We start from the raw sequence: 144,179 nt of genomic DNA on the forward strand, positions 1-144,179 counted from the left end.
GGGCAGGTCGATGAAAGCGATGGCTTGGTACATAAATGACAAAGTAAAGGAAAAAATCTGGAGGAAGGAATTGATCGATATATTTACATTGTTAGATTGTCAAAAGAAGGGGATGAATGTGGCCCTAGAGGACATGAAGGAGGACGAGAAAAGCTTACTAAGAAAGGGGCCAGTAGTGAGGAGCTTTGACAACTGGATGGCGGCCTTCACCATAATTTCTACAATTATATTACAAAAATCCCCGGAAGACGGGGTAGCATTAGTTGCATATCAACAGAGGGTGCTGAAGGTCCACGCAGCATTTGGAGGGGATGCGTGGCTGGAGTATGACCATGAGTTCAGAAAGGAGATGGACTGCTTTCCGGATATGGGCTGGGATGAAGAAAACTTTAACCTCTACATTTTTAACGTGCTAAAGGAGAAATGGGATTCCAAGGAGCGGAGCACAGGGGGACAGCAGAGAAGGCAGTACTGGCAGAATGATTACAAAGCGGATTATAGATCCAGTGGCAGAAAGTACGAATCCAGCTATGACAGAAAAAGAGACCAGAGCTTTCGGAGCAGAAATTACGGGTCACAGAGAGGGTGGCAGAGCATCCTGCCCCCGACAACACAGGGGGGGGCAGTGGGAGCACGGGACAGCACGAGCGGAACCAGGTCAATGCAGGAGCTTTGAAAAGGGGGTACCATGTAGCTGGGGATGGAAGTGCAAATTCAGCCACAAGTGCGAGAGATGCAAGGGTGACCACAGCAGCTCCAAGTGCACAAGGGCCGCAGCGCCAAGGGGCAGAAGAGATGAGACGCGGAAATAAGAACTGGGGCAGGAAAGGGGCCACGCCGGTAAAAATCGAGAGGATGGAAAGGTGGCTCCAGAAATACCCCGACCAAGAAGCGGCAGAACAAATCAGGCAAGGCTTTAGAGAAGGTTTTAACATCCCGTTTACCGGGCAGGGAGCACATGACATTCCTAGGAATCTAAAATCGGCAATCGAAAACAGGGATACAGTGACCAGTAAGATCAGGAAAGAAGTAGAGCTGGGGAGGGTAGAGGGCCCGTTCACGGCCTTACCATTCGAAGAATTTTTATGTTCACCATTAGGACTGGTGCTGAAAAAAGACGAAGGGGAATACACTACCCCCCGGGTGCCTCGGTGAACGACGGCATCGCTCAGAGCGAGGCGACAGTATCATATTCAGACTTCGAGGAGGCGGTGGAACTGGTCAGGAAAGCAGGAAAAGGGGCATGGATGGCGAAAGCAGACATTAAATCTGCATTCCGGCTGTTGCCAGTCAACAGCAGATCACAAAGATGGCTATGCATGCATTGGGAGGGGGAATACTTCATTGACAAATGCCTCCCGATGGTGTGCGCCATCTCATGCACATATTTCGAGAGGGTAAATTCCTTTTTACAATGGGCAGTAATACAGGAGATGAGGGAGTTCATGATGGTGCATTTTTTATTCGTCGGCCCCAAAGGTGCGGATCTATGCAGGGCAACCCTGGACAAATTCGTGGAAATAACGAGCGAGTGGGGTTTTCCGCTGGCGGAGGAGAAAACGATGGAGCCAACGCATGTTATCCAATTCCTAGGTATAGAAATTGACTCAAACAAGGGGAGGTGTCGGATCCCAGAGGACAAGGTGACGGAGCTGCTGAAGACAATAAAGGAACTACAAGGAAGAAACAAAGCAACAGTGAGAGAATTGCAAGCTCTGGCAGGAAAACTGAACTTCGCAGGAAGAGTCATACCGCAGGGGAAGGTGTTCCAGAGAAGTATCGAGCTGAAAACGAGAGGTGCTACCAAAGGGCACCACAAAGTCAGGCTAGGGGGAGGAATCAAGAGAGATCTGTAAGTGTGCAGAATTTCTGAACAACTTCAAAGGGGCGGTAATATGGTGCTCACCGGTGAACGACAAAGGTAAAAGGGTGTTGTTCACTGATGCAGCAGGTGGCTTTGGTTTTGGCGCAATACTGGGGAAAAAATGGTGTGCAGGCAAGTGGCCAAAATCATGGCAAGTGGCGGAATGGACAAAGAACATAACGCTGCTGGAGCTCTTCCCGATATGGGTCGCGTTATGCGCATGGAGGGAAGAGCTAGGGAACAAGGAGTTGGCAGTATGGTCAGATAACATGGCGGGGGTGCACGTGTTAAACAAAGGAAGGGTGTCATGCATGATAGTATTAGAATTAATGAGGGCAATCACACTGGAAAGCCTAAAGATGAATACATGCATAAAGGCGAGGCATATCGCTGGGGAAGAAAATGTGGTGGCTGATGCAATCTCTCGCTTTCAGTGGGAGAAATTCAGGGAGCTGAGACCGGACGCCGACAAGGAAAGAACGCCCACGCCACGGAAGGCATGGGTCCCGTTGGAGGCACTAGAAAGGAAAGCACGGTTGGCCACAAGGTCGACTCAAAAGAAGTGGGAGAAGAACGGAGAAAGGAAAGGGTCATCGACAAGCTGACCAGAAATGCCCTGAAGTACAAAACGGGTAAGCAGTACGAAAAGCATGTAAAAGATGTGTTGGTGGAAACAGGTATAAAAAGGTGGAAAAAATTTCAACAGAAAACATTTGTGAATTTCTCGAAGGGGCATTTGCCAGAGGGAAAAAGAAAAGCTGGGCAGCAGCGCAACTGGCGGCGGTGGCATATACCACAAAAGTGGCGGGCATACCGGACCCGACTGACAGCGAAAAAGATAAAATACGCTATGAGGGGATGGACGAAGTTAGAAGGGAAAAAACCAGATAGCAGAAGGCCGGTAAATTTTGGGAAATTGATAATTCTGCTAAAAGTGCTGCAAGACGCATGCAGCAGCACATACGAAACCGCGCTATTCAGGGCAGCATTTGTGCTAGCATACTATGGAGCGTTCAGAATAGGGGAACTGGTGGCCAGGAATACGGGGGCAGGAGACGGCCTGGCAAGAAAAGACGTTAGTATGGGTATCAAGGGGATGTCTATAATGCTAAGGAAATCTAAGACAGACCAAATGGGGAAGGGGAGAGCAATAGATCTCAATTGCATCAGAGAAAAGGACCACTGTCCCAGATGCATCACCCAATAATTCCTAGATTTGCGACCAGAAGTCGACGGACAGTTATTGATTCATAGGGATGGCAGCGCGCTCAGCAGGTACCAATTTCAGGCAGTATTAAAACAGGCGGTGGGGAAAGCAGGATGGGATCCAGCCGAATTTGGGACACACTCTTTCAGGATAGGGGCAGCAACCTCTGCGTGGGCGGGGGGCCTGGGAGCAAAGGGGGTGAGACGAATTGGGGGATGGAAGTCGCAATGTTTTAAAAAATACATAAGGGAGGAACTGATATGACACTTATCTCCCCCTTTCCACAGAGGCCGGACCATACAAATCAGCATGGATAGTGGGGCACTCTTTCGTGACCCGGGCAGGCAGGTGGCTGGAAGAGGTGAAGCAAGGACTACATTTCAGGAACACAATTACGTCATGGTGGGGGATCCCGGGGATGCACTGGGAGGACATCCACGACAGGCTGTCGGACCTGATAGGTTTCAGGGACCCCCCCCCGAGTACCTGGTTATACATCTCGGGGGGAACGACCTGGTGAGCACAAGCAGGGGTAAATTACAAAGGAACATCTGCGAGTCACTGCATAGCATAGCCCGCAGCTGGTGGAAAACCGAGATTTTTATGTCAGAGATAATACCAAGAAGGGTCTGGTATGGGGCACAGAAGAGGCACGCAATTGAAATAGCCAGAAAGAAACTAAATACATCAGTAGAAAAGTACTGCAAGAGCACAGGGCTGCATTTCATAAGACATGGCTTACACCGGAACAATCCGGACATGTTTCACCAGGATGGGGTGCACCTATCAAAGGAAGGGATGTTTTTTTTTTCCAACAACATTTTTAGGGCACTCCAGGAACGGGGATGTAGGTAGGGTGCTTTTGTGGGGGACCTGAGCGGGCGTAAGGAACACCCACTCAGGTGTGGCGGCTTGTGCCCAGGAACGAAGGCTCAGGGATAACAAAGACTCAGGAGGAGCCTTGGGCAACTTCGGAACTGGACACAATGGGCCTCATTACGACCCAGGCGGTAAGGGGTTTACGGCGGCGTAAACAGCGCCGACCCTTACCGCCTGAGTACGAGGTCCCTTAGCGCCATGGAGCTTTTAACACCTGCTTTTAGCAGGTGTTAAAATACATGGCGCTAAGGGACCATGGAGTTAATTACGCCACCGTAATTTACGGTGGCGTAATTAACGCCTTCCCCACTCCCATTATGCCCTATGGGGCAAAAATGAGAATGGGGAAGGGTAAATGGGGATTGGGGACTTACCGCCCCGCCAACCTCGGAATGGGGCGGTAAGTCCGCCAACCACCATGGCGTAAACGTAGTTTACGCCATGGTGGTAAAGTCACGGCCCAGGCGGTAACTTACCGCCTGGGTCGTAATGAGGCCCAATGTGCCCAAAGCAGTGTAATTATTTTGTGTGTTGTATTTTCTGTAAGAAAATAAAATGCCTACGGCCTACAACTTTTCCATACACATAAGTTGTCTGTAATGTATTACTTAGGTAGGGATCTGGTAAGAGAAGCAAAGTGAACCCACACTACTCAGCCTATTGATGTACTGCTTCCGTGGTGCATTTATTTTAAAATACGGCGGTCAGATGACTTTGTTCTATAAGGCCCCCGAGTTCTATCCTCGGAATCGGTTCCACTTTGGTTTGGCCCTTGGCAAGTGTGGAAAGTCTGCACGTGCCGCGCGCGCTCAGTAGAATCCCGCGGAAGAGGAAGCGTCGGGAGAGCAGCCGCCGGGGCCCTGGGCCGAGGCGCGAGGCGCCGCCTTCTCATCCTCAAGCGTGTCTCATTGTAGGAAGCAGGATTGTCTTTGATAGCTCATTAATCAAAGCCATTGTTTCTGGAGAGAAAAGAGGGGGGCGACGAACACACAAGAAGAATAGCGCTCCTGATGGAATCAGACCGTGCCACCGAGAGAAACGGGGATAATCAAATATTAATGTCCTGTTCGGAAACTAGAAATACATGTCGCCGTCTAAGGGGATGGGTGAGACGACAAGGTGAAACGTTGCGAGCCCGGTACACCTGCCAGGGAGAAGTGTGCACATCTGATAGCTTCGGGAGAAAGCAATGCAATGTGGGATGTGTGTGCGTATGTTATTATGCATGCATCTACACAGTATGTGTGTGTTTGCATATGGGTGTCCATGATTGGTGTGACACAGACATCCTGATTAGTGCTGGGAAAAATGGTGACATTCCGCTCCGCCAGCTGCGGAAACGAAATCTCTCGGATTTAGAACTGCTTCGCCCATCTCTGCCACTCATTTGCCTGAAATGTTCGTGTTCATCCAGCGGGTCTTGACATATTCGCTGTCACATGCCACACCACTGCCGAATCCATGCTGAATCCTGCGCACGCCCCACATTCTGTGTATGTTGCACATGTTGCATCTTACGCGCGCATCCACGCATCAGTCCATTTTGGTTTCGGCCACGCGGGATGCACATTTTGTGACCGTGTGCATGCGGTTAGCGCCGCATTTCAGAAACTTTGGGTCTTTTCTCGATCCGTGCTGGGTTCGTGACACAAGAAACTTTGTGCAGGTCTTTTTTCGATCAGTACTACTGTCAGGCAGCGGTATGAGTCACTCTGTGTGGGTCTTTCTCGATCCATGGTAGTTTTCTGCAGTGACACGATAAACTTTGTGCAGGTTTGTTTTAGATCCGTACTAGATTCATGTTGCGGCACGAGACACTTTGCACGTTTTTTTTCGAAACGTGCTATGTTTGCGCAGTGGCACGAGAAACTTCGGCCCTTCGCTGTGTGCGAATTAGGGGTTCCAAAGTCTTAAACTACCCGTGGTTAGAGGTCATCTACTTAGCTGGTCACTTTCAGGCTCTTGATGCATCATACAGGTACCATGGCTTGGCCCGCTTGCAGAACTTGTTGCATACCAATATGCGTAAAGAAACAATGCCTTCACAATCTGTCAAACACTTGCTGGAGCCCCTGGTGGGGAAATGAATTGAGCGATAGCAGCAATGTGGCCCGAATGCTCCCTCCAACTGCAGTGTTTCGGGGCTGGATGCACAGAAGATCGGAAGCCTCTCAGCTGCCTGGCAGGGGTGCAGAACACTGGGTCTGAAGTACATAAGAAGTGCATGGCCAAGCTCCGAAGAGGCAAAACCAGGGGTGGACTGGCCTATAGGGAACTCTGGAGATTTCCCGGTGGGCCTCTGCACCCTGGGCCTCTTTTGTGTGGTGTTTCTAAATTTTATCATAGGAAAAGCATTGGGTTTGCTGAAAATGAGTCATATGGGGCCACTTTGAACATTATTTCCAGGGCCTCTTTTGGTTCCCAGTAATTATTTCCAGGGGCTCTTTTGGTTCCCAGTAATTATTTCCAGGGCCTCTTTTAGTTCCCAGTCCACCCCTGGGCAAAACTGGGGGTCTGCCATGGGGGCACTAGCAGCGGGTCAGTGAGAGAATATTCTGGCCTGAAAACATTCTAATATGGGAAGATCACAAAGGACCACATCAGAAGTTGGGCGATGCAGCAAAAAATATGGCGGCAATAGCATTACCGCTATATTACTTCACCGCCCAACCACCATTTTGGAGGAAAGTCAGAAGGTTCAACTCCAGTTTTTAGCTGGAGGTGAATGCACTGACTGGGCCAAAAATACCCCATTGAGTTCTATGGACAAATAAAAAATGGGGACTTACACAGCCACCACCACTTGTGAGCTGATGGTAACACTAGGTATTAATTGCACTGGGTGGTATTCCAGCAGATTTACCACTGGGATACCACCCAACTTCTGATGAGACCCAAAGTGACACTTTACCCTGGCCGGCAAAATACTTTGCACTGGCACCATAATAATAATGGCAATCCATCCCACTACCTACACATACATGCCCTTAATCCAGAAAGAATCTTAGCACCACACTGTGTAAGTACATTGGCTGCTTTGGTGGTGCATTCCTGCCGCAAATTGTAAGGGATGATCATTTCATGGACATGGTCTGCTTTAGGCATAGGCTGCAATAGTGTGGGTTTGTTGGGCATCTCAGTGTGCCCTAATGCATGCCCTGCCTCCTCAGGCCATAGGCCCCCTAGTCCTGGTACTTGGATAAAGCTGAACTAAATTAAGGTCATTCGGTTTAACCCTAAAATCAGAATAAAATCAAAGGTAATCGAGATGTGATTCACCAACGCATCAGCAATCGCCCTTCTCTCCACGTCAACCAAAGCATTTCAAATCCCAGAATAAAGGCATGTAGAAAAGTTGGTCCAGTGAATGCAGGTGTCTGAGATGTGCAGTCGCTGGATGAGAAGTATGAATATCGCTAAGATGACCGCCAATGCACACCGTGGGATGCAGAGTGGTTGAAAAGGCAAGAATCAACACACCCTTAAGAATGTTGGTGCTTTTGTGAAATTCATGCTATACTTTTTCCTGAGCCGGCAGAACAATGGTGCAATCATAGCGTCTGTGTTTTCTTGGCCGTGGCTTCAACATACCCAGGCTCACCATGCAGTGAGTACATTCCAGACTTCTCTGGCTATCTCTCCTTTCGACACTGCGCCCATCAGGGGCGTTGCTGGGTCTGGAAAAGATACGGGGCTACACTGATGTTGGAACTGTACTCGGGGCTGGCTCGTCTTTTGGTTGTAGCTCCCGAGCTTCTATCCGAGTCTACAACCAAAGGAACCGGGGTTATAGCCCCCTCAGCCCCCCACTAGCAACACCTCTGGCGCCCATGAGTCCCACAATAAATGCAGTCCAGTTGTACACATAGCCCATCCACCTTTTCAATCTCATGCCTTTCTGAGCATCTTATCCATCCCTCGCCCTCATCCCAACTATCTACCTGACTTTGCTCCTCCCTATCACTACCGCATGGTCTATCATACTCCTCCTTTGCCACCCTGATAGGCAAAAACGCTTTGACACCATGAACTATGGCAGGAGGAGCTATACAAATGCAAGAAAACATAATATAAAAATAACAACTTGTCCCATTACCCATACATTTTTGAAAATGTGGCAAGGGGCACATGTTCAATGGCCTGTAATTGTGTCTGTGAGTTCACTCGATTTCAGGGCCCTTTCTCTAAATGTAGCCTTAATGTGCTCGCTGAGTGACTTGATAGACATGTTACAGGCCAGGATGTGTTGTCAAATGTGGGCATCACAGATACCTGTTTCACTCCAGGAGTTAACACTTGTCTATTTCTACTGTCATACACACAGATGTTAAAACTCCCAGACCGGTGTTAACCCACATTGTCAAGTTCCAACAGGAATGGCAATGCTTTGCCAGAAAGGTAGACATGGTAATGGAGTAGTTTGGGAGACTTTGTATTGGCCGTCAATGACTTTGTATTGGCTGTCAATGTCCAACATTTTTGTGGATCAGCAACGTTCTGTTTAATATCCTTGCAGCCTGCTATCTTTGCACCCACCTTCTAATGTATAACATACATAGCATGTTCCATGCAAACTCCTCACAGCATCAATCTGAAGAAAACCTAAGACTTCAAAATATGCTCTCTCTAACAGTGATGTGAATAACTGCTGAACCCATATGCATGCATTAGTAATGGCCGAACCCCGATCCTCACCCGTAATGATAGGCTCACAACTTGTTTCAAGGGTTGGCAATAAAAAGGCCGTAGGATTTTATTGTACAGATATGGGTTATGACAATAACAATATCACATATCATGATGGTATCATACTTTTGGGCACCGGGTCCTGAGGTTACCCCCTCGGACCTGTGCCGCCACACACGGGCAGGTTCCCGGTTGGCCGTGTTCCCCCAAAAGTATGCCCTAGAGACAGCCCCTGTGAGAAAAGAGTTTTATTGATTTCCCGAAAAAAATGCTCCATGGCCTGGCTAGACAGATAGGTGCCGTCGTCGAGAAAAAGGTCTGGGTTGCCTAGTGTAATGGCTGGGTGTTTTATGAAACCCAGTCCTCTAGTCATACAGAATCTCTCTATAGTCCTGTTCAGTTTTCTTCTGGATATGTCTATAGATTTGTAGCAGTTGGCCCCTAGCCATTTCTTTCTTGGTAAAATGGCTGAGAAATATTTTTCGGTCCCCCTCCAGTTGTGCGAAATGCCTACCTGGGAGGAGCACATTTCTTCGCATAGGGTGCGTCTAGCTGTGTTGACTAGGTCGTTGCCCCCTAGATGTATGATCAGGAATTCTGGTGGGTCCCTGTATGCCACCAGTTCCGCTAATTTTTCGTATTCGTCCGCCCAACATAGGCCTCTGTATCCCCACCATGACGTAATGGTGTTTCTGAAAGGTGGCCCATCTTTAGTCTCTTCTGCCCATCTGCCTGTCCTGAAAACGAATGAGTGGCCAACTATCCATGCTGATCAGAGTGTGGTCCTCAATTCGCCTGTTGTTTCTGTGGTGGTGGGTGGGGGGGAAGCAAGACAATATTATTAGGGGGGATGGCTATATCGGTTGCGGTCTGATATATCTTTTATAACAGTTTGACTTCTATCCCCCTATGTTTTTTAGTAGTTGCGGTGCTAAACCTCCTTGCCATGCAGCGGTGGCGGCACCTATACTGAAGGAATGAGTGCTGAAATGTTTGGGATCCCACCCTGCTCTGCTGATTGCTTTCATCAGCACTCCTTTAAATTGGTAGCGGCTTAGGGCCGATGCATCCTTGTGGATTAAAAAACTCCCTCCCACTTTAGGTCGTTGTGCGTAATAGAGGTTGGAGATGCACACCGGGCAGTTTGTTGCCTCATCGATGCAACAAATATTGATGGTTCTTTTTGCACCCGTTTTCGACTGCTGCATTTCTATATTAACACTCTCCTGTCTCACCCTGATTTCCATGATGCCCAGGCCGTTTGTGGCCTTGGTGCTGGAAGCGATGAGTTCTCCTACCCGGAAAGCCCCGAAGTAGGCTAGGAAAAAGGCTGTTTTAAATAACATTATCTCGTAAGGGTGCCAGCATATGGCTTCCAAATGGCTTGCTATCTGTACCAGTTTGGCGAAATCAAGGGGTCGGCGGGTGTCAACTTGCGGCCCCTCCAATCTGCCCCATCCCTTCATTGCATAAGAAGTTAGTGTGTTCTGGGTGGGGTCTGAATCGCCCCGAATTTTCGTAAAGTATGAGATTGCCACCAGGTGTCTTTTAGCCCAATCCCTTTTGAAACCTTGTTCCCGGGCCCATTTTAAGAATACTTCTGTATCTTTAATCGTTATTAGTTCTACGTGGTTTAAACATGTGGCTTTGAATACTGTTTGCAAACACTTACTGTACTGTGTTGCTGTGGTGCTTGCCACCGCCCTCTCTGCCTTCTTTGTTAGGAAGCCTGTGAGGTTGTTGGCACCCGTTGTTGTTGTGCCTGATTCTTGTTGGGCATCCCAGCCTGTGCTCTCTAGCGCTGGCATTGATGCCAATGTGTTGCTGGCACCCCTTTTAGAGGTGCCTGCTTTGTATTGGTCATCCCGGCCTGCACTCTCTGGTGCTGGCGTTGATGCCAATGTGTTGTTGGGACCCGTTTTAGAGGTGCTTGGTTTTCGTTGGGCATCCCGGCCTGGGCTCTCTGGCGCTGGCATTGATGCCAATATGTTGCTGGCACCCCTCTTAGAGGTGCCTGCTTTGTATTGGTCATCCCGGCCTGCACTCTCTGGTGCTGGCGTTGATGCCAATGTGTTGTTGGCACCCGTTTTAGAGGTGCCTGGTTTTCGTTGGGCATCCCGGCCTGTGCTCTCTGGCATTGGCGTTGATGCTGTTATTCTTGTCTTCCCAATATTGCCCAGCATTCTGCTGGTATTGGCGTCATCTGTTCTTGGGCGTGCAGCGTTAGCTCTCGGAATCTTGTCCACTGGAAGCGAGATAAGGCATCAGCAATGTTATTAGCTGCCCCTGAAATGTGCTTCGCTTTGAGTACAACGTTTACTTGTAGTGTGACTGTTGTAATGGCTCATAATACTTCTAGTACTAAAGGCCATTTCGTAGACCTTCTGTTTATGGAGCCCACTACAGCCATATTGTTGCACCAATCAAAAGTTCCGTATTCACTAGTCGCCTGCCCCAGATGTATAATGTTAGCCAGATGGGGAATATTTCTAGTAAGGTGATGTTTCTTGTCCACCCTGCTGTTTGCCATGAATTGGGCCAGTGTCCTGCCACCCATTCGGAGTCTAGTATGGCTCCAAACCCCTTGCTCCCAGCTGCGTCGGTGTATAGGACCCTGTTTGACCGGGTATTTAAAGGCATTCGCCAAAGTAAAGACCCGTTGAAATCTCTGAGGAATTTTCCCCATGTTTACAGGTCCTGTTTCACCTCCCTGCCTAGCCGGATATGCAAGTGTGGTTTGGTGAGTGATTTGATTTTGAACTCCAGGCTTCAGGAAAATATCCTCCCTTGAGGTATTATTTTGGATGCGAAATTGAGGCTGCCTGCTAAGGATTGTATTTCCTTTACAGTCCCCTTATCTCTCATTATCAGGTTTTGTATTTTAGCCTGGAGTTCTGATATTTTTGTTTTTGGGATTCTGCAGAGCCCCTTTGCTGAGTCTATTTCGATGCCCAGAGAGATTATGTTTGTGTCTGGTTTGGTGGTTTTTTCCCGTGCTAAGGGAATTCCCCACTGTGCGGCCATGTGCTCCAGATTTGCTAAAGCCTGGCCGCATTCCTCGGAGTTTGGTGGCCCTATGACCATGAAATCGTCTAGGTAATGCACTGTTTTTGTCCCTGGTCTCTGCTTTAGGAAAGCCCAATGAAAAAAGGAACAGAATTGCTCAAATAGTGCACAGGATACTGCGCACCCCATGGGAAGGCATCTATCTATGTAGAATTTGTTGTTAAAAGTAAAACCTAGCCACTGTTGTGACTCTGGGTGGACGGGCAAGAGTCTGAAAGCAGATTCAATGTCCAGTTTAGCCATCAAGGTGTTTCTGCCGCACTCTTGTATGAGCCTTACCGCTTCTTGGAAATGCGTGTAAGTTACAGCGGATTCTGTGTGTGGGATGCCATCGTTTAGAGCAGGCGTGCACAACTGATTTTGACAGAGGGCCGAAAGTACCTTACATGAGGGCTATAGTGGGCCGAAAAGTAAATGTGGTCTGGGCGGTAGGCGGGGCGTGGCAGGAGGCTTTTTAAAACCCCAATTTGTACTAAACACATGGAAAAAGAATGTTTTTGAGGGGTAACAATTTTTATTTGCATTTCAAACTTACATTTTGTACTACACATTTTCCATTGTTATAATTTATTTCTATTTAGTTATTGTATCTCGCCTGTTTAATTAACTTATATATATTTTATTGACCCTAGATTGGACATGCTGTTATTTTGGACTGCTACAGTTTGCTCTTTGGGTTGCCCAAGAGGAGTATGGCCTTTGTTGAGTCAGGTTTCCTCAAAAAGCCAAAGATGAACATTTCCTAACTGTGCCTGTTTTAGCTTTATTATTGGGTTCACTCTTGGAGTGCAACACTATGCCCCAGGGCCCCCTTACCCCAACCAAACACTATGCCCCATGGCCCCCTCACCCCAACCAAACACTATGCCCCATGTCACTCACCCCCAACCAAACACTATGCCCCATGTCCCCCTCACCCCCAACCAAACACTATGCCCCATGTCCCCCTCACCCCCAACCAAACACTATGCCCCATGTCCCCCTTACACCCAACCAAGCACAATGCCCAATGTCCCTCATCCCCAACCAAACACTATGCCCTTATGGCACTCACCCCCAACCAAACACTATGCCCCATGTCCCCCTCACCCCCAACCAAACACTATGCCCCATGGCACTCACCCCCAACCAAACACTATGCCCCATGTCCCCCTCACCCCCAACCAAACACTATGCCCCATGTCCCCCTCACCCCCAACCAAACACTATGCCCCATGTCCCCCTTACACCCAAACCAAACACAATGCCCTATGGCCCCCTCCCCCCCAACCAAACACTATGCCCCATGTCCCCCTCAACCCCAACCAAACACTATGCCCCATGTCCCCCTCACCCCCAACCAAACACTATGCCCCACGTCCCTCACCCCCAACCAAACACTATGCCCCATGGCCCCCTTACACCCAACCAAACACAATGCCCCATGTCCCTCACCCCCAACCAAACACTATGCCCCATGGCACTCACCCCCAACCAAACAATATGCCCCATGTCCCCCTCGCCCCCAACCAAACACTATGCCCCATGTCACTCACCCCCAACCAAACACTATGCCCCATGTCCCCCTTACACCCAAACCAAACACAATGCCCTCTGGCCCCCTCACCCCCAACCAAACACTATGCCCCATGGCCCCCTCACCCCCAACCAAACACTATGCCCCATGTCCCTCACCCCCAACCAAACACTATGCCCCATGGCCCCCTCACCCCCAACCAAACACTATGCCCCATGGCCTCCTCACCCCCAACCAAACCCCCCACCCCATGGCCCCCTCACCCCCAACCAAACCCCCACCCCCCAAATCAGCACACACAAACCAGCACCAATACAGAGCCCAAACCCCCACCCCCCAACTCAGCACACACACAAACATGCACCCATACAGACCCGAACCCCCCACCCACCCAAATCAGCACACTCTCAAACAAGCACCCATACAGACCCGAACCCCCACCCCCAACTCAGCACACACACAAACATGCACCCATAAAGACCCAAACCCCCCACCCCCCCAACTCCAAACCCCCACCCCCCAACTCAGCACACACACTCTCAAGCATGCACCCATACAGACCCGAACCCCCCACCCCCCAACTCAGCACACACACAAACATGCACCCATAAAGACCCGAACCCCCCACCCCCCCAACTCCAAACCCCCCACCCCCCAACTCAGCACACACTCTCAAGCATGCACCCATACAGACCCGAACCCCCAACTCAGCACACACACAAACATGCACCCATAAAGACCCGAACCCCCCACCCCCCCAAATCAGCACACTCTCAAACAAGCACCCATACAGACCCGAACCCCCATCCCCCAACTCAGCACACACACAAACATGCACCCATACAGACCTGAACCCCCACCCCCACAGCTCAACATACACACAAAATACATTCAAACACAAACATTCATACACATCCGACACCCCCCCACCCCCGCATCTCAACATACACACAAAATACATTCAAATACAAACATTCATACACATCCGACACCCCCCACCTCCGCATCTCAACATACACACAAAATGCATTCAAATACAAACATTCATACACATCCGACACCCCCCCACCTCCGCATCTCAACATACACACAAAATACATTCAAATACAAACATTCATACACATCCGACACACCCCCCCACCCCCGCATCTCAACATACACACAAAATACATTCAAATACAAACATTCATACACATCCGACACACACCCCCACCCCCGCATCTCAACATACACTCAAAATACATTCAAATACAAACATTCATACACATCCGACACACCCCCCCACCCCCGCATCTCAACATACACACAAAATACATTCAAATACAAACATTCATACACATCCGACACACCCCCCCACCCCCGCATCTCAACATACACACAAAATACATTCAAATACAAACATTCATACACATCCGACACACCCCCCCACCCCCGCATCTCAACATACACACAAAATACATTCAAATACAAACATTCATACACATCCGACACCCCCCCCACCCCCGCATCTCAACATACACACAAAATACATTCAAATACAAACATTCATACACATCCGACACACCCCCCCACCCCCGCATCTCAACATACACACAAAATACATTCAAATACAAACATTCATACACATCCGACAACCCCCCTCACCCCCGCATCTCAACATACACACAAAAAACATTCAAATACAAACATTCATACACATCCGACACACCCCCCACCCCCGCATCTCAACATACACACACAAACATAAAGCAAAACAAACCTGACACACAAACACAAACAGAGCACTTACCGGAGACGTGCTGGAATGCTGGAAGGCAGGTAAGCTGGAACGCTGGAATCGTACTACGGCTGGCGTGGTCCAAGGCTGAAATGCCTTCCGGCATCAAGCCTTATGGACCACGCCAGCCGTAGTGCTGGCCCTCCATTGGTGCAGCACACACGCATTACGTGGCTCGTAGGAGCGACGTGGTGCGTGTGTGTGCTGAGCCAATGAGGGCCAGTGTTTTGTCCGGCCCGGAAGACAACAAAGACTTTCCTAATGGAGGGTGGCCGCGGGCCGCCCTCCATTAGGAAAGTCTTTGTGCCTCGCGGGCCGGACAAAAGAGCATGGCGGGCCGCAACTGGCCCGCGGGCCGTATGTTGTGCACCCATGGTTTAGAGACTGGCCTTTTGGGTAAGAATGGTGATGGATTAGTCTCATTTTTCCGGATTCTTTTTTGGGGACCAGGCCTAGTGGAGATATTAAATAGTCCTTTAGAGGCATGGCGTCCCAGGGACCTGCTACCCTGCCCAGTTGTAGTTCTTTCTTGATTTTGGTTTCTATTATATGGGGGTTATCCCTGGCTGACTTTAGGTTCATCGGGATGTTTTGTGACCCAGTGCCCTTAAATGGGATAAAAAACCCTTTGGTGAAACCCTGCAATATTATCCTGCTGGTTTCTGTGTCTGGGTAGCTGGTTAGAGTGTCCCTAAAATTGCCCGGTTTGATGGGCGTTCGCCCTGGTTCTAAAATTGGGGTATCATTCTTTCTTGTCTGGTGGTCTGGTGCAATTGCTTGTTGCATGGTCGCCATTGCAGTTTGTGCAGGCGTGTTTGTACCAGCATTCTTTGCCCATGTACACTGGTTTTTCCCAAAATGTTTGCATGGGATGTTGGATTTGACAGCCTGCTGTTTGTTCTGTCTGTGGGCATTATTTTTAGCCGCTCCAGGCTGGTTCCTCCGAAAGGGCTGTTCCCCTTTTTTGGATCTATCGTTGTCATGGGATTTGCTTACTTGCAAATTTTTGCTATTTTTGGAAGAAGAATGCATGGTATCTTCTTCCTGGGGAGGTTCGGCGTTGAGGGTGTATAAATCGTTCTGGACTTCATCCCACTCAATGGCCGGCCTTTCTGACATGCTCCTCCTAAATCCGATGTCGTATGCAAACCATGTCGTCCCCCTCTGGGTTACTTTTACTTCCCTTATTTTATCAACGTATGCCCAGATCTTCCTACCATCCATGGGGAATTTTTCTTCATATATTGTTGCTAAGATGGCAAAAGCCTGTAACCAGTTGTCCCAGTTTTGTACGACCTGGGCGTTTCTGGCAATAGCTTTTTCTTCTATTTTTTTGGGGTCTCTGAAAGCGTCTTTCCCTTTGCGCTGTGCTTCTATTAGGGAAAAGATTTCTATAAATTCTTTGGCCCATATGGCTTCTTTGATTGTGGTATAAATGTTCCATGCCAGGCATCTTTTGTATCTATTTAATATCTCTGTTTGGAAAGATTTCATTTTTTGTTCTACTTGCGCATTACAGATTGATATAATGTCAGTTGTATTGCTGCCGGGTGTCCCTGTCGCGCCTGGGCTGTCTGCGCCTGCCGTTGTCCATGCTTTTAGGGCACCTGTTGGATCAGTTGCTGGAGTTGTGGAGGCTGTTGCATTTATAGCTGTGGCTGCTATTGGCAACTGCTGCACTTGTTGAGGCGGAGTTGCTATAGGTGGTGTTACGGGTGGATTGACAACCGTTATAGTAGGTTCTATTGTAATGGGGGGGTTTGAGGCCCCAGGTTCCCTTGCGGGCGGCGTCTGTTTCCCCCTTATTTCTACCATTAGTTGCTGCAAGTCCGCTATATTCTCGCATAATTTTGACAATTTTTTGGTACCTTTTTTGGCGTCTTCGGATATTTTTCTCTTTTTCAATGGTGCAGGAACCTCCTCCTGGCTGGGTGGGCTGGTAATTCCTTCCCTGGGTAGGCCGTACATGTTTTCTCTAACCCATGCCCATCCGTAGTGCTCTGCCGCTTCACTGGCTGCTAGCAATTGTGGTGATTTGGGCTTCTGCGCCGGTGTTGGGGGTGCCCGTGTTTTCCGTTTGGGGCCCATGGTTTTCTATGCCTGCTGTAAAGTGTTGAATCGGAAGCCGTCTGCGCCGTGCTGTTTGAGTGCCGCTTCTCCTTCGCTCACACATGTTTTGGGGATGATTCTGCAGCACGCGTCTTTGTTTGTTGTGTTTGGACACGCTCACCGCTCGCTTCTCGTTCTATGCCGAAAATTGCTGAAGTTGACAGCGTCCGCGCTGGCCGTTCGGTTGCCGCTTCTTCCTTCATTAAAGCTGCATTGCAATTGCTTTGAACAGTACAATGTTCAGGAAGGAAAAGACACTGCGATGTACAGCGAACTTCAAGAATTGCTAGAGAAGCAAGAAGATTTGGAAGACCCTGAGTAAACAGTGAACCTCCTGTTTGCTTGGGTCCCCGTTCAGGGTCCACAAACAGATTGTGTTTATTCTGAGCATGCGGCTCTCATTTATAGGACCCAGGGAGGCCCTGGGTATTTGTTGTGTATGTGGTGGGGGCTGCTATTGTCGCAGCCCCTGGCCGGATAGCCGACTGTCTGACCCCCTGGTGGGGGCAGATATTTGAACCTGGGCCCTGCCTGATGGTTGTTTCCTTATGGCGCTTAGCACCTTGCTGTTTGGAGGAATGGTGCGATGACTGTTCGCACCTTACCCTTCCGTGGCTGTTGTGCTGCCGAGACTGCGTGTCTCCATAGCTGGGGGGAAGGAGAGGAGCAGGCGCGGGGGGTTGGGGCTGCCCTTCTCCCAGCTGCCGATGGTAACAGCAGTTACCCTGCCTCGCTTGTGGGATGCCCATGCAGCATTGCCCAGTCTTGCCATTGGCAATGGTGCGCTATAGTAATACCATGCAACATAACATGACAATGACGGAGCGTTTTCTGTGGACAATATACCTAGGAAAGGTGAGAGGGAGACAGTGACAACCCATTTCGCCAGAGCTCGAAAGACACACGATGACTATCTTGTGCACGTGGATGGCTCAGATCATTGAAAAAGCAAGAACAATATTGCATCATCTCTGGGCTCTAATTTCTCATTGGGGACTGGGGCCTGGTGTTACAGTGCCTGAACATTCTCCTTGATTCTTCTCTTGTGGCGTTGCCTTCCTTAACTTGTCGGAAGCAGTTAATGGGATATCCTGTAGCCCTGTGCATTGGGGGTGATGCTGCTGGACGTGATACGGTCAACATCAGTTGCCAAGGCCTAGGGGCAATGAAGGGGGCCCACAGTGTTGGTGAAGTGCTACTGAGTGATAACATATTTTCCACTGAGGCAAAATCACCACTTTAGAAAGAATGTTCCCAGACCGCTCAAAGCGCTCTTTCTAAAGCGACCTTTCATGTCCCCGGTTGCACACGAGTGTGCGCAGGCGTTGGCAGTAGCAGCCTCCCAGGAAGAGGGAAGTCAGGGACGGGTAAGTGTGAAATATGTGTGTGTGAGTGTGAATGTGATGTTTTTTTGCAGTGCAGCCTTCAAGACTGGAAAATATCAAATGGAACCTGTGAAGTATAAAATTGCATGTATTGGATTTTGTTGAATATTGTTAGAACACTCGCTATCATTCACCCTAATAGTGCTATATTCATCTCGGTGTGAAATTGACTTTGATAAATTGTTGGCAGGGACTGTAAACACCGCAAAACTGAGTATAAGTAGCGATTTTATTGTTTTAAAAAAAGAGAGAAATTCTAAGTCAAAGGTGAACTAATTAAGAGAGGGAAAGCATTGGGATGCCTACTAAGTAGTTCAAAACTAATTAAGTTTTAATCAACAGTATTAATTTACGCAAGGGGTAGAAGCGACGACTTTCAGATTAAACACACCCAGCTCAATAAATATACTTCTCAGAAAGAAATAGACATGGAAAAATGCCTGCAATATCCTTCAGACAAATAGACTGAGACATCAGACTTCGCAAGCCGTGCTTAATTTGTGGGGGGCTTGCCAGGGCTCAGCCCCAGCTCTTATTTCTGAGCCCTGACACTTATTTCTGATCCAAGTTTGATTATGCCATAGTATTTTGGCAACGTTATTATTTTAACTGTCAGTCCTAATAATATAACAATCAACCGCAGAGTGCATTGGCCAGGGTCTCCACACACTGTTATTCTTGAACCTGATGGCCCAGTTTGGCAGTGCAAGGCTATTTATCTATTTTCACGAATAACAATGAGTTGGAAGGTGACCATGCATGGCACTGATGCTGGCCATGCCCCACACTGCTCCACTCAGCCTACATGACATTGCTGCAACTTCTGTACTGTAATAACTGGCAGGGTAGGTTGATAACACAGGCAAGTCATCAGCCAGCAGCCCCAACACAGGGGCAAGGTCAGTGAAAAGGTCCATATTGAAGAAAAGTGCCCATCATGAGTGGCCACCTGTACAGGAAGATCTTGCTGCAGTGTTGGACAGGCAAGTTCATCAGTTTAGCAGTGATGCTTCCCGCATTTGTCCATCTTTTTTCCATAGGAGGAAAGCACGTTTGCTCATGTGTTCTGTGGATAGACGGTTAACATGTTCTATCTGCTACCAATAGCATCAGAGTATACTGTTAATAATGATGATGTGTTTCAAAGAAACACTTAAACATTTATTACATTTCAAGGTGCAACTAATATGTTGCATGGATTGATATCTGTGAATTGCACAGTGCATCCATCACCCTTAATGAACCAATGGGAGTTGCAGCTTAAACCTCAAATATGTTGACCCCTTATGGAGCAATCATAGGTGGTGTCAACAGTGGGCGGGCACATTCCTTCCCTTTGTGTCACAGGAAAATATTTATTTTCTTGCAAATTAAGCAATGTTTGCAAGTGAATGAATACAAGTGGGTTGACACCACCAATTGTGCCATGTGCGCATGAGAGCACACACTGATGGAGCTACACAACTCTGCAGAATAAGCACATGAATGGATTGGGTGGGTACCACTGTCATCATGTTGTGAGACGTGGTTGGGCACCACGTGTGTTAGGAAAGATTTCTTAATTGTAGGTAATTTTCTTCCATGTGACAACCCGCAAACTTGTTGCTGTTGTTTTACACCCTGATCTAGACTTTTCCAGAGAAGCGCAGCCTTCCGCCTCACTCCTCTGGACTTTCGCTCCATTCTTACGGGGAAACTGACATGCCCTTAAAACAGTCAGTACTGGGAAACGTTGTTTTCGTAGTTATTTTCTCATGTTGCAGCTTTCGCACAACATGGCACAAGAGTGCACCATAACTTACATTACCGCGCTCTTGGGTCTCTAGTCATTCTACAGGCCCTAGAACTCTTGATGGATTTATAACGAACTGTGCAAGTATGTCACGGACGGGACTGGTGGCAGCGATCGTTTCTTTGTGTTTTGAACTCCCTTTTGCCCTGTTAAACGCGCTTCTCGCGTTTGGCCACAATGGCTGGCCTGGCTTCCCAAATGGCCATGCCACGAGGTTCTTTGTCCTCTCCGCTGACCGTCTTGCCCCTTCACCTTCCCCAGGTCGTGCCGACCCGGGACCATCCTTTTTTGGGCATGTACTTTCCCGCGAAACACAGATGCTTTGCGGGCTTCTGCATGCCTTGTGTGTGCCTCCAGGATGTGGGCTGGGATGTTTGGCCCCAATACACATCCTGGGTGCCAGAGAGTCTAGTGTGTCTTGAATGCCTGGGACCACTGTAGCCCGTGATAGGTCCACGTATTTTGTGAGTGTTTTGTGAGCAGATTTCCCATTGGGTCCTCTCCGTTTTGGTGCAAAGGTAACTCTGGATAAGAGGAGGTTGGAAACACCACTACCATGTTGATCTCCTGAGTTCTCATGAATGACGGATACAGGAGCCAAGTATCCTGCAACTAAGAGGCTGAACCGAGGAATCGCTGGTGACCTGCTGAAGGACTGCTCCTCTGCACTGCTGTCACCCTGTGAAACCATTCTGCCTCTGATCGAACGAGAAGGCCATCCAGTGGACTGACCAGCTGACACAGGAGACTTGCTCTGTCACCGCCGTCAGGTTGCTGCTGTATTCCGAGTCCTTGACACTCTCACATGATTCGTACACTTGGCATTCCCAGGTCTGAAGTGAGAAGTGTACATTGGGCTGAAATACACACAGCCGCTTTGTTGCCCTGCTGTGGTAACAATCTGTGCGGGTTCACTGCGTTTGGGACATCCTCAACTCTAACTTCTGCTGCCGTGGAGAATCTACACGACGCCGAGACGTCCCCTGCTAGTATCTGAACCTGCCAGCACTAAAACTGATGCGGAGAAGCCTGGGTCTGCCTGCATCGGGGACCGGTGAGTAGCAACACTAGGGACCGGTCGACCTCCTGCAGTAGCCTGTAGCTTTTCCTCGCTGTGTTAAACAGCACGCCTTTTTCGCACTCGCGCTCTGCTTCAGGCCGCAAGTGGAGTTTGCGCTTGAGTAGCGGAGATCTGTTCGTCCTCATTTGTTCACCGCTCTGAACTGCCTTACTTCCTTGAAGAGACTCCCCTTGGCCCGTTGGCAACAGCGTGTGCAGGTACTTTTGAGCACAAGGCTCCACTCTTCGTAGGGCTCGGACTTCCTTCTAGTTAGGTGGCCTCTGAAGGCGAACTGGGTCTAACAATTCCTTGCACTGCCTGTTTTCCTCCCCATCTAGGTGGTCTGCATATTTCATGGTTCGAACTCTTTAGACCCTTCGGTAATTGTATATATACTGTATTTGATTGTGATGTATTGGTTTACTTGAGTTTTATTGTGATTCTTTACTATGGTCAATGTTACAAAGGCCTTGTAACAAATGTGTCTTTATTTTTAATATAACACCTGCTTGGAATAATTTGTAAGCGTCCTTGCTTTGTGTGCTCATTGCGGGCTTTCAGTCATCCTCACCCCTCTTGAGACCTAGTCTTGACCACTGCCATCGCTACCCTGATTGGTCTGGCTTCTCCAGAGGTTACCCTGTTCCAAGAAACTAGGCTGGCCTTCTGAACCTCTCCCCCTCCAGGACAGAGTTCAGAAATCCAGCTTAACAAATTGGTGTACAGCAGTGGGATACGATTGAAGGTATCCAGTGTTGCGCATGAGCGAATGCATTTCAAGTTATTCCTACCAGGACACGTAGTGAATTGTCGTAGTATAACTTTTAAAAGGCCATAGTCCTATCTAACAGTATGGAAACAAATACCATGTTAACTTTAAATGTTTCTAAATCCAAAACATTTAAAAATATGTGTGCGGAGAGAGGTGTCTCCTCTCAAGGCACCAAATTGGATATGATCCAAAGAATCGTGGCTTGGCAAGAAGCTCAGCTTGACGCCATAGCTTCCGAGGACAGTGCAGAAGGAGGTGGGGCTGCTCTCACTGGTAGAACTGACGGTTCTGCCGCTGCACTGGTCCACCGCGACCATGAGGACAGGGAGGATGAGATGTCTAATGTTTCCTCTGCCAGTGTCGATGAGAAGGCCATGCTTGAATTCAAGAAGCAAGAGCTGCTGTTTAGGCAGAAGGAGCTTGATTTCAGTATGGCCAAACTAAAAATCGAACAGGCAGAAAAACAGAAAGACAGGGATCACCAGTTGGGACTGGCCAAGCTTGAGGTTGCAAATGGATCCAAGGGTCCGGGACATGGGTCTGGTGCCTCCTCTCATCCAAGGTTTCCAAAAGATCTGCACAGTGTGTATGAGGAAAAGAATGACATTATGGATTGGCTGAATACGTTTGAGTATGCATGTGAAGTTCAACAAGTTGACAATGCTGATAAGATTGCCTGGTTACTCAGCAAACTGCCCCATTCTGGCTGTAGTGCCATTATGGAAATGTCGAAGGCTAGGCGAGCAGATTTTGCAATGTTAAAGCAAACTCTCATTTTAAAGTTTGGAAAGACTCCTGCCCAATATTTAAAACGATTCCGACAGTATAAGAAAAAAGAAGGTGGTACTTGGGTATCTTATGTAATCAAATCCTTAAAAAACTTGACTGGCTGGGTCGAAGGTTATAAGGTTTCTACCTTTGAAGGCATGATAAGTCTTGTCATGCTGGAACATATTTTTGCATCTTCTTCCCCGGAGCTTAAGCAGCATTTGGCGGATTCTAAGGAGATAGATCCAAAGAAACTTGCCATTGCAGCAGATTTATGGGTGTCACATCGAGTGTCCAATAAGGACAAAACTCATCCTGGTAAGCAGGAGGAAGGGAAAAAGTCCAAAGATAAGGAGGGTGGGGAATCTGATAAATCGTATTCTCAAAAGGGCCACAAAAAGAAAAATAAGGGTAAGACACAAGAGAACTCACAGGGTAGTGGAGGTCAGCCTCCGAAACGGAACTCTGGTTATAGTAAGCCTCCCTATGTAAACAGACCCAATGGATCTTGTTTTGCTTATGGAACATCTCACCACGTGAAGGGGATCCCCGGTGTAAGGTTAAACCTTTGGGGGTCCACTCCGCTAATCTGGCCTCTCCTCCTATGAGGAAGAAGAGATTACAGGAGCATCCTTCTCCTCAGACTCCTTCCCCAGTGGGATAGAAGCTGAGGTAGTTTTAGTTTCCCTGGGTTCCTGGGAGCCTGAAGTCGCAGAGGCTTATGCTAGGATTTCAGATAATACCAAGCACTACTTTAAAGACAGTGTGCTGATCAATGGAGTAGATACTCCAGCTCTTAGGGATAGAGGATGCAGTCAAACTGTCGTGGATTCTACCTTGGTAGACTCAGAGGAAGTTGCCAGAGCTACTCTGATGCCCACTAAGTTGGCTGACGGCCCACCTCACATGTTTCCAGTAATACCTGTAAATCTTACTTTAAATGGTACAGCAGTCAGGATTCCAGTGAGCATTTAGAGAAACGTCCCAGGAAAGTTCCTGTTGGACAACAATCTCAGAGCTTTACGGCTCGTGGGAGACACTGCTGACAGACCCTGTACACGGTCTCAAACACGGGCAGCATTGGCCAAGAACAATGCGTTGCCCCAGCCAAAGGGGAAACCCAAGGCTAAAGGAGTAAAGAAACAAAAACGAGGGAAAGAAAATATTCCCCTGAACTCACCTACCACTGCGGTGGAGGAAGTTGGTCAATCGCCCGGACCTGACGAGGAGGCGGCGATACCTTAAGTATTTGACCCCAATGACCATCCTAAACTAAAAGACTTGTTAGTAGAAGGTGGTCCGGACAGGGAACAATTCAGTAGAGGCCAACGTGAGTGCCCATCTCTGGAAGGCCTAAGGAGACAGGCCTGCTCCCAGCTTGAGGGTGAACCTCCTGGGAAGCATCGGATTTATTGGGAAGGTGGACTCCTGTACAGTGAGCCCACAGAGTCTACAGTAGCAGACCATAGCAGGTTGGTGGTTCCCCTTGCTGTAAGACCCTTCCTCCTGCAGCTGGCGCATGAAGTGCCCCTTGCTGGTCACCTTGGTATTAAGAGGACCAAGCAAAGGTTATCCATGCACTTCTACTGGCCCAAGATGGGGGTGCAAGTAGAAAGTCACTGCAGGAGTTGTGCCTCCTACCAGTTATCTGGTAAGAGTGGCTCAACAATCCAAGCTCCAATGGTACCACTCCCAGTTATGGGAATACCAGTCGAAAGGGTAGGGATCGACATTGTTGGTCCCCTTGACCCGCAAACATCCTCAGGCAATAGGTTTATTCTGGTACTGGTCGACTATGCTACCAGATATCCTGAGGCCATCCCATTGAAAACTGTAACTGCCAAGTCAGTTGCAAAAGCGTTACTTGGCATCTTTACTAGGGTTGGCTTCCCTAAAGAAGTTGTGTCTGACAGAGGCAGCAACTTTATGTCAAAGTACATGCAGGCTATGTGGAAGGAATGTGGGGTCACCTACAAGTTCTCTTCCGCATACCACCCCCAGACCAATCGTCTGGTGGAACGTTTCAACAGAATGTTAAAGGGCATGATTGGGGCTCTGGAAGAACCTCAGAGAAGAAAATGCGATCTTCTTTTACCATGCTTACTGTTTGCCTACCGAGAGGTACCACAGGAGGGTGTTGGCTTCAGCCCCTTTGAACTTCTGTTTGGTCACCCTGTGCGGGGACCCTTAGACATAGTCAAGGACGCATGGGAGATGCCCACTCCCCCTATTACTACCAACGTAGTCGACTATGTATTAGGGCTCAGAAAACGGATGGTACTTCTGATGGGTCTGGCTAGTGACAAGTTGAAGGCAGGACAAGCGCTGGTGAAACATTGGTACGACCAGAAGGCTTCCCTCATCAACTTTACTCCTGGTCAGCAAGTCCTGATCATGAATCCCATAAGGCCTAGAGCTTTACAGGACAAATGGTCAGGCCCTTACAAAGTGGTGGAGCCCCTGGGTGAGGTCAACTATTTAGTGGACCTTGGAAGACCTGGACAGGCTCCAAAAGTGTTCCACGTAAATAGGCTGAAGGCTTTCGTCCCAAGAGTCGAAATTGCAGCACTGCTACTGGCTTCAAATGTTGAGGAAGAGGAGTCTGAACCTCTCCCAGACCTGTTCCAAAGCGGTCCTTCAGATAGCTCCTTTGAGGGTGTCCGAGTGGCCCCTCACCTGACTTCTGATCAGCAGGCTGAGGTGAAAAGTTTGCTTAGGCAATTTCTCCCCCTGTTTTCGCAGTCCCCTGGTTTGACACCTTGGTGCAAACATAACATAGACAGACGCAGGAGACAGCGTTCCTACCAAAAGTAGAGGATACAGGATGTCAGACAAAGTACGGTCTTACATTAAGACAGAGGTCAACAAAATGTTAGACCTTGGGGTGATTGAACCCTCTAGTAGTCCTTGGTCCAGCCCTGTGGTTTTGGTTCCAAAAGCAGGCACTTCTGAATTGAGGTTCTGCGTGGATTACAGGGCTCTGAATGCTGTCACCAAGACAGATGCACACCACTTGCCTCGAACAGATGAGCTGGTGTATACCTTGGGTGCCTCCAAGTACCGCAGCACGTTTGACCTCACTGCGGGCTATTGGCAAATAGCCTTAGCAGAACATGCCAAGGAGAAGACAGCGTTTTCCACTCCAGACGGGCTTTACTAATTCAGGGTAATGCCATTCGGGTTGCAGAATGCACCTGCCACTTTCCAGAGGCTTGTGAATCATGTGTTGAATGGGTTGGATGAATTCTGTCGTGCATATCTGGATGATATAGCAGTTTTCAGCGCCACCTGGAAAGACCATGGGAAACACCTCGGGATTGTGCTACAGGCACTTCAGAAAGCACAATTGGCCATAAAGGCTAGTAAATGCCAGCTTGGACAAGGCTCAGTGGTTTACCTTGGACATGAAGTAGGTGGAGGGAGGATACAGCCTCTTCCCAGTAAAGTACAAGCAGTACAATATTGGCCTACCCCCACTACACAGACCAAAGTGAGAGCCTTCTTAGGACTCACAGGGTATTACCGCAACTTCATGGCAGACTATGGCACCATAACTGTCGCTCTGACTGCCCTCACCACTCCGAAGAAACCCAAGAAGGTAACTTGGACCGACGAGTGTGAGAAGGCCTTCAATGGCTTAAAAGACTCCTTGTGCCAGGCCGCTGTCCTCAGGGCCCCTGATTATCAAAGACCTTTTATGTGCAGACAGATGCCTCTGACACTGGGATAGGAGCTGTACTATCACAAGTAGATGAGAAGGGTAAGGAACACCCTATTGGTTTCATTAGTCACCAGCTTAAGGACAGAGAGCTCAGATGGTCCACAGTAGAGAAAGAATGTTTCTCTGTTGTGTGGGCTCTACGGAAGCTGAGGCCCTACCTCTATGGGACCCACTTCACTGTGCAAACTGACCATAACCCCTTAAAGTGGCTAATGAACATGAAGGGAGAGAATCCAAAGTTGCTTGGGGGGTCCATAAATCTACAAGGCTTTGACTTCACTATTGAGCATAGGCCAGGTGTCCAACATAGCAATGCTGATGGGTTGTCCAGAATGTTTTACCGACCTGAACAAGAGACTCATCCAGGGGTGGATTACTTCCCCCTGTCCTTAGTCTGGGAGGGGCGAGTGTTAGGAAAGATTTCTTAATTGTAGGTAATTTTCCTTCCATGTGGCAACCCCCAAACTTTTTGCTGTTGTTTTACACCCTGATCTAGACTTTGCCAGAGAAGCGCAGCCTTCAGCCGCACTCCTCTGGGCTTCCGCTCCATTCTTACGGTCTTAAGACAGTCAGTACTGGGAAACATTGTTTTCCGTAGTTCTTTTCTCATATTGCAGTGTTGCAGCTTTCGCGCAACATGGCACAAGAGTGCACCGTAACTTACATTACCGCGCTCTTGGGTCTCTAGTCATTCTACAGGCCCTAGTAACTCTCAATGGATTTATAACTAACTGTGCAAGTATGTCATGGACGGGACTGGTGGCAGCGATTGTTCCTTTGTGTTTTGAACTCCCTTTTGCCCTGTTAACCATGCTTCTCGCGTTTGGCCAAAATGGGTGGCCTGGCTTCCAAAATGGCCATGCCACGAGGCTCTTTGTCCTGTCCGCTGACCGTCTTGCCCCTTCAGCTTCCTCAGGTCGAGCCGACCCGGCGCCATCCTTATTTGGGCATGTACTTTCCCGCGAAACACAGACGCTTTTGCAGGCTTCTGCATGCCTTGTGTGTGCCTCCAGGATGTGGGCTGGGATGTCTGGTCCCAATACACATCCTGGGTGCCTGAGAGTCTAGTGTGTCTTGAATGCCTGGGACCACCGTGGTCCGTGATAGGTCCACGTATGGTGTGAGTGTTTTGTGAGCAGATCCCCCATTGGGTCCTCTCCGTTTTGGCAGTAAGGGAACTCTGGATAAGAGGAGGCTGGAAACACCACTACCATGTCGATCTCCTGAGTTCTCACGAACGACGGATACAGGATCCAAGTATACTGCAACTAAGAGGCTGAACCGAGGAATTGCTGGTGACCCGCTAAAGGACTGCTCCTCTGCACTGCTGTCGCCCTGTGAAACCATTCTGCCTCTGATCGAACGAGAAGGCCTGTACTGGTACTTCGACCCTTTGAAATAGTGGGAACAACTGTTCTCGGCATCTTCATCATCTCCTGCACGTAAGCCTTCGGAAGCATCTCTGGGCAATCCAGTGGATTGACCAGCTTACCCAGGAGTCTTGCTCTGTCACCGCCGTCAGGTTGCTGCTGTATTCCGAGTCCTTGACACTCTCACACGATTCGTACACTTGGCATTCCCAGGTCTGAAGTGAGAAGTGTACATTGGGCTGAAATACACACTGCCGCTTTGTTGCCCTGCCCTGCTATGTGCGGGTTCACTGCGTTTGGGACATCCTCAACTCTAACTTCTGCTGCCGTGGAATCTACACGACGCCGAGACGTCCCCTGCTCATATCTGAACCTGCCAGCACTGAAACTGACGTGGAGAAGCCTGGGTCTGCCTGCATCGGGGACCGGTGAGTAGCAACGCTAGGAACCGGTCACCCTCCTGCAGTAGCCTGTAGCTTTTCCTTGCTGTGTTAAACAGCACACCTTTTTCGCACTCGCGCTCTGCTTCTGCCCGCAATAGTGGAGGCCGCCCTTGAGTAGCCGAGATCTGTTCATCCTCATTTGTTCACCGCTCTGAACTGCCTGACTTCCTTGAAGAGACTCCCCATGGCCCATTGGCACCAGCGTGTGCAGGTACTTTTGAGCACAAGGCTCCACTCTTCGTAGGGCTTGGACTTCCTTCTAGTTAGGTGGCCTCTGAAGGCGAACTGGGTCTAACGATTCCTTGCACTGCCTGTTTTCCTCCCCATCTAGGTGGTCTGCATTTTTCGTGCTTCAAACTCTTTAGAACCTTCGGTAATAGTATATATATTGTATTTGATTGTGATGTGTTGGTTTACTTGAGTTTTACCGTGATTCTTTACTATGGTCAATGTTACAAAGGCCTTGTAACAAATGTGTCTATATTTTTAATATAACACCTGCTTGGAGTAATTTGTAAGCGTCCTTGCTTTGTATGCTCATTGCGGGCTTTCAGTCACCCTCACCCCTCTTGAGACCTAGTCTTGACCGCCGCCATTGCTACCCTGATTGGTCTGGCTTGTCCAGAGGGTACCCTGTTCCAAGAAACTAGGCTGGCCTTCTGAACCTCTGCCCCTCCAGGACAGAGTTCAGAAATGCATCCTAACAACGTGCAAGGAAAGAGACTGATCTCAGTGGTGTGAGGAACCTGAGGGCATCCTCCCATCTACTCCCCTTGGATCTTCCTCTCAGGTGGCCAGGGGAAGGCCATTGCATTCTTGGATCCTGACCCTGGGGTGGATATGCAAGGGAGGATAACCTGGGTGGAGGGACCTAGGGGAGTGGGGAGAGGATGTCTTTAAGTGAAGCATGGTATCCCCTTTTCCCTTGCCAAAATAAATCCTTCCCTTCCCCTACCTTTGTAGATGTTTGTCAGTCTTGTCTTCTTTCATACCCACCAACTGTCCCACATTCATACTCCTTGAAGACTAGAACGAGAAAGAGACAACTGGGAGTTATGCACACTTCCAGTCATTCACACCACTTTTGTACTGAGATGAGGAAGATGACTATGGAGTACCATTACAATGGCCAGACATGTTCTTTTAATAGAAATGAATATGGTCAGCCAAAGGTCTTGCACCTGCACTCAATTGAGAGGCTACAGGTGCATAAAAGGAGAGACATGCTGGAGCAAGAGAGAAACCCGCCTGGGAAAAAGGACGCAGCAACCTAACGTGGAGCAGGCGTGAGAGGGTCCGGTGAGAATGACGACAAACGTTGCAAAGGGGCAAGAGAGACGCTGGGCCCTGAGCAGGCCATGAGATGTTCGCAACCCCAGCAGTCCCCTGTGCTGTGTGTCCACAGCCAGAGCTGGGGGACACAGAAATCTCCAGTGCACCACAGGCCTTTGTAGAAAGGTTCGATGAAGGCGAGCTCTGCTCGCCTGAGCTTCCGACAAGCACAAGAGGAGCAAGAGAGTCGGAGAAGAGAACGAAGATGCCCAGAAGAGCGACCGGACACTGGTAAGTGAAAGAAAGGGAATACTCACACCGGGGTGCTCCAGGGGATGGAATTGGACAGATGGAACTGCTGATTGAACAGAAACGTATAATGAGTGGGTGGGAAGATCGAATGGAAGAATATTGAATACCGAACAAGCTGCAAAGTACTTTTGAAATACAAGTATTGTTGAAAACCAAAATAAAGAAACAATGTGCAAAGTACATGGAAATACTGCACGAGTGAAAATAAAGTGATATGCATTTATGAACGCAGTGAAAACAAGCAATGAGCATTGATGGATAATCTGAAAGTATGAACAAAGTGAAAGCCAGTAATGAGCACTTATGAACTAAGTGAAAAACAAGTGATATGTACTAATACATAAACGAAAGCAAGGTGGTGAAAAGGAAGAAACATCATGACGTGAGTTGTGTGAAAGTCACGTTGTGCCATGGTCAAGAGACTGCCAAGTAGAAACAGAATTGAATGTGGTCTAATGACACAGTTTCAGAGAGAAAACCCGTGTTGTCAAGGAAGTTCAAAGGTAGCCAAGAGCATAACAAAGTGCCAAGGGTTATCGGTTGCGTGACATATAATTGGTGAACCGTGAGGTCCAACAACTGTGCCTAGACCAAGTAACCCCTACTTGGGAAGAACGAAGGAAAGTCAAGATACAGAAGCTGTTTTGTTTAAAAGGTGTTGACGCGATTGAGGAAAGAAGCAATCTATGTGAACTGTTGGAAAGCCTGACAGGTTACAAAGATGGGCTGAAATCATTATTGAAAGCTGAGTGATTTGAATTGACTGTGGCTTTGAAGCTAGAATAACTACCTCCCTGGGTAAGGGCCCCAAAAGAGTTTGTGAACCGTGTTGTCCTTGGAGAAGTGATCCCAGAGGTTTATTCCTTGCCTGGAAACTAGTTCCCCACCTCCCCTCACCCTTTAAATTGAGGGGCTGCACTGGCCGAACCTCTTTCTACCTCAGCCTTCACCCCCTAAACATTACTCCCTCAAAGCCCCTTGCCTCACAAGCAGACATATGGACACACACAGAATAACACACTTATTCGCCCACACGCCCCCTCCCTTCCGCGCAACAAACACTCCACCTCCACCCACACAAACACACATACAGGTTTTGAACTTGGGGAAGGGAACCCCGAGGCCTTTTTTGGAACTGCTTTAACCTGGGAAGGAGAAGCTGGAAAGGAAGCCAGGAGCTGACCGAAGCACATGACTTTATGTTGAACACTGTTTCTTTTGATGCTGACATCCCTACACATCGTATATCTTTAGTTGTGGGGCATGTATAGGTTTTGGACACAGGGGAACTTTTGAGTTGAACTTAAGGACACTGACTATCCTTGGTTTTCTGAGGGTAGGGACATTCCACCTTAGCATAGGGCAAGTTAGGCCTTACTTCATCCAGACATTCAACAAATATAAAGATTATTCTTAGAAAAGTTAATCTGTTGTCTGTGTCTTACTTCATGATGCCTTCACCATGGGGGTTCGTTATATTCTAAGACCTATTTGGCCCCACATGGAGCGGATCGTGAGTTTGCAATAACTCTCCTGGAACAAAGCAGTACTTCCTCTTATTTTTGTAGTTTGTTCTATGTTGTTCTTATATGTATATGCTCCTTGCAGAGCTACGTCAACCTCTTTGTTGTCTCCGGGTGACTTTGAGAACAGTGAGCAAACACATGTCACTGAGAAATGGCTTACAATGGTCTGAGTGGTGAGGCCTACCACCAGTACTCAGCTGCGATTCCCTCCATGCACAAAGACCCCATTTACTGGAGATTCATCCAAGGCATGAACGCCCACTTCTGGGAGGATTGTAGGTGCAATGTTATTGGTATTTTAGTGACTGATTATCCCATGACCTTTGCGTCTATTGCTTCTCACAATTAATATTTTATCTGTCAATCTGCATTGCTCCCTTTCAATGTACAAAGCCCTCTCTACTCAGCGTTGCTCGCTGGACCTCCTGGGAAATGCCGCCATGAGAAGATACCACTGCAGCAGTGGGGGTACACATTGGTCCCAAAAGAGGCATGTGATTGTGCAGTTAAGAGGTTTATTGTGGGCCAGGAACTTAGGGAAGAGGGGCCTGGAGGGTTTTGGGGAAACAAAGGGCAGCCTGCAGGGGGTGGATGGAGGTAGGGATCAACAGGCGCCTAGAAACTCTTGTGAACAGGTGGGTTATAAATGACTTATCTTATCATATCATGTTTCGGGGGCGGGGATGAGCAGACAAGGTGGACAAGATGCAGGGTAGTGGTAGGCTGTGAGAAGGGCACATGGTATGAAGGGTTCGGAGATTGAAACCCTCGGATGGAGGCCAATTCCTGCCATTTGAAGGCCACTCCTAGGAGGTCATAAAATGGTGGTCTATTGTTGGAACGCTTCAACAAACAGGATAATGACCTAGAACTCTCTAATCTACTAACAGGTTTCTGTGTCCGCCCATTATACTTTGCTGTCACGCTAGTAAAGCACACGCCTGGGCTTGCTTCCACTGCTAACATGACCTATTGTACGGTGGTTCTGTTCGAAGCACTCCACACTCTACAATATAACTTAAATAGGCAAAAACAAACTTTTCTTTTAATTCTAAAAAATACGCATGGAGGTAGCTTAGATTCCTAACGCTCTGCTGTCATTATTTAAGTTCCTAAAAAAAGTAAACGAAATTCCTTGATGGCTAAATACTTTCAGAATCAGCTGCCTGGTCAAGGCGAACCATGAGAGCCCTGGAAAGTACTGGAAACATGCATGCATTCGATGCTCTCCATTGGTTGGCCCGGAAATGTATGACAACACCCAAACTCAATGACTCAATCGCTCAATCCATTGACATTAGTGTATACTCTGCAATCGAGGCATCTTTGTCAGTTACATTGTCATGCTCCCTGCCATGTACTGCTGTGTCCGGATAAAGGCCGGCTCCCCAAAATGTGTATGTGTAAACGGAAGCCTGAGAGGGACAGATGAGGGGTAACTGGCAACCTCAGAATGGCTAAAAAAGGAAGCGGCATTGAGGGAAATCACAACAGAGCGAATATTCTTTTAATACAGTTGGCATGGCAATCGGATTCTTCACGGCTGTCCATGAAAAACTCACTTCTGTCAGCATGGCGATGAATAATGAAATGACATTATTCCATCCAAGGCGGCAAATCATATTCGTACAGGGTCTTCACTCACTCAATTTTCTCTCATAAGAAATGGACAATACATATATTACTTCTGGTCGATTTATTTGCATTCGTTTAAGTTTTTTTTTTTTTACCTGAAAGATATGCAAATGGTAAAGCAATATGGCGAACAAAAATATCACACTGATTTGGCTTTCCTAGTTAACCCAACTCTACAACCTGGTTGTTTTTCTGGTCAGTTGACTTTACAGTCTAAATGCCCATTTCATGGATTTTTTTTGCGCTGTACAAAGTGACTTTGCACTGCTGAAAACTGAGTCTTAAAAAAGTATCTCTCTACTGCACTTCAGAGAATTGATTAAAAGACTACATTTCCCATCATCCTACATGTCAGTTCCAGGTGACTCTTATGTAGAAAGCAAGCAGAGACATGGATGCCAGCAGCAGTCTGGGAAGAGTGCAAGTGCATTCACGTTCACAATTTCAGAAATCTACTGATGCAGCCCCAAATCAGTGGTGCACCAATCTCAGTGCACTACATGCAGCTGGCCTACCATGCATTTGCCCGATAAAGTTGATGGCCAGGCTGTCCATGCTGCAAATCTCAGGTTCACCCGTCTCTGCCTTCTGTGGGGCAACAACCACAGGCAGCTAGAAATATAGGCAGGCGTGCCTTTGAGGAGTCACCAGACTCTTGGCAGGTCCCATCTTCCCGCCATTACAAATTGATTAAGAAATCAGCTTGCACCTGTGCCACCTGAAGGCAGGGAACACATGGCCCGCCAGATGTAAGTGCTGTCTGTTTTTCAATCTCCCGGTTCTGCTGACCCTTCAGGTGCCATGCATTCTGGAGGCAGAGGCCCTCAAGTGAAATAGACCGAGATTTATCATCTGCCGCCATATGGCTTCCTTGCCAGCCCCTGCTGTCAGAATTCACAAATGCAGCTAATGTTTCGAAAACTCCATAAATTGGCTACAGACCCTCTGCCGGCCTTGCTTCTTCCCAAGAGTTTTTGCATTTATGTAACCTGAAATCTACTTGCTCTTTTCTTGGTCGTATTTCATTGCTTACTGTTCTAAATTTTGTATGTTAACTTTACTAGTGAAGCTGAACTGGGGAGCAGAGTTTTCAAAGGGCTACAGACAGTTGTCAAGCATGATAAATACAGACTAGTGTGTTCCTCCAAGCCTCTACGGTGGGGCGCACAATGGGACGCAAATAGGCAGTGATATAAGCGTACCATAACAGTTGCGGAACTGTGACTCCAGCGGGGAACAGAATAGGAAGGAAGGGAGCAACGTGCAACACATTTTCCAGGGTTGCAGTCATGCTGGTTGACAGCCAATCGAGTTGAAACAGATTTTAGTTTAGTTGTAACTGATATCCGGTGGTAAAATTGATCAGTGTGCTTTACATTCACAAAGAACAGTTCCAGAATGGTGCAAATGGTTGCAAAACTCAATGGATCTGTTAACAGTAACAAATAAAGTAGTGGAACATCGCTCCCGACCCTTCCCGTTCACTCCAACCACTGCAAATGGGTGTGGTTTTGAGTAGATTTCATATGAATAGTCATGAGATAAATTTCCATCTCGGAAGCCCAAATGTGGAGTCATGTACCTAGTCAGTGCTTTTCCTGAAAACACAATAGAGGTACACGTTCCAGGGGCAGAGGACTGTACCACTGGTGTATGGGGTGGAAGAGTGGGGGTGGGATGTTTGCCTGGCATAGGCATCATTTAGGCTTTAGAGCTAGGTGGTCTTTCACCAATTTGTGTCCCCTACAGTAGACTCTTGTCTTCCAGGATGTAATTGATAGCCCATCCATCTGCTGGTGAAGTTAAGGGAAAGAGAGAACTATTAATGAATTTGTTTCTTATTGTTTTATTTTAGTCTTTTTTAATGAGTGCACCTGCTGTCCGTCACTGTTTTGTGGTACTATAGGCAGAGGAGATAGAAGGACGGGAGACCAAAGTTCCAGAGAAAAGGGGCAGAAAGAAAGGACACATTTTGAACTAAATGCTTGATGGAAGAAAGGGGGATTCACGCCTTTGGGGATATTGACAAAAGTAGTTTTGGAGCAAACAGGGAGAAGTGAATAGTTAAGTGCTATCTTTTTATCTTTTGTGCTCTTGTTTCGTGAATTGTATGTGGGTCCAATTGAGCCAATTTATCAACTACAAAGGACCCCACCCCGAAACATGCAACTCCCTTCTATCACATTACCATAGTGACATATTTCACTGCAGTGACCTCACACACCTGTACACTTCCCATGTGCCACAACAAAAGCTTGTAAGGTCCCTTCACACGCCGCTCGAGCTGACTCCTCAACACTTGGCCATCACGTCACCCCCCTCGCCACCTGACATGCTAGACACCGTCCACCTCTTTCCTCCTCGACAACCTGCCCAGGTGTGCCCCCCTTGTGTGCACCTCTATACCCTACCCCCTGGTGGTTATATGTTCTGTTGTATACTTCTGTAAAATGCTCCATTGTGTATTTGTATTCTATACCTCTGTAAAGCACTCAGTTGCTTCTCAAAGCTAGATTCATGCTCAATAAAAACAATAATAATAATAATCCCAGATCCCACCTCCAGCCTGTCCATATGTAACTCCCAATTGGGGGATAAAAGAAAGGATTCCCCTGATGCGTGTGGCCGCGCCAGGGATCCCAAAATAAAAATAAAAGAGAATCAGAAGTGTGGACAAAGTTTGAGTAAGGGACCCTCAGACTTGGGCACCCGAGGGTCCCTTTACTCTAAAGAAAAAGAAAAAAAAAAAACAGTCACTGGCGCGAGTGGAGTGCTGTTGACAGTTAATGAAACCCTTCAACAGGGTTAGAGGCTCTCCGCTCAGCGCCGGTGGCCACCACAGCCCGGGGCTTTATATTGGCACTCCCCCAATTAGCAGGGAAGTGCCTATACACGTTGCTGCCCCCCAGGCAGCCCTCATTCTGGGGCACATTGAATTACTGGCACTCCCCAGAGTATGGGAGTGCCTTGAATGTGTTTTAGATCTCCTGGGGCTTAATTTAAAAATAAGGGCTACCTTCCTTTTAGGTGGCCCACCAGAACTCCCTGGGTCACACATGGGAGACGTGGCCCAGGTGTAGTGAGTAGTGTGGGGCCCCCCACGCTGCCTCTGTGTGCTGGGCTGCATCTGACAGACGCAGCCCAGCCTACATAAAGACTTATAGACTTTGCGGCCCCCTGACACTGTTGCTGCTGCTGCTGCGTGCCATCAACTGCCCGGGCAGTCACCATAAAAGAGCACAGGAAGAAGGAAGGAAGATCGAGCGAGCAGCAAAAACATTGGGACAGCCCAGGCCAGGTTGTCTTACAAGTCTTACAGTGCACTGTATAGACTTTGTGTATATTTTTTAAGACATGTTATATTTTTAAATGACTCTTTTTATGTTAGTGTTTTTCTAATAATGCAGCTGCTAGGCTTAGTGTAATATGTATATAATGTCTTGTGCGCTCCCCTTTTTGTAAAAGAAAAAAAACTCACAAAACCATGCTGGTGTACTAGAAAAGTATATAAGAAAGCTTAACACAACTAAAAAAAAACATACAGCAGCATTCCTTTGGTCCGCCTCTCCTTTTGTGCGCCAGTTTCTCCAACCTTGTATTTCCTCCTTTCGAGTATTTTGGAAACCGACCTGCCCTAACCTCTTGATCAGCCCTACCCATACCTTCTTTCTATGAAAGTACACCAGGGTGATCTCAAAACCAGGAGAGTGGGGTTTGGAGACAAGTAAGAGGCAGGTCAAGTTATAGATGAAAGGTTACGTTGTATATTGTGTGCCCGCCTATACCTGTCTCCCTATAAGGTGCGTTGGAGGATCACCCTGCCACACATATTATTTTGCCTTGTGGCAAAACATGAAATGATAGCCTCTTAGAGTTTAGCTGACTTGGTTGAAAGGCACCCGATACAACATGAAATTGTACATGGTGATTATACACACATTGGAGGTATTTCGTCTTAGAATTCACTCTTGTTATCTATCAGATGTAACTCTTAACCCCTTGGTGGAATATTTCCCTGTTGATGATAGTTACACCTGTACAATTCAATATATTGCTGTGAGTGTAGAAGAAGCTGGTTTTACGATGCCAGATGTAACCATCTAGTTAGTGGATACATTGCTGCTAGTTTTTAGAAGTATATTGGTCCTCTGTTGTGCAGGGTTTTGTGTAATAGGTAGCCTATCTTGAACACTTCACTTGTTTTTTTGCCAGCCAATGGAGTACCTTCATGGCTTCTGTGCTGTTTTCAGAACATGGGATTGGTGAGCCTTCACGTTTTAATCTCTAATGATGACTTCACACGTTTGCATTTTTTTTAAAAAAAATCGGCTCAATCAGTCAAGCCTCTGTTTAGATGGCATATGAACTGATGGCAACACAAAATTATCAATTAAACTGTTATGCAGCTCCATTCAGCTTGAATAGTGATAGTATGGTTCCAGAGAGTATATAATAATACTCATTTGTACTCTTATGTAATGCTTCCCAGTGTATTCTTGCCGCTGTAATAATTAAGCCATAGGCACCCATTCCACTGTCTGGACCAACTTGGTCCTTTAACAAGGATGCTGGTGCCGTTATCCCCTGGTCCTTCCCAAGGACTATGATTATGCAATCAGGAAACCCGGGGTGCTAAGAGAAATGTATTTTGTTTTAATGAACGGGATGCCTTACGGCATCTCATTCATTGAAACAAAATACTTTTTTAAGATGGCCGCCATGTATCAGGAAGGCAGGGCTCCATACAGAGCCCCTCTTCCATTCCCATGTTGGCCAGGAGGGATACAAAGTGTCAGCAGCAGCGGCTCACGGCACCTCTGCTGAAGTAATAAAGTGGCTGGGGCTGGGGGTAGGAGGGACAGGAAATTGGAAAATAAAGGGAGGGAGGGCGGGGGAAAGATGGCGGGGGAAATAGCCATCAGTTTGCTTGGAATGCAGGCTTGCCTCGGTAGATATAGCCCGCGATCCAAGCAACCGGATTGGTTGGATCCGCCACCTTGGGTGCTAATAGGTGTTAGTATTATCAAGTTACGCTACCTTTTTTTAGATAATTTGACAACATTAAAGCAAATACCCACCAACTGGTTCGAAGCATCTCAAATTGGCTACATATATTAAATTCATTGGACCATATACGTCTTGATTCCCTTTCCCTTTTGAATATGCTATAATTTGGCAATGCAGGATTTAAAATTCATTTGAGACAATTCTGAGTTGGATCCAGCAACAGCTATACTTATGTGTTTGAGCGCCTGACACTGGTGTTCAAATCTTCACAGTTATTTCATGCTTCATCTCCAAATGGTTGGAAGCATTCAAGCAAATTAAAAATTCAATTTCTTAGATGAGTTCAAATCAAATGTAATCCTCTGCATGACTGTACTATCAGAGGATGGAGTCGCCCACAGATGAGTAAGACTGCAGAGTTCTCAATGTTTGGAGCTTTGCGCGAGAGTGGGCACACCGCCATTCATAGATCCTGCTGCACTAATCAATGCATGAGTGTGCACGTGGAGGTTAGGAGACAAATGACAAGGGACTCTGAGTGCCTAGTGTCGATGATGGAAGAAAGTCTCAAAAAATAGGTTTAGTTTGCTAAACAAATCGTAATGGTAATGTTTATTTATAAAGCAGCTATACATAGGCAAGTGTTTCAAAGCGCTCAAGGAGGGTGGGAACTTGGAGAAAAACAACGGTTGCTGAGAGCCCTTAACATTCTGAGACAACAATAGTCTCCACAGGCAGAGGAAGTGCAAATAATACATTTAACAGTTGAGACACAGCAAATAGGCCTGAACAGCGATTCTGCAGTTTTTACCAAGTGCATTTAGGGGTGAGGACAAGGGAGAACAGACGGACGATCTTCAGGCGCAGTGCATTCAGATCGTGCAAATGCACAGTCATGGGGTGGGGGAGGTCCAAGAGCACCCAGTCGGTGAAACTGGGGTAAGAGTAGAAAGAGCCAACTCTCTAGAGTAAATGATCAAGTGCAGTAAGGGTGGGTTGGGTGTAGGGTCCGAGGCAAGTGCAAGAGAGGACTGGCACATTATTGTCATAGGTAGCATCTAGGTTCCACGCCTTATGAACTTGAGCGAAAGGTAGTTTCATCAAGGGTGTCCCATTTAGGAATTCGGGTGTGTTACTTTTCATCAGTAGCAATTCCATTGACACGGCACTTGATAGACAATGCTAGCTGTTCCTATCATCATTACTCATGTATCATACCCATTACCAATATGGTGCTCAATTTATCGACATTGGGTGAATTGGGCAGTGTGATGGGCTGAGGTAACTGATATGAGCATCGAACCCATGACACACACAATGTGCCTGTTTCGAAATTGAGGGCATTAGGCTTGAGTTGTCCTGCTGCTGACACATGATTCTGTTGCACCCATTTTTGAATGTATGGAAAGCAATTGGTTTCATAATTATGGCAGCATGCCTGCTTCAAGAGTTTGAACTCATGAAAGTGGAGGAATGGGTATTTGTCAATTCACATATTCCAAAATATATATATCCTAACCCATCCGAGCGAAATACAAATTGCCCATATTGACCCTCCTGCATAATCCTCAGCAGAACTGTAGGGCTGAATCTATACCCAGACTTTGACCACCAATATTGTGCAAGTGATAAAATCTAAAATTGTATTTTATAGTTGATGGGAGAGGTCGTTATTACAGGATAGTGAGTTCTTTAAGTTTTAGGAAGTAAGCAAAGTTTTGGAGAAGGGCATTAGCGCAACTGGTAATTACCTTTCCTGTGGTCTATAAGGCAGTAGTGCGTTGTTCTAAAAAAAAATAATAATAAAAAAAAATATATATATATATATATATATATATATATTAAATGGCCACGGTAGTGGCCATGTAGTTATGGTTAAGTTGCTGTTTCCATAGGAAGAGCACTTTTTGGGCGGCTTATAACTTTGCTCCCCCTGGACGAATCCTCACCAAACTTAGCAAGATAAGTATATGGCCCACTCTGAATTGTTTTGCAAAGTCTGGTGTGGTTTGGTCCGGGGGGGGCAAAGTTATAGGGGGGGTCCCAAAACTTCTTTTTTTCCCATAGACATAATGGGAAAAAACTTTGCTCACGCCTACAGCCCAAACCGCTGGACAGATTTACACCAAATTTGAGGCGGAAGCGGCGGCTTGGTCCTGAAAGCGTGCTTTTTTTATTTAGTGTAAATCTGTCCAGTAGTTTTTTTTTAAATTACAAAAATGTAAGCGAAAAAAATGTGTGATATCTGTGTCCGCTTCGCGGACAAACTTCCCTGTTCACTCCGCGGAGAGGACGGGGATTGGGCAAGCGCTTGCGTGATGTCCACGGAGTGCTTTCCTATTGCCTGCCGTGAAGCGTGCAGTGTGTTGTATTGTGAGAGACACCCGCCATCTTTGTTCATCGGTTCATCAGAGCGTTGCACAGTAAGCTCCGTGTGTTCCTCCCATTCCCCCCACACCCCACTCATGCTCCGTGTCTCTCTCCCATTCCCCCCAACCCCCGCTCATGGCCTGTGTCCCTCTCCCGTTCCCGCCAACCCCTGCTGATGGCCCGTGACTCTCTCCCGTTCCCCCCACCCCCGCTCATGGCCCGTGTCTCTCTCCCGTTCCCCCCACCCCAGCTCATGGGCCGTGTCTCCCCTGTTCCCCCCGCCCCCCGCTCATGCCTCGTGTCTCCCTTCTGTTCCCCCCACCCCCGCTCATGCCACATGTATCCCCTGTTCTCCCCCACATCCTGCTCATGCCCCGTGTCTCCCCTGTTCCTGGCCACCCCCGCTCATGCCCCGTGTCTCCCTACTTTTCCCCCCACCCCCCGCTCATGCCCCGTGTCTCCCCTGTTCCCCCCACCCCCCGCTCATGCGCTGTGTCTCCCTCCTTTTCCCCCCACCAACCCACTCATTCCCAGTTTCTCCTTCCCGTTCCCCCCCACCCCGCTCATGTCCTGTGTCTCCCTCCTTCCCCCACCCCCCGCTCATGCACCATGTCTCCCCTGTTTTCCCCCACCCCCCGCTCATGCCCCATGTGTGCCCTGTTCCCCCAACCCCCGCTCATGCCCTGTGTCTCCCTCCCGTTCCCCCACCCCCCGCTCATGCCCCATGTCTCCCCTGTTTCACTCCACCCCCCGTTCATGCCCCGTGTCTCCCTCATGTTCCCCCCACCCCCCGCTCATGCCCCGTGTCTCCCTCGTGTTCCCCACACCCCCGCTCATGCCCTGTGTCTTCCTCGTGTACCCCCCACCCCCCGCTCATGCCCCCTGTGTCTCCTGTTGCCCCCCACCCCCCGCTCATGCCCTGTGTCTCCCTCGTGTTACCCCCCACGCCCCCGCTCATGCCCCATGTCTCCCTCGTGTTCCCCCCAACCCCCGCTCATGCCCCGAGTCTCCCTCGTGTTCTCCCCACCCCCGCTCATGCCCCATGTCTTCCTCATATACCCCCCACCCCCCGCTCATGGCCCGTGTGTCTCCTGTCGCCCCCCACCCTCCGCTCATGCTCCGTGACTCCCTCGTGTTTCCCCCCACCCCCCGCTCATGCCCTGTGTTTCCCTCGTGTTACCCCCCACACCCCGCTCATGCCCCGTGTCTCCCTTCCCTTATGTTACCCCCATTCATGCCCTGTGTCTACCTGTTCCCCCCACCCCCCATTCATGCCCCGTGTCTCCACTGTTCCCCCATCCCCCTGCTCATGCCCCATGTCTCCACTGTTCCCCCCAGCCCCCCGCTCATGCCCCATGTCTCCACTGTTCCCCCACCCCCCGCTCATGCCCCATGTCTCCACTGTTCCCCCAACCCCCCGCTCACGCCCCGTGTTTCCACTGTTCCCCCCACCACCCACTCATGCCCTGTGTCTCCCTACTGTTCCCCCCACCCCTGCTCATGGTCCGTGTCTCTCTCTTGTTCCCCCCACCCCCTGCTCATGCCCCGTGTCTCCCTCCTGTACCCCCCACCCCCACTCATGCCCCGTGTCTGCCCTGTTCCCCCCACTCTCCCCCGTGTCTCCCTCGTGTTACCCTCCACCCCCGCTCATGCCCCGTGTCTCCCCTGTTCCCCCAAACCCCCTGCTCATGCCCTGTGTCTCCCTCCTTCCCCCCCCCACCCCCGCTCATGCCCCGTGTCTCCCTCCTGTACCCCCCACCCCCCGCCTCATGCCCCGTGTCTGCCCTGTTCCCCCCGCTCATGCCCCGAGTCTCCCTCGTGTTCCCCCACCCCCGCTCATGCCCCGTGTCTCCCCTGTTCCCCCCCACCCCCGCTCATGCCTCGTGTCTCCCTTCCGTTCCCCCCAACCCCCGCTTATGCCCTGTGTCTCCCTCCTGTATCCCCCATCCTCCGCTCATGCCTCGTGTCTCCCCTGTTCCCCCAACCCCCCTGCTCATGCCTCGTGTCTCCCCTGTTCCCCCACCCCCCGCTCATGCCCCATGTCTCCCTCCTTTCCCCCCATCCCCACTCATGCTCCATGTCTCCCCTGTTCCCCCCACCCCCTGCTCATGCCCATGTGTCTCCTCTGTTCCCCTCCAACACCCGCTCATGCCCTGTGTCTCCCCTGTTCCCCTCCACCCCCCCACTCATGCCCCGTGTCTCCCTACTGTTCCCCCCCACTCATGGCCCGTGTCTCTCTCTTGTTCCCCCCACTCCCTGCTCATGCCCTGTGTCTCCCGCCTTTCCCCCCCACCCCCCGCTCATGCCCCTTGTCTCCCCTGTTCCCCCACCCCCTGCTCATGCTCTGTGTGTGCCCTGTTCCCCCCACCCCCTGCTCATGCCCACGTGTCTCCCCTGTTCCCCCCACCCCCTGCTCATGCCCCTTTTCTCCCTCCTTTTCCCCTCCAACCCCTGCTCATGCCCACGTGTCTCCCCAGTTCCCCCCACCCCCCGCTCATGCCCACGTGTCTCCCCTGTTCCCCCCACCCCCGCTCATGCCCACGTGTCTCCCCTGTTCCCCTCCAACCCATGCTCATGCCCTGTGTCTCTCTCTTGTTCCCACCCACCCCCTGCTCATGCCCCATGTCTCCCTCCATTTCCCCTCCAACCCCCGCTCATGCCCACGTGTCTCCCCTGTTCCACCCCACCCCTGCTCATGCCCACGTGTCTCCCCAGTTCCCCCCACCCCCCGCTCATGCCCACGTGTCTCCCCTGTTCCCCCCACTCCCGCTCATGCCCACGTGTCTCCCCTGTTCCCCTCCAACCCATGCTCATGCCCTGTGCCTCTCTCTTGTTCCCACCCACCCCCTGCTCATGCCCCATGTCTCCCTCCATTTCCCCTCCAACCCCCGCTCATGCCCACGTGTCTCCCCTGTTCCACCCCACCCCTGCTCATGCCCACGTGTCTCCCCTGTTCCCCTCCACCCCCCGCTCATGCCTGTGTCTTCCTCCTTTCCCCCCACCCCCGCTCATGCCCACGTGTCTCCCCTGTTCCCCCACCCCGCTCATGCCCATGTGTCTCCCTTGTTCCCCTCCACTTCCCGCTCATGCCCTGTGTCTCTCTCTTGTTCCCACCCACCCCCTGCTCATGCCCCATGTCTCCCTCCTTTCCCCCCCCACCCCCTGCTCATGCCTTGTGTCTCCCTCCTTTTCCCCCACCCCCCGCTCATGCCCCGAGTCTCCCTCGTGTTCCCCCACCTCCGCTCATGCCCTGTGTCTCCCCTGTTCCCCCCACCCCCACTCATGCCTCGTGTCTCCTTTCCGTTCCCCCAAACCCCCGCTTATGCCCTGTGTCTCCCTCCTGTACCCCATACCCCGCTCATGCCTCGTGTCTCCCCTGTTCCCCCACCCCCCGCTCATGCCCCATGTCTCCCTCCTTTCCCCCCATCCCCACTCATGCTCCATGTCTCCACTGTTCCCCCCACCCCCTGCTCATGCCCATGTGTCTCCTCTGTTCCCCTCCAACCCCCGCTCATGCCCTGTGTCTCCCCTGTTCCCCTCCACCCCCACTCATGCCCTGTGTCTCCCTACTGTTCCCCCCCACTCATGGCCCGTGTCTCTCTCTTGTTCCCCCCCACCCCCTGCTAATGCCCACGTGTCTCCCCTGTTCCCCTCCAACCCATGCTCATGCCCTGTGCCTCTCTCTTGTTCCCACCCACCCCCTGCTCATGCCCCATGTCTCCCTCCATTTCCCCTCCAACCCCCGCTCATGCCCACGTGTCTCCCCTGTTCCACCCCACCCCTGCTCATGCCCACGTGTCTCCCCTGTTCCCCTCCACCCCCCGCTCATGCCTGTGTCTTCCTCCTTTCCCCCCACCCCCGCTCATGCCCACGTGTCTCCCCTGTTCCCCCACCCCGCTCATGCCCATGTGTCTCCCTTGTTCCCCTCCACTTCCCGCTCATGCCCTGTGTCTCTCTCTTGTTCCCACCCACCCCCTGCTCATGCCCCATGTCTCCCTCCTTTCCCCCCCCACCCCCTGCTCATGCCTTGTGTCTCCCTCCTTTTCCCCCACCCCCCGCTCATGCCCCGAGTCTCCCTCGTGTTCCCCCACCTCCGCTCATGCCCTGTGTCTCCCCTGTTCCCCCCACCCCCACTCATGCCTCGTGTCTCCTTTCCGTTCCCCCAAACCCCCGCTTATGCCCTGTGTCTCCCTCCTGTACCCCATACCCCGCTCATGCCTCGTGTCTCCCCTGTTCCCCCACCCCCCGCTCATGCCCCATGTCTCCCTCCTTTCCCCCCATCCCCACTCATGCTCCATGTCTCCACTGTTCCCCCCACCCCCTGCTCATGCCCATGTGTCTCCTCTGTTCCCCTCCAACCCCCGCTCATGCCCTGTGTCTCCCCTGTTCCCCTCCACCCCCACTCATGCCCTGTGTCTCCCTACTGTTCCCCCCCACTCATGGCCCGTGTCTCTCTCTTGTTCCCCCCCACCCCCTGCTAATGCCCTGTGTCTCCCTCCTTTCCCCCCACCCCCGCTCATGCCCCTTGTCTCCCCTGTTCCCCCACCCCCTGCTCATGCTCAGTGTGTGCCCTGTTCCCCCACCCCCTGCTCATGCCCACGTGTCTCCCCTGTTCCCCCAACCCTTGCTTATGCCCTGTGTCTCTCTCTTGTTCCCACCCACCCCCTGCTCATGCCCCATGTCTCCCTCCATTTCCCCTCCAACCCCCGCTCATGCCCACGTGTCTCCCCTGTTACCCCCACCCCTGCTCATGCCCACGTGTCTCCCCTGTTCCCCCCACCCCCGCTCATGCCCATGTGTCTCCCCTGTTCCGCTCCACTCCCCGCTCATGCCCTGTGTCTCTCTCTTGTTCCCACCCACCCCCTGCTCATGCCCCATGTCTCCCTCCTTTTCCCCCCCACCCCCCGCTCATGCCCTGTGTCTCCCTCCTTTTCCCCCACCCCCCGCTCATGCCCCGCGTCTCCCCTGTTGCCCCCACCCCCCCGCTCATGCCCCGTGTTTCCTTCCTTTTACCCCCACCCCCCGCTCATGCCCTGTGTCTACCTCCATTCCCCCCACCCCCCGCTCATGCCCCATGTCTCCTTCCTTTTCCCCTCCAACCCCCGCTCATGCCCACATGTCTCCCCTGTTCCTCCCCACCCCCCGCTCATGCCCACGTGTCTCCCCTGTTCACCCCTACCCCCCGCTCATGCCCATGTGTCTCCCCTGTTCCCACCTACCCCCCGCTCATGCCCACGTGTCTCCCCTGTTCCACCCCACCCCCGCTCATGCCCACGTGTCTCCCCTGTTCCCCTCCGCCCCCTGCTCATGCCCTGTGTCTCCCTGCTTTCCCCCCACCCCCCGCTCATGCCCACGTGTCTCCCCTGTTCCCCCCACCCCCGCTCATGCCCACGTGTCTCCCCTGTTCCCCTTCACCCCTCGCTCATGCCCTGTGTCTCCCTCTTGTTCCCACCCACCCCCTGCTCATGCCACATGTCTCCCTCCTTTTCCCCTCCAAACCCCGTTCATGCCCCATGTCTCACCTGTTCCCCCCACCCCCCGCTCATGCCCTGTGTCTCCCTCCTTTCCTCCCCCCACTCCCCGCTCAGGCCCCGTGTCTCCCCTGTTGCCCCCAACCCCCCGCTCATGCCCCATGTTTCCTTCCTTTTACCCATGCCCCATGTCTACCTCCATTCCCCCCACCCCGGCTCATGCCCCGTGTCTCCATCCTTTTCCCCTCCAACCCCCGCTCATGCCCACATGTCTCCCCTGTTCCCCCCCACCCCCTGCTCATGCCCACGTGTCTCCCCTGTTCCCCCCTACCCCACGCTCATGCCCACGTGTCTCCCCTGTTCCCCCCCACCCCTGCTCATGCCCATGTGTCTCCCCTGTTCCCATCCACCCCCCGCTCATGCCCTGTGTCTCCCTACTGTTCCCCCCACCCCCCGCTCATGGCCATGTGTCTCCCCTGTTCCCACCTACCCCCCGCTCATGCCCACGTGTCTCCCCTGTTCCACCCCACCCCCGCTCATGCCCACGTGTCTCCCCTGTTCCCCTCCGCCCCCTGCTCATGCCCTGTGTCTCCCTGCTTTCCCCCCACCCCCCGCTCATGCCCACGTGTCTCCCCTGTTCCCCCCACCCCCGCTCATGCCCACGTGTCTCCCCTGTTCCCCTTCACCCCTCGCTCATGCCCTGTGTCTCCCTCTTGTTCCCACCCACCCCCTGCTCATGCCCCATGTCTCCCTCCTTTTCCCCTCCAAACCCCGTTCATGCCCCATGTCTCACCTGTTCCCCCCACCCCCCGCTCATGCCCTGTGTCTCCCTCCTTTCCTCCCCCCACTCCCCGCTCAGGCCCCGTGTCTCCCCTGTTGCCCCCAACCCCCCGCTCATGCCCCATGTTTCCTTCCTTTTACCCATGCCCCATGTCTACCTCCATTCCCCCCACCCCGGCTCATGCCCCGTGTCTCCATCCTTTTCCCCTCCAACCCCCGCTCATGCCCACATGTCTCCCCTGTTCCCCCCCACCCCCTGCTCATGCCCACGTGTCTCCCCTGTTCCCCCCTACCCCACGCTCATGCCCACGTGTCTCCCCTGTTCCCCCCCACCCCTGCTCATGCCCATGTGTCTCCCCTGTTCCCATCCACCCCCCGCTCATGCCCTGTGTCTCCCTACTGTTCCCCCCACCCCCCGCTCATGGCCCGTATCTCTCTCTTGTTACCCCCCACCCCCGCTCATGCCCCATGTCTCCCTCGTGTTACCCCCCACCCCCTGTGTCCCCCCTGTTCCCTCACCCCCTGCTCATGCCCCGTGTGTGCCCTGCTCCCCCCCACCCACCGCTCATGCCCCATGTGTCTCCTCTGTTCCCCTCCAACCCCTGCTCATGCCCTGTGTCTCCCCTGTTCCCCTCCACCCCCCACTCATGCCCTGTGTCTCCCTACTGTTCCCTCCCGCCCCCCACTCATGTCCCGTGTCTCTCTCTTGTTCCCCCATCCCCTGCTCATGCCCTGTGTCTCCCTCCTTTCCCCCCACCCCCCGCTCATGCCCCTTGTCTCCCCTGTTCCCCCACCCCCTGCTTATGCCCCGTGTGTGCCCTGTTCCCCCCACCCCCTGCTCATGCCCACGTGTCTCCCCTGTTCCCCCCACCCCCTCTCATGCCAATGTGTATCCCCTGTTCCACCCCACCCCCGCTCATGCCCATGTGTCTCCCCTGTTCCCCTCCACCCCTCGCTCATGCCCATGTGTCTCCCCTGTCCGCTCATGTCTCATGTCTCCCTACTGTTCCCCCCACCCCCTGCTCATGGCTTGTGTTTCTCTCTTGTTCCAGCCAAACCCCTGCTCATGCCCCATGTCTCCCTCCTTTTCCCCCCACCACTCGCTCATGCCCCTTGTCTCCTCTGTCCCCCACCCCCTGCTCATGCCCTGTGTGTGCCCTGTCCCCCCCCCACCCCCCACTCATGCCCACGTGTCTTCCCTGTTCCCCCCACCCCTCGCTCATGCCCATGTGTCTCCCCTGTCCGCTCATGTCTCATGTCTCCCTACTGTTCCCCCCACCCCCTGCTCATGGCTTGTATTTCTCTCTTGTTCCACCCAACCCCCTGCTCATGCCCCATGTCTCCCTCCTTTTCCCCCCACCCCTCGCTCATGCCCCTTGTCTCCTCTGTCCACCCCACCCCCTGCTCATGCCCTGTGTGTGCCCTGTCTCCCCCACCCCCCGCTCATGCCCACGTGTCTCCCCTGTTCCCCCCACCCTCTGCTCATGCCCCATGTCTCCCGCCTTTTCCCCTCCAACCCCCGCTCATGCCCACGTGTCTCCCCTGTTCCCCCACACCCCGCTCATGCCCACATGTCTCCCCTGTTACCCTCCACCCCCCGCTCATGCCCATGCGTCTCCCCTGTTCCCCTCCACCCCGCTCATGCCCTGTGTCTCCCTACTGTTCCCCCCACCCCCCGCTCATGGCCCGTGTCTCTCTTTTGTTCCCCCCTACCCCCTGCTCATGACCTGTGCATCCCTCCTTTTCCCCACCCCCGCTCATGGCCTCTTGTCTCCCCTGTTCCCCCCACCCCCTGCTCATGCCCCATGTCTCCCTACTGTTCCCCCACCCCCGCTCATGGCCCGTGTCTCTCTCTTGTTCCCCCACCCCCTGCTAATGCCCCTTGTCTCCCCTGTTCCCCACCACCCCCTGCTCATGCACCGTGTCTCCCTACTGTTCCCCCCACCCCCCGCTCATGCCCCGTGTCTCCCTCCTTTTGCCCCCACCCCCCGCTGATGCCCTGTTGTGTTCTCTTTATACACCCCACCTTCCCTTTCCATGGTGGCCATCTTGGTAAAAGATTTTCCTTCCTACGGTTTGGGAAGAAAAATATTTTTTTTACCACCTGGGGTTCCCACTTTGAGGACCTAAGATGCTAGTGGTCTTCATCTATTGAAAAGGATGTTATGGTGACGTTGCACTAATAAAAACCTATGAAATTCAGTAAAACAAAAAATGTGTTATAGGGACGTTATGGTTAAGTTGCACTAATAAAAACCTATGAAATTCAATGAAAAAACTTTGTTAAAGGGACGTTATGGTTAAGTTGCACTAATAAAAACCTATGAAATTCAATGAAAAAACGTTGATAAAGGGACGTTATGGTTAAGTTGCGCTACTAAAAACCTATGAAATTCAGTGAAAAAACTTTGTTAAAGGGACATTATGGTTAAGTTGTGCTACTAAAAACCTATGAAATTCAGTGAAAAAACATTGTTAAAGGGACGTTATGGTTCCAAGTAAAACCGAAAAACCCTTGAAATTCGCCAGTTAAGGTAAGCTAAGCAACCATAACTTGCGCCACCACCGTGCACTGCTAAGACTAACACCCACGACATCAAAGATGATATCACAAATGTCATTGATGACATCACTGATGACATCACATGTCTGGCTCACTCTTTTTTCTTTTGCTGACATATCTCCGTCACATGGTTTTCTTCAGTAACAGTCAGAAACTAAAAAAAATATTTTATTTGTAGACATAGCCTTCAAGTAGGTTCTTACAGTAATTCCCTTAGAGTCCAGTCACATCATATGAAACATATATATAGGGGAAGACACAAGCTTGAAAGACAGCAATCCTTTTTGTGCATAACGATAATCAATAAAGTTATCAGCACTTTCTGATAGTTCTGTTGTTTTTTTATGGCTGTACTTTCCCTGTATATGGTCATATTTGTATACATTGTACTCATACTACTTTCCTTAGGGTCCAATCACATCAAGTGATACATATACATAGGGTAAATGGTAGCTTTGAAACAGAGCAATCATTTATTTGCATGAAAATAATCAGTTAGGTTATGAAATGTTTGTGCTAGTACTTGTGCTTTTTTGCTAACTTCACTTTCCCTGTATGTTCCCATATTGGTATGTGTTCTTCTCTCTTTGTGTTTTGTCTATAGTAATGCAATTATGTAATACATGGGTTTTATTAGTTACTTATTACATATTTCACAGTACACAAAAATCTATTAAGAAAACAATTATCATTTAATTATTCATAATATTAACATTACGAATATTATACCTTCATTTTGTACACTGCACACAATGCTATGTTTATGCATGAGCAGCTTAGTATACTAGAAAGAACCCCATAATAGAATGCTATTTATATCAATGCATCGTTCAATGCACTAATTAGGGTATGATATTTATTGCAATGATCCTTGACACTTTTTTCGCAACATTATAATAAGAATCCCTTGTACACATATTTCATGAAAAGTACATACACATGTGATGTCATCAGTGATGTCATCAATGACATTTGTGATGTCATCTTTGATGCTGGGGTAGTTAGTCTTAGCAGTGCACAGTGGTGGCGTGAGTTATGGTTGCTTAGCTTACCATACTGGCGAATTTCAGGGGTTTTTCGCTTTTACTTGGAACCATAATGTCCCTTTAAGGTTTTTTCACTGAATTTGATAGGTTTTTAATAGTGCAACTTAGCCATAACATCCCATTAACAATGTTTTTTCACTATATATATATATATATATATATTCAGCGAAAAAACTGTGAAATATGTAATAAGTAGCTCATAAAACCCATGTATAACATAATTGCATTACTATAGACAAAACACAAAGGGACAAGAACACATACCAATATGGGTATATACAGGGAAAGTGAAGTTAGCAAAAAAGCACAAGTAGTAGCAGAAACAATTCATAACCTAACTGATTATTTTCATGCAAATAACTGATTGCTCTGTTTCAAAGCTGCTATTTACCCTATGTATATGTATCACTTGATGTGATTGGACCATAAGGAAAATAGTGTGAGTACAACGTATACAACTATGACCATATACAGCGAAAGTACAGCCAAAAAAAAACAAACAGAACTATCAGAAAGTGCTGATAAGTCTATTGATTATCTTTATGCACAAAAAGGATTGCTGTCTTTCAAGCTTGTGTCTTCCCCTATATATATGTTTCATATGATGTGACTGGACTCTAAGGGAATTACTGTAAGAACCTATTTGAAGGATACGTCTACAAATAAAATAACATTTTTAGTTTCTGACTGTTACTGAAGAAAACCATGTGGCCTAGATATGTCAGCAAAAGAAAAAAGAGTGAGCCAGACATGTGATGTCATCAGTGATGTCATCAATGAAATTTGTGATATCATCTTTGATGTCGTGGGTGTCAGTCTTAGCAGTGCACGGTGGTGGCATGAGTTATGGTTGCTTAGCTTACCATAACTGGCAAATTTCAAGGGTTTTTCGGTTTTACTTGGAACCATAACGTCCCTTTAACAACGTTTTTTCACTGAATTTCATAGGTTTTTAGTAGCGCAACTTAACCATAACGTCCCTTTAACAAAGTTTCTTCACTGAATTTCATAGGTTTTTATTAGCACAACTTAACAATAATAACTTTGACTTTATGTACATGTAATATGGAACATACTGAACCCCTTCTACTGAATTTGATGTCCACAAACTTTTTTGATGCCCGCCGCATGTTCGGACAACAGTACCACTACCTAAAAGCTCTGGGACGGTATGTTTAATTGTTATATCATAACATAGTAACATTTGAAAAATTCACAAAGCAGCACACATACATATTATATGTAGTAATACATAAGAAATGTAACCCATATATGTAACACACTAACCTTTAATTTAAATACAATATGTTCTAAAATGGAATATACCAAAAGAAGATAAATTGGCTTCCAACAAAATTACCTCACAGACACTCCACAACTAAGAGCAAGACCAGACCTACAGAGTACTCAGAACATATCTTACCTGAAATAGTAAGTGTACTTCATTTTACTCATATATTTATAAACTTTCTGTATTAGATTAAAAAGAATATGTTATCTTTTTTTTTTTTCTCACAGAAATGTCTAGTACTCTGGAATGGCTAGAGGAGCATTTCTCACATGAGGAAATGTCAGAAGATAGTGAAACTAATGGTAAACACTTTACAATATAAACCATTTAATTATTATTATTTTATATACATTTAACATATACATTTTTTTTGTACAGAGCAAACCAAAATAGAAAATACCTCTGGAGAAACTGTTACGGATAACACTCTTGATAGCATAAAGGAAAAAATTGATATATTGTTGACCAATTTTAATAATTTGAAAACTTTTGTTGAGGAGCATTTTAAAACAAAAACCTCATACCATTGTCCCACATGTACTTGTCCCCCCTCACCATATCCCAGTCAAGTATCCCCAAACCCTCTCCATAACCCAAAACGTTTTGATGAGACTTCCATCCCTTCTTCAACTGATACCAATCATGTTGAAACCCCTAATTCTCCTGTTTTTGTTTCCGTTTCTGCCTCACCTTCTCTGCATTAATTGTTAATATATGTTAAATAAAGTAAAATTTTTATATTTTGTTGTAATTAGTTTCAGTTTAAAAAAAATAAATATTTAAGTGTCTGTGGACAGTGTGGTTGTTCTGAAATGTTTGTAAATAAATGAAAATGGAGGTGTCCTGAAGAACACTATACTTGTCCGTACTGTTCGCTAGCAAGTTGAAACTGTTCTAGAACACACGCGGTGTCCTGAAATGTTTGTAAAGAAACGAAAATGAAAGTGTCCCGAAGAACACTATACCTGTCCATAGTGTTCGCTAGCAAGTTGAAACTGTTCTAGAACACACGCGATGTCGGAAATGTTCGTAAATAAATAAAATGGTGGTGTTCTGAAGAACACTATACCTGTCTGTATTGTTCGCGAGCAAGTTGAAACTGTTCTAAGAACACAAGTGGTGTCCTGAAATGTTCGTAAATAAACAAAAATGGAGGTGTCCTGAAGAACAATATACCTGTCTGTATTGTTCGCTAGCAAGTTGAAACTGTTATAAGAACACAAGTGGTGTCCTGAAATGTTCGTAAAGAAACGAAAATGGAGGTGTCCTGAAGAACACTATACCTGTCCATAATGTACGCTACCAAGATGAAACTGTTCTAAGAACACAAGCGGTGTCCTGAAATGTTCATAAATAAATGAAAATGGAGGCGTCCTGAAGAACAGTATACCTGTCCGTACTGTTCGCTAGCAAGTTGAAACTGTTCTAAGAACACACACAGTCTTCTGAAATGTTCGTAAATAAACGAAAATGTAAGTGTCCTGAGGATGCTATGTATGTCGTATTGTTCGCAAGGAAGTTAAACTGTTCTAAGAACAAACGGTTGTCCGTAACTGTTTGTTTGACGTGAGATGCACTTTTAATTACTTCAGGACCCGAACAGTGTTGGTATAACATCAACGCGCATGCGCAAAAAAATGTCCGTGCATTTGGTGTCCTGCGGACAGCCCCTTCCTTCGCGAACATGTTCGCGAAGCTATCATGAGACCGTGCCCATGCTGATCGTGTGTTCTGAATGCGGACACTGTTCGTGTCCCCGAACAATTTAAAAGTACATTTTCAAGTAATCCACAATATTTCTCAATAAAAACTCACCATAGCACAAGTCCCACATACTAATCCTGAGTTTCTACATACTTTTTGAAAGTTTTTGAACCTTTTTATGTGTTCGATCTGTCCGCGGACAGCGCGCATGTCCGCGAACCGTGCACAAGCACCCCTATAAAAGACCACGCCCTATAGATTATTCTCATTGTGTTTCTGGCTATTCTTCAGAGCACAGATATTCTTCCTGCAACTTGCAGATTACACCATCATCGAGATAGCATCCATGGCTGCACTACTGTCACCTGGAGCTGCACCTGCTTCAGCAACACCCCCACCCCCTGACCACCACCACCTCCCCAAGGGCCTGAAGAGGGGTACAGGAGTGAGGATGCAGAGGAGGAAGAAGAGGATGATGAGAATGAGGTAGTGGAAATCCCTACTATCCGCACTCGGCGTGAGTCTTCGGTGTGGAGGTTATTTACCATTCATGGGGATGGTCCTAAGGCTTGTGCGAACCGAGTCACCTGCAATGAGTGCAAAATGGTACTCAGTCGTGGGAGGCATGGTTCGTACAGCTTTGGAACCACTACCATGAAGCGACACCTAAGGTCATTTCACTCTGGGGCCATTCGCAAGGTTGTACCATGCGAGGAGCGTAGCTGGTTGATTTCCTCTACTTCATCCTCCGTTTCTGATCCTGTCACCACAAGGAACACCTCTGTGGGACAGCGTCTTCCTCAAGCTGTCTCACAGGCCATACATAATGCTGATGACCCTTACCTTTCGAGGGTCACAGTTGTGTGCATGTACTGTGACACAGTACTCTGCAGGGGGGAGCGACTTCGTAGTGCTTTTGAGACTATCGTCTCAGAGCACAAGAGGACCTGCTCACTACCCAAATAAAACCCACTCTACATCTTCCTCTTCCAGCTCACCCTTTCTTATCCCTGTGGTTGGTGTCCCCCCCTTTACCCTACGTTCCCCCTCCTCTCCTAGTGTGTCGTGTATAAAAAAACAAAAAAAATATAAAATAACAAAAATCAAAAAAAATAAGGCTCTTTTCAGAGCCGCCTTTCACAGTTAAAAAATAGAAGTGAAAATAATTGAAGCAGGGCCCTTTGTATTTTTTAGAAGTCCATGGACAGTCCGTGGACATCTAAAATTTTGGGGTGCTACCCTATCAAAACCATTGCAATTTTCTCTGGGAGGGAGTGGTGGCTCTGAAAAGAGCCTTTCAGAGGTGTTTGTGTTTCAAAAATTATAAATACTCAACACCTACTTCAAAATGGATGCTGTAATTCTAAAAAAGGTTGCAATGCATTTTGTATGTTTCTTAGAAAAATCTGATTGCCAGCATAAGTTAGATGTACTCCATCTCTGCGAAAAATGTCTGTAATACGAAACATAATATTTTCATTGTGAAAAGAGGACATGCCAAAGTCTCAAACAGCCTTATTGAAATTGCACCTTGCTTTCTCCATTTGTGAACCAAATGAAGAAGAATGAAGCCACATTTGTCTCTGCGCAATCCGTGAAAAAATTACTTGAGAATTTGGAAACATGTCCATGACCTTCCCAAGTCCTTCTTTCATTGCAAATTGCAAAGAAATCCCAGACACATGTCCTAAACTGTTCCCTCCACAATGAATTATAATTATATTTGGATGTTCCTCTGTCTCCAAAGTAGCACAGAGAGGTAACAAGTCCAACCACTTCATTCCACATACTCCATGCCAGTGTTCTTCCACATGTGGGAATCCAAGATCTACAGCTACTCCACAGGTTTCTGCATGCACCTTCAACCAATGTATCCACGAGTCTCCCAGAATCCAAACAATCTGTTTTCTGAAACACACAGCCATAGCTATCTGTTCTTCTCTCAGCAAAAAAGAGTATCTGAGAAACTCTCTCCTGCACAACACACCCACTAAACTTTCCTGACCAATCCCTTTCAGTGCTCATTCTCATTTGCATGAATTCTGAACCCAAAAATCCCCGGATGTAACACCCGATGTCCGCGAACACCGCCATGTCCGCGGACATATCATAACATGAACAGCCCTTCTACCATTTCCAGTTCACTCTTTGTGCCATTCCCTCATTGGATGTAGCTAAGAAGTCACATGACCATCCACCAATCACATTCAAGATCTCTCAACATCTAACTGCATCATCATAGATCAGCACTGCAAATGTACTGTGAATTTCTCTGAGTACAAGTGTCATATCATTGGCAAGCACCATCTACAAGAAATACTGAACAAGTCTCCAAGATTTCTACTTGCAGCTCCATGCATATCCATATGCATGAACACAAACTATAGGTATGCATATTTTCTGTACAGTACATGAACACATTTTCTAACTGACTTTTAGCTTGTATAATCTGTAAAATTAATCTACTGTCTTTTTTTCAATCTCCTAAAATCAACTGTCACTTACAACTCTTTTTACTATTTAATTTCTTTATACACACACACACTCAAATCATGTTAAACTAACATTTTTTAAATGAAATATATAGACAACATATAGTCAAACAAAATTGCATGCACGCTCTATGTTCAAATCTCAAACAATAATACTTGTACAATTACATATTTTTTTAATTTCTTTATTTATTGAATTACTTACATTTATATAGGACAAGCAGCCCATGACATTGAGGCAATATTACTTGGAAGAGCTTTGTTACAGGAATAACGGTATTCAGTGGTACATTATGAATTTCACAAGACATAGTAAAGGTATTTTATTTTGCTATTTAGTCATTGCAATACAATTTGTTCATTAAGAACATATCATGTGTATTCAACTGGTGCGACGTATCTTATGTAAATAATATAGTTTTAATGGTTTTGTGGAAGGCACTGAGGATTTCAATTAAAAAAATCAATGTCTAAATTAAAAACAGTGCTATATACAAACAAAATTACTAATTTATTTATTTTACCATTGCAGTGAAGACCATTCTCCTGAAAAGAAGCAACCGAATTTGAAGTACAAAGAACAACTAAGAAGTAACCTGTTCATTTTAGAAAAAAAGTAAGTAGAATATCACGAAAATATTTGTATTATTACTCAAACACACTGTAAGGTTAATTCATGCTATTTCTGTGCTTAAAAAAAGAGATTCTGCACCATTCTTTCCAAAAATCCCCATGTCTTAAACAGCGATTTACAGCCAGAATGGCCCACAAATTCCTATTTTTCGACACACAAATTACCCAACCCAACCACTATAATTTTGATGTTATAGAACAAACAACTGTTTTAATTGTATAGCATTAGATATACTATTTATACTTCTCCACACCACTATCTTACATTTTTTCTGTCATCTGAACCCCAGTTTAGTAACACGTTAATTCAAGAATACCCATCCCTACTAGTTGTAGTTCCCAATGCACAATCACACACCATTACATACATCTTTATCATTTTACTCAAACACTCATGCACACAGCACACATACATTGCAGAACACCCCAACCCATACCTTCTTTATTTTTTTCAACAGACCCTAAAGAATGCCTATCGAAAATCAAGTCTGTAGAAAGCAACGCAGAAGTAGAGCAAATGAAAATAAAAGTGTCCAACATAAGCATCCATCTCTAGCACAATTTGTAAAAGAAAGTTGAAACAAAACAGCTAATACAGTCATTTAGTGAAACAAAAGAAGTTTCAAGTACAAAAACTTTGCCTCCTCTATCAAAATGTAAACCAAGCCAAAAAACAATTAGCAGAAAATCAGCTATCACGACAGATAAAAATGCTTCTTTAAATCTTGATATAGTTCAAAGTAAGCATACCAAGAGAAGTATTTTAACCAAAATGTTCTGTCACAAAGTCCTTCAAAATCTTCTAAAAACAGGAGAGAAATCAGGTGCAACGCTTAAAACCTATCGTAGGAAATTAATCTTAGAAGCGTTGATAGACAGTGCAATTCTTCTCAAAAGAAAGTTATTTATTTTAGTGTTAAACAAAATGAAACCACTAACAAAACTAATAACTTAATTACAAAAAAGACTTCTCAATAAACAAAATGTCAACATAAAGAACTTCTTAAGTATCTGCGCAGGTGAATGGAGTCACATTACGAGCACAGAACCATACTTTAATGAAGATGCGTACAAACAAAAGCAAACAAATACAATTGCCATACGTAGCAGTGGTCGAGGTTATGAAAAAGTTAATAATACCATAATGGAACAAGAAGTACTCCTTACAAAAATATTTCCTGAAAACTTAGAATTATCCCTCCATTCAACTGAATCAGAACGTCTAGTGTACAAATGGCCATGCACGTCTATGTGTAACATTCCCAAACAATTTTTCAAGTCTTTACGCCAATTCCTCAATCAATATGTGAAAAGCAAAGTCAAAATCAAAATTAAACTACTGCAAAATATGGATGCCTGTCCAGTATGCAAGTACACAGGACTACAAGGACATTCATTGGCCTGCATTACAGGACCTACTTGCAAAACCACCTTCCATGATATCAAAAGGATATCAACACATCATTCAACTATAAGAAATCTAGTTTATAAACTGTACTATGCTAAAAGTCCTGCTTTTGCACTAGCCAATTTAAATAACATTTTCTACATGGTACAGCAAAAGACCTACTAGAAGAAATCGACTATAACCAGAAAAAAATATTTTGGAAGTGAAACCCACTTACAGAATGAAATAGCTGTAAACTAAATTAGTAACAATTCTACACATGGCAACCTTTTACTACACACATACAAAAAAGAAATACTAAAATTTAAAAGTACATCAGCTGAAGTACCAAAACATGTGTGTGTATGTTGCCGCAGAACTTTTTATAAAAGTAACACAAAAATTGTAGACCTATCATACAAAATAGAAGACAATGAAGATTCTAAATGGTTTGAATTAGATCTCTACCTTATAGCAGAAAACAAATCCGAAATAACTGACCCTATAATACTTTGTAGTTACTGCACTACAAAACCTGACAACAACCAAACTCCTTCACGTGCTATCACAAATCATTTGAAATTATATCCACTACCAAAACCCCTTCAACAACTTAATTTATATGAGAGCATCATAATTCAAACAGTGCACCAATTTCAAACAATAATACGCCTTCAACCAAAAACTGCAAAATTACCTCCCTCTGAATTAGTGAAAGGTATTTGTGGAAAAGTAATGTATTTACCATTAGATCTAAAAGAAAATGTGCACACTCTACGAGAGCAATGTCCAATGCAACAATCTTTATTTATCTTAGCAAATGGAGTTCCTACAAAAGACAAAAAAAATTGGCAACAGCTGGTAGATTTACATAAAGTTAGAGAAGCCTTGCAATATCTTAAAGAGAATAATGAATATTACAAAGAAATTAATATTGAAGAAAACTTGAAGGATACAACTGAAATAATTCAAGAGACACAAGAAGCTGGTCATTTTGATCTCCTAGATCCTGCAACAATATCAAACACTTTAGACCATTATACAATTCATCCATTGCACTCAAATGACACCATAGAAGATGCACTGGAAACGTACCAAATGCGTCAAACAAAAGGATCACCAATGGGTGGGAAAAAAGTATAAAAGCACATGCTTTTCCTCTACTCTTTCCTACTGTCAAAGGAGGAAGGTAAGATGATAGACCTATTCAAATATCAGCATCAGAATACCGCTCATTACGGATGTATTCTGAAGATCCCAGATTTAGACAAAATGTGGAATACATATTCCAACTACTCTTGAAAGTGAACTAGCAACTTTGTGTTACGGAGTTGCACACATATTGAAATCGGGATCACACTTTCAAAATATGACAGCCACACAATTATTACAAAAAGTGCAACAAAAAAGATGAGGTTTTACAATCAAATATTACAAATCTATAAGCAAATATGCGTGGTACTAAAGAGTACTGGTTTCGACGTCATGGAGATGTACGTTGTATGATCAGAAACCTTGGCCCACCCACTTGGTTTGTTACATTAAGTTGTGCAGAATATGCATGGGAAGATTTTCATGATTTCCTACGCTTATCAAACAAAAACAAAACAAACATAGATATACTAACACCTGGAGAACTTTGTTCTCTGGATCCTGTTAATGTTTCAAGATATTTACACCATCGCTACATTGCTATGCTACATTTTATATGTAATAAAACTGTTCCTCCCCTTGGAGAAGTGCAACACTTCTTTTGGAAAAAAGAATACCAAGCCAGAGGAGCACACATATCCACATGCTTTTATGGATTAAAGATGCTCCTAAATTTGGTCAAGACAGTGATGCCACTGTTTTACAGTTTATTGAAAAATATGTCACTTGTGAAATTCCATCGGAATCCAAAAATAGTGATCTGTATGCAAAAATTTTACAATTTCAAAGACACAAATGTGGCAAATATTGTCGTTACAAATACAAAAACAAAGGGAAATACTACACCAAATGCCGATTTGGTTTCCCTAGACCAGTTACAAATGCACGTCAAGTGGACAACCTCATGTCTTCAGTTAGACATAGTGTTAAAGGTAAGTCACCTAAAAATACATATTACATAAAAAGAAAAGAAGAAGAAAAATATATCAATGATTACAATGCAATCAATTCCCACTTATGGAATGCAAACATAGATGTGCAGTACAATGCAGACAATTCTACTGCAGTTGCACGATATGTCACAGCATACTTAACCAAAGCAGACAAGACAGAGCTGCAAGACCTCTGGAATGATCTGTCATCAGATAAAACAGTGTCTCAAAAATTATACAGCTTGGGCATAAAAATGCTGTCCCATAGCGAATGTGGATCCTATGAAGCAGCTGATCGTTTAACTGGTACTGCACTGTATGGTAAATCTGAACATATAGTATGGCTAAGTCTTGGTCCAGCTAAATCTAGAAAAAGAGTTCTAAAATCATATGAAGATATAGAAACAATAGCCAAAAATGATCCCAACAGGCAAGACAGTTTGAAAAACAATTTACTGGACACATACTACCCAAACAGGAATACCACTTTGGAAACCATGTGTCTATACCACATAGCCAAAAACTTCACATACAACAATAATATAAAACCAAATGAATACAAAGGTAGATACAGAGTGACAAATTGTGAAGGCAGCTTAGTTAAACTTACCAAAGCAAACTTAATTAATCATATCAAATTGTCATTAAGAACTCCTTAACATAAAGAACTATATTACATGTCCCTGCTACAACTTTTTAAACCACAGAGAAAAGAAGAGTTACTAGGTATCTATGGCTCCTATGAAGACGCTTTCAAAGAAAATGAAAGCACTATAACAGATGTAAACGTCACACAGTACAAAACAATGTTGCACAGTGAACAGCAACACGGAGAAGAACTCCAAGCACAACTAAATAAGGACACTCCTGACAGTAGTCAACCTTCTGTTACAGGAAGCCAAGAACAACTGGGACAGCCACTAATAGCAATTGAGGCGGAATTAGCTATGACAGAAGTAGAAAACACCATGTCTCACTATGAAGAAGATACAGAAGACATAACTGTACTAAAATAAAAACTTAACAATAAGCAGGGTAGCATTTTTCAAGAAGTAACAAAAGAAATTGCACATGGTGTACAACTTGAAAATAAATAATGTACCTGCCAAAATTACAAACCTATACTACTGTATGTCAGTGGTCAAGCTGGTTCAGTAAAAACATTCTTAATCAAAATCATCAGCAAGTTCCTTCAATAATTGACAAACAACAAACTGTCAGCTGTTGTAACTGCCTCCATAGGTTTAGCTGCCTACAACATAGGTGGTGTCACTTTACACTGATTACTACTCCTGCCAGTAGAACACCAACAAAAAATGAGACTATTACAAACTTTCTACAGAAGCTGCAATGGAACTATGCAGAGCATTGAAACAAATGAAAATGCTTCTAATAGATGAAGTGAGCATGGTGTCCAACCTAATGTTGGCTTTGATTCACCTCAGATTACAAGAAGTACTCAAAACAAACTATGAAGAGTTCTTTGCAGGAAAACACATTATTGTTTTCGGAGATCTTCTTCAATTGACACCAGTAAAATGTGAGTCTATTTTTAAAACATTAGGACACAAACTCTGCCATAAAACTGTTGGCAGCATTGGAAATGTCAACCTTTGGCAACATTTCCAATACAGAGAATTAACAGAAAACATGCTGCAATCAGCAGATCTCACTTATGCCAACATCTTAAAAAGTATCAGAGTTGGTATACTTTCTAAAGAAGCAGAAGCAATATTGAAAACCCGGGATATTCATGCACTTTATGGTGATAATGCATGTGCTACAGATGTTATGGAACAATTAGCCTACACAAATGTCAATTGTATGGCCTTAATGCTAACTCTTGCAAGCTGTTTCAAATTCAATTAAATAATGTTAAGTAAAAAAATGCAACCAATAATGGAAATTAGCACCACAGACAAATTAGATGTACATGGTATGACGACCAAGCCACAACAAGACTAAATAGTTTAGAAAAATCAATTTCAAACACAGCAGGCTTGGAAAAGATATTAAAATTATCCTTAAATTGCAGAGTAATGCTTAAACGTAACCTTGACGTGGACCAAGGACTAGTTAATGGAGCACTGGGTACAGTTGTTGGCTTTCAAACATACCCATGTGAAAACAAAATTCAGTTTGTCAATATCCTCTTTGACAAACTTTCAGAAGTAAAAAGAATAGGACGCTCAACAGGTCGACCCTTCTCTTCAAAGACATGTATGTACGCAGAGAACAATTTTCTTTAACTCTTGCATGCACAGTCACCATTCATAAATCACAAGGTCTTACCCTAGACAAAGCAATGATAGACATTGGTAACACGGTCTTTAAAGAAGGCATGAGCTACGTAGCACTATCACGCTTACGTACACTTGACAGTCTATTTCTAATCAACTTTGATGCAAGTAAAGTAAACACTGATATTCCTTGCATTTTAGAATACAATAGACTTCGCTCACTATACATCTCCCATTTAAACACATATTCTGTACCACAAAAAGTAAAATGTTGTAAACGAAAACTAAATCAAACAGAAATGCAACAGGATGTCACTCTAAATCCTGCAAAGAGAGTAAAAGAAACTAAAACTTAATCAAGTACCACAAACATAAAATAACCCATAAGGAACATTAAACCAGGTACTTCATCAAAGAAGGAAGACAAACTAAAAAAAAAAATCAATCAGATACAGAACTACCTGGTCCATTTAAACTCTCAAATATATTTGGAGTAAGTTGCTATGCAAATGTAGCAATGAATATTCTATTTTATTTGCCACCAATTGTTAACAACATTTACTTACACAGTACAGAGCAATTGTGTTTGCAAATGTTAGTACTTCACAGAAATGCAACAAACAATCCTGATAACATGTATAGTGTTTATGGAATAAGACAACAATTGGACTAGTGTGCTGGAATGGTTAAATTCACTATAAACTCACAGGAGGATCCACAAGAATTTCTAATATACTACTACAAGTACTGGAAAATAAAAACATACCTATAAATGAAATCTTCCAGATTTCATACATGTGGACACATACATGCACCCTCTGCAACAATGTGACATAAGAAGAAATCCCCAATGAGCGCTTCATATATATATATATCAATACCTAATTGTGAAACCATTCCATTTCAGCAACTTGTACAAAATGCAAACCATGGTAGATTATGTACTACCTTTAATTTGGTTAATCGCTCCACGTTAGTAATACAAACACATATTAAATACATAATACTAATGCTTCTACGTTACAATGCAGATGGTACCAAAAACAACTGCAAGCTGACTGGATTCACACATGGTCAAATATCACTTGGTAAGAAAACCTTCACAACAATAGGTATAATCTACCACGCAGGAGCCACAACCAATTCAGGGCACTATACACAATATATAAAAAAGAAATGTGGATGATTTGAATGTAATGATAGTACTATTACTCTGAAGCAGAGATTACCAGCAAATCTTACAAATGCTTATTTAATGTTCTTAAAACCAAAATTTGATAACTAAACTGTACTTAAACCTTAGGTAAACTTATAGTAAAAAAATATAAACTATTAGAGTATTCCAAAAGCTATCTAACTGCCCAAAGATTCTACAACAACTAATCAGATAAATGAATACCACTAAATTAGAGCAAAAAATAGACAGTTAGAATATGACACTGGCATCTAACTGTCCCAAAATTTAACAATATCCAAACAGATAAATCAATACCACTAAAAATATCTAAAAATAAACAGTTAAAATACGCCTACTGGTATCTAACTGCTCCAAAATTTTACAATATTCAAACAGATAAATAATATGTTACTGCTCCAAAAAACTGCAACAAGCCAATGTATACAGCATTAGCCAGAAACAACAAGTGAACACTGAAAACAAAAAAAAAAATAAACTGTAGCATAACAGAAAAAGTTTTTTTTTTCATCCAACATGGATTTTTTTTTCTCCCACAGACCTAATGATTTTAGCAACAAACACAGAAACTGAGCAAATTGCACAGTACTCTGGTTTGTAATCTACTAAATATGAGGGTCCAAAAAAAAGATTGTTGATTATACAATGTAATAAGTCATTACAAAATACTAATACTAACATACTATTTTCTTTTATCCCTGAAATGAACAAAAAATACATGTACTCCAGTTACTAAACCAAACAGTTAGTATATTATAATAAGTACAACCATCGCAGCATATCACACCCATAGTGGCTTATAACTTTGTTCCTTATAAATTTGTTTTTGACTCAAAGTTATAAGCAACTATGAGTGTGATATGCTGCGGTGGGTGTGGCCAGGGCATAGAGTCTTGGGTGCATGGCCAAATGGCCATGCACCCAAGACTCTATGCCCTGGCCACAACCACCGCAGCATATCACACCAATAGAGTTAAACATTTCAACTATAGCCTATGGAAACTTTTAATGTCCGTGGACATTATGAGTGTTCTTAGAACACTTTCAGCTTGCCAGCGAACAATACGGACAGCGTCCTCAGAACACCCCCATTTTTTTATTTGCGAACATTTCAGGACACCACGATTGTTCTTAGAACACATTCAACTTGCCAGCGAATAATATGGACAGCATTTTCAGGACACCCCCTACGAACATTTCAGGGCACTGCGATTGTTCTTAGAACACTTTCAACTTGCCAGCGAACAATACGGACAGCGTCCTCAGAACACCCCCATTTTTTATTTGCGAACAATTCAGGACACTGCAAGTGTTCTTAGAACACATTCAACTTGCAAGAGAACAATACGGACAGCGTCCTCAGAACACCCCCATTTTTTTATTTGCGAACATTTCAGGACACCGCGTGTGTTCTTAGAACACATTCAACTTGCCAGCGAACAATACGGACAGCGTCTTTAGGACACCCCCTACGAACATTTCAGGACACTGCAAGTGTTCTTAGAACACTTTAAATGTGACAACGAACAATACGGACAGCGTCCTTAGGACACCCCCATTTTGTTTATTTATGAACATTTCAGGACACCACGAGTGTTCTTAGAACACATTCAACTTGCAAGAGAACAATACGGACAGCGTCCTCAGAACACCCCCATTTTTTTATTTGCGAACATTTCAGGACACCGCGAGTGTTCTTAGAACACATTCAACTTGCCAGCGAACAATACGGACAGCGTCTTCAGGACACCCCCTACGAACATTTCAGGACACCGCAAGTGTTCTTAGAACACTTTAAACGTGACAATGAACAATACGGACAGCGTCCTAAGGACACCCCCATTTTGTTTATTTATGAACATTTCAGGACACCACGAGTGTTCTTAGAACACATTCAACTTGCCAGAGAACAATACGGACAGCGTCTTCAGGACACCCCCTACGAACATTTCAGGACACCGCAAGTGTTCTTAGAACACTTTAAACTTCCCATCGAACAATACGGACATGGTCCTCAGGACGCCCCCATTTTGTTTATTTACGAACATTTCAGGACACCACGAGTGTTCTTAGAACAAATTCAACTTTCCAGAGAACAATACAGACAGCGTCTTGAGGACACCCCCTATGAACATTTCAGGACACTGCAAGTGTTCTTAGAACACTTTAAACCTGACAACGAACAAAACGGACAGCATCCTCAGAACACCCCCATTTTGTTTAATTACGAACATTTCAGGACACCCCGAGTTTTCTTACAACACTTTCAACTTGACAACGAACAATACGGACAGCGTCCTCAGGAAACACCCATTATGTTCATTTGCGAACATTTCAGAACACCGAAGGGTTCTTAGAACACATTCAACTTGCCATCGAACAATACGGACAGTGTCCTCAGGACACCCCCATTTTGTTTATTTACGAACATTTCAGGACACCACAAGTGTTTTTAGAACACATTCAACTTGCCAGAGAACAATAGGGACAGCGTCCTCAGGACACCCCGATTTTGTTTATTTACGAACATTTCACAACACCGCGAGTGTTCTTAGAACACATTCAACTTCCCATCGAACAATATGGACAGCGTCCTCAGGACAACCCCATTTTGTTTATTTACAAACATTTCAGGACACCACGAGTGTTCTTAGAAGACATTCAACTTCCCAACGGACAATACGGACAGAGTCCTCAGGACACCCCCATTTTGTTTATTTACAAACATTTCAGGACACCACAAGTGCTTTGGGACCCCCCTATAACTTTGCACCCCCTAAACGAATCCTCACCAAACTTTGCAAAAAGAATTCAGAGTGGGCCATATACTTTTTTTTTTTTTTTTAGCAGGCGTGTAGTTATGGTTAAGTTGCTAAACCCATAAGAAGAGCACTTTTTGGGCGGCTTATAACTTTGCTCCACCTGGACAAATCCACACCATACTTTGCAAAAAATGTATATTGCCCACTCTGAATTGTTTTACAAGGTTTGGTGAGGTTTGGGCAGGGGGGGACAAAGTTATAGAAGGGGTCCCAAATGTTTTTTTTCCCATAGACTAAATGGGAAAAAAACTTTGCTCACGCCTACAGCCCAAACCACTGGGCGGATTTTCACCAAATTTGCGGCAGGAGCAACGGCTTGGTCCCGAAAGCGTGCTTTATTAAATTTGGTGAAAATCCATCCGGTATTTCTTTTTTAAATTACCAAAAATTAGGTCACAAAAAATGAGTTATATCTATGTCCGCTCCACGGACACACTTCCCTGTTCGCTCCGCAGACAGGACACCGATTGGTTGATCGGCTTGCGTCATGTCCACGGGCATGCAACATGTTTGCTGATTGGATGGTGAAGAGCGTGATGAGCGTCAGATTTTTGGAAACGCCCGCCATCTTCGATTCGCAGACAGCGGCCGGTGTCCGCGGACATCGAGGTAAAAACATATTAAAAAACATAACATTGAACTTCTCAAACTTACCAAATAATCTCTGGGGAGGTGAGTGGTGATGAGGATGGGATGGGATATGGCTGCAAGATGCAAAGAAACAGGTGTTTTTGCCGCGAAAGTCCACAAAACAATCCGGATGTTCGCGAGCAGTCCTGAAAAGTTCGTGGACACCTCAGCATTACAGGGTTGGTGAAATGCATTTCTTGGATGGCTTATAACTTTGGCACCACTTAATGGAACTGCATGAAATTATGCAAGTATGTTTCTGAGCTGATTCTGAGAGAGTATGCAAAGTTTGGTGGGATTCTGTCATGAGACGGAAAAATTAGAGGGGGGTCCCAAAATAATGTAAAGGCTTTTAAATGAGGTGCCATTTGATGAATCTACACTTAATTTGGGATTCTGATAATACATTTAGATATGAATGTTTTTCTGAAGTTTTATGGTATTTTGTAAAAAGGGGGCAAAATTAGAGGGGGGGTCCGAAAAATAATGTAAAGGTTTATAAATGAGGTGCCATTTGTCGAATCTACACTTCATTTGGCAAACTGATAATAGATTAAGATATACATGTTTTTGCGAAGATTGGTGGGATTCTGTCAAGACGAAGAAAAATTAGAGAGGGGGTCCCAAAATATTGTAAAGGCTTATAAATGTAGTGCCATTTGACTAATCTACACAAAGTTTTGCAAAAAGATTATAGATCTAGATATAGATGTTTTCGTAACATCTGAATGGATTTTGTCAAGTGGGGGCAAGGTTATATGACGAATGTATGTGCATACATTTGACACTTTTGAAAATATAAAACATGGGCGGATTTCCAGCAAAATTGCTTAAGGAGCATTGGCAAGGCCCTGACAGCATGGTTTTGCAAATGTGTCTCTGTTTTATTTTTTGACAAGTGTCATAATGTAGGTACAAAAAATTGTGATATACCTTCGCTGACTGAGGAATAGCCTGTGGCCATGTGCAGTGGCGAGATTGCCTGGGTTATGGCATAAGGTTATGACCTGGAAAATCTGGCTACTGGCCATGACCATGACGGACAACCAGTGGGGATAAAGTAGCCATGTCCACCAGAGTCCGGCTATGTGGTAAAGTCTTTTGAAATTGGGATCGATTTGAAAGGGAAAAGAAAATGTGCTTGTGGTAGTATGGTCATAGGGTTTTCTCTTTGCCTTCTGCAGTCCACCATGGAAAGGGAAGAGGGGCTCTGTACGGTCCCCCGCCTTCCCTTTCCATGGTGGCCATCTTGGAAAAGGATTTTCTTTCCAACAGCAGGATATTTTGTCAAGAGGCGGCTAAATTAGAGGGGGTGTCTCAACATTTTTAGATGGCTTATAACTTTGTTGCCATTTCAGGAATGTAGAACCTCGTTTTCAGAAAGATTAGAGACCCAACCTTAAATGTTTGTGAAAAGTCTGAATGGATTTTGTCAAGTGGGGGCTAAATTATATGACTATTGTATGTACGTACATTTTGATACTTTTGAAAAAATAAAACTTGGGCAGATGTCCAGCAAATTCGTGTAAGGAGCATTGGCAAGGACCTAAAAGCATAGTTTCGCAAATGTGTATGTGTTTTATTTTTTGACAAGTGTCATGATGTAGGTACAAAAAATAGTTATATATATTTGATGACTGAGGTATAGCCTGTGGTCATGGGCACTGGCCAGATTGTACGGGTTAAGGCATGAGGTCGTGACACGGACAATCTGGCTACTGCCATGACCACGAGGGACGACCAATGGGGATAAAATGGCATGTCCCCCCGGGACTGGCTATGTGGTAATGTCTTTTTTGAAATTAGGATGGATTTGAAAGAGAAACAAATAACTGCTCATGGTAAAATGGTCATAGGGTTCTCTCTTCAACTTCTGCAGGCCGTCATAAAAAGGGAAGAGGGCCTCTGCATGGAGCCCTGCCTTCCCTTTCCATAGTGGCCATCTTGGAAAAGCCTTTTCCTTCCTACAGTGGGATGCTGAGCACGTCCCGGTGTAGGAAGAAAAAAACTTTTTTTAACACCCTTGGTTACCGCTTTGGTAACCCAGGGTGGTAATGGTCTTCATCCCCCTTTGCAGGGGCTGGTACAGAGGATAACAGTCCGGAGCCCTCGTTATCCACCGTTGATTCGCTTGGGCCGATAACTTGGGCTGGCAGACCATTATCCCCCATTGCAGTCCCTAGAAGGGGGGATGAACGCCACATTATTTCCATTAGCATAACAGTAAATGCTAATAGAAATGTTGGAAAATCTGATTGAGTCTATGTACTTTACTAAGAAATGTAATGTAGATGGAGTATATAGGATTTGTTTTTCTTTTTTAACTGTGAAAGGTTGTTCCTAAAGGAACATTTTTTTTTATTTCTTGATTATTTTTTATTTATTTTTTTGCAGGCGAGGTTAGAAAGTAAAGTGGGGAGAGAAATGAGAGAAGAGGAACTCAACACCGAAATGGAGGGGCTCGTGGACAGGGAAAGATTTTGCACATTTGTTACATCTAAGGTAGGGGGCAGTGTTTCTCCTGCTCCGATTACAGCTTCAAAAGCACATCGAAATTGCTCCGCCCTGCAGAGTGGTATGTTGCAGTATATACAGGGGACTGTTGTCTTCGAAATATATGGATCAACAGCCTCTTGTATTGCTTGCAAGGTAACTGGTGGGATTTTATGTCCCAGAGAAGTAGGCTGTGTGGTTACAGTATTGTTTGAGGAAGATCAGGTGGAGCAAGACAGCCTATTTGCTAAGAACAGAACAGCGTTTCTGAGAGCATTGTGTCGGTTGGATTGGGTGTGGCGAGCATGGAGGTAGTTCCGTAGGAGTACTGTCAAAGTAGTTCATGACTGAGAGTGCATTTCACTTTGGTAGTTTTATCTTTGGTATATTCCCAACAGTGGTAAAGGACTGTCACACCCATGATTCTCTCTTGGTGCTAAAGGTAGGCACTTCTTCTACCTCATCTTATTGGTCCTCTTCATTGTCTTTGGAAGTACTGTGCTTTCATTATTGTGTAGGCCCTCCAGCTGGTGGCGGTAGTGGCTCTTGCAGAGGAGAGATGATAATAGTTGATGCCATTTTTAAGATAAATAGCAGTTTTGCTAATATTCTTCCAAGTATGTGCATTGTACTAAATTGTTAATGGATAATGAGTAATAATAGGTGTAGGAGCTGTGCAAGGGGAACATTTTGAGCTTGAAAGTTCCTAGATAGGTAGAAAGTGCAGTTCTGAACTGTCTGCGAAGCTCGGACACGATCATGAAGTGTCGAGGCGTGACACTGTCTGAAAAGTCTGCAATGACGTCAGATGTTCGCGGACGTCGACGAAAGCAAAAACAGTCGGAAAAGTTACAAGAAGTGTATAAACATGTTAAAAATGATGGTAGAGGTGGGAAATGGCAGGGTTTTAAGATGAAACTTTGTAAATTGGACAAACCGTTTGCTATATTGCGGTAAGTATGATATTAGTAAGTTGTAGGAAATTAGCATGCACTGGTAAAAACCCATGAAATTCACTGACATTTTTTTTATAAAGGGACGTTATGGTTAAGTTGCACTAATAAAAACCTATGAAATTCAGTGAAAAAAACGTTGTTAAAGGGACGTTATGGTTGCAAATGAAACCGAAAAACCTCAGAAATTCATCATTTATCATCACCGTGTAACTTCAGGTCTGCAAATGGATGGAAACAGAACAGCGGATTTCAAAATGTGACCTGATGAATAGTTTAAACCTGTTTACTCTAATTCACCTACCAAATTAATTTTTTCTGTGAATCAATTTGAAATGTTACAAAAAGGCAACATGGGTGGGTTAGGTAGTGTCCACTGCTAAGATAAGGAGTTTGTGGAGCCAATAACTGGAATATAGGCCAATAGATGAACACTCCCCATCAGCAAGGTTTGTGTAAATCACACTATTTTTCATTATGTTATGTTATCTTGCATTTATATAGCGCCTCCTGGCATAGTTCATCACGTTGAAACGCTGTGCGAGTCCGAGAGGCCAGAGGTGGAGTTAGACGGAGCATTCAACAGTACTAGAGGGAGTGCAATCATTGTATAAAAGATGCAAAAGAGGAAGCATAGATCGGATTGGGTGAATTGGGCACATTACCCTTACCTCATACACAACATTTTGAAACAATTCTTATTATGTCACCACAGTCACCAAGGTGGCTCCTTGCTCCTCAATAAGGATGGAAACAAGTGCTGCCCACAAGAATGTTGTGAGTTGTGGGATATATTCTGCCAATAAAAAGGAAAACATATTTGGCCACGCTGGACCTAAAAATGCAGAGCTTTGAAAAACACAAGCAGAAGACTGCCGAGCTGTAAAGGCAGCATTTGACACTTCTTAAAATGCTGTTTTTTTTCAGAGAAGGAAACATACACAACTAAGTGGGCCCTGCATTGGATTTATAAAGCCACAAAATGAAGGCCTACTTTTTATTATAGGTAACTGATGCTAAAGTGGGACATTTGAAAACACAGAAACTGTGATTAAGGAAATGTGTGAATTTTATTTATTTATTTATTACATGTTCTTATACCATCGCACCACATGCCCACGGGCCTCAGGGCGCACACAGTTAAGACCAAAGGACAAACAACCGAAACATATAGCGTTAGAGTGAAGCGAAGGGAAGTATCGGGGGAAAAACTCTGGGTCGAATGACGCTAGCTCCGAAAGAATCAAACAGAGAGGCGGGTGGTAGGCTGATGACGAGCGTCTTTAACTCCTTTTTAAATTTAACTGTAGTCTATAAGGCTATCAGATTAGGAGAACACAGATTCCACAAATCAGGACCTTGCACACTGAAACTATGCCTGCCTGCCTTCACCAACCGAAATCTGGGTTTAACCAGTCCCATGCAATATTGGGGCCTGAGTGGGCAAGAAGAGACTTAGCGTTGAAGGCACGCTATGAGATTCTAGGGTGCCATGTTCATCGCACATTTGTGTGAGAGTCTAAACTGTATGCCTGATTCTATGTTTTACAGGCAGCCAGTGTGGGCCCTGCCTTGCCGCGGTAACATGAGCTTGCCTAGCAAGACCTGAAACTTCCCTCACTGCACCATTCTGTGAGACCTGCAAGGCAACTATGGTGGAGTGTGTGCAATGTGTGCACCACTGAGCAAACTATTACAGTAGTCCAAACGTGTGTTAATGAGGACTGAGGCCATGGTGGCTAGGTTCTCATGAGAGAGAAAAGGGCGAATATTGCATAGAGGATTTGTAATCAAAAAGCAGGAGGACCGAATGAGAGCCACATGCTGTGACACAGACAGTTTGGCATCCAAAACCGCCTCTAGGGTTTTGACCTTCTCTGCTACCGGGATCAGCATACCCATGAGTAAAATATGTTTATACTCTACTGGCAAGGACCTCAACCTCATCGTGGGGGCTACAATTAGAAGTTTAGTTTTGCTAGCGTTTAGAGCCAGGGAATTAGCTGCCATCCAGATGTGGATGGCTTTATAAATGATAATCAGCTAAGCTGCATCCTCGGAGTATGACCCAGATAATTTGACAATCACCTGGGTGTCGTCAGCGTAATTAGCACCGTAGACATCCAGGCTTGAAGCTTGAAACAAATTCATGGAGTCAAGGTTTCCCTTGCCAGTGAAATGTGAGCATATCATGATGGGAAAATGAACAGTGGTGGCAAGACACAATTATATTAAAAATAAACAGAAAGTCTCATGTGCCAAAGGGAATGTAACCTTCACAAACATAAGTACCTCTTTCTAGAGACTTGGTTTTAAGTTTCTATTTCATGAGAATGGCCCAGTTTCTCTTCAGAACACTCAAGCAGTGACCAAGAAAGAATTTATGAGGGGATGCTATCTAAGATACCCAACAGATCACCCATTAGCTTTGAGAGGAGAATGGTTGATGACTTTACAACAGGCAAAAGTCGACAATGGAGTAAATGCTTATTAAATTTGATATCAGCCTAGAACATTTCATCTTGATAACTGTAATGCTTTTTAGGTAAAATTACAAAATACTGCAATTTGGACGGGCAACCAGATGCTGAAATGGGACATAGTTTGTCAAATGCAGCATGATGACAAGAATCCAAAAATGTATGTTTGTTTATTTATTTATTTATTTACATTTTTAAAGCGTGCAGCAGCCCTTGGGCATCATGGCGCTGTTTCAGAAAGTCTTGCTGGTTACATAGGATAAGTTAAATGACAGTCATTGGTTGCAGTACATAGAAGAGCTTCGTTGTTACATAGTAAGCAGTGGTTACACAGTAGAGTTTACACAGGAGGGTGGTTATATGGTCATCCTAGGAAACAAACTGTATGGAGACTCTACATGCATGCGGTGGGAGCGTAGGAGCTAGTTAAATAGAGTGGTCTTGAGGGATATGTGAAAGATGCATAAGGAGGGTTAAAATATGAGAGCATTGGGAAGGGTGTTCCATAATTTGGGTGCAATGTGTGGAAAGCCAATGCCGCCGGCATTGGCTCTTTTGACAGAGGGAACTTGGAGTTGGTTGGCATGGTGACTTCTTTTAGGGCGTATTGAGGTGTTCCTGAGTATGGTTTCTTATAGGTATGAGGGGGCAGAGAGATTGCTGCATTTGTGTATTAGGGTGAGGATCTTGAAGTTGATCCTTTCTTGTACTGGGAGCCAATGGGTGTCTCGCCTAGTCTGGGAGATGTGGTCTCTTTTGGGTATGGAGAGAGCTGCGCGGACAGCATTGTTTTGAACTGTTTGGAGTTTCTTGAGGTTTTTTTGCAGAGGTGCCTGCCAAGAGGGCATTGCAATAGTGAAGTTTTCCTTACAATTGTGGCGCGGGCAATTGAGAGTCTGTTTTGAGTGGTGAGAAAAGGCTTAATGGCATTTATTAGTTTGGTAGTGTGTGCAAAAGCAGAGGCAATTGCGCTAACCTGGCATGACATAGAGAGGGTTGAGTCAATGTGTACCCCAAGGGTTTTTACTGAGGTGGAGACAGGTATCTTGGTGTTGTCAATGGTGAAGTGGTTGTAATTCAGGTGGAGTTTGGGCAGTATTTCCTTGGGACCTAAGAGAAAGATCTTGGTTTTGTCCCTGTTTAAGCAAAGGCCATCGGCAGCCGTCTAAGTTTGGATGGTGTAGAGTGGAAGGAGGGCAGCTGCATCTTGGTCATATGAGCCAGTGAGAGGGACGAGGACTTGAGTATCGTCGGCATAGTTCATGTAGGCTATGCCAAATGAGTCCAGCATGTCAAAAAGATGTTTTGTGAATAAATTGTAGAGGGTAGCTGCAGTCAAGAGCCCTGTGGCACACCACAGTGGATGGTGTTGGGAGCTGCATTAGCCTGTTCGGAGTAAACTTTCATAACCCTACCTTCTAGGAAGGAGGTAATCCAAGAGGTGTCTTTATTGGAGAAGTGGGCTGCGTTGGAGAGATTTGAGGTCAGAATGTCATGGTCAACAAGGTTAAATCCAGCGGAAAGATCTAGGAGAAGCAGGAGGGCAGGTTTTCCCATGTCCATTATTTTGGTTAATTGATTTTTTAAATCTAACAGGGCAGTTTCTGTGACGTCCCCTTTGCAGAAGCCTGATTGCCTCTTGCCTAGGCTGGCGCTGGCTTCGAGGTAGTGTTGGATTTTGTTGTGGGCGGCTTTGTTCAGGATTTTGAGGAGGAAACGGACGGTGGTGAAGGGGCGTTAGTTGTTGGGGGCATGTGCGGTATAGGGAAGGTTTTGTGATGGGTGGGCGGACCCAAGCTTCTTTTAGGCTTAATGGGACAATTCCTGAGGAGAAAGACACATTGATAAATGCAGTGATAATAAGCGCGCCTGAGCATTCTTTAATGATAGTGGGTGGGCATATGTCCCCTTAACATGTGGATGGTTTGATGTGTTGGATGAACTCTGACACTTCCTTTTCTGTTACGTCTCTGAATGAGACGAGAGGGGTTTCTGTTTGAGGGGTGGGCGGGGTTGGCTGTTGAGTGCTGATCTTTTTTAGGGAGTGCTTTGCGCTGTGCTTGGATTTTTTCTTGGAGGAGCTTGACTTTGTTTATGAGGGCTGAATGGATGCTTGAGCACCAGGCTTCATCTTTAATGATTTTGTCGGGATTGGTAGATGGGGTGATGAGTTCTTTGAAGATTAAAAACATGTCACTAGATTTCGAGCTGTCTGTGGAGATTCTAAGGTTAAATTATTCAGATTTGGCAATGAATATAGCTTTTTTGTATGTAGAGCAGATGTTTTTGATGTCTACTAGTGTGGATTGGTTAGGGGTAGTTTGCCATTTGGCTAGGGACTGATGTTTGGATGTGCGTAGGGCTGATAGTTCTTCCGTAAACCAGGAGTTAGTGTGGAGGTATTTCTTTTCTTTTTTTTCTTCCAGTGGAGCTATGGATTCAATGGCTAGGGTGAGGGTGTGGGCATAAGTGTTGGCCAGAGTAGTGGGGTTGTTGACAAAAGGTGGTTTGAGATCAAGGATGTCAAGAAAGGGAAGGAGGTCGATCGCTGTGAGATTCTTAGAATTTCTAGCTTTGGCGGCTGCGGCGTGAGAAAGAACTTTGGTAATGGGACTGTCAGGGATGGTGAAATGGACACAATGGTGGTCTATCCAAGGGAGGGCTGAGATGTTGGTGATGGAGGAGGAGCAGTTGTGGTCTGCAATCCAGTCAATGGAACATCCTTTACAGTGGATGGGTTCCAAGACTTTATGGGTGAATCCTAGGTCTGTGAGCTCTTTGGCAAGTGCAGAGGCAGCTTTGTCCTTTGGGTCATGCAGGTCTAGGTTCAGGGCTCCAAGTAGGATGATTTTGGTGGAGTTCTTTAGGTTATTCCCCACGATTTGGAGGAGGTGCTTTTGGTAGTCCGGGGCTGTGTCGGGAGGTCTGTAAGTGACCATTATGTTTATGGTGCAGTTGGGAGATAATGTTAATTTGGCCGAGAGGAGGTCAGCATTGTTTTCCCAGGTCGGGCTGCAGAGTCTGATGGTAAGACTCTCCTTGGAGATAAGAGCAATGCCTCCTCTTTTGCAGGTTTTCCATCTTGTCTCAGGATGGTGTATCCTTGAGGGAGGGCAAGAGAGATGGCTGGGCCAGATGCATCATAGAGCCATGTTTCTGAGATTTCCAGGAGATCAAGGTCATGGGCGGTGATGAGCTCATTAATCTCAAGAGCATGTGAAGGGAGGGAATGAGCATTAATGAGGGCACATTTGAGAGCATTGTTGAGTGTAGTTTTTTTAGGGCCAGAAAGGAGTTGGCTGTAGGGGCATAGTAGGTGGGAGAAGTATCAGGATGTCCAGGAGGGGGGCTATGTTTAGTGCTGATAGATGTGAGCATGAGAGGTGCATTGGTGGTGTGGTGTTGGCGGGTGGGGTGATTGTGGTTGTTGTGTGTAATGTGGCGTGAAGGGGGTACGAGAGCTGAGTTTGTGGTTTCTGGCGTGTGTGGAGAGTGGGGTGCAAGGGAGGACGCAGGGCTCTGTGCGAACTCTGAGCTGAGGAGTCTGTCGTGTGAGAGGGTGTGGACATTTAAATTGGCAGGGTGTAGGCTCTGATAGGTGGTCTGTATGCGGGTTGTGGTGGAGAGATGTTATGAGGGTACTGGTGGTACGTGTGTGGGTGAGGGGGGCATGTCACTGTTGAACCAGGATGTTGTAAGAATAACAGATAAAGAGAAAAAGAGGAGATGTGTGGTGGTGGGGGTGGATGTGTGCTGATGCAATGGAGGTGGTGCTGGTCTGTTGATCGTGATGGCAAACATCTGTGAGAGCTCGGGGTACATGTGGGGGTGTAAGAATGTGTGTGAGGGAGATGGCTGGTAGGGGGTTCAGAGCCATCACAGTCTTCGATAATTGCTTTGCATGTATAATTATAAGAGCATAGTAATATGGTCTATATAATAATAGTAATTGTTAGTTTTTGCAATTTTAGTATATATGTGTTACTGTGCGAGGTAAACCAATACAGGTAAATACAGTATATTTAAGGCAGTGGGTTAAAAGCAGTGTTTACAGTTATAGGTACTAAACATTATGGCAGTAATGTGTAATTATAGGCTGGTTGTGCTAAATATATAGTACTTTCTTCAGCTGTGGATAGAAAAAGTGTATACTAGCTATGTAGCTCAATTAGGTTCATTAGGTCCTTATGGATGAGTAGGTTAGTTCAGAAATACATGATGTCAAAGGTAGGCTAATTAGGAATGCTACAACATTATCGTAGAATAGGCTGATTCAAGTATACCGGAAACAATGAAATTGCGTGACTTCAGGATGCAGGCGAGCAATGTAGAACAGGTAGGCTTATAGGGAGTGCTACCGCATTAGCATAGAATAGGCTATTTCGAAATAAGGATGCTTAACATAGAGTAAGACAATTAACATAGAGTGATTTCAGCTAACAGGCGAGCAGTTTAAAAACAAGTAGGCTGATAGGAAATGCTGCAACAATGGAGTAGAGTAGGCTAGTTCGGAGTGCGAGAAAACAGTTGAGGAAAGTGATCTAGTTTGCAAGCTGCATATTAGGTGGAGTGGCTAGTTCGGAAGTACTTGAAAACAATTAGGTAAAGTAAGCTAATTAAGGATGGTGCTGCAGTACTAATGTGGTATAGGCTGCTTGATAAAGTACAATGAGAAAGTGCAGAGAAGCGGTCTGATCAAGGTAGGCTGATTCGAATACAAGGAGATGGTTAAAAACAGGCTGTTACAATTTACATATACATTTAAGCAATCTGTTAATTCAGTTCAGTTTGCTGCCACTGGTAAGCGGGCGCAAGAAGCAGTAGATGGTATTTGCGGTGCAATCGCAGTAGCTTGCAGGACGATTATGTGAAGGTCGGCGGAGGCGTTGAGTAATAGACATTGGATACAGAGTAATGAGGGTTTGAGTCAGATGGAGTCAGCTTTATCTGATCCGTATATAAGTAGTGCTGGAGAATGCTAGAAACAAGCGTGGGTGGTCCGTGATGCGCTAGGCACAGTAAAGTTTAGGCTCATCAGCCTTTTCGGTATGCATTGTGATCATTAAATGGCATTGTAAATAGTGATATGGCTCACAGCAATAGAACAGTATGATAAATGTACGGTGATTAGGTACACATAGGATCCATTCCAGATTCGAAGATCACAGCTGAGGTGTACTTAGAGTTACAAGTCCTGCCGGCGTCCTTCCACAGACAGCCACTGATAGTCAATGGGCCTTCAGAGCCAGGCTGGCCAGCTCTAGCCTTCCCGTTCTTCTGGCGGTGAATAAAAGGCTCGATTAGCCAATTGGGCACAGGTCACGTGGACAGTAGTGTTGCTCCTGTTGCTGGGCAATGAAGGCGTCTCAGTACATGGCGGCCATCTTAGTGAGACCTTGTGGAGCGCCAATGCGATATTCAGTGCGTCGATGGTGCGGGTGGGCAGCCTTGGCAGCAGACAACGTGGATTCAGTCTGCCTGTTAACTGGTAAAGAAAGGCTTTCTCAGTGGAGGGTGGGAGGTAGGGCCGAAGCAATCAGTGCCATGGATAAGCACTAGGCCCTACCATGAAGATCCAAGCGGGATGACGAGTCAGCTGATGGAGAGGGGGGGCTCCTGCCCTCCTTCCAGGATCTCGGCGTGCGGGGAATGAGGTCACCGCAGACAGTCAATGGGTCTTACGAGCCGGGCCTTGATAGGCGGGCTTGCGGGCTCTTGCCTTCCGGTTCTTCCGGCGGTGAATAAAAGGCTTTATTAGTCAATTGGGCACGGGTCACGTGCGGCAGGAGTGTTGCTCCTGTTGCTGGGCATCAGAGGCATCTCAGTACATGGTGGACATCTTAGTGAGACCTCAAGGAGCGCTAATGCAATATTCAGTGCGTCAATGGTGTGGGTGGGCAGCCTTTAGCAGGCAAACATGAATTCAGTCTGCCTGCTAAAGAAAGGTTTTCTCGTGGAGGGTTAGAGGTAGGGCCGAAGCGATCAGTGCCATGGATAAGCACTATGCCCAACTATGAAGATCCAAATAAGATTGCGATGGAGACGGGGAGGGAGGGCTTGTTTTGTTTAGGTGTGAAATAAAAGTGTTTGCCATGTAGGACTTTTCCAGTGCAAAAAATGACATGGGTAAAATAAAAACCCAGTGAGTGGATTCATCCCTGCCATAGTTTAAGTTTCATAACTCCAGGAGCTTATCCCCAGAGAGAAGCTGGTCCTTGGGGGTGGAAGGACTGTAGGAGTCCAATCAGAATTCAGGGTCAATAAGCTAGCACCATCCAATTTTAATATTTTGGAGGTGTGGTTCTGAGGTTAAAAAGTGTTGAACAATAGGAGAGGAAGTGCTGCCTAAAATCATCTGCTTGAAAACTGAGGAAGGGATGCAGAATGTAACCTTGTCTGGAAGACTGCCTGAAACGACCTGGAGTGGAATTGCTGATGAGATTGCTGAAGCAAACCAGGGAAACAGAGACAGATGCTGGGATCTTTGCAAGGAGAGCCAAATAGAGGGATGGATGATGGTTGCTATACATGACTGATGTACCTGACCCCATCCCTGCTTTCCCCAAGAGAGGGTCCAGAATTGATGATGCATTTTATGAGTGCCAGCCTCAGAGACCTTATATGTAAGTAATGTGTCTAACTGAACCAAGTCTGGGGATTTGTTTTATGTAATACCTTCCCGTAAATTATTGGGTGGGGTATGGAAGTAGACCCTTAGCATTTTACAAAATGATAACACAATGAATTCCCTTATGGCTAAATAACAAAGGCTGATTTTGTTAAAGTTTGGAATTAACAAAACCACTCCCAGTGCCAATAAGACATATGGTCATTTAAAGTGAGTGGTTATTCCTTATTTAATTCCCATCTCCAAAACTCCCTCAGGGTAAGGGGTGCCCTTGTCTAAAAATGAAATTCCTAATTGTTCACCATTCCTCAGACCAGACCTTAAAGAAGAGGGGTGATAAATACAAACTGAATGTCAGGTTTTATTATGCTGGGGCAGAACTTATTTTGCTAAATCAAATAAAGTAAAGTCTCTATTTAAAATGTACACTCTGTATAGAGAGTGAGAAAGTGACCCCTTGTAGAAGAGATTCTGCATTGTATAGGGGCGAAGGAAGAAGGATTTTATCAATCAAAGGTATTATCAAAAGTCTGTTGTGCTTTCAAACTGCTAGCATTTTCAAGTGTGCAGGGAAATGAAATATACCAAGTGTTGCATGTGTCAAATGGCTTTTGAAAATAGTACAATGTTGTGTTTGATTTCAATCTAAACTTTATCAAGCAATGCCACTTCTCATGACCGTGTAATGTTACACTGCACTGTCTAACTTTGACATTAAGGGATGTGCATGTTTGATAGCAGGTTTTAACAGTCTATTTGACCTGCATTCTATTTCCAAGAGATCCAAAAGTGAAAACACACATGGGTGTAATTTCAGATTTGTTTTCTTAATGCTGCTTCCCAGAAAGTGAGTCTTTGTATTGAATATTTGTTTGGTTGCACGGAGAAAGTGGCGGGTGTGCAAATAGTAATTGAACCTATTATTTAATAATTGCATATTCTTTTTGTACACAAGCCTGGTTCTTGGCTTAACATTGCTCAAAGGGGAGAGATTAACTTGTTCTAGAGAACCATACATTGGGCTAGACAGAATGTCAGGGTCTATGTGTGTGGTGCTGTTGATTCAGGGGGAGGGGTACTCACCAGATTAACAGTGATCCCAAAAACATATCTCACCGAGGGAAAGGACAGTGTGAAGTAGGCATCCTCTCAAGCCGGTAGACCAGGCATGAGCCTCATCAATTTGGTGAACACTATCATTTATTTTTGGTACATATTGTTATTAATAGATTGAGTATTTCATGTTTTTATGCAATAGAGACTTTTAAGGATGCAGCTCTGTTTGAACAATTTGTATGATACATGCATCAGGACACACACAGTTCATGCCACATTTATATCAGGGCGGGTGGAGCATGGTTTGAATTTACTACAGTGCCTACAGCTCATGAGATTATTCGAACTTCAACTACCATTAGCCCTCACATTCAATTTTCATTGCAAAGCTGATGGGAGTTTTTGTCCAAAACCTTTGGCTAGTGCTGAGTGAAAACTGACATTTGGGGGCATTGCTTTATAGAGTTTAGGTTTGTTGCTCTACAATACTTTGGACCTACAATACATTGCTGAACATCATTTTCTCAGACACCCTGGCTATTGGTCGCGGGGCACCATGTTTCAGAACATCGACCAGAACCCCATGCCAGCAACACATTAGACATGTTTACTCAGTGTTATTGCCTAAGTATAAAGCACACACTTTGTGGACACCCTCCTGCTCTTGTGGCAAAGAATTGCATTCACATTAGCCTTTAAACTGACCCCTATCATCGACTTTAGTGATGGCCCTTCTGTGGGCCCTTACTGTAGTTAGAGGATAATTGGGGCTCAGGCACCGTAGACGTTGCCCCTCTCCTCTAGTGATGATGTATATCAGATCAGTGCTTTCATTTCATTCCCATTACTACGCCCCATCCCCAAAGACATTGCAGTTGCCGTGCTTGTCACTGGTTACTAATACCTTTCCACTTGGAATTCTCATCTAGGGTCTATGGTCATCAATGTTGGAACTTTGGAGGTGCATGGGCACCCGAAGCAGTCAGAAACACTGAGTATGAATGTTTTCTCTTAGTGACTTGTCGGTATTTCCATGCATGTTTCACACATTACAACATTAAATGTTTATGACTGTGGATTCTGAATATTGCCAAGACGATTTATTTATGCATTTTTGTATTACACGTTTTTTTTTAATTGTTTTTATTGAAATGATTTACAGTTTACAAGAAACTTTTACACTCGATTTAAAACAAAATAATGCAAAGTTGTTCAGAATTGATTGAAAGGCTTACAGGAATTATAACAAACCAAAAAATACCCAAGATCGTCACTGGTAATATCTTCTCCCATAACAAAAATCAAATCAAATGAATGATCACAAGTTTAGTAAATAGCACTAAAAATTGAAGCCGAGCTCAGTCCATGCTGCTTCCCCCTTTGCGATTCTGTTCTTTAAACCCAAAGGTATTTCCTCTAGGAGCAAAGTTAGAGCAATAATTAAAGCCTGATGTGAAGTGGTCATGAGCCTTTTCCACAAATCATTGGACAACATATGAGCAGTTGAGTGTACAAGGGGCCCTAGATAGTTAATGCTCAGCTGTTGGAACGAAGGGCACTCCTGCACTAAGTGAAATAATGATTTGGTTAAATCTAAACCACACTTCCAGCATTTCCTCAAGCTTCTTGGAAGACCCAATTTCGGCTCCATGACTTCTACGATGGGTAGAACATTTAATCAGAATTTAAAATATAGGTCTTGATTTTTTTTTAGATGGAAACTTTGCTAAATAGGGTTGTATCTTTGACAAATTCGATCCCATGTCATGATTTTCCTTTTTTTGCACATACCCACTGTCTGAGACACCCCGCACAATCATTTCAGAGAAGTAAATGCATTTTCTATGAAACTTAGCTAGTGCTGTGGTATGATACAAATTACCCTATAGAAGGGTCTCCATGTAGGAACACAGGGAAATAACTTCAGCCCCCATAAGTTTGGAATACAGAGACAAACATCTTTTTATATATTGGCCCCACCAAGAAGTGAAGCCAAGAAGTGAGGCCAATTTCTAATCTAATAGCACTGATGGTGTGGATTTAGGTTGGCCTAAAACAGTCTTCCAAATCTTCCCTTCCAGTCTATCAAAACAGGACCTGTCCCCACAAGGCATTAATTCACAACCATGCAGAACGATAGCAGTGACTTTAAGTTTGTACTGTTCGATCAATGGCAGAAAGGAGAAGGAACACAGCTTGCTCCGAAGGGCCGTCATAAGAGAGATGATGGGCACAAGTTTTGGAGCTGAAATTATTTTAATGGTGAGATTAGGAAGCCAAAATAGATTATTGATGGAACCTGCTCAATTTGGGCCTGATTTAAGGTCTAGATGTAAGACTTCGGCCTCCGCATTGTGGAGTAAACTGGGATAAATGATATTGATATTGATGTTTTATTTGTATTACGCTCATACACAAGTGCTTCAGAGCACGATGGTTTTCATATGCGTACACAAATGGTTTCCCGGGATTAATGCCAAAGGGATTTCTCTCCATATACCCATTTATCCCATCCATAAGTCTTTGAAGCTCCACAGGGCTGTAATCCATCAACAATAGGTAATCCGCATAGGCAATGATGTTTACTCATAAATCACCCCATTTGGGTGTGAGCCCCCTCCATGAGAGGGACTCATCCATAAATCTGCCAGGAAGAAATTAAAAAGGATTGGTCCAAGAATCCAACCCAGGCGGACCCCTCTTGTGTCTAGGGTTGGTTTTGATAAATCACCAATGGTGTTTACTATAACACTTAAAGTTTTGTTACTGTTTAGTAGCTGTATCCTTTTCAGGAGTCCTGAACAGATCCCCCACCTTACCAACTTCACCCAGAGTAAAGCAAGATCAATGTTGTCGAAGGCTGCCATAAGATCTAAAACTGCTACGTATAATGTTTTGCCAAATGCACCGCCTGTATCGGAAGTGGATAGAGCCAGGGCACTAAGCAAGGTCCCCACCCCTTTCCTGAACCCTGTTTGCAGTGGGCTCAGCAAGTTCTTACTATACACCCATTTGTTTAGATCTTTCAAAATTAGTTTAGCAAAAACTTTGGCCGAAGAATCAATCAAAGCTATCGGATTATAGTTAGCGGGGTCTGATCTCGTTCCTAATTTGAATATAAGGACAATGGTAGCTCCGTTCCACGTACTAGGGCATTCTGCAGAAGCCACAATCTGTGAGAATAATCAAAACAGCATATTGGCCTATCTCCACAACCACCTGAAGCAACTTCATTGTGTGGTTCATTGCAATTGTGCAGGAGTCTGGGATCAGGGCCTTCACTTTCAAGATGCCCTGCAAGAATTCTGCCTGGTTATTTGCTTGTGTACATATTTGAGTAACTCCTTACATTTTGCCCAGATTAATTTGAAAACATGTCAGGAGATTCCAGGGAAGGTTGGACCCAAGTCATTGTCTGTCTCCCTATAAAGGATGTGTTACAGAGGATTGCTTGGGGCCATTGACCTCTGCTATGCATAATGTGTGGGTGTCTGCTGGATAATTGCATATGACAACAGCCATTGCATGGTTATGTACTCTTTAAAGAAGGCTGAATCCGTAGCGCCCTCTAAATAAATAACAGTCCCTTGCTCTTCATGGAGCTACTGCCGCTTACATGTACTTTGCCCAGATACTCTCCGGTGTGCTTCATCAAAATGTGCCCTTTCCACCTGATGTTGAACCATTATAGGTTGTTGGTAGTCTTGTCTGTGAAGCAAATTTTCCCTGTCTCCATCCAGATCTTCATGATGGTCACCTGCTGTTCTATTAACGTCACTGATCTTATGGCTCACGTGCAGTGTTGCAGAATTGATATAATGAAAGAAATAACTCTGTGCTTGTTACCACCCAAACAAAATGTATTAGTGGATTGTCTGGGAAGTCTATTGATTCAGAAAAATGTTTGATTATACTATAAGAAATGAACACAGTCCTGGTTATCACCGCCCAAATATAAGAAACAGAGTGGGGGAGAAAGCCTCGTTATGATAAAAACCATTACACTACCCGGCTACCACCAAAACTTACTGCACAGGAAAAGGAAGATTGCAGAGTCTGAATAATACTTGGTTATAATAAAATAAATCACAATGGCCCTCATTACGACCCAGGCGGTAAGGGGTTTACGCGGCGTAAACATCGCCGACCCTTACCGCCTGAGTACGAGTTCCCTTAGCGCCATGGCGGATTTAACACCTGCTTTTAGCAGGTGTTAAAATCCATGGCGCTAAGGGACCTTGTTGTTAATTACGCCACCGTAATTTACGGTGGCGTAATTAACGCCTTCCCCACTCCCATTATGCCCTATGGGGCAAAAATGGGAATGGGGAAGGGTAAATGGGGATTGGGGGCTTACCGCCCCGCCAAGGTCGGAATGGGGCGGTAAGTCCGCCAACCACCATGGCGGAGTTGGCAACTTAGCGCCATGGACCATGGTGCTGATAGCACCATGGTTCTCCGCCAAGGTCGTAATGAGGGCCAATGTCCTGTTTACAACCTAAACTTAAGGAAAGCTAGATGAGTGAAGCCTGCATAGTCAGAATAAGTTGTGATTGTAATACACATTAAAAAAAAAAATAACTGTGTCCTGGTTACCAGCAAAATCCTGGGTACCAGCCAAACATAATGCTCAGAGGTGAGGAAAGTCTACAGAGTCAGAATGAGGCATGGTTTGACATATCACAGTATCTGATGTTGAAAGCGACACTGCATGCACAAGCTCCACAGACAAACAGAGTCAAATTCAGGAAAGTCGAGCAACTCACCGTGATCTCCTCCACTTACAGACAGCGGCAAACCAAGTACACCAATGCTGATCTTGAGCCTTGCTCTCTCAACAGGATCTAATTTATCTGCTACGCGATCCTACCACCATCTTGTCGCATCGGCTCCTCAATTTCTTGCACAGCCATCTACATTGCAGTACTAGCAAAATAGAATTTTACTCTATGGTACCAAGAGAGCTGTGCATGCCCAAAAGTGCTGGATTGGCACTGTGGCTGTAATCATTAACTAAACGGTCAGGATTGGTTTGAGTGATTGCGCACTACAGGACATGCAAAGAAAACCAAACGAAACATAGAAACACATGTGCAACATTTAGGCTGACCCCAAAAAACAAATCTCTGAAAAATCTATAAAAACTTGCAACATCTTGATTTAAAAGCTGAGGTGCAATGGTTGGCATGTATGGTCACCCCTCAGCTCCTTCAGTATAAAGGATACAACACAACAGCACCCCGGCTCCTAGAATACTGTAAAACACTCACCTGGCTTCATGCTTAATCATCTTCTTCTGTGAGTTTGCTTTCCCACTGGTGTGGTAGTAGATGGCAAACCACATACAGCAAATACCAAGAACAAGGATTGCTGAATATCTGTAATGGAATAGGGATGGTCAAAAAGCTCCCTTAAGTTATTGCTGACCTTTGGGCTGACACATTCAGGTAATGCAGGTAGAGAAGGTGAAGTACCTCATGAGTTGAATTGCAAAAATAATGACTGTCATCTTAAAGATGGGGTTCATTAAATGGGGCAGAACAAGAGGAGGACGGGTACAAAAGGTGCATAAAATCCCGCAATTGCTTCATCAGTGACTGTTCTAAGCACAGTCAACACGTTGAGGCCCCTCTATCAGGGCCAATTCAAATAGGGAGTTGAAAGACCGATACTTGTGGCGCCAAAGCATGCAAGATACAATAAAATATAAAAATGAGCCTTGGCCTGCTAATTGACCATCACATGGCTCAACATTATGCAAGATTCATTGCCACTTCATGAGTGTCCGTTTCTGTTTTTACTATTTGTGGACGGAGCTTTCTTCCTCAGGAGGATAGCTCAGTGGTAAAGTGCTTCACTTGGAAGCAAGACTACACAGAGCAATACAGGTTTGATCCCCAGGCCTGTGCTTCGAAACCTCTGGGTATTAAGCGTGTTATAAATAACCTAGCATATCATATCACATGTTGCCTTTTACTAGAAGTGTGCACAGACAGACCCCATAAGCCATCCAAACCATGAGGTTAATTTCAGCTCCAATCATACTTATGCTTTGACTGCAGACTTTCTCCCAGTTTTTTGTATTTGTTGTATTTTTTCTGATTTTCATTGTTTGCTGATATAAAAACAAAAGCTAAAAAAAGGAGGTTGAAGAGATGAAAGTTGAAGCCAGCTCCAGTGTCTTTTCCCCATCGGGGGGGGGGGGGGGGCAACGATCCCATAAAGTATGTACCCAGTCATGACCATGTACCACAGAGAAGTGCATATCAGCATAGACACATCTGCATAGATCACCACACACTAAGCTTGTCCATGCCTTGCGTATGAGCATCGTGGGTCTCTGTTGTGCCACAACAGAGATTGGAGAGGTGTTGTCAGTTTCCCATTAGGTATATAAATGCTGGGAAACAACAGATACATCAACCACAGGTCATTGTATATGTCAACGGGTCTCAAATCGTGGAGAAGGGTGCATTGTGCATCGGCTGACATTGCAAGTATCATTGACAAGTACTATGTGATTACATTGAAAAGTACTATGTGATTACATTGACAAGTACTATGTGATTACCGCGTCTTTTTTGTGCATCGGCTGACATTGCAAGTATCATTGACAAGTACTATGTGATTACATTGACAAGTACTATGTGATTACTGCGTCTTTTTTGTGCATCGGCTGACATTGCAAGTATCATTGACAAGTACGATGTGATTACCGCGTCTTTTTTGTGCATCGGCTGACATTGCAAGTATCATTGACAAGTACTATGTGATTACATTGACAAGTACTATGTGATTACCGCGTCTTTTTTGTGCATCGGCTGACATTGCAAGTATCATTGACAAGTACGATGTGATTACCGCGTCTTTTGGCCCAAACCTCTCTTCTAAGGCAGCTTCTGACCCACAGAGACAATATTTGAAAGCCGGTAGGTTGATCTGTGACTTATGCTCTACTGGCCGTTGTGTCAAGACAAAGAGATCATCCTCACTTTGTTATTTCTCAAACATAAGCTGATTTTAGTATTACTTGGTGCTCCCTTTCAACGAGGTTTAGTGTGATGGTACAGGATCATGTCCCCAGTATTTATAAACACAGGCTGTGGTCCCATCGTCATTCCTGATTATCAGTGCATGCCATAGCGAATGAGATTAACTGCAGGGTTTCTGGATAAGAAAGTGTTTCCAACATGAATAGCAAGTATTTATCCAGTGAACAGAGCTTCTCCCATTTCAACCCTGTTACCTGCAGCACGTGCCACCAAGTAGGCAAGCAGGGCAGATGCTGGCCTGTACAAGCCTTCAAACTTTGAAACTCTCAGACTTTTCCTAAGTCCCTTCTCCTTCATAAACAAAACAAAAAAGAACACATGCATACCCTCCTCTTCTATAACCTACATAGAGAAAAACAACTTTCAACCTCTACGCGATATAATGCTGCAACATGAGGGGGAGGCTAGCCATCAACTGGCGATGGCTCCGGGGCAGAGCAGGGGGATGCAAAGGGGGCGGCCGCCTCCCTACTCCCCCCTGGTGTCCAGTGCGCCCCTTAGCCTCCCACTGGCACCCTATTATCCAGCCCCCTCCCCCGGCACCAAAAGCTGCCTCCGCTACTGCAATGGCTGTAGCATCTAATATGATGACCTCCTTTTAATGTATGTTTTATGGGTAATGATGGAACTATATAAGAAGTCACCACTATGGGCTTTTTAATAATTAAGTTTTCATTATATGTTATGCAAGAAATGTAAAGTAATAGATATAGAAAAAAAAATCCTCCTCCAACTGCATGAGTCCAGCCAGGCAGACCTGCTCTAAACTCATAAAGCAGAGAGTCTTCAACTCCAGTCCATAAGAGCCAAATCTGCTCCATGAATTCAGGATATACACACACAAACCTATTTTGAAGGGTGTACATCTAAATACAAAATATGTACAGAGATGTGGGCACATACCGCAAGCATGATGCATCATCCACTGGCTGTTCATCAAGGAAAGGATGAATTTCAACCTTTGTACAACCTTCATCACACCTATCATGGAAAAGACCCCCTCTCAGTCTAAAGGAAGTTCAAGTACTGCACTCCTTCTCGCAATGCTGCACTATTTTTATTCCCAAGCCTTAATAAGACATGACAAGTGGGATCAACGTTCTCCTTTCTGGCCACCAAACGCTGGAACATGTTATATTGTACAGACAATGGGTTTCAGTAGACAGGACGCAGATAGGGCCCGCACTCAAGTTGTAGTTTAAACGAAAGGCTTTATTCTTCACTCATCATTTCAACAAGTGTCTTAGGACTTTCTAGTTACATAGACACAAGGAGACACCCAACGGCCACCGGCTCAGATCAGCCAAACCCCCAACTCACAGAACATGCACTCAAACACTCTCCCAACATTCTCTGAGCTGCAGATGCATACACCATTCACCAACCTTCTATTCTGACTCACTGTGACCAGCAGAACCAGCATCCAGGACAGAACAGAGCACCCACCACCTGAACATCTATGCTGAGAAGCATTTGGCATTCAGGAAACAGCTCACGAATTGGCTCTTCAACCAACCAACCTGAAACATGCAAAAGAAACAGCAACCAACCAAATGTCATGTAAACAGATATTCTCACAAACCCAGCACCATGTTGAATAAATTGGACTTAGGGTCCAGCGCATCACATAAACATCTCATATTGTGAGAGCAACCACCTTCCTCCCCCTGGTGTGGAGCATTTACATCCTGCTCTCCTCTGCTTAATATAACTAGGTGCTGTCTGGAATAACAATACCTCATTAAAATATTCCTCTAGACCTTCAAACGAATCCTCTTTGAATCTTGACTACCTCTCTAGACCACCGTTTGTGGGGTACCCTACCATTTGTGGACCATGACGGGGTGAGAGGGAACCACACAAGAATCTCTCAAAGAGGTCTGCACCTGAGAGCCAGGAAGCAACACTACTCCAACCCTCCTTGGTGCCTCCTCCACCCGCCCTTCTCATCCCTCGGCCAACCCATGTTCTCTTACAAAAAATCTACTCTACTTAGACTTTACTCACTCGCATCAGAACACCCCTCAGGTCTAGTTTACTTAACAAACTCCTTCCCTGTCCACCTTTTCCCAGCAACCACTCCCTCAATTGATGCTTCAGAGCCAGGGGGCAGTCCGTGTGGCTAATCCTCACCCGTTCTTACCAATCTCAAAGAACCAATAGTTTTCAGATCTGCACAAAGGTAGGTAGCAGGTACTCCACGCCTGAACCCATCAGTGCGAAGGTTTTCCACATCCTCCGTTATCCATCTAACACACTCAACCAGTCTTTATTACAGAGCCAAGTGCAGCGAGGCCAACATTACTGGCAGACGGGAGCTATAAAAGACCACTTACCTCATTTGCCTTACCTTAGCTAGTTAGTGGTTATGCTGGACGCCTGGTGTGGTAGGAGCATCGTGGATGAGGCTTTGAGACCCACGACATAGAGACTGAGACTTCTCTAAGCTGGCAGGATGCAAGTACAGTGGTGGGATGGAATGCAATATACATGCACAAGATCGAGACGGTGGCACTCAATCGCACCCAGCATGACCACTGTCTAAAACCTTGCATAGCTTTCAAGGGCTTGCCAGAATTATGTTGGTTTGTGCATTGTTCCCTTTTCTGAAGTTATCAGTATTATGATGATTATTAGTATTATAGTAGTAAAGTTGCCATTATAATTATTATTATTATTGCAATTTTTTGTTATTACAATTATAGTTATTATTATGACCATTGTTGTTATTAATATCATAGTTATTATTGGTATTATTATTATTATTGTTATTATTGTTATTATGACCATTGTTATTGTTAATGTTAAAGCTATTACTATGACAATTTTTATTAAAATAATACTAATAATAATACTACTACTAATAATAATTATTATTATTATTATGACCATTGTTATTGTTAATGTCAAATTTATTATTATTACCATTGTTTTAATAATAATAATAATAATAATAATAATAATAATAATAATAATAATACGTATTATGATTGTTATTATTCTTACTATTATTGTTGTTATTACTACCATTGCATTGTTGTTATTAATTGTGATTTACTCTTGGTAGTAATTGCTACTGTGTTTCTCATTGGGGCCTTGCCTTTGCAGCTCTTTGCTGGTGTCTTGTGCATTGCTGGTGCCAGGGAGGGATGGGTGTAAATACCCGCAGACTGGCAGTCTATCTCTCCCACCTCTTTGCAGGTTTGTTTTTTTCTGCATCTATGCATGTTTTCTGCTCAGGGACTGCAGGGGAACCGCGTGGGAGGGCGCTCTCAATATCTCTCTCGGATGTATTGTACCCTGTGCTCAGCAGCCTCCTTACCTGCAATGCTTTCCTGCATCTATTTCCAGCAGCAGAGCTTGTCACAGCCAAGGTGTCCTCCATGAGGTAATAAGATGGTGACAGTGTCATATTTTACAGCCTTGGTGTCTTCCTCCCTCACATTCACCCCTCCCCCGTCGCTTTCACTCCATTTCTTCTCCCTTCTATTTTATTCCTGCTTCTTGCAATAATACTCACTCCATCGCGCACCCAACTCCCGCCACTAGCTCTCTCCCTCTCGCAGATTCCCATTTGCTTCCTTCCCTCCTACCCACCGTGCCACTGTTTTTTTCTCTGCCCCTCCCCCCCATTAAACTTTGAAGTGTGGGACTGGGCAGGATTTCAATAATGTCCTATGGAAATTAGGATGGTCAAATGCACCCCCGGCTCCTTTAGTTCAAACAGAAGCACTCAACCTCCAAAGAGGTTGCAACAGCAGGGCTCGGGGACGGGCGTGTTGAGGTGGACGGATATCCACGATGCAGTCAGTGGGCGCAAGCTAAGAATAGATTGCCTGCCTCATAGTCATGTTTGCAAATACGCCTGCAGTGGGATAGCCATGTAAATATGGGCAGTACATCTTGAGCTTGCGTGTGCATGTGCTTGCTCGTGCGTGTGTGTTCCCACATATGTGCATGCATTGTCATATGGTAAAATCAATGGCACATTATGTGGACTTCCTAATTGAAGTAACATAAATGAAGTACCTTCTAAAGTGATTATACACGAGGTTCTCAGAGATATGTGGACGCGCGTGCACACTGATGCTGCTCCATGGGCACACACTTCTGCTCTGTGCATCTCATTCAGTAAAGACAACAGATCCCAATAGCACACGCCACTTCTGGAAGGTGGGAGTTTCTAGTCCTTTACTTTAGGTTTAACTATAAGTCTCCTTTTAAGATTCATTTTACACTGCATTTCAGCGGGATCCACATTTGCAGACAAGCACCAAGATGCACCCTCCCCTGTCCTTCACTCATGCTTACCACAAACTAAACACATTTAAGAAGCGTGCTTCCCTAATTCCACAAGCGTGTCCCCTCTCACTCCTTCCACTTGTTTTTCCTCTTCGATTTTCGTCATTCTATTGTCTATTTTCTCTTTCTTATCAACTTCCACCAAACCACCCCTTCCTTTTCACACACAAAGGTCTGGCAACGCCCTGGCATGGTCACAAGATGCCACCCTTAGGACAAGGCCAAGTGCTGCAAGATCACTATGTTTGTGATGGGTGCAGTAAACATATTGAATAACATAACATAAGCACAACATGCACATGCGTGCACAAATGCATGCGCAGTGCACACGTGCACCTACGCAAACAGATAGAAATTCACCTCTAGCCTTTACATTGCCTTCCGCGTTCGGATGTAAGGGGCTCCTTATTCTTTGCTGATCATTTCAAACATGCATGTTTCAAACATACTTTGCTCATTCAAATGCCACAAGGTGAAGTGTGATGCGCGTGTATTACTCCTCCTGCTGGATGCATGGACAGTTGTGAAATACAGAACATATAGGGACTGGAGCTTAATGCAACAGTATGACTCTTAGCATGCATAACATTTTTGACCATTTTATGGATTATGAGTCCATGACAGCAGAGTTGTACATTCACTAATACACTTAATTTTTGAGTTAGCATACTAAAGTGACCTTGCCGCAAAACATGCATAAGTGTAAATGCTTGTTACTTTCGACAAACGACACCCTTAAAGATGTGTCTGTACTGTAATGTTGAATAATATGTCAGATTACAATAACAATTGTATTTTCGAAGTATACAAACATCCCTTAAGCGTTGCAGAGAATAGGGCACTCATTAAAAACGATTTTCACAAATGTAGTGCTATTTTGCCCAGAATTGACACTAATGCCCGATTCATGGAAATGTGCGCAGAAATCCTGCAAGTGCCGCATGCCAAGAAAGACACTGCTTGAGCCTGCACACATATTAAAAGATGCTCGCCCTGCTTATTCATGGAATTGTTAGCGCAAAGTAACCGTATTTGCAAGTCGCAGCCGGAACGCCCCCAACACGCCCACACGCAAACCATAAACAGCCAGATCAGCCACCTTTGTATGCTCCCTGGGCGTGAATACATGCACCATTCAAACAGTTTGTGGGGTCTCCCACAAGCAGGCCTGCATCTGGGGATCCTGCAGAGGCTCTCCCATAACTGTTCCCAGCAGCCCGAAAACCTGCATATAAAAAATGAGACCTCGGTCAAAACTCAGAATATCTCTGCGCGAACCTCTGTAAACCGTTCCTGCACCCTGCTACACTGCTTACGCGCACCACTAAGTATGTCTGGAACCCCAGTTGCGTATACGCACCCCGAAATCCGACATGCAACCCCACCTCCATGTTGAAAATCCTACATGCAAGTGTACTTACGCCTGGATTCGGGTGGCGCATCATATGAATGCCTTACATGGCCATTTCCCAGCTGAGAGGTTGGGCCATCGAATCCTTGAATTCGTCTTGTGCCGCACAATTGTGGGCATGCGAGGGACTGCCTGCCAGCTGTCCTTCGGAACACCTATTTTTGAGCAAGCTCTTCCCCATTTTTGGTGTTCATGCACGGAATCTGGCGCAAGGCACTCGATGGCTCACAGAGATGTGCTGAGCATGCACAAACTCCACACAGGTACAGGAAAGGCAGTACACATTCGATTCCATGAATCGACTAAGAGAGATTTGCGAGCAGAATGGCATGAAAATACCGTATTTTCCACACAATTAATTGCATGAATCGGGCACATAGATTTAAATTACCCTAGTGCAAAAACGCATAGAGCAAACATCATTGTTAAGAGCATGTCTGGGTGAGTATCTTTGGCTAACCCCCGATTCACCCAAATTTTCCTTTAATACAGGTGATTCGGGCACTGCTGATATTTTAGGGATTCAGGCAATAGATTTATGATGATTATTGCAGATGAAATTCTGCTGTACACTTTGGGGTGAAGAGGTCAGTCCTTATGCTGTCAGCACATATCCAAAGCAAAAAAAGAACAATGAAATAGGTCAAAAGTTGAGAACCTGTCTTACCAGATATGCCCTAAGAAAGCACATTATCTAAATGAATAGTGAGTTGCATCTGACTGTTACTTTAATATAGAAACAAATGCAACACTGCTTGCAGTTAACAAAAATTGTAATCTTTAAATAGAGGATGTATTTTTGATTTTCATTATGCACATTTTTATTTGCATTACTTTGAGAAATGCACAGATCACCTAATTCACAAAGATAGCATGCACATTTCAACTGAGATGTTCTGCAGCACAAATTATGTACTTGCCATTCCCCTTGCATACATTAGAATCCCTGCACCCACAGACCACTTACTAAACATGTATGTTACATTTTATTTCCCAGGTACAGAGCTCATAATATTGTAATTATACCTGTCTGAATGAAATTCAGTTAAGGAAATAAGATTCTATATCATGAATCCTTTATGTGTGACTGTCTCTGTCTCGGACTTACTGACCTTCCTGATGTCATTGATCTGCACACATGGGCGCTTCCTAGTATTAAATAAATAATCTCAGTATTTTTCATGGAAGTAAACTCATCAGAAAGAAACTTCACACACCGTAATGCATGACTGTTATGAATTCCCTATATTGTAATATTGTAAACCTCAATACTACACAATGGGACAGATTCATGGAATAGTGTGCAGAGATCCTGCAAAGCCTGTGCGACGAGAATGATTCTACACAAGCCTGCATGCAGAGGTTTTCTGCGTGCTTCATGTCTTCATGAAATCGTTCACGCAATTCAACTGTATATGCAAGACGCGGCCGGAACATGGTTTGCATGCTCATTTCCCTGCCAAGAGATTACGTGGTGTGATCCATTAATACATATCATTCCATGCATTAGTAGGCATGTGATGGACTGCCTGCAGCTCGTCCCTCGTAACGTCCTCATTTTCCCTGGTTCCTCCTCTTTTTACGAGTCCCGCCCCTTTCATGCCCCCTGCACAAGCCATGCCCATGCTCTGCGTGGTGTCTCATGCAAGTCAATCGGCTGTTCACAGAGACGTGCCGAGCCTGTGCGAAGACCCCGCAAAGTACAAAAAAGTGCTGCGCAGTTGATTCCATGCAACAACAAATGGGATTTTGCAGGGATTTTGACAAGTAATTTCCCTATTTATCACACACATAATTCCATGAATCGGGCCAAATGTGTTGATCTCTGAATGATGAAAAGTAGACCCAGGCATGCCTGATATGTGACTGCCTCTACTGGTCTGACATGCAATCTTACAATTCCACACTCCAACATTACTAATTTGCTCAACTTCAGGAGAATAACAGGTTCTATTCTCCTTACCCAGATTAAAACTTGGGACCTGCAGGTAACACATTGATATCTGCAGTAGGTGCATTCATCTACTGGGATATCTTTCTGCAGAGTGTAATGTTCCGTCCAACCTAGATAACCTACATAAAGGCACTTAACTATTTCTGCTCTTGTGAACCCCCTCCCCTAACCCCTCCCTATCAACTAACATTTCTCTTCCTCGTGCTGCATTTAAAGTTATTTTGTGTATGAGTTCATGCGTGGGACGAACTTGCCCACACCTTTTCTGAATGACCCTGAAGATGTACTGCTCTGAAGGGGTATTTCTGCAAATTCAGGCTGCAAGAAAATCTGTGGTAACCCAGAAATCTACGCTCATCTCACAGGAGATATGCAGGAATCCACAGATCACTTTTCAGAAAGTTCACCAATGCTTTTTAATACGTCATGTCTGTCCCAGTGCAAATAACATGCAAAATGACATTTGTACCGGTGAACAGTTTCGATAAAGTGGATTGTGGTGCCTGTTACATAATTTGTTATAATTGTTTGAAATATTTAGATATCATTGTCTGGGGTTATACTCTGGAGAAGCAAGCACATTAGAAACAGTTTTAAACAGTTTGCCTTGGGAAGTGAACTTGCTTAAATAATATGGTGTGTAAAACCGAGGTTCCTTAAGTCTGAAAAAAGACTGGATGTTATATGGGATGGATAAGAGCTAGAATTAAAGGTTGCATTATAGAACATCAGATGCTAGACTAGCAAAGTCTCAAAGCCATGTATTTACCAGCTCTTGCAGTAGCAAATGTCATATATGAGTATGCAGTTAAAATATATTCTGAAGTTCATGTAATTGTGCCTATATAGCCCCCAATTTTGTGAATGGGGCTTTGGTGGTTTTTATTTTAACAAAAATCGTTATGCCTCGGTCAAAGCCTTAACCCACCAGGGTCATACTAGATCACCTAAGAATAGATATCACCCACCCAGTCCCACACCTGAAGATTAGGTTCAGACGCACCCACCAATCCAAACTATACTCAATAGGATACAGTTGGATCAGCGCAACACCACCAAAGCGAATCAGCCCACGAGGAACCAGCAATATCCCAACCCACAGGTATACAACTCTAATGGAACCATAAGTACCTGAATCAGGATACAGACCCACTAACTTAAGCCTCAATCTTCTGTATACTTAACCCACACAAAACCACACAGCCATCTCTTTCCCAGCAATCTGCACGCACTTTACCACACCGCATCAACAACACATAAACTTCACCCACAGCACTCGAGGCCTTTGCTGATCCGATACTAGCACCAAAGCCCAGCACTCGGTGTATACTGAGCTGAGGCTGCCAACAGCACACCACTTCTCCCACTCTCCTTCTCCCCTCTTCCCATCTAACCCTACCCACCCTTCCTGTTTACAGATCCGGCAGAGTGCCTGGGGACCAATTCCGTTGGTGACAGTGCGCTATAGAAGTACTGATAACATAACATCACACAACACTGGCAAGAAAAATGCGCAGATCTTCCTATTCACCACACAGAGACATGTTCTGTTTTTTTTTTATCTCTACAATTCATACATTTTTTCACACCATTTTTTACACAAATATATTTTTTATCACAGATATATTTGTTGTCCTGAACGTATATGTTTTTTATTAATTGATCACGTTTTTCTCATTAATGCATTTGTTGTTACTTTTCTTTTATACTGTTTTTTTTAGTTTTCAGTCCAATGTTGTTTGTTTGGATTTTGCGGTGAAACATGATATACTGAGAGTGTACAGGGTATTGTGTTAAAATCTTATAAGATAGATTTATTGATCCGTAATGCTTCATGGCAGAAAACTGCCTCGTGTATGGCTATTTACAATTGCATTTGAAACCTTAAAACATCATGGGGCCGTGGGACAGATGGCATGTGTAATTGACTACTTAAACTAGCCCAACACAAGTAGGCTAAAGTACTGCATGCGTCATACTCCGCAATCAGTAATATTGGGGTTATCCCCACCAGGTGGACTCGTGGCATTTTTCTTTAGAAGCATGGAGAGCGGGCTGAGCCAAAGAAAAACTGTTGCTTGTGTATGAGGTTGCCGCACAGCTTTTTGTTGGAGTATTATTGACCAATCTTAGTGAATGGGCGACAAAGCTCTGGGCACTGGAAGACAAACAGGGCTCTGGAAGGGAAATTCCACCACAGTAAATCTCATGACACCGACTATACTGGGTGAGCAAGCCAAAGCCACATACACTCGACCAGAATAGGCTGCCTTTATAGACTAAACAGCAGCATGTGATCCTGGGGATCGGGTGGGCTTCTGTAATACTATACGAAGACACCTCTGTTGCTGTCTGGCTTGACACCAAAGGACTCCTTTCTCCACTAGTACCCACCCATGATGGTCTTCAATAGGGCTGCATCCTTGCACCGCTTCTCTTCAGCCTATATACTGCTGATATACCGCACATACTTGATATATTGCATGTCTCAACACTGCGATATGGATGCAGAAACTTACAGTGGTTGGGATATGCAGATGACATACTACTTCTAGACTTCACCCCGACTGCTTTGCAATTGCTACTGGGTGCCTTTCGTGTCTATTCCAATGTGCATGGATTAAACATAAATACAGCCAAAACAAAGATCATGGCATTTAATTAAAGGAAACCACGTTGCTTTTATTGGTGTATGAATCCAACTAAGATAGAATATGTTCTGCAATATCCTTATCTTAGAATCATCGTAGACCATTTATTACCTTGGAATTCTCATTTTAAGTCATTAAATAGCAAATGTATACAATTAGTGACTGTGGTGAGATGCCATCTTGGACAATATGGAGGTTACAGTCTGCAACCACTAATTGAGTTTAACAAAATGAAAGTAACTTCACACATTTTATATGGCTGTGAGATGTGGTCAACTAATCACATAAAGGCCCTCGACAGACTAGAGAGCCAATCTCTATAAAACGATAAAAAAATAGTCATAGGCGTCCCTCTGCGAGAACCAACACAGCTATATGACCTGTTCTCTGGGAAAGTACCCACTTGAGAGTCCCACTTGAGAGTCCACAGCCACACTTTAGCTCACTGTACCTTTCACTGAAGGGACATATCCATTTACATATCAGTCTTTGTTCCACCCACATGGGCAGTCCAGCACCGAAATGCTATAGCAATTCTCTTCTGAACAAGAGTACCAACAGCAATCCATACACGTGTTTCAGCCTTGTTGGGCCTCATCAGTGAGGTGGAGCTGTGCCTCTCTGAGCACAGTGAGCAAGGGGTCCACGTCTGGATGACCCTAGGAAACTTAGGGGGACTAAACTTAAGTACCTTAAATAATCAAAACATAGTCCTGGGTGCCTATCTGCAAGAATGAACAAGGCTAAATGACCTGCTCTTTGGGAAGGTACACACTCGAGAGTCTGCAGCCACAATTCAGCTCACTGTACCTTTCACAGAAGGGAAATACCCATTCGCATATCGGTCTTTGTCCCATCCACATGGGCAGTCCAACACCGAAATGCTATGGCTAATGTCTAGCACTGTGCCGGTGGAATACATTATAACTGTATTGGGGCTGAGATCAACACGCTCTACAGTTATGCAGCAAATTCACTCTTCTTATATCAAACATAATCGGACAACTAAGGATTCATCCAGAATTCATATTAATGAACTGTTCACACCTTCATATTATAAAATGTTTTCTTCACTTCCAGACACATTTTCCAACATAAATTGATCTTGCATCAAGCAAATACATAGGAATATTCTTTTGAGACCCTCAGAGTTTTATTGAGGTCTAAATTACTTGACCTAGACCATGAGTACAACCTAACTGATTTAATTACTCGATCTCAGACAAGGAATTACCTATCGTATGCACCCCTTTCGGGGGCAATTCCTAAATATCTAATGGAATTTCGTTGCCCGATTGTAAGACATGACTAACTTTTATTGAAATGTAACTTTTTTCCCACTCCTGGAGTGCGGGCTGCCTGGTCAAATGTACCTCGTCAGCAGTGGATTTGTAGAATTGCAAGATTAACTTTATTGTCAAAACCATCCAAAATATAATACTAGACTGTGAATGGTTTCCCTGGGGTGTTGCCACAGGCGTAACTATGGCTTGATGAATTCTGGTATATTAACTAGATTGTGGTTTATACTTCAATGAAGGGGTGATTAATCCATTATTTTTGTAGTGATCAAAGGGCCTCATTATAAGTACGATGGTGTGGTAAAAATCAGCAATAAAACGGAGGTAACACTGTTACGGCTGCATTACTGCACCACCGTACTACAAATATGGCAGTGAGTTGGAGGAAATTCCAACACCATACTACCAATAAATCGTCAAGATTGTCAGAATTACTGCCGGTGGTAATTCTGCCGAAATCCCCAAGTAGTCCTACGGACTCCAATAAATGGGAACAAACACTGCCTACAGCCACTCGTAATCCGGCGGTAATTTCACCGGACCAAGTGCCGGTAACAGTAAATCCATTTGTTGGTATTTCAGCGGATTTACCACCGAAATACCAGAAAACCTGTAGTGAGCCCCACGTTTTGTATGAAATAATGATAATATTTAAGTGTGATCTGGATTGTTTTGTTATTCTTTTTTTATAACTATAATGCACCTGTTTCACTTTTGGGCTAACAACATCTAACCACCCATAGATGACATCATCATTATCACAAGAGTGAAACACGCTACCAAGTGTCTACCACACTGTTTTCCCACATCTTAATCAAAGGATACAATCGAATGGGCTGATAAAAGGTAGTCAGTAGCATTGGAATCCCTGTTTCAATAGTACTGGATCAGCAGATGTTAAGGCAGTATTGTGAAAGATGTGTTGCACTCACCTCTTATGCACTCCTCCTTTCAGAAAAAAACAGTGTTATGTTTTCTGCCCGTACTTGCACATTTAATTATTTAGTGGCTTTAAAATGCTGTACACACACATTACACTCCCTTTTTAAAGCTTATCACGCCAGCCGTTGAAGTAATTTAGAGATTAATCTATGTACATAAACCACAGACTGTGTCGCACAATTCAGTGAGATGATCAGACGTCAATGTCATTTTCTACCTGCATCTTCTGCAAACAAGGCCCCTGATTCTGGTGCAGGACTGGGGGCAGACTGCGTGTGAGCACAGCTGGCCAGCTGCCAGACGCTCACATATGCACTGGGCCCTATGGCCAGAGAAGGGGGCTGGTTCCAGTATCCACGTAGGGGTTAGGTATTCACTGGCAGTGCAAGCGTAGAATAACGTGTCACACAGCCAGCACCGTTTCTTTTTTACATCGTCCCCTCTGATTTAGTGCTAGCAATGCAAAAATTCTGATTTAAATGTTCATGATATTTATGGTAGCAAAGCAATGCAAGCAGAAGTCTGACAACATCCTGTCTTCATTGCCTCGGGGTGACCAGACCCAGGCGAAACCTCCAAAGGGACAGCTGTTTCCCAGATCTTGTAGAATCAGGGTTGCACTATTGGATGAAGGAACACATCTTGACACTTCCAGAGTAAGGCCTGGGAATTTTCAATTCCTAACGCTTGAGATGATAATGGCCTGTGTGTCTCTCTCCCTTTCTCTCTCTCTCTCTCTCTCTCTCTCTCTCTCTCTCTCTCTCTCTCTCTCAGTCTCTCTCTCTCTCTCTCTGTCTCCCTCTCTCTTTCTCGCACACACACACACACATATTCAATATCACAAAACATTAGTCAAAACAGAGTTGAGATTATCCGACTCACCGTAACAAAACCCAAGAAATTCAGCTGATTCACGCAGCCCATTGGAGCACATGTGGAGATGCTCAACTGCAAATGTGATTCTCAAAGATTTGCTCAAGGGCATCTCAGAGATGCTCCAGGTACCTCCAAATACTACTGCGTTAGCTCTTGCGAATCAGGTAGAAGATAGCAGGTGCAACTCAGTGACGTTCCTGGGAATCTCACATTTTCTCCAGTTCAAATGTGATTGAATGTACATGCACAATTTGTGTCAGTTCAGGGTGATTTTGTTTTTAAAAACTCACCTCAGTATTCACCACTTATTTACACAGGAATGTCGTAATTCGGTGTGCAGGGATTGTGGTAGCAGACTGCATCCCTTATTTCACATGTGTTAGCTGAGAGTGTAGTGTTGTGGTAGCACAGCACATCCCTTATTTCAAATCTGTTAGTTGGGAGTGCCGGTATTTAGGTAGGAGGCTGCATCTGTTATTTCACACGTGTTAGTTGGGAGTGTTGGCATTGCCAGTATTTTGGTAGCAGGCTGCGCCTGTTATTTTACATGTGTTAGTTGGGAGTGTTGGCATTGTGGTAGCAGGCTGCATCTGCTATTACACATGTGTTAGTTGGGAGTGCCAGTATTGTGGTAGCAGGCTCTGTGTGTTATTTCACATGTGTTAGTTGGGAGTGCTGGTATTGTGGTAGCAGGCTCTGTGTGTTATTTCACATGTGTTAGTTGGGAGTGCTAGTATTGTGGTAGCAGGCTCTGTGTGTTATTTCACATGTGTTAGTTGGGAGTGCTGGTATTGTGGTAGCAGGCTCTGTGTGTTATTTCACATGTGTTAGTTGGGAGTGCTGGTGTCGTGGTAGCAGGCTCTGTGTGTTATTTCACATGTGTTAGTTGGGAGTGCTAGTATTGTGGTAGCAGGCTCTGTGTGTTATTTCACAAGTGTTAGTTGGGAGTGCTAGTATTGTGGTAGCAGGCTCTGTGTGTTATTTCACATGTGTTAGTTGCGAGTGCTAGTATTGTGGTAGCAGACTGCATCCCTTATTTCACATCTCTCAGTTGTGAGTGCTGGTATTCACATGAGTGCCGCTGTAGTAGACTGCGTCCCCAATTTCACATGTGTTAGTTGGGAATGCCGGTATTGTGGTAGCAGGCTGCGTCCCTTATTTCAAATGTGTTAGTTGGGAGTGCCGGTATTGTGGTAGCAGGCTGCGTCCCTTATTTCACATGTGTTAGTTGGGAGTGCCAGGACTGTGGTATCAGACTGCGTCCCTTATTTCACATGTGTTAGTTGGGAATGCCGGTATTGTGGTAGCAGGCTGCGTCCCTTATTTCACATGTGTTAGTTGGGAGTGCCGGTATTGTGGTAGCAGGCTGCGTCCCTTATTTCACATGTGCTAGTTGGGAGTGACAGGATTTTGGAAGCAGACTGCGTCCACTATTTCACATGTGTTAGTTGGGAGTGCCGGTATTGTGGTAGCAGGCTGCGTCCCTTATTTCACATGTGTTAGTTGGGACTGCAAAGATTGTGGTAGCAGACCGCATCCCTTATTTCACATCTGTTAGTTGGGAGTGCCGGTATTGTGGTAGCCGGCTGCGTCCCTTCTTTCACATAAGGATGTGCTGATTCGGTGTGCTGGGGGTGTGGTAACAGAGCACATACCTAATTGACATAAGGATCACCCCTAGCATGCGCCCCACCGGTAGAGGGTGCTATTTCCAATCCCTGCGTGCTCTGTGGTGCCTGGAACAGAAATGCTCATGCATGACATGAACTGTTTCTCTTCTTGATTTGCATATATGCAGTTGTTTTTACATACCCCCCTCTGGAGTCAGAGTTGGAATGTAAATACAGCGCTTTGCGGTGCAGTCCCTTTTGAGGCACATCGCCTGCATTCTCTGCATTGTGCCCCCATTGGTGGAGGGCTGGTAACAGCACTCCAGTCGCATGGGTGAAAGGTGTGAAAACATTGTCAGGTGTACTATTAACACATTTGTTAATGGGGTGACCTAAGTGTTGTCACTGGTGGTCGCAGGATGGGTTGAACAGTTAGTTCAGTGCACTCTGCAGCCATTGGGGTCTCCTAGACCGTGGCGGTGGGGGGATATTTCTGAAACAGCCAATTTGACATGTTACGGCAGACACAGTTCGATCACATTTTGGAATGAAAAGTGAGTCCCTGCCTTTGACAATAGTACAAAATAGGGCAATTCAATTCCAGTCCTAAATAACAATAAATTAAAATTAACACAAGGAGAGCCTACCATGTCCAACGTTGCATATAGGGAAACAAAATCAATGACCAAAGTTTGTAAAAATAAGTAGAACTACGAACAATCAAAAAGTATTCTATGCCCAAGCACAATTGAAAAAAGCGGGTGAACTGCAAAGAAAAGTACACAAAAAGAAAAAAAAAAAGAAGCAGGTGAAAGGGTAACTGACCCCATTAAAGTCAGAATGTCCTGGGGAAGGAAAAGGTGTGTGTGTCCAAATAGCACAACCGCTACTTATTAGTATTCTTGTCCTAGGCGATGTTCGGCTAGAAATGCAGCTGAAAGATTATGAATACACATATTATTTGCATTTTAATTTGCATAGATATTATTCGGAGATGACTTGATTCAGGCAGCCTCACAAATGTCAAAAGGTGCACGTGCTACAACTGCACACATTCGCAGAACCGGACTGCACCCATGATGTAGTTGCTGTTCAAAATCGAGCATCCGAAAAGAAGGGTGAAACGAAGCACTTTGGATCGGATGCTCCTTCAAGACCAATCATTTGCAGAACGCTGCAAGATTAATTTCAATTTCTCGAAAGTCCTCCCGAACGAGCAGAGTCTGGGGTGGACCTTAATCCTGTGGTTGGGGAAATCATTCTTATAATGTATCATGCGCATGTAGCGCTTCATCCAGATTCCTGCCATCTCTAAACACTTAAATGATAGGTAATCCATAAAGGCTACTCAATATATCAACCTCAGGCGGATGAAGGGCTGAGATTAACCCCCTGGGATTAGTACTTGGGAAGTGCAGTGGGTGCCATGTCTGAGGTGAGTGCACCCTTTGCTGATGTGCTTGTCCTGCTCTTGCACTGAAAGAGAAAGCACAGAGCGAACAGTAAATACACGTGGGCCTGATGAGGGACACTCTGGGGTAATAGGTATATGAATACCCAAGGCCGACACTTTCAAGGACTACTAGTGAAAAGGAAGAACTCAGTAAAATCACATGCTACATTAAAACCTTGAGGAACATGTATGAACAAAGTGCTACTTACTTATTGCAAGAAATCCAAATATATCTCTTGGTATGTTATGTAGCATGACTTCTGACACTTGCAGGCCTTCCTGCTGCTCTGGGTCCTGCAAGATGAAGAGGGACAGGGGATCCCAACCACCCCGTGCCCCTCCTACCAAATTCATGACAAGAAAGAAGGCCAGAAAACACTGCAATCACCCATTTTATTTTGGACGAATTCCCAACTGACCTATTATTGACAAGTATGTTGAGAGGTATCCCCTCAGCCAGCCATACCGATCCAAGGACATGCAGTTCTAGCTATGTGTGGATGAAGAGCCAGAGGCTATGATTAAGGACACCTGCATGGACAGCTTGGAGTAAAACATCATGAAGCCATGTTGCTGATGTTGTTAGAGTCACTACGACATAGCGCCGTTAGACATGAAGCACACATGCCATCTTCACTTCGGGACAGAAACACGCACTCAAATACATGAAGAACACAAGTGTACAGTTAAATAGTTAGAGGACAGACACATATATATACTGTCATTGCTTTATTATTTTTGCCATTAGCCAAACGCAACAACGGAGAAACCGCAAGAGACAAGAGCTCCTGAGCAGAGCTTGCAGATGCTACATAAGAATAGCCCTATGGAACTGCAGGAGCACCTATGGGACCTGAAAGAGCCAAGTGTGACTAACATGGACATTGTACAAACCACATTACAAGGTTTAGGAAAATTACAGCAGGCCTCCGGACTCTGAGTTAGAGACAAGCTGATCAGATTCAGGCTGGACAGAAAGCAAGATGTGTGAGACAGAACCCACAGCCAAGGTAAACAGACATAGATGATATTCCAATCCCCAGACGAGAAAAGGACTAGCTGCAGAAAATACAAATAAATCCTCATAGTTCAGGGCTGTAGAGCTCACATTTGTGGTCTCTGAACACGTGAGGCAGCTGATGCAAACAATGGGCAGTGATTGGCAGTGGGAAAGGAGAGCTGGTCGCAGGCTCCCAGACACAGGTATGCAACAATATGAAACAAATGTTGCACCGTTCAGGAGAGCACTCTCATAAGCTAAAGTGGAACATACAAGTTACATTGCAGACACATAGTCATCCTTATTACCTTGAAGAGGTACACAGTGAACTGAGAATATTTGCGGATCCCAGGCCTGGGGACGTCAGCTCTAGCCAATCACAGTTTAGACGCCTAGTAGTGGGAAGCAACGTGCAAGAACCAACGGTAAGTCCACTCCCCCTCCTTGCGAGGTTGCTTTCAAGGCCCACGTGGAGGGGAAGCAGGTAGATGGTGTACAAGTAGGTCAATTCATGACAGTCCTTACGACAGTGGCTAATCACACTGTTTTGAAATCCATGAACACTCATACACGTCACAACAAGACTAAGAGAACATTGGGGAAACTTTCTAATCAAGCCCGCTATTTACGTGACAACGAGATCATAGCTGCTACTCTGTCATGCACTATGAAATGTATGTTGTTAAACACGAGATCGCTACTAAAACATGCGACTGATGTCTCTTGACCCATTGAAGAGAGCAACTTGGACATTTGTGCCCTCACTTAGACCTGGAGCTATGAGGCCAAAGGCCCATCCTTGGCATTGGCCATACCAGAAGGATATTGTATGCTGAGACAGGACAGATCAGATAGTAAGGGGGGAGGAGTAGCCTTGATTTTTAAATCCAATTTAAAAATCTGGGAAAGTAAGGTTGAAGATATTCCAGGGACAAAACTCATATTAGTAAAAATTGGCATCAGTGCAGAAACTACTCTTAATATTTTGCTGGTATACAGGGCCCAACATCAGCACCTACTTTTCCGGCTCAGCTTAGTAATTGTCTTATATCTTTACTTAAACCAAATACCAAATTAAATATTTTAGGAGATTTCAATCTCTGGTTGAGTTGCAACAAAGATGCCATGGCAGGCTCTATGGAAACTGCACTAGACTCATTAGGTTTTTTACAATTTATCAGAGAGCCCACCACATAAAGGTACACACCATGGGCTGGGTCACTTCCCATAATCTTAACCTAGTGGCCATTGAAGTTACGCCTTGCCCTTGGTCTGATCATTTTTGCATTGACTTCCAGACGTGCATCAACCATTTCAAAAAGAGATTGGATGAAACCAAGGTATTAATACCAGTTAGAAGCTATAAGAAATTGACTTTAGAGAACCTTAGACCATGGGCTCTGACCTTAAATGCAGACATTCTTAATTCAGAAAGGTTAGATGATATCACTGACACTCTCGTTAAATCTCTGAGGGTCATCACGGAGGACCTAGCACCCTTAAAGGAAAAACACTGCCAGGTGAAATCCAGAAGTAATCCCTGGTTTAATGCTAACCTCACAGAGCTTAAGGCACAAAAATTAAATACTTCTATAGATGGTGAAAGTGCTGAGATTCGTCCAGCCTGGATGCATATAAAAAAGCAGCGACAACCTATAAAATGGCGTTGCTCTCAGCAAAAAAACGGAACCATTGAATCATAGAATTTTGAATGCAACATCAGACAGAAAACTTTTAAAAATTGTTAAGGACAAGAACAGCCAAAGGGCCCCAACAAAGACCCTAGCTAAATATGAGATATGGTGTACAAATATTCAGACAGCCATGTTTAGCAAACTGGAAAAGATCAAAGAGAATATTGAAGGGAAAAAGTGATCCTTTAATAAAAAATATCTTGAAGCAAATCTATCAAATGTCTATGCTATCCCAACAAAGGCCAAGGAGCATCAGACTTCTAACTTTTGACCCCTTTCTAAAACATAATTATCCAGATCATCATGCAGCTTAAAACTGCTAGTTGTAATGATCATCAAGGAGTGCTCACCCATACTTATTTCAGCTGTTACAAAATTTGTTAATATCTCTTTTGCTTACAACTGTGTCCCAAAAGACCTCAAAAACGCCTGAATCACTCCACTGTTAAAAACACCTAATTCCTGTCCTCTGACCCACACGAACTACAGACTCATGACCAATACCCCATTTACTTTGAAAACATTGGATAGGGTTGCTTACAATCAGATATCACACCACTTAAATAGCTCACAGATTCTGCATGAACATCAATCCGGATTTCATCAGAATCATGGGGCAGAGACAGCTGTTTTAGCACTAAAATCCCAGCTGTTTCATCCTTGGATGATGGTCAAACTTCTCTGCTTATGATTTTGGACCTCTTGGTAGCCTTTGGCCTGGTGGATCATTCCATCCTGACCACTTGTTTACGGGAAATTGCCCACTTCTCAGATTAGACCACTCAATGGATCACTTTGTTCCTGAGCAGTAGACAGGTGAGAGCTAGTGGGGTAGCAGAGGCAAAATCAGTGCCTCTGCTGTATGGAGTTCAACAGGGAGCTTGCGTATCACCATCTGTCTACAACATTTTCATGGTGCCATTTTTCCATATGTTAGAACAAGAGGGGATCCCATTTGCCAACTATGCAGACGACACACAATGCGTTATTCCTTTCTCAGTGTAACATGGTATTGATGAAAAAAAACGTCATTAAAAGGTATCATGTGATCCATACTTGGATGTTCCTGCATGGCCTAGCGCTGAACACTGAGAACACAGAGCTCATGATCATTGGCACTGACATTAAACTAGAAATATTTGGTCTGATGTTCAACTATTTTAACATTGACAATTGTAACATTCAGGTGAAGAGTAAAGTGAAGACACATGTTGGACAAGAATCTGAATATGAAAGCCCAAGTTTACGGCCTAGTTTCTACCTCATTTTACTAGATCAAGTTACTATGACATCTTCACCCACTGATATCAGAAGAAAATACAGAAACCTTAGCTAGAGCCATCATTGGATACAAAATGGACTATTGTTGCAGCCTCCTAGTCGGTATTGCACAAGCAGATTTTCACTGCCTCCAAGTCATTCAGAATGGTGCAGTGAGGGTTGTGAAAGGCTTGAGTCGTAAGGATCATGTGTCTGAAGCAAGACGGAGCTTGCGTTGGCTTCCCGTTCAAGCAAGAGTACATTTAAGGCTGTTACTCATCACACATAAATTTATTACGCGTCCTATGACAACTTATCTAGTAGAAGCCATAACAAAAAAACATAGCTCCAGATCTCTAAGACCCAATACTACCAACCTTTTAAAAACCATCCGCTCCAAAACTAATAAAGTCTGCAATGGAGCTTTTAACATAGAAGCCCCATTAGCATGGAACTCCCTTCTCTCGTTCTCAGGATTATTGAGTCCACAGACATGTTTAGAAGAAACTGAAGACATTTCTATGCTGCTAGTCCACTCAAAGCCTTATCACTTTGCAGCATGATCTCTGACTCCCCTCTTCTATGTGTCTTGTCTTGTTCTGTTCTTCTTTTTTGCGCCCTTAAGCCTTTGGGTACCTGGAGCGTAGTAGGAATTATTCAACATAAACAAACATAAACACTGCAATATTGTTATAGTTAGTGACTTGGAGGTGGAACATGCCAGCCACCTGACATGCGGGCACCAGTAGAATAACATCTATAGTGTCTTGTATAGTTTATATAATGCTCACTACCCAATTACTTGGCCCGATAGGTTTTCTGGAGAAGGGCCCAAGTTGTGACATCGTGCTGACGCCATTTGGAAGTGAAACCGGCCTGCAAACTGATGAAGAGCGAGATGTGCATGGATTATTCCTGTTCCTGTGCGGATGGATCCCTGTTGGTTTTGTCTGTAATAAACCGCAATTTGAACTTGCCGTTGACTGAGTACTCCATGTATCCTGGGGGCGAGTGTTAGGCCCCCAAGTCTACGGACTTCCAGTGTCATCTGGCATACCTGGGGGTCTGTCCCCAACAAAGAGATTCGGCAGAAGATTGTGAGAAGAGCAGGCTTATTTATTCTAAATTAATGATGCATGCAGAGTGGAGAAACCATGTTCTGATGCCGGGATATGCCTACGTGTTGAGAAGCGTGTGGTGATGTATGTTGCTAGTGTGGAAACGTAAGGTAGATTGAAGAAACCACTCTCTCCTACATGTAGCTATCTGAGGCCATGTATGCATGACTGGCTGATATCCCCTGGTGTTTAGTTTGCTTTCTGTCGGTGGGCATCCAGAGACATACACCCACCAGCATGGGTCTGAGTACGGCCGGCCTTGGCATGTTGGTAAGAGTAGAGTATGAAGATGAGGGAGTAGATGAGGGTTGTGGATGAGGGTGTAGGGTGCAGGTAGGGCTTTGCTTTATTTCAAGAGCTTAGTGACAGATGGTGGGTTATGGTGTAGAAGCGTGTTGGAGCATGCAGCTATTGTCTAAGGTACAAGGTTGATAGTTATTAGTCTCAGCATAAAATGACAAACATTCCAAAAGGCTGTTAATGTAACATGATAAATATCCCAAGCATTGCATACTATGCAAACATTGTATAATGATGCAAACAGCATATGGCATAATAAAGCAAATCAGCACATACCAAGGTAAAGCAAGACAGATAATATGATAGAAGTGAGTGTGAAGGTCGATGTGCATAGGCACATAACACAGGCCTGTGCACAGGTTCAAGAGTGTTGTCATGCATCATCCCAAACTCACCCATTGACCCTCATCGGCCCCAGCAAACTCTGTGTTCCGTGGAGGCAACCCTGTTTGCCTCTGCCCGCATGAGTCAGGCTGTAATTGTAATACATCACAGCTGCTCTGTAGGACGGGGACACACACACACACACACACACACACACACACACACACACACACACTTTCCACAGATCTTGTGTGCGATAATCATGAAACGGGCCCCACAGAGACAGTGACCCTTATTCCGAGTATGGAGGTAGCCATGCCGCGTTTAGCAGCATGGCTACCTCCATACGGGTACCAGGTTCGGGTTCCTTGAATGGGGAAATACCGGGCCATTCCGACCTTGGAGGGCCTGGTATTTCCACATTCAAGGAACCCGGACCGATACATCCCCATTCCCATTTCAGCCCCCATAGGGCTCAATAGGAATGGGGAGGATGCTAACAACGGGCCCGTTAATGACGTGCCCGTTGTTAGCATCCTGGTCTGCTCACGGGACCCGCAAGAAGACCTCGTAATGAGGCGGTAGAGGGTTGACGGGGCCGGCAGCTCTACCTGCGCTGTTAACCCTCTACCGCCAGGGTTGTAATGAGGCCCAGTGTGTACTTGCAATCATGTTGAGGTCCCCACAGAGATGGTGTGTGATTACAATGATGGTACGATCCCCATAGAGATGATGTGTTATTAGGACTATACTCAAGCCCCCACAGAGACAGTGGGCCTCATTACAGGTCCAGTGGTAACCCTGCCAGTGATACCAGCAGGTTGCCGCTGGACCCGTAAAGAATTACCAGCGCCTGACTTCACGGTAACACCAGGGTATTACAACCCTGGCGGCCGCAAAGTCAGGCGCCGGTAATCCTGTTAATACCCATTCCCATGGAGTCCGTAGGACTCCATGGGAGTGCGGACCACAGAAGCAACGGCACCGTTAATTACGGTGTCAGTACTTCCGTGACGGTTTGCCTACCATGACCGCTGTGTCCGGCAGGGTTTGCCCTGTCGGGCACAGCGGCTCCGGCAGGCAAACCAGTAGTATGCTGCTCCAGAAACAAAAGCTTACCGGCACCATTGTTTCTGGACATGCATGCTTATAATGAGGCCCAGTGTGTAATCATGGTGCTGTTAAGCGCTTGTGCATTAGCCGCTATATAAATCTAAATATAATACAATAAATACAAATAGAAAATATGGTCCCCACAGATATGGCAAGTGATTATGATAAAACTAAAGCCCCCACTGAGATGGTGGGTGATTACAATGATGATAAGGTCCCCATAGAGATGGTGTGTGATTTGGACTATACTCAAGTCCCCACAGAGACAGTGTGTAATTATGATGCTGTTAAGCGCTTGTGCATTAGCCGCTATATAAATCTAAATATAATACAAAAAATTAAAATAGAAAATATGATCCCCACAGATATGGCAAGTGATTCTGATAACACTAAAGTCCCCACAGAGATGGTGTGTGATTACAATGATGATGAGGTCCCCATAGAGATGGTGTCTGATTAGGAGTATGGTCAAGTCCCCACAGAGACAGTGTGTAATTATGATGATGTTAAGCACTCAGGCATTAGCCACTATAGAAATCTAGATAAAACACTAAACGTGATTACAATGATGCTAAGATCCTCATAGAGATGGTGTGTGTTTAGGACTATACTCAATTCCCCACAGAGCTAGTGGGCCTCAATATTGGTTCCGGCAATAACCCTGCCGGTGATACCGTCATGTTGCCGCTGGACCCGTAAGGAGTTACCAGCGCCTGACTTCACGGTAATACCGGGGCATTACAACCCTGGCGGCCGCAAAGTCAGGCGCGGGTAATCCTGTGAATCCCCATTCCCATGGAGTCCATAGCACTCCATGGGAGTGGGGACCACGGAAGCACCGGCACCGTTAACAGTGCCGGTGCTTCCGTGACGGTTTGCCTACCATGGCTGATGTGTCCGGCATGGCCTGCCCTGTCGGGCACAGCGGCTCCAGCAGGCAAACCTGTAGTATGCTGGTCCAGAAACAACGGTGCCGGTAACCTTACCGGCACCATTGTTTCTGGACCTGCATGCTTATAATGAGGCCCAGTGTGTAATTATGGTGCTGTTAAGCGCTTGTGCATTAGTCGCTATATAAATCTAAATATAATACAATAAATAGAAATAGAAAATCTGGTCCCCACAGATATGGCAAGTGATTATGATAACACTAAGGTCCCCACAGATATGGTGTCTGATTACAATGATAAGGTCTCCATAGAGATGGTGTGTGATTAGGAATATACTCGAGTCCCCACAGAGACAGTGTTTAATGTGGTGCTATTAAGTGCTTCAGCATTAGCCACTATAGAAATCTAGATACAATGCTAAACATTTACAAATACAAAATAAGATCCCCACAGATATGGTAAGAGATTATGATAACACTTATGTCCCCACAGAGATGGTGTGTGATTACAATGATGATGAGGTCCCCATAGAGATGGTGTGTGATTATGACGATACTAAAGTCCCCACAGAGACAGTGTATAATTATGATGCTGCTAAGCGCTTGGGTATTAGTCGCTATATGAATCTAAACATAATACAAAAAATACAAATACAAAATATGGTTCCCACAGATATGGCAAGTGATTATGATAACACTAAAGTCCCCACAGAGACAGTGGGGGTCATTACGACCTGGGAGGTAGCCATGGAGCTATTAGCTCCATGGCTGCCTCCCATACCGTGTCCATGTCTAGTGTTGTTCAATGGGGACTTATCAGTGTAGTCCGACCCTGGCGGGACCGGTAAGTCCCCATTGAACAAACCATTCCCCATTCCCAATTGAGCCCCCATGCAAGCCCGTTATTAGCGCCCTAGTCCCTTAGCGGGACTCGTAAGGGACGTGTGGTCAGACCACACGTTCCTTACGGTCCCCGCTAAGGGACCTCGGAATAGGGCTGTAAGCGACTACCGGCACCGGTCTACTTACCGATGCCCGGTATCCCTTACCGGCCAGGTCGTAATGACCTCCAGTGTGTAATTATGATGATGTTAAGCACTCATTCATTAGCCACTATAGAAATCTAGATAAAATACTAAACTTTTACAAAAACAGAATATGATCCCCACAGATATGGTAAGTGATTATGATAACATTAACGTTGCCACAGAGATTGTGTATGATTATGGCAACATTCAAGTCCCCACAGAGAAAGTATGTAATTATGATGATGTTAAGCCCTTAGGCATTAGCCGCAATAGAATAAATAAAATTCTAAAAAATTACAAGTACAAAATAAGGTTTCCGCCAATATGCCATGCGATAATGATAACACTAAAGTCCCCACAGAGATGGTGTGTGATAAGAATCTTTTTTAATGTTCGCCCAGGGGCCACACATAGGTCAACAAATAACTGGAAAGGAAACATTTAGTATTCAACTCCTCAATAGTTGTCCTAATAAATCATCAGACCTTCCCCATCTAAAATGATGTACCCCTCCTTCTCCTACCACCTTAAACTACACACACATATTCTACCCCAAACATGGCAGCCTTGTGTCTATTAATACAAAATTAACCTGATGCAGACTTGCCAAAGCACTCATCTCTATTTATTTGACTCAACCCCTAAGGCAGTGGAAAATCAATTATCACAGTGCTGTCATTTTATCGATTGTGGGCTCTTCCGTCTGGATAAATGAGAAACCAAGTGCCACTGTCACAAACTACACAGATCCGTCCTGGCATTGAGGACTCAGACACTGCCTCTGGCCTTCACACATCAACAATGCTGGTTTTGCATATGATCCCCCCTCTAACTCACTAAGACCCCAGCCCCACCAGTTTTCTAGAAAGAGTGCATGCAATAAAACCACTAAAATGCAAAAGGTTCACTATGGAAGACCAAGTTTCAGTTCATGTATGGAGTGTGAAAATCATGTTGAAGTCCCATAGAGATGGTATGTGATTATAATGGCTTTAAGGTCCTCACAGAGATTGTGTGTGATGAGCAGGTGGAAGGAGTTAATCTCTGTTCCAGTCTCACATATGACCAGCAGGATGAGTGCAAGTTACTGTTAAATCAGTTTGCCTCCCTGTTCTTACTTTCACCAGGCTTGACCCCTTGAGGTCAGCATGATATACTCACTAGTGACTGTTTGCCTGTCAAAAGCAGGGGGTACAGAATGTCAAACAATGTAAGAACCCATATAAGGAATGAGGTCAACAAGATGCTTGATCTCGGGGTTATAGAGACCTCTACTTGCCCATGGTCTAGCCAGTTGTGCTTGTACCAAAGGCAGGATCCAAAGAATTGAGATTCTGCGTGGACTATAGAGCTCTAAATGCAGTCACAAAGACTGATGCCCATCCATTGCCTAGGACAGCTGAGCTGGTGGACAAACTTGGTGCAGCCAAGTACCTCAGCACATTTGACCAAACGTCAGGCTATTGGCAAATAGCCCTGACAGACCCTGCCAGGGAGAAAACTGCATTCTCCACCCCAGCTGGTCTCTACCAATTCAAGGTAATGCCTTTTAGATTAAAGAATGCACCTGCTACATTTCAGAGGATGGTCAATAAAGTTCTGAATGGGATGGGGGACTTCTGCATGGCATACTTGGATGACATTGCAGTGTTTAGCCCTACATGGAAAGAACAAATTGATCACCTAAGCTATATATTGCAGGCTCTGGAACAGGCCCATCTGACCACAAAGGCAAGTAAATGCCAAATTGGTCAGAGTACAGTGGTCTACCTTGGACATGAGGTAGGAGGAGGTGAAATAAGGCCATTGCCAAGCAATGTACAAGCTGTACAAAACTGGGCCACCCCTACTACTCAAAACCAAGTGAGAGCCTTCTTAGGTCTCACTGGGTATTACAGGAACTTCATTGAGAACTATGGGACCATAGCTTCTCCCTTGAATGTCCTTTTCTTCTCTCAAATGTCCTAAAAAGGTCAGGTGGAATCAGGAGTGCAATCAAACCTTTGAAGGTCTAGAGAAAGCCCTTTGTCAAGCTCCAGTCCTAAGAGCTCCTGACTATCACCAACCCTTCATTGTGCAAACTGATTCTTCTAATGTAGGTATACGTGCAGTTCTTAGTCAACTGGATGAGAAAGGTAGGGAACACCCCATTTGTTTCATCAGCAGGAAGTTAAGGGATCCTGAGACAGGTGGGCAACAATAGAACTTGAATGTTTTGCTATTGTGTGGTCACTGAAGAGGTTTAGGCCATACTTGTACGGTTATACCTTCATTATTCAGACTGACCACCAACCCTTGAGATGGCTGATGCAAATGAAAGGGGAAAACCCGAAGTTACTCAGATGGTCAATCTGCCTACAAGGATTTGATTTTTCCATTGAGCACAGAGCAGGAAGTCACCACCAAAATGCTGATGGTCTCTCTAGGATGTTTACAACCGACTAGAGGTATGAGATCCATCCAGGAGTGGATTAAATCCAATCCTCCTGTCCCTTAGTCTGGGGTGGGAGGGGCAAGTGTTAGGGAGAATTCTCATTCTATGGCTAATTTCCCTTACCTAGTGAGTCCCTCAGCAGCTTTGCTGGATTTCTGGAGCTTTTCCCCCACATGTGTTTTGCCATGTGTATTTCATCTGTTTTTGTGATTGTGGAATCTGGAGTACACCACTTGAGTAGCCCCACACTTTTCTGTGTTACACAACACCTTCAGTGCAGTGACCCAGGGTTTTCTTTTTAGACTTCCCACCGACTCCATTTCTGGGGCTGACTCCTGTCCCCCAGAAAAGGGTGAAGTTTCCATTAACTTTACATAGGCCCTCATTACGACCCTGGCGGAAATCGAAAAGCGATGGCGGAAATGCAATACCGCCATCGAATAGCGCTCGGTGCGATTATGACCCGTCACCGTAAAGTACGATGCCATTAGCGACACCGTAGTGAACGCCAACACTAACTGCACCAAGTACGCGCGCGCGCGCCATGCCAAACCGTAATTAGCACCATGGCGCAAGGGTACGCGAATTCCGACCCTAGCGGACATGTACTGAACGCCATCAAGCACGGTGGAAAGTACCATACCGCCATGGTGAGAAGTACGGCATCGCGAATCAACCATAAACGGCCCCACTGAGTGCCTGTACACCGCTCCCTGGCCACATAGTACAACTCCCCGTAGGTGCAACGAAGTCACAATGCAACCAGTGAAATGTACAAGTCACCCATGCATGCCAACGAACAAAAGAATCACAAGAGGGGCCAATGGGAGCTGCAGGGCACAGATGGCACGAATACAGAAGCTATACCAATGGACATGACCTCAGTCTCCCACCAAGAAACGCACGCAAACACAGGCACCTGTGACCAGCAATATTCCGATAATCACATCATTCCACCAATCCACCTGGCTGACCGGCATCTGTTACACAAAACCTAATCCCCCGCCCCTGAGCATGACATCATTCAAACAGTCATATTGGCAGCCCTCACCCCTGACCTCACTGGGCTTCGTAGGCAAACGCGCCCAGCACAGTACCACGCAACTATACTCCGAAGCTGGAACCCAATGCAGATCTCCTCACAATACATCGCTCCCCAAATAGGAATATGCCACATCACTTGCAAAGAAGAACGCTACACGGCCCATATCAGAATAGAAATTTAATGCACAACAAATTCACCAAGCCCATACAGCCATTAGGCCATGAACTCCAAAACACATTTCACCATTGTGGGCTGCATCCGCAATAAATGACCAGCTACTTCTTGTGTGACGCCCTGTTCCTTCATGGTACACAGGGGCTACATTCTCGTACGAAAAGGCAACATGGAAGCGCCTAGAACCGCAGGGCCGTCCCAATAGGGAGGCACTAGTCCAGCTGAAAGGCCGAAATGTTGCTCCGAGCCACTAGTACTGCGTAAGGGCATGTGGCCCATTGGCGATCGTCCCATAAGATCGTAATGCTGCTCCACTGATTAACACGAAGCAGCAGGTGTCGGGAGTAAAACCCATCTGCAGGAGTGGCATACAGATGGCAGTGGCAAAAGGGGAGGAGATACCTGTCAACCAAAAGAAAAGAAAAAGAATAGAATGGCCATCAGAACTACATTCGAACAACTCACTTCAATGATCACACTAAATCCACAGCCATATTCATGCTAGCCCACTCCAAAGGATCATCACCACCCCAAAACCACTTGCGACTCATAGCTATCCATATCGAGGTGAAAACACCATCACAAACGAGTGTACCTGTGCATGCGTCTGTGAAAACAGAATCCATCAGATGGGATTGGTAACGTGCATGGACACAAGTGTCTGAAGGCGCGTCGAGACAGGGAGGGCTCAACAAGGCCAGATAGACGATGGTCCCACTATGGCAGCCCTGCATCACATAGCGCAGGGGAGGCGGACAGATTCCAAGAAGCCCTCTACATGGCAAACACCATATCAAATCATCTGTCCATGCATCCATTCATCATTCCCTCATCCCGTAATGATAACGCCTGTTTCCATACTCACATAACATGTGAGAATTCCATTGAGTCTGTGCGTTATGCAGCCTGCAAAATCCACTGTGCCCCAGCCCGTAATTCCAGTGTTGTGAAGTAACATGTATTTGGGAACGTCCGGCCCCATCATCCACTTCGCTATTGCGCATCCCAAACTATTCATATCAATCATTGCATCCTCGCCATGGCCCCTGTCCCAAGGACACTGAACAATAGAACGTTATATTTGCAGTCAGACCTGTGGGCATCTCCTCGCCGCTAGCTGAAGACCGAAAGCGCCGCCCTTCGAATTCCTCATTTGCAACATCACGTCGAAAAGGCATCTGTGGCCGCTTGAAATCACAAATGAATCCATCTAGTGCGGCTGTGTGTGAAAATGGCAACTGCCTTCACTCACAAATGGGACGCCCCGCCCGTCGTTGAACCTCGGTGCAGTGATGCATGAGGGTCCACCGTTACTCGAGTACTACGTTCCACTGACCCTTCACAAGTCTGTTTGCGACTGCAAAGAATGCATGTGAAACAATGGGACCATAGCCGAATGAACATATCAACCAATGTTACACGGCCATCGGGTACTAATACATGATTGTAATAGCAAGATGCCATTCCTCGAATTGCAGCGTTGTGTGCGGGACGTGCTCGCCCAAAGGGGAGAGCAGCTTGCACAGGTGGAATGAATCACCACAGGTGGAGGCCATACAGCCTGAAAACACATAAATTGCACACCCAGTCTCCTCCCACAACCACACCCACTCCGAAATGCTACCGGCAGGACTCGCGATGTTGGCCCTGGGGGACCTGATAGCACTGCAAGTACTCCAACTCCAAGAAGAAGACGAACACCAACTACAACCGGCCGCACGGAGGAGACGCAGGAGGAGGAGGAGGGCAAGGCAGGGCCAGCAAGGGCTGCCAGCGCAGCCACTACCACCACGCAGGCAGCCCGCAATCCCACGCCTCCGAGCACATCCGTTCAACCTCACTGATGAGCAGATCCACACCCTCTACCGTTTGGACCGGGACACCATAGCCGCCATTGTGGACATGACACAGGCTGACCTTGTCAGCATGATAGATAGCCCAACCGCCATCCCACCCCTACTGAAGGTGGTGTCTGTACTACACTTCCTGGCCACAGGCACCTACCAGCACACAGTCGGACAGTTGCATGGCATTTCTCAGCAACTGTTCTCACGGACACTATTGCAAGTGCTCGATGCCCTCCTGCAGCACGCAGACGACTACATCTCTCTACCACGCTCGGAGCAGGAAATTACCAACACAAAAGTGGGATTCCATGCACTTGGCGGCATACCGGGTTGCCTTGGTGCCATCGACTGCACCCATGTGGAATTGGTCGTCCCACATGCCATGGAGGCCCAGTACCGCAACCGAAAACAATTTCATTCTCTGAATGTACAAATGGTGTGTGACTCCAACAGGATCATTACACATTGTTGTGCCCGATTCCCTGGATCAACCCATGATTCTATGGTCTTGAGGAACTCAACAATACCACGCTACATGGAGCGACACGCAGGGAACAGATCCTGGCTACTCGGTGAGTCTCATTTCATGCATGATGATGTGGGGTATGTGATGCGGCAATGACCTGGCAGGAAGGGGGGGGGGTGCGTACGTAGCAATGGCATTCCACATAATTCGTTTATCGTCCACATACAGGTGATGCCGGATATCCACTGAAGAGATGGCTCCTCACACCAGTCCGGAACCCACGGGACCAGCATGAGGAGGACTACAACCATGCCCACTCACGTACCCGTGTAGTCATTGAACAGGCATTCGGCCTACTGAAGACCCGTTTCCGGTGCCTCAGCAGGTCTGGCGGGGCACTCCTGTACCGCCATGAGAAGGTTGCAAAGATGGTGATGGCATGTGTCATGCTACACAACATGTGCGTACGTAGAAATGTGCCCATGCCCCCTGACGCAGAACTGCAAGCACCTGAAGATGGTCATGATGAGGGTGGGGATGTGGCAGCACCTCAAGGAGTCTGCGAGGCACAGGAGGGCCGTGAAATTCGTCAGCATCTCATAGATGCATGCTTCTAGCACTCACGCCTGGTGGCTGATACATGGACACGGGACTCGTGGCACTGTGTGTGTCTGGTACATGCACAATATGGACTGTACGCCTATGATGGCCTAGTACACAAAGATCATTGTCCACACATCTCATTGGTTGATCGTGCATTGTTTATGGCATATGTGATATCATGTTGAACACCCTATCGACCCGCCACCCAAGTGAGCCCAACACACCCCCTCCACCCTCCTACCTCCCCCCCGAACACCAGTGTCCAAAGATGCTCATTGTCAGTGGGCAGTCGCTATTGCAAGCCCCCTCTGCGGGTATCAGGGGCACCCCTGCCTGTGGAGCGCAGGTTCCTCCCAGATCTACGTTGGGGGCTGCCCTGGACGGAACTTGCAACGGATGATGTCTCTGCCTGCTCACGTCCATGCATGTCCCTAAGGGTTTGTGAGAGCTCAGTGAGCACACGGCGCACTGCGGCAAGTTCGGCACATACGTCTTTGGACGTCGCATGCAGTTCCCCCCTGAGGCTCTCGGTGCTACTCTCCATTTGGACTCTCAGGCTCTCGGTGCTACTCTCCATTTGTGCCCTAAGTGTCTCAGTTGATGTTTCTATGTCTGCCTTAGTGCCCCCACATCCATCGGCATGGTCCTTGAGGAGCGTGGCCAGTTGCTGCTGTTGCACGATTAACTGGTCGAGGGACTGTTGCCTGTGCTGTGCCATGGCCATTTGCGGTGGTGTCACAGAGGGGCTGTTCGCCTCATGTTGCCCTGCCACAGGGCTTGTGGGGGATGGCCAGTCGTCGTCTTGTGGGTGCCCCTGCGTGGTATCCTCATGGTGTACGGGATGGAACAGACAAGGGGATTGGGACAGGTCATGGATGGATCTGACTTCGACATCCCCGTCTTCTGTGTCGGAGCATGCTGCCATTAATGGGGTGTCACCTATGGTGCTGCTGCCAACAGAGGCAGTACCTTCTGTGGCATCCATTGGGGAGACCTGTGGTGGTGCTGTTGTGGGCATGCTGGCTGCTGGGGTGCCTGTTGATGTTCCCTCCTGTGTGCTGCCACTTGATATGTGCTGCTGCCGTGTCTTGATGCGTGCAGCTGAGGTGGAGGGTCTTTGGCCGTCGGTCTTGGCCCTCTTTGCAGGTGTGCTGGTAGGGGTGTCCTGGAGCTCGTCGTTTGGATCGGACCCTGTGGTGGAGTAAAGGAGGGCGAGCGTTATTAATGGGTCTGTGGGAATTGGAATGGCAATGTATCACATGCATTGGGGTGGTACCTGAGGGTGATTTGGGTCGGGGCCTTGGAGGTGCTTTCATTTGTGTGTGGGTTGAGGGTGCAGTTGTTTGGCAGCCTGCAGTTAGGGTGTGCCTGCTGCACGTGTAGTGGGTGTTTTTGGGGTTTTTACTTATTTATGTATTTATTTTGAGTTTTAAAGTGCGCTATCAGGCCAATGTGTGTGGACGTTCTCCTGGCCATGTGTTGCTGTTGCGCTATGTGGACACATGTGGATCACATGATTGGACATTGTGGATTTGGCATGGTTTTATTTGGGCCACCTACCTGATTCTCCGGATGTCTGCACTCCTTTCTCCATCCCTCCGACTCCCTCTATGCTCTCCATTCCAATGGTGGAGGCACAGATTTCTTCCCAGGGGGTCAACTTGATGGGTGATTCCGATCCTCCCCCGGTGGCTGTGGCAATGTTGCGTTTGGCAGAAAGTATGCTACGGACGCGTATCCGCAGGTCGTCCCACCGCTTCCTGCATTGCTGTGGGTTGCGGGGTGCGGTCCCCACCGCACTTACCCGCTGTGCCACCAGGGCCCATATGGCCTTCTTGTTCGCAAGTGCCGTCCTGGTCATTTGCGTGGAGAAGACGGCGGCGGCATTTTCCTGGAGGGTCTCTGTGAGCACGGTGAGTTCCTCACGGGAGAAGTGGACCTGCTGCTTGCGGTCGCATGCTTTCTTCGCTACTTTTCCCATTTTTCTTGGTTTCACTGGGGTGGATGACGGGTTGGGATGTGTCTCAGGGTGGTGTTTTTAGTGGTTGTGTGTATTTTGTGGTTTTATAGGTGTACGGCGTGTTGTTTCCCGTTCCGGGCCCATGTTTTTACTTCCGTTTCCGTATATTTACGGTCACCGTACTTTCTGGTTGGCGCTCACTGCGGTGTCCGCTATGATGGGTGGCGGTATTGCACCTAGGGCGCCGTACGGCGGCGGTGTGGGCCGTTTTGGGTCATTTCCGCCATCGCGGACTTTGCACTTCCGCCATGCCGTGGTGCTCGTGCCCGATGGGTCGGAATGGGCCGCACTTTGCTCCATCGTGCAATGGCGGAAACGTTATTTACGCTGTGGCGGTCCGGTCAGTCACTTTCCGCCAGGGTCGTAATGAGGGCCATAGACATTTAACCACAGATCCAGTACACCCCATTTTACATGGAGTATTGGAAAGGGTTACATCTTAGCCCTTTTTTCTGTACCTCTTGGAGCATTGTTTCGCTCACTTAACATTAAGACTTGGCTGGTGGCAGTGGTATCTACCCTAATTTTCCTACCGCGATTATATTACATAATGTGGTACTGTTTTAGGCTATTTTAGTAGCCTCGAACTTTAAACCCGCTAGCCCAAATACTTTTTATTTCGGCTCCGGTTTGCGTTTAATCACCATTTCATTTTGTTAACATCCTTTTTGGGTCTTTCTTTGCGCGGCAAACCAGGTTTGCCTCCTTTGTTCGTCGACCTTTGGCGGGCTTCTGACCAGAAGCCCTCCTTTGGCGTCTGGGTGTCTAGGTGGGCTGAATGCGAGGGCAGGGTGTAGTCACCCCCTGCACAGGGTCTCCTTGGAGACCCAAGTCGCACTTTGTGTTGATTGGCTGAGGTGGTTATCCGGGCTGGACAACCCCCCTGCTGAGTGATTGACAGCCTGGCTGTGTGAATGGGGATTTTGGCATAAAAGGCGGGACTCTTGAGCTAGAAGGCAGAGTCGCCTCTGCAACAACAAGGAACCAAAGAGAAGTGGAGAAGAAGACAGCGGCTGCAACCCCGAGTCCCGGTGAAGCCCTGCTGCAGTCCTGAGCTATCTACCCCTTCAACGACTAAGAGAAGATCCAGTCCATAGTCTTCTTCCCTTAAGCCTGGTGGGATCAACCAGCTCATCTTTTCTTCAGTCAGAGAATCCTCTCCTGGGTCGAAATCACTGCTGTGCTCTAGTGGTCCGGATAGCCATCAGAAGAGCCCTCTCCTGATTTAAAGGAGCGCACCTTTTATTCATCGGTGTCTTTTTCGCTGCTTCTGGTCTCATCCCTGGGTAGTGCAGATCACTCCAGACGTCCTCCTTCTTGTCCCCATAACTGAAGCCGCAGGAACTGTGAGTCTGCAGGAACTACCAGGAACAACTGCCGTGGCACCAGCTTTTCTCCAACGGAATAAGGTACTGTGTACATTTGGTCATTCTCTCTGTCTGACCGCCGGAATCTGGGAGAACCCTTTTCTTCCATGAAGATTTGTTATTTCTTCCCTCCCTCTTATAACTTTTCCTTCCATTTGACAATCTTTACGAACTCTTGGCATCTCGAATCTCGAACTGTTGAACGTGTGATCGGCAACTGAGCCTCTGCTCCATTGACACTGGCGCAGGTCTATTGACTTTAATCTGTATCTTTGAATAAGTCCTCGAGTCTACTTGCCTTGAAAAAGTATTGCCTATGATTTTTATTCACTTTTCCCTTGTTTGAAATTCTTAAGTACAAAATGTGTTTTAACTTCGTGAGCATTCCTATCCGCGGGTACGCGTTAGTATCGCAACACCAGTATTTCAAATCCTAATGTACTGACCTCGAATTTGCTGGAACAAGTGGGGTTGGTTGTGTAGTGTATTGTACGTGTGGTTTTGAATTTATAGAAGTGGTGTGTTTTATAACAGATGGTTTAAAAATAAATGTACTTAGATGTGTTTACCTGAAACCTTGAGTCAGTGTTTGCTTGAGTCACAGTAATTGTGGTCCTTTGTGTAATTTCTACTACTGCTCATTTACTCTTGAGATAGGTATGGCTGCTCCGCTACTGCTACCACTTTAACAGTGTAGCACAGGCTTGTACCAAAGGTGAACTTGTATTACCACTTGTAGTCTTAATTGTGTGTAGTTGTCCCTAAGGGCACTGCACAGGATTCTGCCTAACAATTAACTTCTTTGAACTTGGGGAAGGGAACCCCTGTGTTTGATTGTTTGATGAAGGGGAGCTAATTACAAGCCAAAGTGCTAGTAGGAGCTCTGAACTTTACATTGAACACTATTCCTGTTTGATGCTGATATCCCTACATGTTGTATGCAGTTATTTGTGAAGCCAAGTATAGGTTTTGGACACAGACAGAAGTTTTACTTTGGACTTCCTGTGGACTATCCTTAGTTATCTTTAGGTAGGGAAATCCCACCTTAGCATAAGGCAAGTTAGGCATCATTCCACCCTGCATTTAAAGTTAAATAAAACTTTGTTGAGAACATTTGAACCTGTTGTCTGTCTGACTCATGTTGCTTTCACAAATGGTGTCAGGGGTGGGAGACTCTGAATTGGTAAACATTGTGGAGCCCTTATGTTGCTGTAGTCCAAAAGCTCTCAGGGAAAAAAATGATTGTGAGAGTTCAGGCTCAGGCTAAAGTGTCAACAATCAAGAAGATAACTGCCACACATTTGCAGGTCCCGATTAAGTGTCAAGACTTTATATAGCTCACAGACCCTTTGTGACATTCTTCCCTTGGCCACCTATCATTTGAAACATTGGGATCGAATTGTTTTAAACATCAGAAAACCACAAGTGTTTTTTCGACCCGGGGCATTAGGTTCTTTTAACCCTGGAAAGGGACTCTCCTCTGCCATTCCACCTCATCCTTCTACAGAATTAGTCCAAGGGAAAGAGGGAAAAGGTAATATGAGTTCAATCAGCCCAAACAAAATGGATTCAGGCCCTGAAACCAAAAGGGACTCTGAATATTTTTCTATGTCCGATTCTGAAGAAAGTTCAAGTGAAACCATATAACCTCCAGACAGCATGTCATCCATAGATGAGGTGTTAGCTCAGCTGGCTGTGCATCAAATACAAGTGAAAGACCAATTTCAAATTGGACTGGAACGTCTGACTGCCGCTGAAGAAAAAACAAACATTCTACAGGGACAGGGAGTCATACAAACCTACAAAGAAGGGGATGATTTAGTACATTTTTCCTTGAACTTTGAAAGGGCAGCAACCCAGTTCCGATGGGGGGATGAGTTAAAACTATGCTCTCTAGGACCTTTATTAAAAGGAGAATTACAAATGTCCTACCAGTTACTAAACCTCTCAGGAACAGCCACCTTTGCTGAAATCAAAGAAGGTCTCCTACAAAGAGTGGGACAAACCAATAATTTCTATCGTCAGAAGTTATGAAGTATTAAACTAAGCTCCGGGGAAATACCAGTGGAATTGGGAGAGCGAGTTAAGAATACAATGTCGTTAGGGGTAGGAAGGAAAAGCTTACGGAAGTATTGGAAGCCGTAATCATAGAACAATTTATCAACTCCTTACCTCCCTCCTACAGGCCGCCTTACAACTGAACAAGCCCACACTCTGTTTAGCTATTGAAACAGCCCAAAATGTCACTGATGCCATCAAACAAATTAATTTACTACACTCATTAGAAGAGTGGAAAGAAAATAGAGGACCTCCCCACCCCAACTTTCCACCAAGAGTAAAAGCTAAATCCCAAAGCCAAAGAGGAAGTGAGGAGAGAATACAATAGATCAATACAACCCATGGGCCCAATCTGTTTTACCTGCAAAGAGCCAGGATATCTAGCTCGGAATTGTCCCCAAAATAAAAGTGAGGAACCCATGGAGATTGGATGTATGGTAGGAGAGGAATGGGAGGATTCATGTTTTTATGAAAACATTGAAACCCAGAGCAATTTCTTTTGTGGGACATCATCTAAGTTCAGTCACACATCAGTTCCTGTGAGTGGGATCCTGGTACAGGCCTTAGTAGATTCTGGAAGTAAACAGATGGCTGTGTGAATTAATCTAGTAACATTTGAGCAATTAAATGGTGCACCTTTGGTGAGAATTACTTGTGTCAATCGAGATCAAGAGATCTACCTCAAAGTTGCTATACCCATACATGTGCAAGGCAAAACTACAATTTTTCCTTCAGCTGTCTTTCTGGATCTACCAGAAGAAACAATCATTGGGACTGACTTTCCCAGATTTCCATCCTTACTACATGAAGTCAGCCCAAGCCGTTCACAGTTTTTACCTTGCAAAAAATTGGCATGAAGAACCCTTTATAGCCACCACTTCTGTGCGGGATTGGTCCTCAATCCAGAGAGATTCCCAGCAACCCCCCACCCTGAGAAAATAAACCATTACCATATATCCGTTGTGCGAGAGGCCCTATTCTTAGGGGAAGGGTATGTGAGGCACCTGAAGGCATCCTCACTTATTTTACCCAGGGATACTCTTCTCAGGCGGCCAGGGAAAGGCCATGATTTTGGATCCTGACCCTGGGGTTGGAAATGTGAGAGAGGATCACCTAAGTTGAGGAGATTTGGGGAGAGGACATCCTTAAGTGAGACATGGTATACCCCATTTCCCACCATGAACCCTCCATCCCTCAAGCCTTCATGGCCTTTTGTCAACCCTTTTTTCTTGGGATCCCCTAAAATATGACCTAAATGGCATCAATAGGGTACTTGAACAAAGAAGAGGATAACTAGAATAACATATCTTCATTTTGAGAAACAAAAAACAACGATCAACCCCAACCAAGTACTGGGACGAGGAGGAGAACAACAGGTGTAAAGCAAAACTACCGCTTTGTTGGTGAGAGGTCTAGTTCATTTTGTAATACAAATGGAGGTGGGAGCTTTAAAAATGGGAAACCTGGTATGCCCGAGCCACAAGAAGACCGCTGGACATGCACTTTTTGCCTCTGCTTTCCCCTCCCATCGCCAGGGGAAGCAAAGCCCCAGTTTATCCTTCATTCCACATACTGGTAATCAGGGCCTCCCAACCTAAATTGTCGAGGGGGATGCAAGAAGTCTCAGGTTACTGTTGCTTTCCACAACTACTAGATCTTTTGACATACTTGGACATGATGACACACTCTCCTTGTTAACAGGGGGACATGTGCCAATACAGATCTTAATTATTGGCCCTTCGACCCTCGTAATAGAACACTGCCAACACTTCTGTCCAGTACAAGGGTCTGATCTGCAGATAGAGCAAAGGACAACTGTTTTTTAAACTGTAGAGTCACTATGCAGTCTGAACTTGCCCCTGATGCTGGGAACATTTCATCTATCCATTTTGTTTCCCTCGTGATGCACGCTAGGTTTTTTCCATCCAGTCACTCAGGTCCCACCATGGAACACTGAAGACCATGCGCTCTCCACACATTCTAAGGATGAATGCCGGATGAATGCCGGATGAATGTCGATAGCTCAAAGGACACCTTTACAGTTTAAAAAACAGTTGTCCTTTGCTCCAGCAGTCACTATCAGCAAAACAAAGTGATGTGTTTTGGGGCTACTCAATTCAGTGCACTACCTGGTCACATGCATGGGGCAAGCTCAACAGTGAGCTCAATGCAAGGGGGAAAAGGGGCAAAATACAACAAGCAACAACTAGCTGCAAATGTATCAGTATTAGCCAACTTCCAATACAATCCAATACAATCCCTTTGCTAACTTTGCTAACTGCTACAATGTTGTACTAGCAAATTAAGTGGGGGCACACAACATGGGCAAACAGCTGGGAGTTACTACAGACCTGCTGCCTGTCTCACCAGCTGTCTCACTAACATCTCAGTGGCCAAACTGATCTTCAGTCTACAGTGAGTCTCAATTGCTCCAGTAGTGGGCAATCACGGTGCTCACCAAGAATTTGACCCACTAGGTAATGTTTATTCACAGGGGCACTGTAATCGGTGCCACACACTCGCTCAACACCTGCCACTCGCCTCCTCCCCAGCCGGCCCACCCGCACTGGGCACTAGTCTCAGGCAATGACCAAAGTAGCTGTCTGGGCCGCCTTCATGCTAACAGCTCGCTGTGACTAGGCTAGAGCAAAGCACCCTGTGGTGTCAAGTCGCACCGTGCAAAGTTCAATGGGGGAGAGCAAAGAAGGGCTGCTTTCAACACCACTGGGCAATAGCAGCAGCAATTAGGCTTTGGAATGTATCCTTCTCCATAGCTATCATAGTGCAGGTGTCTATTACTCCCATGATCTGTCGCCATTGACTACAATGGCTAGGGCTGGCAGGAGTTGAAGTTCAAATAATCTACATAACGAAAGGTTGCAGACCACTGTATTAGTAGGTTGTTCACCATGTAGTAAGTACATAGGAGCTGCCACATTGTCTGTTCCAGAGGCATTTTCCTGTGCGGGTGTTACTTTGCGCACTTTCACAGAGCTGCAGACTAAAGTTTCATTGTTCAATATGCCAGGTTGCTTGCCAACATGCACGGGCAGCAGTGTTGGTTTATCGTCTTCCTTATGCTTCTGAGCCATAACCAATGCAACCGAGCGGCGGAAAAGTGAATTGTTGCATGCTATCGCACTGCTGAGATCTGGAACCAGAATAAGTGTTCATGCTCCCACTTTGTATAGAGACCGCTGTATGCTGGTGAGTGTCACAAGCGTGGGAGAGTACTGGCTTTTCCCTGGCCTGAAGCTGTCCCCAGGATCACTCAGCCTGCCCAGCAATACTCGGGGATCAGAGAGGAACTGGTCCACAGAGTAGGTCCCAACTGTCCCAAGATTGGTAGAATGATGCTGAGAGCATAGGAATATGCACGACTGCAATGCAAAAGTAACATTACGGTGTCATACATTTCATACGCTTATCTTTGGTTCTGGAAAAGACTGATCTGTTCATTGCAGCAGCGACAGATAAGAAGAGGTCATGTTGTGAGGAGGAGGGTATTTATGTTGTTTAGTGTTCTTCAATGCTACATTTTGGAAAGGGTAATACTAGGAGACTGTGATGAGATGGATGAGTGGATAATAATTCACACAGACAACAAATACTTGGCAACTTTTGGTAACTCTAAAACTATTTTTGTACTTCAGGTATAGGTCAATGCTGAGTACTAAGAGTAGTAAGACAAATGTCCAAAGACTACAGGCAGGGGCATTCTAGGTATTATTAGAAGACAGCTGTCCATAACTTTTGCATGACTGTCCTGTTAACTGAGGCCGGCACGCTTGGTGCTTCTGAGTGGATTTGGGTGGATAAGGGATACAGGTTTGTGTTTGTGTGCATGGGCTGCCTCCCTGTGCATGACTATAAATATGTCAGAATGAGAGTGTATGTATTTGCTTTGGCCTATGTGCATTTGTAAGAGCTTTTAGGTTTCCCCATTTAAGCTTTTCATGGGTGCTCCAGTCCTGGTTTTTCCTTTGCATCCTGGGACTTGTATTCCTAATTTTAAAATAGGAAAGGTACTTTCTCCAGAATCCAAAGACTGAAACAAGGAATTGATCACCTACCCTGCATGGATTAGGGACATTTGAGATTGCCGCCTTTGTGTGGCTGTGTCTTGCTATACGTTTCTGCCTCTCTGTTTTCTTGTCTCTAACTCTCTTTGCACCTACCTAACCTATTGAAATTTCAAGGCAGTTGAAAGTCAGTGTTTTTAGTGGAACATAGCCTATCCAAGTGTATGGAAGGGTACACAGATTTTGGTAAACTCGAATTGATTACAGGGCGAGTGACACCCACCAAATCTATGTGCTTTGAGTGGTATGTTTGCCTGAGGATCTCTATGTGTGTCTGTGTGTGATAATAACAGTGTGTGTTTACTGCTTTTCATTTGTCCATCTGTTATGTTATGTTACTTTGCATTTATATAGCGCCTTATGTATCATTGGTATGATCTCAAAGCACTGGTAGGTTCAACGCCCTCAGGAACCGAAGTTCGAGTCAGTAGAGAGAGAGTCATAAACTGCGTGGGTGCACCGGATATGTGTGCAGCTGGAAAGGTATTTGCGTGATAGCTGCTTATTAGCAGTAGGTGTGATGGTTCGGGAGGTCAGGAATATGTGTTCATTCTGGTGGGTTGATACCCAGAGTGATTTCTGGCTGCGTTAGGCCTGAGGAGACGCTTAGGCCGGCGGTGTGTGCTCAGCTGGGTGAGTTTAGTTAGGATGATGGGCAGTATGTGGCGGGTGTTACTATGAGAACAGCTATACTGTATGTGTCGTAGTATCACTGTATTCTAGTTGAGTGGTGGTGTATAGGCGAGAGTAAGCGTGGTGGTGTGATATGGTGGGTTTTGGTGAGGCTGTGTTCCATGTGTTTTACTCACTTCATCAGTTCCATTTGCTGCATCCGTTCTATCCATGCCATCTCATCCATGCCATCCGTTCTATCCACTTCATCCGTTTCATCCACTCAATCGGTTTCTTCCACTCCATCAGTTCCATCCACTCCATCGGTTCTATCCACTTCATCGGTTCTATCCACTTCATCCGTTCCATCCACTCCATCGGTTCCATCCACTACATCAGTTCCATCTACTCCATCGGTTCTATCCACTCCATCGGTTCTATCCACTTCATCGGTTCCAAGTACTCTATCCATTCCAAGCACTCTATCAGTTCCATGCATTCTGTCCATTCCATGCACTCCCTCCGTTCCATGCACTCCCTTTGTCCTATCCGTTCCATGCACTTCTTCTGATTCCATGTACTTCATCCATACCATGCACTCCAACTGTTCTAAGCAGTCCAACCGGTTCATCCATTCCTTCCTCGGTTCCGTGCACTCACTCCATTCCATGCACTCTTTTCGTTCTATCAGTTCCATGCACTCCATGTGTTTTATACTTCATCCATACCCTGCACTTCAACCGTTCATGCACTCCAACCGATCCATCCATTCCATCTGTTCCATCCACTCTATTTGTTCCATCCATTCCATCCGTCCCATCCACTCTGTCAGTTCAGTCCACTCTATCCGTTGCATCCACTCTATCCGCTCCACCATTCCATTGGTTCTATCTACTTTATTAGTTCCATGCATTCTATCCGTTCCATGCACTCCCTGTTTCACGCACTGCCTACGTTCCTAGCACTCCCTCCGTTCTCTGCACTCATCCTTTCTATCCGTTACATGCACTCCATCCGTTATATGTACTTCATCCGTACCATGCACTCGAACAGTTCCATCCACTCCATCCGTTCCATCCACTCCATCCGTTGCAAGGATGCCCTGCTGTGATTTTTTCTGCTGGTGTCCAATAGATAATGCTGTGAATTTGCTCCCAGATGGCCAATTCCATGACTCCCATTTTATCACATTGGGACCTTGTAGCATGCAGACGTATTCTTATGGACAACGTTTAGTTGTACACTATGGAATCCCCCAAACTGGAACACATCTCTGTAACAACTTTCTACCTTTATAACCACTACTGCCATGTCTTGTACTCGTGTGTGAACTGAAGGGGCAGACCATAACGGTGGAACCTGAGGCTGAAATGAGCAGTGTATCACATTGGTGGTAACCACCTAGCAAAGTTAAAACATACTATAAATTCGGTATGTGATTAGTTGTATTTCAATAAGTGGTGTTGTCAGAGATACACCATTAATTCATAGTCATGATGTATTCTAAAACACCTAGCGGTTAAACAAAACCAATTAATTGTTTTGTGAAGGTATAGTCTATATAATTGGGAAAGACAATTCTTATCTTTAGTGGTGCAATTTTTAATCCACACGGTTTCCTATGTCAAGACAGCTGCATATTAATTACGGTGTCTCAAAGGGAAGAACAGAGAGTAACACATAAGGAAAAAGAAAACTGTAAACAATAGTTGAGCATAAGTCTCAGATCTGTGCCAGAGTTGGAGAAATCAAAATACAATACATGTACAGGTAGAAGAGCAAAAGTGATTCAATTCTAGTACTCAGATCCGAATCAATGTCTGGTACACATCTCTTGGGTGTACAAGCTTTTTGCATACATTAACAGAGGCATCAACGGTTAGAAATTCATTTCCATCAAATTTTAGAAGGGGTGCCCCATATGAAGCTGTAACAAGAGTGGAGTAGAGCAGACTGGTGAATGTTAGTAAATAGTGTGTCTTGTACTCGTCCCGGTGTTGCACACCGACAGCCAGGATCAGTCGCTGCATACTTTCATTGCCAGAAGACATGGCACCTCAGGGCATCCATTATCAAAATACCTTAACCCAAGAGCACAACTTACAAAACATTGCCATACAAATTACCCACCAGGGCAGCCACAATCTTAGCATCTATGCTACCATAATATTCTCAAAGTAACTTGCACAAAGCAATTAAAAAATCCACAAACAGAACCCTAAACAATGTACATATCAGTCCAGGCCTACAATTCCTAGCACCAGAGGCACACAACGGTCTGCTTAGGACACATGCGTATATGCATTGTGTACACGGAAATTAGCTTTTGCACTTCTCTGGACGATTGCCTGCAACCAGTGCCACTCAGCCCTACAGACAAGGAGTGTACCAGTCAGGTTTACTCCCCTAAAATTGGAAATACGCCCAAAAATACCATCTCGCTCCCAACAACAAGATTGAAAACACATACAAGAGTCCACTGCTCTAATTCACCCAAAAAGCTCCATGGATAAGGTTGGAACAGTTGTACACTTGGGACCACATCTATGCATGATTTAGGTCAAAAACAGAGTTAAAATATGTTTACACTGCGGCCACCAGGGGGCGCACGGATGGAGACGTTCTCCGTGTGAGCTCCGCGCAAGGGTCCCAAAAAGTGGGTTGAGCCCCCACCTTGAGACCCCCGCTGGCTAAAACGAACGTTGGAACCTGGTGTCGGAACCTCCCGGGCACCGTCTGGTTCCAACTCCGATCGAAATCGGATCTTGCATTCCGGAGAAACACTCTCCTGCGCCATACGGAAGGAGGACGCGCGAGGCCTGGAAGCTTCCAGCACACGCTGCGCTGACACGGCCCCAGGAAACTGGCGACTTCGTGGACCCTCGATTCGGCTGAATCCTGCGAGAAGGTGCGTGCAACTTGAAAGACGCACAGGCCTCACCTGATCGGCGTAAGACACGGTCCCAGACTTTAAGCCGGTGCGCGGGTCCCCGCCAGGGCGACAACGGAGGAAGGCCTTCTCTACGGGGATATACCGAACCCTCCCCACAGTTCTTCTGGTGGGGAAAAATGCACTCCGGGGATATCAGCGCTACGCGCTTCCCTCCCCTCCGGCGTGCAGTGGGCTGAGGGTTGGGCCCCTGGACTCCAGGGCGTGTGCCCTCCTCGGCCCCCGTTCCCGGCCACTGCTCCTGCTGGTCCCATCGAACTGTCACTTCGCCTGGACGGGGACCTCCGGACACGGCCACAGGCCTCGACGACACCGAACCTATCCGGCCCGCAAGACACACCACCACATGCAGACGCTGTCCTGAGAGCACCCCATTGTGTGATTGCGACCCCACTACCCAAGGACCCTATGGACAAATTGGCAAAATACAAGTTTACCCCATCGCAAGACGACCCCCGAGGCCCGGACGAGCAAATGATGGCCTCCCAAGGATCTGAGGCCGCGGCAACTAAAGGGGACGTTGCTGACCTACTCAAAGAAATGAGAAGCATGAGAGCAGACATAGGGGGTCGGATTGACAAGATTACGCAAAGGATGGATAAAATGGATGATAGAGTGGAACAGCTCGAACACAATCAAACCTCCTTAAATACGCTGGAAACGCAGATGGACCTTCGTATTGCGGAGTTAGAACATAGGGAAGAGGAAACAAAGCTGAAGGTGGACGATCTTGAAAATAGAGAACGCCGTAACAACATACGTGTACATGGCATTCCCGAAAAGGAAGGGGAAACTGATCTTGATTTGAGGCAATCCATCCACAACATCCTGAAACTCCTCTTTAAGGACGATCTGGTAGACGAACCCAAAATCGACCGCGTCCACAGGGCAGGAGGCAGGGCAGGAGGTCCGCGTTCGGTCCTAGTCAGATTTCACAACTACGCTGACAGGGCCCGCATCTTGGAAAAAGCTAGAAATGCCCCACCACTCACCATGGGTGACGCGACTGTCTCTCTTTACCAGGATTTGTCATCCCTCACGCTTGCTCTGAGAAGAAAATGTATCCCAATTACAAGGATGCTGAAAGACAAGGGAAGCAGATATCGATGGGGGTACCCGTTCTCTCTCACCTTCGAGTGGCAAGGCTCGACAATAAAGCTCGCAACGGAGAAGGAAATTGCAGACTGCACAGCTGATCTCTTGGGCGATCACGCAGGGGAGCCCTCCCAGGGGGATCCAAATATAAAGGAAGCTGAATGGCGCATCAAGGGCCCCCGCCGGAGGCGTATCCAGGGCTCCAGGAAATTTCGGAGGATGGATGACTCGCGTGACATGGAACACTAGCATGGACAGGGGTCGTGTGTGCTCAATTATTGGGGGAAAAATGCCTTCCTCAGAAGGGTGCCTTACCCCGATCGCTTCATTTGGGGCCCCGCCTGATGGGCCGAGGGGTCGACTGAGGTGTTATTTGCTCATTGAGGATCATGGATCCACACGCCTTCCTCGAGGCGCTCCTTGACTGCGATATATCAACCTACGTATGGAGCATTCGATTCTGTTTGCACGGTGAACTTGGTGATGGATATGAGGTAATATCCATGCAACATAGACATTCTGGGGGGAGTCGATAGTACTGTTTCGAAGCTGCGGTTTACTCAGGTTTTTGTGTGATTTGTTTGTTGGGGGCTCACTGTTATGTTTGCTTGTAATGGGAAGGGACTGCTTGTTCTTGCGGTCCCCGCTGATGGTCCGAATTCGACTGGGTGAGGTCAACCCAGCCGGGTCGGGCGCCGATCATAAAGGGGATGGGGGAGGGTGGGGAGGGTGGGGTAGAAGAGCAACATTTAATCGACCACAACTTAGATTTGAAGGGAGAAATAGCACAATACCCATGTACGCGAGGGCTTTACACACGGAATTGGCGCTGTCGCAGGCACACCCGAGGTGCATACACACGTATATGACCTAAAATGACACACACACTTTCCACAGATACCATACGTATCTGCACGCTTAATGTTAAGGGGCTGAACTCCCCCACCAAGAGATCTATGGTGGCCAGGGAATTTAAGAGATCGAAGATCGACATTCTCTTTCTTCAGGAAACGAGATATCGGAAGGGTGAGGAGAGAATGATTCCATCACGGGAGGTTGGGCCCACCTTTTGGAGCTCGGGCGCTCTGAAGAAAGCGGGGGTGGGAATCATAATCCGCAAGAGCCTGCGGAGCACTATTATGGAGACATGGACAGATCAGGAGGGGAGGGCCCTCATAGTCATTGCTAACATAAGGGGCACGATAGTCACCCTCGCCACACTCTATGCACCTAACCAGGGGCAGAACAGATTTCTGCATAAAATCAGTGAAAAGGTCTTTGGAATGGCCAAAGGACACACGGTCCTCGGCGGGGACTTTAACACGTGGATGGACAGCTCCTTAGATAGACAATCCAAAGCAGACGCAGCAGACCCACCCGGTATATCAAACGAGGCGAACATCAAGCTGACCCTTGACCTCTTTGGCCTCACTGACTCCTGGCGTCACTTACACCCGTTGGAGAGAGGCTTCACCTTCCATTCCCTCCCCCATGACACGCTTACGCGCATTGATTACATTTTTCTCTCAGAACATCTCACGCGTATAATGCAGGCAGCTAGTATACATACCTCCGCCTGGACGGATCATGATATGGTGGCGGTGGACATACCCTGGCACGATCTAGCCCCGCGAAACTCCAAATGGAGATGCAACGACTCTCTATGGGCCGATTTGGCCTTCAGAGAAAACCTGGAAAATGAAATAAAACAGTTTTTCCTTATAAATGATACGGGGGAGGTGGGGAAGCTACACGTCTGGGAGGCCGGCAAAGCGACGCTGAGGGGAATATTAATAAAAGAGGGAGCCGATAAAAAACGTGAACGTGCTCTGGTGGAGACGGATATAAGGGAAAGGCTTGGGAGGGCGCAGGCCATGGCACAGTCATCCCCATCTGAGAGGGCTGCACATATTGCCGAAGTCCGCCGTCTCAGGGAGGAGTTGAAGATACTCATCGCCGGTAAGACGGCACAGACCCTACAGTATCTCAAGCAGAAGTTCTATGAGAAGGGTGACAGGGCCGACGCTCTCTTGGCGGCCCGCCTTCGCGCGCAAAAAACGGAGAGATGGGTTGAAACGATCGAGAGACTTGATGGCACTCTCACAGACACGGTAGTCACGGCCCCTGAGGACATACAGGAAGCATTTGCTTACTTTTATGAAGACCTATATACTTGTGACCCGCCCTCCCCCGTAGGGAGTATAGATGCATATCTGAAGGAATTGCAGATCCCCACACTATCACCCACTGATGCGGATTCCTTAGACATGCCTGTTCTTGAAGAGGAAGTCATAGAGGCCATCAAGAGGTTGAAAACAGGCAAAGCCCCAGGGGACGATGGATTCACGCCTGGGTTCTATAAAACGTTCTCCCCCTTCATTGCTCCCTTTCTTACATCACTATTTAACCACATCTTTATCACAGGCCAGGCACCTCCATCTTTTTCGCAAGCCCTCCTCGCGGTCATCCCAAAAGAGGGCCGTGACCCCAGACACTGTGGCTCTTATCGCCCCATCTCCTTGCTTAATATCGATGCGAAGATTTACGCCAGAGTGATTGCAGCCCGGTTAGAGACATTCCTCCCTAGGCTGATAAACTCCGACCAAGTTGGCTTTGTTCTTGGCAGACAGGGCGCGGACACAATGAGAAAAACGCTGCACCTAATCCACGAAGCAAAGGAGATGGAGGGAGACCCGTCTCTCCTGTCTTTGGATGCCGAGAAGGCCTTTGACCGGGTCTCCTGGGAATTCCTAGAGAGGGTATTGAGTTCATACGGGCTGGGACCACAGCTCTCCCGTGCCATTAAAGCACTTTATAGCTCCCCTGTGACGTCCGTGGCGGTCAACGGGGGATACTCTCGGTGGTTTCCCCTTGAGAGAGGCACAAGGCAAGGCTGTCCACTGTCGGCGATCCTATTTGTGTTGTCTCTAGAACCGTTGGCACAAAAACTGAGAAATGACGCCAGAGACGTCGAGCGCTTCGCCCCCTTGGGCGTTAAGGTCAGCCTCACTACGCTCCGATACCTGGGCATTAACGTCACCCGAGACCTTGGATCCCTGTATGAGGCCAACTTCCCCCCAATGTCCATTGCTCTCCAGAAAGATGTCCAAAGGTGGTCCAAACTTACCGTCTCGTGGCTAGGGCGTCTGAATGCTGTAAAAATGGTCCTGCTCCCTAAAATATTGTACTTATTTCAAATGCTCCCTATTCAAATGCCCCCGGACTACTTTACAGACATAAGGAAATTGATACTAACCTTTTTATGGCAAGGCCAAAAGCCAAGAATCCCGAGACCCCTCCTTCAACTTAGAAAAGATAACGCTGGGGTGGGCCTCCCAGATATTGAGACATACTATAGAGCCACTCAGCTTAGGGTCCTTGTCCCACATTTCAGACAGCAGTCAGAACCCCAGTGGATAGCGCTTGATAATTACCACCTCCGTCCCTTTATCATGAGTGAATGGCTATGGGTGCCTGGACCACAACTACGTAACACTGTCAAATCCCATCCCATCATAGGCACGATATGGTCGATATGGAAACCAGGGAGGAAAATGGTGGGTGTCACAACGTGGCCCGCCCCACTGGGGCATCTCTGGTCACCAGGGATCCGCGATGCTATTCCGGAACCAGGGAGTTATGAAGCATGGTACCAGGCATGGCTAGAAAGGGCAGGACAACTGCGCCGCAATGACTCCTTTATTACCATTCAGGAGTTGCAGGAAGCCCTCGGCATAGGTAATCTCTCGGTCTTCCTGTATCTTAGACTCAAGGGGGTAATGACCAGACCCATATGGAAGCAACAGTTACAAAGAGACCTCACGCCGTTTGAGGAGATCCTCGATCGGTGCACTAGCTCCAAGGGTCTGATCAGTGCTATGTACCTCGCACTCATTGAAATCGATATTAAACCCTCCTTGACACTTAAGAAAAAATGGGAAGCTGATATGGGCAGGCAAATCTCCCCAAAACTATGGTTACAAATGTGCAGAAGAACGGCGAAGTCCTCCCTCTCGTGCCAATATAAATTACATGCCACCAAATTACTATACAGATGGCAATACGACCCTGCCCGGCTGGCCAAGATGTACCAGGGAGTGAGCCCGAACTGTTGGAGGGGTTGTGGGAGGCGGGCCGATTATTGGCATATGTGGTGGGGATGCGCAAAGGTCCAACTCTATTGGTCAGAAGTCCTTAGCTGGATCAGGGACCTCGACGGGGAGGAAAGAGAGATGCATCCACTGCTCGTTTTGTTTTCTTTAACTGAGGAAGGGGATAGAATAGTGGTGGCATGCAAAATGGTGCAGGGTCTATTGATGGCTGCTCGAGCATGTCTTACTATGACATGGAAGAGACCCACGCTCCCCAGCAAGAGTGAATGGCGAGCAGTCGCACTGAGCATTTACAGAATGGAGTGCCTGACTGCAGCATTGCATGGGGATCGTTCCACGGTAGAGAACGCCTGGTTGGAGTTTCGCTCTATATATGCGTTGTAAGGTGTGTCTGACATACGCTATGTCCAAAGCTACGAAGGCCTAACGATTGGATTGACTCGAATATGTGTCTGTTAAATCAATGTGCGACTTTTATGCCCACTGCCATGACTGAAATGACGGTTAATTAAGGTTGTTCAACGCTCTCTCTAAGTTCTGGTTTGATATCATGTGCGGGGGGTGGGAATTAGGGGTGGGATATGTTTAAATGCAATAGTTTGGGGTTTTCTTTTTCCTTTCTTTTTCTCTTTCCTTTTCTCAGGTATGCGGTATAACTGATTGTTATAATACTTACATGCTCGCTTTTTTTCTTTCTGTAACCAAGAGATGTAAGCTGCATTTATGCGACTGCCGAACTTTTCAAAATCAATAAAAGTGAAATTTTAAAAAAAAAAAATATATGTTTACACTTCAATAAAATACCCCCATTGGGAATAAGACGCACTTTTATGCTCACAAAAAAACAAAAAAAAAACAAGCCGACCTTAACCCAGCTACAATTTTCAGATCCACCAGAAGACCACACAACTAGCAGCTATCCAATCCTCCCTCATGCCCAACATGCAACAAAAAGTGCATCCACACTGTAGGTGATCAGAATCCACCAAAACCAATTTAACTTGAGGGCTGCCTCTCCAGACTAAACCCATGCAATTATCCACTGAATCAAAGGCATGTTGTCAACAAACAGCCCAAAACGACCACTAACCTGTTTGGGCAACAGCATTTGTTGGTACGAATTATCAGCCGTGAATCAAGTAGCAGCATCAAATAAACTGAACATAGAATGTTGCAAGCTACTAGCACGTCAGTCAATTGCCATCCTCAATTCAGCATATGCACACATTCATTACTGGTCAAGAGACCATCATTATCTCGCTAATGGCGAGCGCATGGCAGCTTTGGGTACATGAACATTGACAATCAACAGTCTGCTATCTCCCGAGAGCATAAAATAACAGATTCTCAAATATTTAAGTTCAACATCCAAAAGTATTGGGTTTGCAAATAGAGGCGTGTAAAAGAGTGCCAGATAACGTGCAAATAATTTAATAACAGAATGGCCAAGTAAAAGCTGCATCGTGAGCACATGCATTGAAGACCAGCTATTCCCATTTACAAGCTCATTTGGGTCAGAAATGCATTAAGCCACTGCTCGAGGTGCAGATTGAGGTGGATTCACAATTAGCGTATAAACTACCTAGCTTAAAAGTAAAGTAAACCACTATTTGGCCATGCTGTCTACAGCACAGAGCAATGAATGCAGCTAAATTAATTGAGCACAAAATAGCTCAAAAGCTGCTGGGTGGAAATTAATAGGCCGGTCATGAAACCAAGTACTCGCTTCAAAAGCAAAACGGCGCACAAAGAAAGGCAAACTAAGGCACCCTTACGACACACCAAAGAGAGAAAGATGCAAAGTAGTGATTTTTACACTTTGGGTAGGGTGACCAGAAAGCCCCGGGAAATCACCCTCAATCCTGGGGTCCCGGGAGTTTTTCCACATCCGCGGTTTGCATGGTTGGGCGACTATGGTAATTAAAGTGTATTATTTTTTACACAACACGATCATAATGTTGGAGCTGGAGGATTGGCTCGAACCCCCAACCTTTCAGGTACAAGTCACAACACTTACTGACAGTGCCACAGAGACTGGCTTGGAAAAGGTTGTACAGCAAGCCATGTAATATCAGTTACAGCAAATGCTTCTTTTGCATTAACATGCCAAGATTCACAGACAAAACTGCACAAATGACATCATATACAGTTTATAAACAGGAGAAGTGCTGGAAATATGATTGGGTGGTGGTTGTGGGGGCATGTTGGGGGAGGGGCGGTAATTGGTGGGCTGCGATCGGGTAGTCCCTCTTTTATGTTGTTGGTCGTCCCTTTTTTTCATTTTGGAAATCTGGTCACCCTAACTTTAGGTGCTTGCATGTGTGCAACATGAATTGAAACCTGTGGCGTGTCCTCATGCAGCTATCGGTACGATAATAAGAGTTCATTCTGATAATAGGAGTGGGAAAATAAAAAAAGAGAAGACTTACATTGGTAATATTAAGGGATGCTAAAGGAGGTGGTGTATCCGTGCGGTGGGTGAGTACTTGTATATCTGAGACATAGGGCCTCATTAAAAGAAGTACGGAATGGGTTTAACGGTGCCGGTAATGGTGCCGGTGCCGTTAAACCCACTCCGCACTATTACGAGATCCCCTTGTGGGACATGCTCTGGACGTCTGGTTTTTCCAGACGTCCATAGCGGGTCCCGCGAGGGGACCAGGGAGCAAACAATCGGCCTATTCGTAATGGGCCCTTTGTTAGCTCCCTCCCCATTCCCATTGATCTCTATGAGGGCTCGAATGGGAATGGGGAAGGACTGGGCGCGGGTTCCCTGAAAGAGGAAATACCGGGCCCTTCATACCTTCATACCTTATTAAGGGCATGGCTACCTCCAAAATCGTAGAAGCAAGATTTCTGCATATTTAGCTTTGCCACTAGAGGAAGGACAATTAAGCGCCAACATCTTGTAATGTAATGTTGTATTAAATCCTTAACTTTATTTCTTGTAATCATGACTGATTATGAGAAATAAAATCACCCAGTGTATTTAAAATGCACCATTTTACATATATTTTCCTAAAAATATGTTGGAACATAGCAACTACACAAAAATCTGCCAAACTATCTTTAAACCTTATCGAGCTGTGACCAACATTACTTATCAAGTTCGCTTTCAAATGTGAAGCCGGGTTAGGGCATGAAGTGCTATAAAATTAAGCATTTAGGACAACAGAATGAATGTGGTGATAAAGAGCAAGGTTTTTTAATTAAGCCAGTACAGTGTAAACTCCATGACAGTCGTAGTATTACTGTTAAATGGGTTCTGGCAAAAAGCATTATGCCCTAAGCATGACTCTGAGAAAAGCACCCATTTTAAATGTAATAAAAAGTACATATTTATTAAGAAAATGTAGCATTTTGCTTTCACACGGAAAATGTTTTTGAAAGCCAGTTTGAAACCACTCTGGAATTCCCAGCCCTCTCCTGCTCTTTGCTTCCTCTCCCCTCCTCCACATTAGTGTTTGGTCTAAGCTCAAGGGAGGTGTGAAATTCCCCAGGGCAGGGCCCCTTCTACATGACAATAGCCTTGAAGCTGAAGCCCTTGTTGAAATGCGATCCCCAGTGCGAGCCCAACCCAATGTTCATTGAGAGACAAATACTTAAAAATAATCCTTGCATTTAGGATAATAAAGTTTGTCAAGAGTATAGTGATTAGTTTAACATAGAAGTATTTAAAGTGCACAGTTCTTTAGTGTAATTAAAACATGTTATGGTTTCTTATTTAAAACATATTTTAACATGAATGCACGGAAAATGCTAAGTTTTAAAAACGTAATCTTTCATGATGCCACACGTTTATCTATTTTGAATATTGGCAAGTGTGTGCACTCTTCACAACACAAGAATCCAGCCTGCCTCATCACGGACAAGTCTTTTTCCAAGCCCCCTGCTATGCAGAGTGAAGCCAGTGACTCTGATCTAATCTGCTTTGCTGTCATTCGCGCGTTTACAGGTGCCATTTGCTGAGCCTATTTCTCCCGCGTTTGCACGATTCGTTTGCTAATCCTATTTTGTTTCTTCTGGCCTGAAAGGGACACTGCAGGAATCAAGTGGCCATGACTATTATTTGGAGGGGGGCCCAAACTGTTATAAGCAGGCTTTCTACCTGCTGGACACACTATTGTTTTCGAAATGGGCATCTTACACTCAGTAAAAAACGTAATTTCCAAACTCAATCATGCTGCTTAAACTTGCATTCACTAGTTTTCTTTGAAATGTGTTTCTTTTTTTATCTGACCACCAAACGAATACCCTGTAATTGTTGTGCCCCTTCCTTTGTGTTTTTTATAACAGGTTATATTTATAAAGATGTTAAATGGTTGTCAAACTGCTTAATCACAAATACATGTTTCTGTTGTGCTGACAGCAGTTGTTAGGAAATTAAACACTGGAATCATGGGTGCCAGCTTTGGATTTTCACTACAGGTGCAGAAATACCCCCATCTATGCCCTGTATATATAGGCAAGCAACCAGCCCAACCCATCCCCGGGCCAAACACATTTTGGCTCATGCCCCTGTCTCTCTCATGTTGCCCTCCCACCCCCCGCTCATGCCCCGTGTCTCTCTCCTGTTACCCCCCACCTCCTTCTCATGCCCCGTGTCTCTCTCCTGTTTCCCCTCACCCCCGGTCATGCCCCGTGTGTCCCTGCTGTTGCCCCCCACCCCCCGCTCATACCCTGAGTCTCTCTCCTGTTACCCCCACCCCCCGCTCATGTCCTGTGTCTCTCTCCTGTTAGCCCCAACCCCCCTCTCATGCCCTGTGTCTCTCTCCTGTTAGCCCCCACCCCCCTCTCATGCACTGTGTCTCTCTCCTGTTACCCCCCACCCCCTGCTCATGCCCCGTGTCTCTCTCCTGTTGCCCCCCACCCCCGTTCAAGCCCCGTGTCTCCCTGCTGTTGCCCCCAAACCCCGCTCATGCCCCGTGTCTCTCTCCTGTTGCCCCCACGCCCCGCTCATGCCACGTGTCTCTCTCTTGTTAACCCCCACCCCCCGCTCATGCCCCGTGTCTCTCTCCTGTTACCCCTCACCCCCCTCTCATGCCGTGTGTCTCTCTCCTGTTTCCCCCCACCCCCAGTCATGCCCCGTGTCTCCCTTCTGTTGACCCCCACCCTCCGGTCATGTCTCGGGTCTCCCTGCTGTTGCCCCCCACCCCCCTCTCATGCCCCGTGTCTCTCTCCTCTTACCCCTCACCCCCCTCTCATGCCGTGTGTCTCTCTCCTGTTGCCCCCCACCCCCGGTCATGCCCCGTGTCTCCCTTCTGTTGCACCCCACCCCCCAGTCATGCCCCGTGTCTCCCTGCTGTTGCCCCCCACCCCCCGCTCATGCCCCGTGTCTCTCTTCTGTTACCCCCCACCCCCCTCTCATGCCCCGTGTCTCCCTGCTGTTGTCCCACCCCCCCGCTGAATGCACGTGTCTCCTTGCTGTTGCCTCTAACCCCCGCTCATGCCCCGTGTCTCCCTGCTGTTGCCCCAGCCCCCCAGTCATGCCCTGTGTCTCCCTGCTGTTGCCCCCCACCCCCGCTCATGCCTCGTGTCTCTCTCCCGTTACCCCCCACCCCCCTCTCATGCCCCGTGTCTCCCTCATGTTCCCCCCACCCCCCGCTCATGCCTCGTGTCTCTCTCCTGTTACCCCCCACCCCCCTCTCATGCCCCGTGTCTCTCTCATGTTGCCCCCCACCCCCGCTCATGGCCCGTGTCTCTCTCCTGTTGCCCCCCACCCCCCTCTCATGCCCCTTGTCTCTCTCCTGTTGCCCCCCACCCCCCGCTCATGCCCCGTGTCTCTCTCATGTTGCCCCCCACCCCCGTCTCATGCCCCGTGTCTCTCTCCTGTTGCTCCCCACCCCCGTCTCATGCCCTGTGTCTCTCTCCTGTTACCCCCACCCCACGCCCATGCCCCGTGTCTCTCTCCTGTTACCCACCACCCCCCTCTCATGCCCCGTGTCTCTCTCCTGTTACCCCCCACCCCCCGCTCAAGTCCTGTGTCTCTCTCCTGTTGCCCGCCCACCCCTCGGTCATGCCCCGTGTCTCGCTGCTGTTGCCCCCCACCCCCCGCTCATGCCCCGTGTCTCTCTCCTGTTGCCCCCCACCCCTTGCTCATGCCCCGTGTCTCTCTCCTGTTAACCCCCACCCCCCCGCTCATGCCCCGTGTCTCCCTCATGTTCCCCCCACCCCCGCTCATGCCCCGTGTCTCCCTGCTGTTGCCCCCCCACCCTCCGCTCATGCCCCGTGTCTCCCTGCTGTTGCCCCCACCCCCGCTCATGCCCCTTGTCTCTCTCCTGTTAACCCCCAACCCCCCTCTCATGCCCTGTGTCTCTCTCCTGTTACCCCCACCCCCTCTCATGCCCCGTGTCTCTCTCCTGTTGCCCCCCACCCCCCGGTCATGCCCCGTGTCTCCCTGCTGTTGCCCCCCACCCCCCGCTCATGCCCGTGTCTCTCTCTGTTACCCCCCACCCCCCTCTCATGCCCTGTGTCTCTCTCCTGTTACCCATCAACCCCTCTCATGCCCCGTGTCTCCCTTCTGTTGCCCCCACCCCTCAGTCATGCCCTGT

This window comes from Ambystoma mexicanum, chromosome 9, assembly GCF_040938575.1.
Source record: "Ambystoma mexicanum isolate Mex_15411 chromosome 9, UKY_AmexF1_1, whole genome shotgun sequence".
Taxonomy (NCBI): domain Eukaryota; kingdom Metazoa; phylum Chordata; class Amphibia; order Caudata; family Ambystomatidae; genus Ambystoma; species Ambystoma mexicanum.